The sequence below is a fragment of the Hypanus sabinus genome, chromosome 11 (genome assembly GCF_030144855.1).
Source record: "Hypanus sabinus isolate sHypSab1 chromosome 11, sHypSab1.hap1, whole genome shotgun sequence".
NCBI classification, from domain to species: domain Eukaryota; kingdom Metazoa; phylum Chordata; class Chondrichthyes; order Myliobatiformes; family Dasyatidae; genus Hypanus; species Hypanus sabinus.
In genome coordinates, this window is record NC_082716.1 from 20,151,881 (window position 1) to 20,258,010 (window position 106,130).

At 42.8% G+C, this 106,130-nt stretch overlaps 1 protein-coding gene across 4 annotated transcripts; it reads left to right on the top strand.

Annotated features, from left to right (window-relative positions):
* Positions 1-7,481: 7,481 nt before the first annotated feature.
* On the top strand, positions 7,482-104,381 carry btbd8 (BTB domain containing 8). Of its 4 annotated transcripts, XM_059983888.1 has the most exons (20): positions 7,482-7,757; positions 14,145-14,330; positions 18,009-18,209; positions 47,268-47,560; positions 50,869-50,986; positions 51,113-51,202; positions 57,440-57,520; positions 58,311-58,407; positions 66,818-66,906; positions 67,005-67,107; positions 69,641-69,823; positions 75,089-75,223; positions 75,864-75,993; positions 89,541-89,602; positions 89,812-90,547; positions 93,034-93,106; positions 97,122-97,261; positions 98,644-100,902; positions 102,501-102,997; positions 103,771-104,381. In XM_059983888.1, the coding sequence occupies exons 2-19, from the start codon at positions 14,194-14,196 to the stop codon at positions 102,968-102,970; spliced, it is 5,397 nt and encodes a 1,798-aa protein (XP_059839871.1). In that variant the 5' UTR covers positions 7,482-7,757; positions 14,145-14,193; the 3' UTR covers positions 102,971-102,997; positions 103,771-104,381. The 4 variants fall into 4 exon arrangements, with proteins under 4 accessions (XP_059839871.1, XP_059839870.1, XP_059839869.1 ...); XM_059983887.1 differs by having other exon boundaries at positions 7,482-7,798; positions 102,501-104,381; XM_059983886.1 differs by having other exon boundaries at positions 102,501-104,381.
* Positions 104,382-106,130: the final 1,749 nt, after the last annotated feature.

Consider the following 106,130-nt stretch of genomic DNA (forward strand, 5'->3'; position numbering starts at 1 on the left):
GACAAAAACTGTGCATAAATTAGGCTTCACCATCGTCTTAGAAACATAGAAAACCTACAGCACAATACAGGCTCTTTGGCCCACAAAGCTGTGCTGAACATGTCCTTACCTGAGAAATTACCTAGGGTTACCCATAGCCCTGTATTTTTCTGAGCTGCATGTACCTGTCCAGGAGTCTTTGAAAAGACCTTATCATATCTGGCTCCACCGCCGTTGCTGGCAACCCATTTCACGCACTCACCGCTCTCTGCATTAAAAACTTACCCCTGGCATCTCCTCTGTACTTACTTCCAAGCACCTTAAAATTGTGTCTTCTTGTGCCAGCCATTTCAGCCCTGGGGAAAAGCCTCTGACTAGCCACATGATCAATGCCTCTCATCATCTTATACACCTCTATCAGGTCACCTCTCATTTTCCATTGCTCCAAGGAAAAAAGGCCAAATTCACTCAACCTGTTCTCACAAGGCATGCTCCCCAATCCAGGCAACATCCTTGTAAATCTCCTCTGCTCCCTTTCTATGGTTTCCACATACTTCCTGCAGTGAGGTGACGAGAACTGAGCACAGTACTCCAAGTGGGGTCTGACCAGGGTCCTATATGGCTGCAACATTACCTCTCGGCTCTTAAACTCAATCCCACGATTGATGAAGGCCAGTGCACCATATGCCTTCTTAACCACAGAATCAACCTGCATAGCAGCTTTGAGTGTTCTATGGACCTGGACCTCAAGATCCCTCTGATCCTCCGCACTTTCAAATGTCTTACCATTAATACCATATTCTGACATCATATTTGACCTACCAAAATAAATCACCTCACACTATCTGGGTTGAACTTCATCTGCCATTTATACAATTGTTTTATACAATTTCAACATAACATTCCAACTCCTGTACTCGATTGATTTGGCCAATGTTCCAAAATCTTTCTTTACAGCCTTGTGATGCCACTTTCAAGGAATTATGGATTCCCAGATCCATCTGTTCTACCACAATCCTCAGTGCCCTACCAATCACCACATAAGACCTACCTTGATTGGTCTTTCCAAAGTACACCACCTCACACTTGTTTGCATTAAATTCCATCTGCCATTTTTCAGCCCATTTCTTCAGTCGGTCCAGATCCCGCTGAAAGCTACGATAATCTTCCTCGCTGTCCACTACACCACAAATCTTGGTGTCAACCATAAATTTGCTGATCCAGTTTACCACATTATCATCCAGATAATTGATATAGATGACAAAATAAATGGACCCAGCACCAATCCCCCCCAGCACACCACAAGTCACAGGAATCCATTTGGAGAGGCAACCATCTACAGCCACTCTCTGGTTTTAAACATAAAGCCAATGTCTAATCCAATTTACTACCTCATCTTGAATGCCGAGTGACTGAACCTACTTGACCAACATCCCATGCAGGACCTCGTCAAAGGCCTTGCTAAAGTCCACGTAGACAACATCCACTGCCTCGCCTTCATCAACTTTCCTGGTAACTTCCTCAAAAAAATCTGTAAGATTGGTTAGATATGACCTACCACACAAAAAGCCATGTTGACTACCTCTAATCAGTCCCTGTATATCCAAATACTTATATATCTGATCCTTTAGAATACCTTCCAATAACTTACCCACTTCTGATGTCAGGCTCACTGGCCTATAATTTCCTGGCTTATTCTTAGAGCCTTTCTTAAACAACAGAACAACATTAGCTATCCTCCAATCCTCTGGCCCCTCACCCATGATGTTTTAAATATTTCATCTAGGCCCCTGCTATTTCTGTGCTAGCCTCCCACAGGATCCAAGGGAACACATTGTCAAGCCCTGGAGATTTATAGAATCATAGATTCATTTTATCCATGTTAATTGACTTTGAGACAGCAAGCACATTCTCCTCTGTAATCTGTATATGGTCCATGACCTCACAACTGCTTTGCCTCACTTCTATAGACTCTGTGACCATCTACCAAGTAGATTAGGCATCTGTTAGTCTCGAGAGACTATGGATTTGCGCCTTGGAAAGTTTCTAGGGTTGTATGGGAGACCGGCAGTTGCCTATGCTGCAAGTCTCCCCTCTCCACGCCACAGTTGTTCTCCAAGTGAAGGGCAAGGGCTGATACAGCTTGGCTCCGGTGGTTAAGTGCCTTGCTCAAGGACACAACACGCTACCTTAGCTGAGGCTCGAACTTGCGACCTTCAGATCACTAGACCAATGCCTTAACCACTTGGCCACGCATCAACACAAGTAAATACAGATGCAAAAAATAACCATTTAAGATCCATTCAGTCTTGCCAAAAGGTTTCGGCCTGAAACGTCAACTGTGGATGCTACCTGGCCTGCTGAGTTCCTCCAGCATTTTACATGGGTTGCTCCATTTAAGATTCCCCCCCCCCATCTCTTTTGACTGCAAAATAGGTTATCACTCTGATCTTCCAGTGGACCAATTTTGTTAATGCTTTTACCCTTAATTTATCTGTAGAAGCCCTTAGGATTCTCCTTCAGCTTGTCTGCTAGAGCAACCTCACGTCATCTTTTAGTCCACCTGATTTCTGTCTTACGTATTATACTCCACAAGTACCTCATTTGCCTGTACCTGCTGTGCACCTCCAGGGCCTCAATATCTCTTGAAAACCAAGGTTCCATAAATCTGTTATCCTTGTCTTTTATCCTGACAGGAACATACAAACTCTGTTCTCTCAAAATTTCACATTTGAATGCCTCCCATTGACCAAGTATTCCTTTGCCAGAAAACAACCGGTCCCAATCCACACATTCCAGATTCTTTCTGATACATCATAAGTAGCCATTCTGCAATTTAAAATCTCAATCCAAGGACCAGACCTATCCTTTTCCATCATTAAATTGAAACCAATGGCATTATGATCTCTAGATGTAAAGTGTTCCCCTACACAGACTTCTGTTACCTCCCCTGTCTCATTCCCTAATGGAAGGTCGAGGATCACACCCTCTCTAGTTGGACTTCTACACTGATTAAGGAAACTTTCCTGAACACATTTGACAAACTCTTTCCCATCCAGTCCTTTTACACTATGGGAGTCCCAGTCAATATGTGGAAAGTTAAAATCACCTGCTATCACAACTAAGAGAAAATCTGAAGATGCTGGAAATCAAAGTAATGCACACAAACTGCTGGAGGAACTCAGCTGGTCAGGCAGCATCTATGGAAAAAAGTGCAGTCGATGTTTTGGGCTGAGACCCATCATTATCAGACAGAGTGTATCTTATGTGTATTACTATAACAACCATACATTTCTTGCAACAGTATACCATCTCTCTATAAATTCAGCCCACTAAATTCTGTTGACTGTTGGGTGGTCTATAACATAATCCCATTAATGTGTTCACACCTTTCTTATTTCTCAGACAATAAAAGAAGATAAACTGTGCAAATACAGAATATTAGTAATAATGATTATTGTTAAATAAATAGATAACAAATAATAACAAATTGCCTGCAAAAAAATGAACAAGAGACACACTGTTCTCCAAGAGAGCTAAGATATGCACTGTAACCTGATGTTCAAATGTAGCACTCAGGATCTCTGCTGTGTTTATTTTCACATCTGGCCTTAAACCTAAAGAGGAAATGGTCTCTTTATTCTGTTATTTCAGGCCAAATTCTCCAAAAAAAAACACCCTTTTGTGTTTGTGTCATGTCTCCAAGGGCAGAAGTAGAATGAGGAAAATTCTACCTTCCAGATGGGAAAGAGTTTCCAACCTTTTGAGTCAAAGAGATTTCCTCCCCTTCCAATCTAAAGATACAGGCACCAGCCCAGGCGAACCCTGTGAGCACTGAGAATCCTGCCATAGATCATTATTGACCACTGATAATGACTGATGAAGCATTATCAATGAAAGCTATCGGCCTGAAATGTTGACTCTTTATTCCTTTCCATAGGTGCTGCTGAGTTCCTCCAGCATTTTGTGTGTATGTGTGTGTGTGTGTGTGTGTATGTTATTCTGGATTTATGGCATTTGCAGAATCTCTTGTGTTTATAAGTCATTATCACTTAGCTAGAATGCATTTAAACACCCAAAGTATCATCACTGGAAATGATGGAACTCAGCATCTTGCCTTCATACGCGTGTGATTTAAAATAAATAGTGCACTCATGGAGAATTTTCAACCTGTACCAACTTGCAGGGGGAACTGTGGCTCCTAATTGGCAGGACCAAGCGAGGAGCATAACTTCTCATTCTTCTCCAGAAGCTAATGGGACCCAGCTCGTGCTGAATTAGCCACAAACACCTGCTCTCCTGAAATGTCAGCCTGCCAGTGGCTCCACAGCGGCCAATTATAATAGGTCATTATTTGCATACGGAAATCTGAGCAGGCGGAACCTGTGAAGGGATATGATGAAGATGTAAGTAATCTTCCTCAACAATAACACTTTCATCTAACCCGAGGGACTCTTGAAGCAAGGAGAACAATAGCAACACTGTTTTATATTTACATTTTCATCCTGAAATGTTCTTGCAGGAGAATGAAGTCCTGCTGTACACAAATGTGAAATTAATCGGTTCCATATGGCCAGCCAGGATTTTAGATTTGCCAATCAGTGGATCTCTGAATGGTTATTTTTCCTTTGGGGAATTCACATTGGGTGTTGCAAATCAAGTTTACAGCTGTCTGGACAAGCTTTTTAATGATAAACAGCACTTTCAAAATTCTGACAATGTTAGTTGGAAGCAGGTTTTATATATCCTGTTGTATGATCATTTCATTTCTGGATACCTTCTGTTTCAAAACAACATCCCCCAACCTGAGGCGGTGGAAGTGGGGATTTCATTTATTTGTTTAGTGATACAGTGCAGAGTAGGCCCTTCAGGCCACGTTGCCCCAGCAACCCCCAATTAACCCTAACCTACCGTAATCATGGGACAATTAACCTACCCGGTACGTCTTTGGACTGTGGGAGGAAACCGAGGACATGAACCGAGAGAACCCATGTATTCCACAGGGAGGACTCCTTACAGAATTGACTACCTCTACCGTTCTACCAGAGACTTTTTGAAAAACAAGCTGCTAAGTGGAATACAAAGGCTGCTGCCCTCAGTGTAGTCACCCTATTAGTAAACACTCTTCCAAGAGGACCACAAGCTAGTTGTGGTTTGGAGGCTTGTGTGCCTCGGTGACCTGGAGAGTTGTGTCGGCTGGAGTCAGGGCTTTATGCTTTGACTCTTGGTAGGATCAGTCATGCCAAACAGGTCAAAGGGAGGAGGGCAGACCAAGAGTGATCCTCCAGGTTTCAGGGTTTCAGATCAGGGCGAACAGTCCTGACTGGTAAAACAAAATGGTTATGGAAGCCTGGCAATGAAGAATCTTTCTGCAGCTGAGTGGCCAAAGGCAGGCAGACGTGAAGGACCTTCATTGCTGTCCTGAACACCAGGGGCATAATGGGCAGCCTCATTGGATGGATGAGGGAAGTGATAACAGTGAAGGGAATGGCACACTGAACCAGCATGTTATTACTCTGTGATGTGACTAATTCCTGTATCTTTGGTGATTTATAAGACAGGCTGCAAAGCAAAGCCTTGGAACTATAGAACTATATGTTTAGCACCAGTGGTAGGTATGTTATTGGAAGGAATTCTTAGGGATAAGATATATGATTATAGATGTCAGCACAGCTTTGTGCTTGAGAGATCACGTCTTACAAATTTGACTGAGTGTTTTGAAGTAATAGAGAAGGTCAATGAGGGAAGATTGGTAGATGTAGTATATGGGGACTTCAGTAAAGCCTTTGATAAGATTCTCAAGATAGGCTGTTTTGAAATGTTAGATCATGTTGGATCCAGGAAGAGTTAGCTAAGATGGTAGCTCTTGACTTGATGGTAGGAAGCAAGGTCTGATGGTAGACGACTAGTGATGTGCCTTAGGTGTTGATGCTGGGTCCATTATTGTTTGTCATCTATATCAGAGATTTGGGTGACAATGTTCAAGGCATGGCTATTAAGTGTGCAGATACCACTAAAATAGATTGTCTTGTACACAGTGAGAATTGTTGGTATTGGTTTACAATTGTCACGTGTACCAAGATACAGTGAAAAGCTTGTGTTGCATTCATGCAGATCAAACAATGCATTGAGCTAGAATGAGGTAAGATAGTAACATTGTAGAATAAAGTGTAAAAGCTACCAAAAACATGCAGAGCAGGTAAATGTTAAAGGGCAATATGATAATGAGATAGATTGTGAGGTCAAGAGGCAATCTTATTGCACAAGAGCTCTGTTCAGGAGTCTGGAAACAATGGGATAGAAGCTGTTCTTGAGCCTAGTGGTAAGTGCCTTCAGGCTTTTGTATTTTGTGTCTGATGGGAGAGGGGAGAAGAGAAAATGTCCAGGGTGGGCTGCTTTACCAAGGCAGGGAGAAGTATAGACAGAGTTCATAGAAGGGGGACCGGTTTCTATGATGTGCTGAGCTGTGTCAATGACATGCTGCAGTTTCTAGTGATCACGTTCAGAGCAGTGCCATACCAAACTGTTATAATCAAGATAGGATGCTTTCTATAGTTCACTGATAAAAATTGGTAAGGATCAATGGTGGCTATCAACCGGGGTATTGAGGAAAAAAATTATGCATCATACCAGCCAAATAAACAAGTTTTTTTGTTTATATTTTAGCTCTTTGAATATATGCATTGGATGTGGTAATATGTAATAGGCTCATTACAGGCAGTTGAAACAATGCATGGTGAAACTGATATTTTTAAAAAAAGAAGTCTATTGTTTTTGTTGGGTATTGTAAGATTGTGAATTGCAAATTGCATTTGTTTCAGCTGGCATTAACAGTAAGCTAAGAAAGGTTGGCCAATTCAAACAACTTTTAGAACAGTATATCTCCAGGATCTCCAAAAGAGACTAGCAGCCAGTCCCAGTTACAATAATATAAAAGATGTATCGGGGAAAGAAGGAATACAATCATCAAGAATAAGAATTACTCCAGTTGTACACAGAAATCAACACAATACAGGAATGGAGCAAATTACATTATAACCCTAAAAAATACGTAAATCATAATAGTATCATTAAAACAAAGAACTGACGAGAGGCAGAGAGGTGTTATTCCTGTAACATAAAGTGGGTTAATTAAAGCTGAATCCTTAATCTAGCGCTGGAAGGTTGAAACCATCCAAGATGCTTCAAAAAATGTAGCTGACTCCAGCTACATCCTGAACCAACTGCAAAAATGCCAAAACGAAACTTCAATTCATTAGCACTTCCATTACAACTGTCCACTAAAATTCCCGCACCCAACCGCACCCCAGCGGCTGATTGAAGGGTTAAAGGGGCGGAGACAACATTTCAAACCGATGGAGATTGCGCCGCCCTGACGTCACGGGCCTGATGAAGGCGGGGGTCTGAATTGTCTTCGTCACACTGCCAAGTCGATCGCCTCGTGTTGTGACGTCACGCGGTGAATTGGGGATTGTGGCGTCACAGCGGCGGGGCGGGCTTCCGCGATCGGCGGTCACGTCGCCGCCGGGGGCGGGGCTGAAGGCGGTTGTTGCAACAATAGTGGCAAAGGAGGGGCATCACCGAGTTGTGCTCTGCTGTGTCGGGCCGCCCGTCTCCACGCAGCATCCGTCTTGCGGAACTGGAGGTGCGCGCCCCTCAGATCTGATACCGCCAGCCGGCCGGCCGGCCCTCTCCCCGGCACGCTGGCCTCTGTGCGAGTGTGGCTGGCGTGAGCCTTCAGCGTGTGTGCAAGCGAACGGGGGGCGCAGCAGTGGAAGGTGTGTAAACTTTACTGAGACACTTTACAGTTCCACTTGAGGTAATGTTTCTCGAGCACCTGTTTCTTTCTTTTGTCACCCGTTCCTTGTCGATTCAGGTACGGAGGGTCAATGAGAGAAGTAGTTTAGATGCCGTCTACTTGGATTTAACAAAGGCTTCTGTCCAGGTCCCGTGGGATAGGCTGGTCAAAAAGTAAAAGCCCATTCATTCAAAGGACAGTGGCAAATTGGCAAGAAGCAATGTGTTTCTGTGTCCTGGTACACTGCTTTCAAAAGGGGGCCCAAGGACTCTTTATTCAGTTACTTTTCATATACAATAATGACTAACCTCAATAAAGGAGGCATGTGTCCAATGTGTCTGATTGAAATGGTGACTAGCCAAGAGCAGGTGGTGTGTTGTAGTCAGTTGGGGTGGAAAAAAAAATGACAATTTTAAATTTGTGTCAGGGGCAAGCTATGATAAGGAAGGAGGCGATGTTGGATTTCTTGGACAGTTGAGGTAGATAGTCCCCGGGGCCTAATGAGAGTTTCCCGTGTCATTGAGAAAGGCAAGACAGGAGATTGCTGGGCTTTGGCAAGGATCTTTAGACACAGAAGAAGTCCCCGCAAACTGGAGAACAGCCTCTGTTTCTCAAATTAAGAGCAGGGTAAAACCGAGTGATTACAGGTGAGTGAGCCGTGTAGCCTGGTGAACCATTCCTCCAGCCTTGCTGAAGCCTCCATATGCTTCCTCTGATGCAGCAACCGGAATTACATACCATCGGGAAATTGCGGTCATAGTGCAATACAGCACAGAAACAGGCCTTTCGGCCCAACCACAGCATCCTCCCTTCCAGTCCCAGTTGCCAGTGTTTGGCCCTTAACCCTGCAAGCCCTTCCCCCCCCCCCATATACCCTTCTAAAAACTGTTGCAATTGTACCCACTTTGACCACTTCCTGTGTCCCAGGAAATAAAGATACATCATGGCTAACCTCCTGTAATTCAGACATTCTAGTCCAGGCAGTATCCTCATCTGTACCTTCTGCAGCTTGCCGTCTTTCCTATAACAGGGTGACCAAAACCATACACAATACTCCCAAGGCCATACCAATGACTTGTATAACAGCAGCAGCAATATAATATTCCTACTCCTAAACCTGATGAAGGCCAGCACGCTAAACGCCTGCTGAACCACTCTGTCTATTAGTGGGGGTGCTTTCAACAAACTGTACACCTGTACTCCCATGTCCCTCATTCCACAACATTTATCGGTGCCCTGCCATTCACTGCACAAGTCTTACCTCACGCTTATCTAAATGGAAATCCATTTGCTGTTCCTCAGCGTGTCTCCCTGACTGATTGTTGAAAAGCTTTTTAGGGAAATAATCTACTTGTGTCTCTGAAAAAACATGGGCTTGTTAGGAAGGGTAAGTATAGATTCATGTAGGAGAGGTGATGTCTTGCAACCGTGGCTGAGATATTTTGGGAGCTAACAAAGATGATTGATAAGGGTTGGGCAGTGGGTGTTGTATACATGAACTTTATTTGGCAAGGCACATCATGATAGGCTGACCCGGAGGATTAAGGTCCTGTGCATACAGTAAGATCCATAAGACTTGGTAGATTAATTCAAAATAGGCTTGGCCATAGAAGACAGAAGGAACTCAGGGAGGGGTTTTGTTCTAATTGGAGATCTGTGACCAGGGGTGTTGAACATTTGTACTTTTCCTGCAGTGTGTGAGTTGTAAAATTTTTGATGGATAGTGGGCTCAGCAGAAAAGGAATAGACAGTAAATGGGAGAATACTGAGTGGTGTGGAGGGACAAAGGGGCAGAGATTCATGTTGACAGATCCTTCAAAGCACTGGTCACTGAGGTGGCTAGAGGCTACTGTCCATCATTATTTGATGTCTCGGATTAAAAAAAACGGGAAGGTTATACTCAAACTGCATTGGATGCTGGACAATAGCTTGAATGTTGTGCATTTGTCACCACTTTGCAGAGAAGATGTAATTGCTTTGGAGGAGGTGCAGAGGAATTGTCCTTGCAAACAGATTTGCTGGAGATGTTGAGGAGGGTTTAACCTAATTTGGCAGGATCGGCAGGGGGATGGGAACCGGAGTTCTATGCTAGAGGATGAGGCAGTTGGTATACAAGTAGATGCTGTACTGAGACTGTGGCGAAGGACAAGCAGATGATAGGGCAAAATTGCAGTTAGTGTTTCTTTAGATTCAGCAGTTTGGAAAATTGAGGATAAAGTAAAAGGGAAGGAGAATGTAGGTGAGGTTACAAAAGTCTCCAGAATAAAGAAAAAGAAATAAAAAGTTAACTTCTGGTAAGATGGTAACAATGATAAATGTGGGACTGAAGGTGTTCTGTCTAATTGCATGCAGTTTCAAATATAAGGTGCATAAGGGCGTCCAAGGTTCCGTCGGAGGAGGCTGGAGAATGGGGTTGAGAGGGATAGTAAATCAGGGTTGAATGGCCTAATTCTGCATCTGTGTCTTTTGTCATCCGTCCATCTAAGGCCTTGCTTTATGTTTTGTGCAAAGGTGGAACTTCTGACAGTGCAACATACCTTCTGTACACTGGAATGCACACCTAAATTTTTACACCAGACTTCTTGCCTTCTAATAATCCTACCAACAGAGTTTCAGCCTACACATAATGAACTGGAATATTCTATGCAGATTAAATCAATCTTTCCGTGTAGGCTGTTGATGATAAAAGTCAGTCTGGTTTCATTCCTCAGGTTAATTGCCTCATTAAGGCCCCATAATTTAATTTTGCTTTATCATCTATCCTTTAAACATTTCATTGAATTTTCCTTTCACCTTTTTTTAAATTGTCCATTGATTGTACAATCACTGTGAACTGTAAGTGTGCTGTTTCAGAAGGCAATAATAGTTTTAAATTGCCATAAACATTGTTTGCCCTTCAGTAATGTAAAACCACATAAATGTGGGAGGCTGTGATGCATTCTGAAAAGATATCAGCTGTGGCTTAGTGGTTGTGTCTCACCTTAGTACTGAGGAAGGCTGTGCTGTCAGATCCCATTCAACCAAGGCTCTGTCTTCTGCCTGCAGGCCCAAGTCCCGTGTCCACTAGAGGCTGGAGACTTGTCCTGACTGTGTATGTGGGTGGGAGGGAGGGAAGAGCAGGGCGTGTTTTTGCTGTTGTTGTTTCGTTGCTTGTTGTGTTCTGTATTGTTTTGCCAAGCATGGCAGGCATGTTATGTTGGCACTGAAATGGGTGGTGCCGCTTGTGGGCTGCCCCCAGGTGTGCTGGCTGTTAACACAAACGATGCATTTCACTGCATATTTCATTGTCCACTTGGCAATTAAACTTGAATCTTTAATCTGGAATGTGATGGATCAGCTGGCGTTATTTCTGAAGACCAGCAGGGAAGTTATCTCGATGTTTTTGCCAAGAGGACATTCGCATTGTTAATCTGGTTGTTACTCATTGCTGCTGTGACTTCTTCTTTTGTACAAATATTTTGCCAGGCATTTCAATAGACAATAGGTGCAGAAGTAGACCATTCGGCCCTTCGAGCCTGCACCGCCATTCTGAGATTATGGCTGATCATCTACTATCAATGCCCGGTTCCTGCCTTGTCCCCATATCCCTTGATTCCCCTATCCATAAGATACCTATCTAGCTCCTTCTTGAAAGCATCCAGAGAATTGGACTCCACTGCCTTCCGAGGCAGTGCATTCTAGACCCCCACAACTCTCTGGGAGAAGAAGTTTTTCCTTAACTCTGTCCTAAATGACCTACCCCTTATTCTCAAACCATGCCCTCTGGTACTGGACTCTCCCAGCATCTGGAACATATTTCCTGCCTCTATCTTGTCCAATCCCTTAATAACCTTATATGTTGCAATCAGATCCCCTCTCAATCTCCTTAATTCCAGCGTGTACAAGCCCAGTCTCTCTAACCTCTCTGCGTAAGACAGTCCGGACATCCTAGGGATTAACCTCGTGAATCTACGCTGCACTTCCTCTATAGCCAGGATGTCCTTCCTTAACCCTGGAGACCAAAACTGTACGCAGTACTCCAGGTGTGGTCTCACCAGGGCCCTGTACAAATGCAAGAGGATTTCCTTGCTCTTGTACTCAATTCCCTTTGTAATAAAGGCCAACATTCCATTAGCCTTCTTCACTGCCTGCTGCACTTGCTCATTCACCTTCAGTGACTGATGAACAAGTACTCCTAGATCTCTTTGTATTTCTCCCTTACCTAACTCTACACCGTTCAGATAATAATCTGCTTTCCTGTTCTTACTCCCAAGGTGGATAACCTCACACTTATTCACATTAAATGTCATCTGCCAAGTATCTGCCCACTCACTCAGCCTGACTATCCAAGTCACCCTGAATTCTCCTGACAAACTCATCACATGTCACACTGCCACCTAGCTTAGTATCATCAGCAAACTTGCTGATGTTATTCTCAATGCCTTCATCTAAATCGTTTATGTAAATCGTAAACAGCTGTGGTCCCAATACCGAGCCCTGTGGCACCCCACTAGTCACCACCTGCCATTCCGAGAAACACCCATTCACCGTTACTGTTTGCTTTCTATCTGCCAACCAGTTTTCTATCAATATCTTCCCCCCAATGCCATGAGCTCTGATTTTACCCACCAATCTCCTATGTGGGACCTTATCAAATGCCTTCTGAAAATCGAGGTACACTACATCCACTGGATCTCCCTTTTCTAACTTCCTGGTTACATCCTTGAAAAACTCCAATAGATTAGTCAAGCGTAGATTCCTCTGACACAATGATATTTGCACTCCAAAAACAGCAGGAACGTGTTTTGGGATGTCCTGAGGTTGTCAGGGGCACATTTATTTCTTTAATTAAGATGTTTATTGACAAATGTACCCTCCATTGCACATTGGCACATTGGGAATTATTTAAGCAGTTACTGAATTTGAAATGTGTAACAGATACTTAGTAGCTTGATAGTTAATTTTGAAAGTATGTTGTGGAACAGCTCAATGTTTAGAAAGCATTAAGTCAAATGATCAGACAAAGCAATCTCCTTATAATCATAGGATCATACCAGTGGAAGCAAGTTTCTATCTATAAAAAAAGTAGTCAATCCAAGAGTACATATGATGAACCTGAGAGAAATATAAATATTCCTTTTCTTGGAGGTGCAAAAAACGCAACACGTCGAGAATACCACATTGAAATAGAAAAGATTTAAAAAGTAGGATTGATTTATTAGTGACGAGGGTTTTACTTGAAGAGCGGTCTAATATAGGGTCAAGCCAAAAATTAAAATCTCTACCCATCACTAAGGAATACCGATTCAAATCAGGCAGAAAAGAGAAAAGACGTTCAAAGAACAAGGAGTCATCTGTATTTGGAGCGTATACATTCACAAATACTATTAGTTTATTCTCAAGACTACCCGAAACAATCACAAAGTGGCCATTTGTATCAGAAATTACATTATGTTGAATAAAGGATACATTCTGATCAAACAGGATAGAGACGCCTCTCGGTCTGGATCTTATTATTAGAAACTAAACTGAAAATCTTCATATGCATCTTAAATTTCCAAATTCCCATTTAGAGTAACTTGCTACCAATTTGTGCATTGTACTATGGAAGAACAGTACTGAACAAATTGAGGTAGAATAAATAAATTGAAGATGCTGCCTGGACAAGAGAGCGTGGCTTATGGGGATAGGTTGAGTGAGCTTGAGCTTTCCCCTTTGAAGCAGAGGATGAGAGGTGACTTGATAAGAGGCGTAATAGATAGTGGAAAGCCAGGGATTTTTTTCCCTGGGGCAGAAATGGCTAATACAAGTGGGCATAATTTTAAGGTGTTGGGAGGAACATGTCGGGGGACGTCAGAAGTAAGTTTTTCTTACAGAGCATGGTTGGTGCATGGAGTGGGCTGCCGCAGGTAACGGTAGTGGTGAATTAGTTAAGCACATTTAAGATACTCTAAGGCACATGGATGAAAGAAAAATGGAGGGTGACGAGGAAGGGAGGGTTAGATTAGTTTAAAAAGTCGGCACAACGTTGTGGGTCAAAAGACCTGTACTGTTCTGTGTAGAGCTTGAACGCTTAAGAGAAACTTAGGGGAAAGGAAAAGGATACACTCTACAGATACTTGAGTGTGCTCCAGCATTGAAACAGGTTCTGGCTGAACTTCCACATTAAATCCAGTTCCCTATCCTTGAATGCTCCTTGATTTCAGACATCAGTCTGTCTCAGCCTTGAACGTAAACCTGCTGTGTGACTGGTCGACATGTAGCCAGTTACAAATGGGGTGTTTCTGCAAAGGAGTGCTTGCAGGATCTCCAATGATTCATCCAGATCCTTTGTCTTGAGCAATGTGGCAGTCAACTCCATTGGTTATTTTCATTTTTTTCATTTTAGATGGCTGCCATGAAATAAATGGGAAAATCTCCAATCAAAAACCTTGGAAATGGCCATGTGGAATGGAAAAATCGTGCTCAGAGTTCCAACTCTGGAGAGCACCAAAGGTTTCCAAGAGAGAGTTAGAAATGAAAGACAAATATTGAAAGAAGTCCTGGCTTCGCAGTTAAATGAGGACCTTCTCAGGTAGGTAATACCTTCCTATAAGCTTAACTATATTAGAGTGAATATTTAATGCCCTTTGATCATTAAAAACATTCTTAAGTAGAAATGGAAAATGCTGGAAATTCTTAACAGTTCAAGTACCATCTGTGGTAAGAAAAATGGTTAAGGTTTTAGGTCAAAGACTCCCCCCACCCTGGACATTCTCTCCTCTCCCATTAGGCAGAAGATACGAAGGTATGAAAGTACTTACCACCAGGTCCAAGGACAGCTCAGCAGTGATGCAATCTTATGGTTGCTTCTACTTCTTCCTGCATAATTGGAAAGCTGTCAATGTTTGACAAGTCCTTGCTTGCGAGTATGTTGGGGTCTTGGAGTATGATGGTTGTAAAGGTTTGAACAATGCTCAGTCTATCTGTTGAGAATGTCTTCATCTTCTGTGAGACAGTTTCCTCCTTTGTCTTGGATGGCGCTGACTCGTGACTGTTCAGTGAGGTCCTCCTCAATTTGAAATGCTCGCCTGCTGCTGTTCTTGTTCAGGCTATCTTCTATCTCTGTACACTATCTCTCAGTCCATTCTTTCTTGGCCTTGATCATGTTTTTCCTGATCTTGCTGATCTCTCTGTAGGCTTTAGCTCCTGTGGTTACGTTCTTAGTTTTCTTCAGGTCTCTTCTAGTGTCACATATTTCCAGGATCTCCTCTGTTAACCTGGGTTGGGTTTTCTGATTGTGTTTGGCTGTTTCTGTCATCACTTCATTGAACTTAGCTGGTGATGTTTCAGCATCTTTGTCAAGCATCACCAGTGGTGCTAATTTTTCATCAACTGTAGTTTTGAAGGATTCAATGATGAAGGAGTCCTTCAGTCTGTCCAAGTTGAATTTCATTCTGTTTTTCTTGGACTTTTGACACTTGAAAGGTGCTGCTCCAAGGCAGAGGGAAAATAACCCTACTGGATCTTGGGTGGCACCCAAGTACTGAGTTCTTCATGCTCTTATTGGCAAGAAATCCTATGCCATTGACATGTTTGTCAGTTTCTCCACTAAAGTATATGGCCTTCCATGGTAAGACGTTCAGAGGTTTTTCCATTTGACTTCACAGAGTCCTACAGAGTGCCAGGTATACTTCTCCAGCTCGTGCAATTTCCCTGCTCGGGCAAGTATTCTCACGTTCCATGTGGCGAGTGAGATGTGTTCTCTCCCATGGATCTTCTGTGGTGAGCCCCAAGTAGATTGTTTTTATGGTCATATTCTTTGAACACATTAATGTATTCATTTTTTATATCCAGTCCATTTTGTTAATAAATAATGAAGATTGGATGTAAAACTTCATGGGAATAGGAAGGCAAACCTCTGTGGCAACTATTAGAAGCAAATGTCCTTGGAACTTTGTGATAGCAAAGGAAACTTGCCTCATTACATTCTGACCATTGCACCATCTGCAGAAGCAATTTCTTATCCTGCTGTTTAAATGTAGTGAACTTCTGTGCTAATTTATAAAGAATTTACAATGGATGAAATATTAATTTTCAAATTGTTGATAGTTCTTTTTTGTGATTTCTTTCTCCTTGGATTCTCATGGAAAGTAAAGAATTGATCTCTGGTTAGATTGACAAGGAGCTGAAGGATGAACTATCAGAAGTGACCCTCCAAGTGATTTAAGACTTTTCCCCAATACTCAGAAATTAAAGAATTCTAACCAAAGAATAATACGAGTTGAGAATTATAACAGTGGTCTCAATATTTGTTACTTATTATTATTTTGTTTTATCGTCAGGAATGTATTTGCACAATTTGTTGTCTTTTGCACATTGGTTGTTTGTGTACAGTTTTTCATTGATTCTGTAGGGTTTTTGTATTTCCTGTGAATGCCCACAGGAAAGTGAGTAAAAATGTAGCATATGGTGACATATGTGTACTTTGATAGTAAATTTTCTTTGAGCTTGCACTTCATAGGTAAGATTAAAGCAAAGGTAAAACTGATAAGACTAGTAATAATTAGTTCTCAAGTGTTTTTGAAATGCCTTCGTATAAATTTGCTGAGTCACAAACACAAGATTTGCAGATGCTGGATAACTAGAGTAACACACACAAAATGCTGGAGGAATTCAGCAGTTCAAGCAGCATCTGTTGAAATGAATAGAGACATCATTTCAGGCTGAGAGCCCTGATGAAGGGTCTTGGCCCGAAATGTCAAACCTTTATACTAGTGGTCGCCAACCCGTCGATTACGATCGACTGGTGGATCTTTGAGACCTTCCCAGTGGATCCCGAAAAGAAAAAAGAAAAAGAAATACATAAATACTGTTGAGAGATTGTTTCCGGGTTGCGGGATTTTAGTTTCGTTTTTTCTGCCCAATGGGCATGTGTGTAGCTCCCCCGCCACATGACTACACAGCGTACTTCAGTGGTGCCCAACAACGGGGCTGCGAGGAAACGATGTGATTTGTTGAACTTGAACGCACACGAGGTCATCAGTCGCCTAAACGCAGTGATACCCTCGCGCCAGGGATCACTGGTTGGCCTCGGGTAACCGGCTGCCTTGCACGGCCGGCGAGAAGTGCTGTTGCTACCAGCCTGGAGCGCGGACAGATGGGCGCCACCTCTAAACCTGTTTAGCACACCGAATGTTCATGGGGAACCCGGTGCTGAAATATTCGCAGACGACCTAATGTGGGCTCAGGGTTTCGTAAGTAGCAGAGTAGCTACCTCGCTGCGATCTACTGAAACAAATTTTTGTCGGCTGATAGATCCTACAAGGGGGGCGGGGACGCGCCCTGTCGCACTCCTTGCTCGGTCGGTCACTCTCTCCAGACTGCGACTGCCGCGGCTCTGGCACTGGGACCTCCGGCCCTTGTCCTCTCACCCCACCTATGACTAGCCGCACCTGGCCAACCAAGGTGGCGGGCGGGCGGGAGGCTGGAGTTGGGGCCCGGAGGCTGTCTAATGAGGCAATGAAGCCCTCAAAACTGCTTCGGTACCTTGAGTGCAAGCACCCTGCACTTAAATACAAACCAGCTGAGTTTTTTTCCAGCGTTAAAAACGTGAGCAAGCGGGACAGCAGCTAAGTGCTGAGAACCACGTAAACTAAATTGTGGAATAGACTGGACATAAGGAACCTGCTTTGAGTATTGCTGTATTCTGGTCGTGTTTAAACAACACCCCCCGCCCCCCCGCCATCAGCTGGTCTGCAAGAATATTGTCAATATTAAACCGGTCCGCAGTGCAAAAAGAGGATGGTGACCCCTGGTGTTCATGCATTATTTCTACTTCTGGGTTGTGGGGTTTTACTTCCGGTCTTTTCTGCCCCTTTGCGCGTGCGTGTAACTAATCGATTTGGAGTCGATCTTGCTTTTCAGTAAGGCTGAGGTAGGGGATCTTAGGCTTCAAAAGGTTGGTGACCACTACTTTATTCCTTTCCATAGGTGCTGTCTGATCTGCTGAGTTCCTCCAGCATTTTGTGTGTGTAACTTTCTCAGTCCACCTGGTAATATAGGGATCCAGTTGTTCTTTGGATTATTGCCATCTTAAATTTTAGTACTTTGTTGTATTTGGAAGTGTACTTGATTGTAAAAGAAATATTTCAACAGATGCTCAACAGTGTTGTTTGAATACAATGAGCTCCAGGAGCAAGTTTGTAAAAGCAGTTTTATCTGGAAACTTGGAGTCCAGCATCCAATGCAAATTTTCTTTTGTTTCCAAAAGGCTTCTTGTAGAAGGAAATCAAACAGATGTCACATTCCAAGTGGGTGCAGCTGTCTTCAAGGCCCATAAAGCAGTGCTGCTTGCAAGGGTACCAGAGTTTTTTTCAAGAGTGTACGGAAAGCAGGTGAACGAGGATGAGAACTGTCCACCAGTCATCCATGTGGAGAATCTCAAACCTTCACAGTTTAAGTACTACTTGCAGTAAGTGTTTCTAACAATTGTGATATATGTTGGTGTGTGTGTGGGAGATTTGTCTGAGATGTTTATTTAAGCTGATTATCAATGCTACTTCATGGGTTGCTCCAACTACATTCAAAGTGCCAGACTATAGAGGATCCAGTTTGTATAGGATTTATTTTTTGGCAACCTTGGGACCTGCCACAATGCTTTATAGTCCAAATTACTTTTGAATGTTGCTGGTGTTGCAGTGATTGATTTTGTGCAAGAAGAGTGACTGATAAACGATTTATTTGTTACATGCACATCAAAACATGCAGTAATATGTATTAACAACCAAGACACCTAAGGTTGTGCTGGGGGCAGCCCACAAATGTCACCACACGTTCTGCCGCCAGTAGAGCGCGCCTACAATCTCATCAGAATACGAGATGTAAAATTGTACTACTTGAGACATTATCGCCTCTTCTTCAATACTATTTGCACTTGAGCAAAATATTAGCAAAAATGAATGATTAGTTAATAAATTAAGAGTTACACAAACACTAATCATCAGGTTTTATCTATAGAAAAACAAAGAGTTTTACATTTCATCTTTTTCTGTAGACTACAATTTCTAATGAGTTTGAAATGCATCCGAAGCAGACAGTCGACAAAGAGCTTCAAATAATTTCCTCTCTCCCTTGATGTTTCTTTTCTTTATAATCCCCTGTTCACTGATAAACCCAAACAGCTGTTCTGTATTAGATAATACAGCATGGTCAAACCTGTTGGCCTTGAGTCACGCACAATACTATCCAGAAGTTTGAGGGCTGCAACAATTGTTGCATATGTTCTTATTGTGAGCACTTTATTTAATTGAGAAACCCTAAATCCACACTTACCATGTCATGCTGCTTGCTACTAAAACTAAAGACCTTATGGGCTTCCTTCCTGCTTGTAAGATTTCTGGCAAATTTTAACTAGCTTTAATAGTCACTGGTGTTTTCTATTATTTGTATGTAAAAGTGCAGGTCCTGCTGTAAATTTCTTTTAAGTTCTCCTTCAGAATATGTACAGACAAATTATAATGGTTAGTGAAACTACTTACAGCACCAATTATAGGGGTTTAATTCGCGCTGCTGGCTGTAAGGAGATTGTATTTTCTTCCTGTAGCCATGTGGGTTTCCTCTGTGTGCTTTGGTTCCCTCCGACATTCCAAAGACTTGTAGGTTAGGGTTAGTGAGCTGTGGGCATCGTAGGTCGCTGCCAGAAGTATGCCTACACTTGCGGGCTACCCCAGCACATCTTTGGACTGTGTTGGTTGTTGACCCAACCGATGTGTTTCACTGTATGTCTCAGTGTACACGTGACAAGTCGAATTACTGAAGCCAGTTTTATTGCCAGTTTATTTTCTGAATACATACTTTAGTTGGTTCTTTAGGTGTGATTTTGGTGTAATTGGGACATTTTTTCTTGATTCTCATACAAGGATATTCTTGTGAAAGCAATAATCAAAAGTTGAAAAATCAGCAGATATTGAATGAGACTTCCCATTGATCGGCATTCCATCATGGCAGAACAGACGTGATGGGCCAAATGGCCTAATTCTGCTCAATGCTTTATTCCTTTCATTCTTTCCACCGCTCCACTTTCTGCGACCTAAAACACACTTGTATTCTAACTTAGTCCTGATGAAATGCCTTTGATCCAGCCAGAAGTTGACTCTGTTTCTCTCGCCACAGAAGCTGCCTGACCTGTGGAGTATTGCCTATACTCAGTTTCAATTTCAGTTAGAAAATAATGTGATTCATTTTGTGATAATAATTCAAATTGCTTGCTTTATGTTGATTGAGGGATGCTTCTCAGATGAGGCATGCAATTTGCTCCCTTTTAATAGCAGTGGCAAAGTGTCTTGGCCTCATATTTGTTTGTTTTCTTCATCATCATCTACAAAGTTAACTTGAGGAGACTTGTGCTCCACTACTGGATGAGTGAGTGCAGACTGTAATACACTAGTTATGAATTCTGCAGGGTGTGCAAATGTGAATCTGAGTGCAGACTCATTGCAGTCATTTTGAAGTTTGTCATCCAGCAATACATTGTGCTGCGTTTGTGTTTTATGGCCAAGCTCCTGAGTTTGGAGGGAAAACATGAGCTTGATATTTGAATCAGAATCAGGTTTATTATCACTGATATATGTCATGAAACGTGTTGTTTTGTGACAGCAGTGCAGTGTAAACATTAAAAAATTCCTACTTCCAAATCTCTTACTATCTTTCCTTTCAGTTAGTCCTGAAACGTCGACAGCACTTCTCCCTATAGATGCTGCCTGGCCTGCTGCGTTCCACCAGCATTTTGTGTGTGTTGCTTAAAAAATTGCTTCGGGTGCAATAAAAAATAAACAGTGCGAAAGAGGAATGGTGAACTCTGATGGCAGAGGAAAGGATTACTTACTGCCTGTTACACCACTGGAGTTTAGGGCAGCAATGAAGGTCCTCCATCTCTGGCAGCATTCGTGGCTTCATTTATCATGTCAGTAGCTTCCTCTTGATTGTCAGTCATGCAAGTCCCATGTGGAGGTTCAGGAATACCACTGCACTCAGATGTAGAAGGATTCTTCATGGTTGTTTCTGTAACAACTTTGTTTTGCCAGTCAAGGTTGGTAGCCCTGTGCTGAACCCCCGAACCTGGAGGGCCAGTGGACCACCTTTGACCTGCCAAGGGACAAAGCATAAACTCCTCTCCAGGCTCCTGTACCTCCTCCCTGACGATACTGATGAGAAAAGGGTGTGTCCCAGATGGTGAGAGTCCTTCATGATGGATGCCTCCTTCGAGAGGCATTATCTTTTTGAAGATGTCCTCGGTAGGGGGGCTTGTGTCCATGATGGAGTTGGCTAAGTCTACAATCCTCTGTAGCCTCCTTCGATCCTGTGCATTCTTGCAACCAGTCAGAATGCTCTCCGCAATACATTTGTAAGTACTTGCTAGAGTCTTTGTTAACATACCAGATCTCCTCAAACACTGAATGAAGTATAGCCAATGGTGTGCCTCAATATGTTGGCCCCAGGATAGATCCTCAGAGATGTTGGCACCCAGAAAATTGAAGCTGCTCACCCTTTCCACCACTGATACTCAATGAAGATTGGTATGTTTTCTCCCATCTTCCTCTTCCTGACATCCACAATCAATTCTGTGGTCATGCTGACATTGAGTACAAGATTGTTGCTATTACCACTCAACCAGCCAATATATTTCACTACTCAATGCCTTCTCGTCACCCTCTGAGATTCTGCCAACAACAGGCTGGAAATGCCTGATAATCTGCTCTTGCTCATAGTTGACCATATTTGCTTATGTTCTGTGTTATATATTTTGATTGCATTACATTTGTCAGCATTAAGTTTAGAAAGATCTCATCCAGAAATGTTGATTTGTGGCGACCCATTTCCTGACACATCCGAACCGGCTCACAATTAGATAGCCTACGGAGGTTTGCGAGCACAGAGCTTTGGAGCCTCTGCGCCACGGGGGGCAGGTTGAGGGAGGCTTAAAAGTGAGGCTGAGGATTTCGAATAAAGTTTTTCCTTCGACTGCAGTTACCGACTCCGTGTCGTAATTTTAGCGCTGCGTGTAGCACACCACTACAATTGGTGACCCCGACGGTCCAAACGATTTTTGGACCAGAAATGACCGACGCGGCCTCTGTTCATGCGGTTTCGTTGAAACTGCCGGGTTTCTGGGACACAGCGCCCGAACCTATGGTTCCAGCAAGCCGAAGCCCAATTCCACGTTCGCCGGATCACCTCAGAAGACACCCGCTACTACTACGTGGTGAGCTCCCTCGACCAGGACACAGCGGCCCAGGTTGCGGAGTTCGTACAGTTGCCCCCGGCAGACGGCAAGTACATGGAATTCAAAGCCCTGCTCCTCAGGACTTTCGGACTCTCACGGCGCGAGCGGGCTGCCCGTTTACTGCACCTGGATGGCTTGGGCAACAGACCTCCATCGGCTTTAATGAATGAGATGTTGTCTCTCGCCGACGGACACACACCCTGCCTCATGTTTGAGCAGGCATTCCTGGAGCAGCTGCCCGAGGACATACGCCTGCTGCTGTCCGACGCGGATTTCAGTGACCCCCGGAAGGTGGCAGCCCGGGCGGACTTGCTGTGGAACGCCAAAAAGGTGAGCGGGGCGTCCATCGCACAGATCTCCCAGCCACGCTCCCGGCAGCAAACCAGTCCAGCCCGGCCGCAGAGCCCGCCAACCCCCGGCCCAATGAACACTGGTGCTTCTACCACCAGCGGTGGGGCGCAGAAGCCCACCGTTGTCGCCCGTCCTGCAAGTTCCCGGGAAACGCCAGGGCCAGCCGCCGCTGATGGCTACAGCGGCTGGCCATCGGGATAGCCTCCTGTATGTGTGGGATAGGTCGAGACGCCGGTTTTTGGCCGATACTGGGGCTGAGATCAGCGTTTTACCTCCGACGAGTTACGACACCCGCAGCAGGGCACCGGGTCCCCCCCTGAGGGCCGTGAATGGCAGCACAGTAAGGACCTATGGCACCCGTCAGGTGCAGCTACAGTTCGGCTCCAGCCAGTTCACGTGGGACTTCACACTGGCCGCCGTAGCCCAACCGCTTCTGGGTGCGGATTTTTTGCGAGCTCACAGCCTACTGGTCGACCTGCCCAGGAAGAGACTGGTACACGCCGAGACCTTTCAGACGTTCTTCCTGGGTGCAGCCCAGTTGCCAGCCCCTCACCTCGGCTCCATCATGCTGTCCGACAACGACTTCACCAGGGTCCTGGCGGATTTCCCATCAGTTCTGGCACCGCAGTTCACAGCGGCCATGCCCAGGCACGGCGTACAGCACCACATCCCGACCCAGGGACCACCCCTCCACGCCCGCGCTCGGCGGCTTCCCCCAGACAAGCTCCGACTGGCGAAGGAGGAGTTCCAGAGGATGGAGGAATTGGGGATCATCCGGCGGTCCGACAGCCCATGGGCCTCCCCCCTGCACATGGTGCCCAAAGCAACAGGAGGCTGGAGACCATGCAGCGACTACCGCAGGCTGAACGAGGCTACCACACCGGACCGCTACCCTGTGCCGCACATTCAGGACTTTGCAGCAAACCTGCACGGCGCACAGATCTTCTCCAAGGTAGACCTCGTCCGAGGGTACCATCAAATCCCGATGCATCCTGACGACGTCCCCAAAACGGCTCTCATCACCCCGTTTGGCCTTTTCGAGTTCCTCCGCATGCCGTTCGGCCTGAAGAATGCCGCACAGACGTTCCAGCGGTTAATGGACGCGGTGGGATGGGACCTGGACTTAGCGTTCATCTATTTGGATGACATCCTCATAGCCAGCAGCAGTCGTCAGGAGCACCTGTCCCACCTCCGTCAACTCTGCGCCCAACTGAGTGAGTACGGTCTTACAATCAACCCCGCCAAATGCCAGTTCGGACTCGATACCATTGACTTCCTGGGCCACAGGATTACTAAAGACGGGGCAACCCCTCTGCCCGCTAAGGTAGATGCGGTCCGCCACTTTCCCTGACCCACCACGATCAAAGGCCTTCAGGAATTTGTAGGTATGGTCAATTTCTACCGCCGCTTCCTCCCTTCAGCTGCCTGGATCATGCGCCCCCTGTTCGCCCTGATGTCGAGTCCGAGCAAGGACATTACCTGGGACGAGGAGTCCGCCGCTGCTTTCGTTCAAACGAAGGAAGCTTTGGCGAACGCCACAATGCTAGTACATCCCAGAGTGGACACCCCTACTGCCCTCACAGTGGACGCATCTAACACAGCAGTCTGTGGGGTGCTGGAGCAACTCATCGCAGGTCGCTGGCAACCCCTGGCGTTTTTCAGCAAACACCTGCGGCCACCCGAGCTCAAGTACAGTGCTTTCGACCAGGGGACTGTTGGCGCTCTACCTGGCAATCCGGCATTTCAGGTACTTCCTAGAAGGTCGGCCCTTCACCGCGTTCACGGACCACAAACCGCTTACCTTTGCGTTTACGAAAGCATCCGACCCCCGGTCGTCCCACCAGCAACGACACCTATCCTACATCTCTGAATACACGACGGATGTCCGGCACGTCTCGGGTAAGGACAATGTCGTGGCGGATGTGCTCTCTCGCCCTACCGTTCATGCCCTTTCCCAAGGGGTAGACTTTGAGGCACTGGCAGAGGCGCAGCAGGCGGATGAGGAGATTCCGAGTTACAGAACCGCAATCTCCGGTTTGCAGCTCCAGGACCTCCCCGTAGGCCCGGGTGAGAGGACCCTACTCTGTGACGTCGCCACCGGCCAGCCCCGTCCCGTAGTCCCGACAGCCTGGCGGCGCCGTGTTTTCGACTCCATTCATAACTTGGCGCATCCCTCCATCCGGACAACTGTCCGGATGGTTTCCAGCAGGTTCGTTTGGCACGGACTCCGCAAACAGGTCAGTGAATGGGCCAAAACGTGCATGCACTGCCAGACGGCCAAGGTGCAGCGGCACACCAAAGCCCCACCGCAGCAGTTCCATCCCGCCCACCGGCGTTTCGACCACATTCATGTGGATATCGTGGGCCCCCTGCCAGTGTCGCGCGGAGTGCCGCACCTCCTGACTATCGTGGACAGGTTCACAAGATGGCCAGAGGCGGTCCCGCTCACCGACACCACCTCCGAATCTTGCACCCGAGCCCTGATCGCCACCTGGATATCTCGCTTTGGTGTACCGGCCCACATTACCTCCGACAGAGGCGCCCAGTTCACCTCCAGCCTGTGGTCAGCTATGGCCAGCCTTTTGGGGACTCAGCTGCACCACACCACTGCCTACCACCCACAGTCGAACGGGCTAGTGGAGCGTTTCCACCATCACCTGAAGTCGGCCCTCATGGCCCGCCTGCGAGGAGCCAACTGGGCGGACGAGCTTCCCTGGGTCCTACTCGGCATTCGCACAGCGCCCAAGGACGACCTGCACGCCTCGTCGGCCGAGTTGGTATACGGTGCGCCCCTGGTCGTCCCCGGGGAGTTCCTACCAGCCCCAGGGGCAAGAGGAAGAACCCGCAGCAGTCCTGGGCAGACTACGCGAGAAGCTCAGTAACCTGGCCCCCATACCCACTTCACAGCACGGGCGGCACCCGACCTGCGTACCCAAAGACCTACAGAACTGTAAGTTTGTGTTTGTACGAAGGGGCGGGCATCGGCCACCGCTGCAGCGGCCATACAAGGGGCCGTTTATGGTGCTCCGGAACAACGGGTCCACGTTCGTGCTGGACGTTGGGGGGAAAGAGGAGGTTTTCACGGTGGACTGCCTCAAACCGGCCCATGTGGACCTGGCGCAACCGGCCGAGTTTCCGGCACCTCGGCGCAGAGGCCGACCTCCCAAGCAGGTTCTGGCCCAGACTGTGGACATTGGGGGGTGTATCGCCGGTTCTGGGGGGGGGGGGGGGGTTATGTGGCGACCCATTTCCTGGCACATCCGAACCGGCTCACAATTAGATAGCCTACGGGGGTTTGCGAGCACAGAGCTTTGGAGCCTCTGCACCACGGGGGGGCAGGTTGAGGGAGGCTTAAAAGTGAGGCTGAGGATTTCGAATAAAGTTTTTCCTTCGACTGCAGTTACCGACTCCGTGTCGTAATTTTAGCGCTGCGTGTAGCACACCGCTACAGATTGTCCAATTCTGGTCTTAGATGCTCTGACCTGGCGAGTTCCTCCAGGGCTTTGTGTGTTGCTCAGGATTTCCAGTGTCTGCAGTCTTTTGTGTCTCAATATTTCATCTAAATGTGGAATTGCCACAGAAGCAAACATTCTCATCTTGGGATGGCTTCAACATCTGTTTAAGGAATTGGCTACAGCCAGCACTTGTTCCAAGACCAGCTTGGTAGCTGCATTTGAAGTATTCGCTTCACTTGTCCCAGCACTTCTGATTTTGAACTGATCCCTCTCAGTTAGAGACATTGACGAGTGAATCACCAAGTGGTTCCTCCAAAGCAATGTGACATAGCATTACAAAAAAACAAGAAGCAGGAGAAGACTATTGGGCCTCACACAAAATGTTGGAGGAGCTTACCAAGTTGGCAGCCTATGGGGCGAGATAAGCAGTTGATATTTGGGGTCAAGGCCCTTCACCAGGACTGGAAAGGAAGGGAGCAGAAGCGAAATAAGAAGACGGGAAGGGGAAGGAGTACAAGATGGCAAGTGATAGGTGAGACCAGGCAAGGGGATGGGTGAGGGAGGGTGGATAATGTGAGAAGCTGGGAGGGGATAGGTTGAAGAAGTAATGGGCTGAAGAACAATGAATTAGATAGGAAAGGATAGTGGACCATGGAAGAATGAGAGCAAGGAGGGGAACCAGGTGGAGCTGATCTGCAGGTGGAGAAGAGGAAAGGTGAGAGGGGAGCCGGATGGGGAATAGGAAAAGATTAACGGAAGTTGCAGAAGTCAATATTCATGCCATCTGGTTAGAGGCCACCCAGGTAGAATGGGAAGTGTTGCTCTTCCAACCTGAGTTTAGCCTCATCATGGCAGTAGAGGAGGCCATGGATGGACAAATCAGAATGGGAGGTCAAATTGAAATGGGTATCCACCAAGAGATGCTAGCTTTTATAGCAGAACTTTGAACCTCTTGTACCTTTGCCACAACCCTTTCACCTTTCTGCAATAGTATTGTATCCCTTAATTCCTTTCGTATCATAACACGTATTGACACAAAAACACAAATGCTAGAAGAATGCAGCATTTGTGGAAGGACAAATGAGTCAACATTTTGGGTCAGTGATCCTTCCTTAAAACTTTCATACAAATCTATTCATCTGTCCTGAAAATATTCAATGGCTGAACCTCTTCAGGTGTTATAGAGAATTCTAAAAGTTCACCACCTTCTGACACTGGGCATCCACTCTGTACATCAGAGTTGGAAGCCAACAGTCTACTTGCTTCCCAAAGCTTGCTGAATAGAACATTCATTTCTGTGAGAACAGTCATTTATTTTCCCTAACTTGTCTTTGTCAGGGAAACTGTTCAGCGATAAACTAGTTTAGATATGTTAAGTGCAGCTTGCGTATCTGCTAGTGTTTAATAACACTTCTCATAGCTTGATGTTGGCTGAGATGGTGCTGAAGAGCGAGGGATTTCTCATTTACCCTGCCTCAACTGTGTTGTGAATTAAAATAACAATTGTTCCACCAAGGTGGTTGAACACAAGGCTCCTCTGTGTCGCGAACATCCTCAGCTAGCACACTGTACTAGGGATATGGACTGGAAGAATAAATTAGAAGCTGTCTCAAGGGAGCCACCGTCTTGCAATGAGTTGAAGGGAGGGCTGTAGCAAACAGCTTTCCCACATTTTTAAAAAGCCATTTGATACTTCAGATTGTCGTAGTAGCCAACATGGGTTTCAAATATAATGAGACTGAAATGAGTAAAAGTACTTAGGTGAGTCAGCAAAGTGTTAATGCTTTCCATGACTTAGTAAGATGACAGTTTCTCGTTCCCCAGATGCTGCCTGACCTTTTGGTTATTTGCAGAGTAGCATCTGTGCCCCCCAATTTACCCCCGTTCGCCTAGGGTGAACCGCTGTCATCCCGCCAATAGTGCAATACTTTGGTGTAAATATGGTGTAATGCCCCCCCCCCCAGTACACGCTCACAACACAATTATCAGACAATATACCAAAGGCGAGTAAATTATTACAACTTTATAGTTATTCCTTAGTGATGGGTTAGTAGAAACAGATAACCTAAAGGTGCCAAATCAGTAAGTTTATCAGTTAGTGCACATAATATTTAAAAATGTTGGAGCTCACGCCTCCGGTTCCATCCACAACAACCTTCCGAGCCTTCAGCCACCGTCTGCACTGCCGACGTCCAGTGTCCGCCACCCTGGAACTGCTGTCCGCTCCTCACACGTCCGTCCTCCTCGCTCTCCTCCCGAGAAAGACCGCAAACTCCTGCTCAACTCACACACACAAGATAGTATAACAATTCTCCATTGGTTAGTACCCCCCTCCCTTATCTGCAGTTATAATCCAAACATTCCAGCTGCAGAAACCCATTACAGCATTAAGTAACATTACAGAGGAGCCATTTCATTATAACAATACAGAGAAGCCATAGCATGAACAGTTAACACCAGAGTCATATGTTACTGAGAGCCCTACAGCAGAATTTCAGAATCAGATTTATTATCTGTGACATATGGTGTGAAATTTATTGTTTTGGGACAACAGTACAGTGGAATGCATTAAAAATACTATAGTTTACAATAAGATAAATAAAAAAAAAAGCAAAATAGTGAGGTAGTGTTCATGGACTGTTCAGAAATCGGATGGTGGAGGGGAAGAATTTGTTTCTAAAATGTTGTGTGGGTCTATCATCTCCTCCCTGATGGTAGTAATGAGAAGAGGGCATGTCCTGGATGATGAACGTGGCATCCTTGATGTATTCCTTTTGAAGCTGTCCACGGTGCTAGAGAGGCTTGTGTCGACGATGGAGCTGGTTAACTCAACAATCCTCTGTAGATTTTTTTTCTGCCTTTTAGAATGCTCTCTACTGTATATCTGTAGAAATTTGCAAGAATGTTTGCTCACATTTTGGTTTTGATTTCCAATTTCCAGCATTTTCTCAGTTTTATCTTTTCACCGATTGAGGATTCTAATTTGGGCTAGGAGAGAAGTATTGAATAGGGATGCAGAATTGTCTCAATGCATGTTGTGCAAAATCCAAGTTGCATTTCTTCATTAATCAATTCCCCAGTAATCAATCTGAGAATTGGTGTCATCAGATATGTGAAATATACTGACTTCAGAAATCCACCAAACCCAACTTCAGAATAACATAATGCCTTGTTGCATTTTTTAAAGTAAAATAATTTTGTATTGGGATCACATTCTTGCTTTTCACATTCGTTGGAGGAACAACATCTCATATACCGTCTGGGTAGTCTCCAGCCCCTTAGTATGAACATCGAATTCTCCAACTTCCGGTAATTCCTTCCCTCTCCCTTCCCCCATCCCACCGTCACTCTGTCTCCTCTTCCAGCTGCCTATCACCTCTCATGACTCTGCCTTCTCTTCTACTACCCATAGCACTTTCCCCTTAGATTCCTTCTTCACCTCTCCTGCCTATCCCCTCCCTGCTTCCCCTCCCCCACCCCTTGATCTTTCCTCTGATTGGTTTTCCACCCTCCCCCCACCTTCTTCATAGGGCCCCTGCCCCCTCCTTCTTTAGTCCTGACGAAGGGTCTCAACCCGAAACGTTGACTGCTCCTTTCAGCGGATGCTGCCCGACCTGCTGAGTTCCTCCAGCTTTTTTGTACGTCTTGCTTTTCACGTTCTTACCTAGTAAAGTTCAGAAATTGTTTGAGAAGTGGAATTCTTGAACAAAATATTTAAATATGTCGTTAATAACCATTTTCCATCTTTCACTTGTACATCATGTGCACTATGGTGTGTTGCCTGCATGGTGAAGGATGCTGGTCTCAGACAAGCACCAAGTTATTTTCCTTTCCACACTTTAGTGATGTAGAGGTAGAAGAAATCATAGTAGGTGTTTTGTACAACACTGTGTATTGTATAAGTTAAGAAAAAAAACAACATAGATTTATAAATACAACTTTAAAGTAGTAAAATGCTCCGAAAACACCTAATAAATAAATAAATTACAGACAATTTTATTCTTCTGGAGGCTCTATATAATCCTTCAATGACACCCGTGGGGAATTGGTGTACAAAAGTTAAGTGAGACAGCTCTGAATTGGACCTGCCTGAGGGAATTACTTGTGCTGAATCTGTTTTCTATTTAGTGTTCCTTTCAAATTGCATGTGGTATTTTAATTGTTGATAGCTGAGAAGTATTTTTATATCATTACCTTGTTGCCACTTAAACATGGGAGGGGGAGCTGGGGGGGACTTTGGGGTTCTCACATTTGAACTGTCATTCATTCCTTGGGGCACTTCTCTGTTTTTGTGGATGTTTTGTGAAGAAAAAGCATTTCAACATGTATGCTGTATACATTTCTCTGACATTAAATTGGACCTTTGACCTTTAAGCGTGTGAATGTGGTGCGTGGTGGCTGTTTAATGTGGAGATTAGTTTGACTCACTGAGTCATAAATAATACTGCATGGAAATAGGCCCTTCAGAACAACTTGTCAAAAAAGCTGGTCCCATTTGCCTGCATTTGGTCGCCCATGTTCCTCTAAACCCCTCCCATTTGTGCACTTATCCAAATGCCTTCTAAGTGTTGTTATTGTACCTGCTTAAATCACTGTCTTTGGCAGTTCATTCCATATAATCAACACCCTTTGCCTGAAGAAGTTGCCCCTCAGGTCTCTATTAAATCTGTACAACTCATGCTTAACCATAAGATATAGGAGCAGAATTAGGCCATTTGGCCCATCGAATCTGCTCCGCCTTTTTGCTGATCCCTTTTCCTCAGCCCCAATCTCCCGCTTTGGCCCAGTATCCCTTCATGCTCTGTATATTCCAGTATATATTTTGCGCAATTTATCTTCTTTTGCACATCGGTTGTTTGTCAGTTTATTGTTTATAGTTTTTTCCATAAATTCTATTTTTTTTTATTTTCCTGTAAATGCCCACAACAAAGTGAATCTCAATGTAGTATATGGAAACATGAATGTACTTTGATAGTAAATTTTACTTTGACTTAAGGAGATAAAGACTGTGTTCACCCTTCTGAATGTTATACACCTCTATAAAGTCATTCCTCAATGTCCTGTGTTCCAAGGAATAAACTTCTGTTTCCAGAACTCAGCTCCTTGCATCACAGAAGCATCCTCACAAATCTTATCTGTACTCTTTCCAGTTTAATAATATCTTTGCTGTAAATGGATGTGCCCTTTAGAAGATGTCCCCTGGTGGGAAAGTTTGTGCCTATGCCCTTGATGGAGCTGGCTGGCTCTACAACCCTCTGAGGCCTCTTACAATCCAATTCAGTGGAGCCTCCATGCCAGATGGTGATGCAACCAATCAGAATGCTCTCCACGGTATAAACGTAGAGATTTGCTTGAGCCTTTGGTGATGTACCAAATCTCCTCAAAATACTAATGTTGTATAGGCACTATTGTGCTTGCATCAATGTGTTGGGCTCACGATAGTTTCTCTGAGCTATTAATGCCCAGGAACTTGAAACTTCTCACCTTGTAGTTTTAATAGATGCCATGCAAACAAACAGTTCAAAGTTCATTCACCTAGGGACCTGGTCTTAATTTTGGGATGAAAATATTGAATGGTTGTGGAGGGAACAGTATTATAACATTGAAAAGTAGGGAAACCTATGGATCCTGAAAGCTGCATTGAGAATGGTCAACCTTGGGGTTCTCGGGTCCAATAGCATCCATGGAGAGAGAAACAGCTACGATATACGGTTACAGAGAAGGTGCAGGACAGGCAGACAGTAAGGCACAAGGCATATGTGGTAAATATAGTTTGACTGATACAAAAGATGCATGCTTTTGTATCTTCTACTGATGGGCAGGGGAAAGAGCGACTACCTGGGATGGGTGTGGTCTCGGATTATGTTGGTGTGAAGTGTAGACAGAGACCATGGAGAAGAGGCTGGTTTCCATGATGTGCTGGGTTGTAACCGCAACTCTGTGCACATTCTTATGGTACCAAGCTGTTCTGCATTTGGAGAGGATGAATTGATTAAAAATTGGTGAGGGTTAAAGGGGACATGCCAGATTTTGTTATCTGCCTGAGGAAGCAGAGGTGCAGGTGTGCTTTTTGGGCCATGGTGAGATTGTAAGTACCGTAGATTCTGGTGTATAAGCCAAGAAATTGGCCCTAAATTTTGGTCCTAAAATTAGGGGGTCGGCTTATACAGAGGGTGCCAACTTTGGGAAAATGAATACACGGAAGTCAGGTGGTATTTATTGGCTGGTTTTCAGTTAAATTTGTTCCACTGTCGATGCATGAATTCTTTGGAATGGTTTGTTTAAACTCACATCTAGTGGCTGGAGCTCGGACATCAAACCACCGGGGATGACTGCAATGTCCGTATTTTCAGCTTTCAGTGCTGCTTTTGTCTCACCTGACAAGTGCACTTTGAACATGTCCCAGACATGTAGCAACTTTTCCTTCCCAAAACCTTTGGGATGTCGACGCCACACCTCTTTAACCCACTTCAAGCAACACGCTTCGTCCATCCAGCAGCGTTCTTGAACGTAAACAACAACACCCCACAGGAATTTTCTGAGCAAGTTTTGTTTTTTGCCAAAGAAATGATAAGATCAATCCCATACTAATCTGTATTTTGCATTTCTACTCTTGACATAATTGTACATCTCTGGCATTTTTTTAAATAACAAAACTGATCAGACATAACTGGGCAATATTAATAATTTTAAAAAAAGTTGAACCAAAAGGAAATGGAAAAATCCAAGTCTTAACATATTATTTTGAACATGTAAAGTCAGATTAAGTACAGTGTCATGATTTTTTTGTTTTAATATATTGTACAATAATCTTGCATTTTTTTGCCTCCATGCACATCAGGTACTGGAAGTTTCAGATACTGTGATTCTTGGAGTCCCCATTGAGAGGGTAGCCTTTCTGTGCCATGGAACAGAGACAATAATTGCCAGCTGTCAGGTGTAGCTCCCCACAGAGACCAAGACTGCTGGCGGTGGGTGGCACCATCATCCGTCCTTGCACTTGGAAGCAAGTTGAAGCTCACTGAATTCATCTGAGAATGAGACATTACACCACCGTCTCATCGGCACTTGGTTTTCAAAGGGGAGTAGGGAAGTTATTCCCCAAAGGCCTTTATTCTTTATTCAACTTGGCTATGAATAGATTACAAACACAGGAGATTCTGCAGATGCTTGAAATCCAGAGTAACATACACACAGAGTCCTGGAGGAGCTCAACAGGTCAAGCACCATCTGTGGAGAGGAATAAACGGTCAATGCTTAACGCTGAGGACTGGGAAGGAAACGGGCAGAAGCAAGCATAAGAAGATGGGGAGAGGGAAAGTAGTACAGGCTGGCAGGTGATAGGTGAAACCGAGTGAAGGCGAGGGAGGATGATGAAGTGAGGTGATAGGTGGAGAAGGTACAGAGGGGAATCTGGCAGGAGAACAGAGTGGACTGTGAGAGAAAGGGAAGAGAAAGGGTACCAGAGGGAGGTGATATGCAGGTGAGGAGAATAGGTAAGAAGGGTGCCAGGATGGGGAATGGTAAAAAGAAAAAGGGGGAAGAATAAAATAGATTATAAACTGCTGTCTGTTGCAGCCTGCTGTGTAGCCCCCATGAATTTTATGTGTTTCATTTCAAAAGTAAGTAGCTGTAAATTGCATTAAGATGTCCTGAAAAGTCCTACAGAATCCCCAAGTCAGTCGGTCTGCCTCTCTTTCACCTGAGGTTAAAGTGGGATGCAGATAGGCAACTTCCTAACCACAGAATCAGATTTTTTTTTATATATCACTGACTTGGATGGCATGAAAATTGCTAACTTTGCAGCAGCAGCAGCACAATACAATAATAATACTTTATTCATCCACATGATAATATAGAAACAAAACTCTGTGTGTGTGCGTGTGAGATTCTAGGCTGGAGCCCCTGACTGAAGCGGCACGGGAGAACACGGAACATCGGGAGCAGCAGGTTAGCTGCCGGGGGTTGTGTGTCCGAAGAGCTACGCCTTTTTGGTGCCGACTCTCTGGGTGCAGAGCTCGGACAAGGCGACACAACAGACTTTTAACATCGTAAACCAGCGAGCTGTTTACGTCTCCCCTCTCGTTCTGAAACGGGGACATCTCTTTTTCCCTTATTAGGGGGGGAGAGAGAGAGCCTGTGATGTGTCAAATTATGGGGAGAATGAGTAGTTTTTGGGTTACTGCAAGTCTGTGTCTTTATTGATGCTTGCTGCATGCTTGAGTGCTCAGTGGAGGGTGCTGATGCTTTTTTGCTGGTGGGGGCGTCGTTGCTTTGCTGCTGCTTGTGTGTGGGGGGGAACTGGGGGGGCTTTGGGGTTCTAGTATTTTAACTGTCATTTGTCCTTTGAAGCACTTCTCTGTTTTTCTGGATATTTATGGAAAAAAAAAGTTTCTGCATGTATATTGTATACATTTCTCTGACATTAGGCGTACCTGTTGAAACCTATAGGTAGTGTTCATGGAATCAATGTCCTTTCAGAAATCTGATGGCAGAGGAGAAGAAGCTATCCCTAAACCATTGAATGTATGCCTTCAGGCTTCTGTACCTGCTTCCTGATGGTACAATGACAATTTATTTATTTATTTTATATAGTAGGGGAATTGAGGGTTATGGAGAAAAGGCAGGTAGGTGGAGATGAGTCCATGGCCAGATCAGCCATGATCTTGTTGAATGGCGGGTCAGATGGCCTACTCCTGCTCCTATTTCATATGTTCTTTAGCGGGCACATCCTGGTTGGTGGGGGTCCTTAATGATGGTCACTGCCTTTTTGATTCATTTCTCTATTATCACTACCCCACCTGCTTGTCACGTTTGCTTCCTTGCCTTCCTGACAAAGGTTCCTTGACCTGAAAGGGTGACGCTGATGCTCTGTGATATACCAAATGTTTCTAACATTTTCTGATTTTTATGTCAGAATGACACAAAAGCTGGGGGTATTGTGGATAGTCTGGAGGGCTGTCAGAGGTTACAGCGCGATGTAAATAGGATGCAGAACTGGGCTGAGAAGTTGCAGATGGAATTCAACCCAGATAAATGTGAAGTGGTTCATTTCAGTAGGTCAAATTTGAAGGCAGAATATAATATTAATGGTAAGACTCTCGGCAGTGTGGAGGATCAGTGAGAACTTGGAGTCAAAGATCCCAGCCTCTGCACAGGTTGACAGTGTTGTTAATAAGGTGTATGGTGTGTGTGTGCCTGTCTTCATCAGCCATGGGATTGAGTTAAGAGCTGTGAGGTAATGTTACGGCTATACAAGACTTTGGTCAGACCCCACTTGGAGTACTGTGTTCAGTTTTGGTTACCTCACGAAAGGAAAGATGAGGCTACTAGAGAGAGAGTGCAGAGGAGATTTACAAGGATGTTGCCTGGATTGGAGAGCAAGCCTTATGAGAATAGGTTGAGTGAACTTGGCCTTTTCTCCTTGGAATTACAGCAGATGAGAGGTGACCTGATAGAGATGTATAAGGTGATGAGAGGCATTGATCATGTGGATAGTCAGAGGCTTTTTCCCAGGGCTGAAATGGCTAACACAAGAGGGCATAGTTTAGGGTTCTTGGAAGAAGGTACAAGGGGGATGTCAGTGGTAGGTTTTTCGCACAGAGAATGGTGAATGTGACGTGGTGAAGGTGGTGGTGACACATACAACAGGGTCTTTTAAGAGACTTTAGATAGTTGCATGGAACTTAAAAAAATAGAGGGCTATGCAGTAGGAAAATTCTAGGCAGCTTCTAGAGTAGGTTACATGGTCAGTACAACATTGTGGGCTGAAAGACCTATAAAATGCTATAGATGTCTATGTTTCTGATTCCAGTAGATACAAGAAGGAAAAGGGAATCAGAGAGGTACAGCCATATTTGTGGAGAGAGAAACGAAGAAAAACGGTTATTTGATGGAGTTAAATTCAGTCCCAAGTCCCAAGAGCCTTATTGTAGGCTGACAAAATGAGGTCCTGTTCTTCGAGTTGGCATTGACACTCAATATAGGGGGATGAGGTCAGAGTGGGATTGGAACAGAGAATTAATGTGACAGGTGACTGGAACCTCAGGACCAAGTAATGATAATGGGATTAGTGTAGCTGGACATTTATTGGTCGGCATGGACACAGTGGATTAAAAGCGTTACGTCTGTTGTGTATGACTGACTACGACATCACCCTGAAACTTGCTGCTTGCTGATTCCTGCTGGTTCATCCATGTCCAAGCTAATGTACATAATCTTCAAAACCATGAGCTCTTGAATTGAGAGGATGCTTAGTGGCGATGGAAAGATGTGTCAGGAAGCTGCTGAGAGAAGGGAAGCAACGGTTAAAGGGAAAGGAGGGCATTGATGTGGGAAGCTTTGTCATCTTGGGTCAGAAACTGATTGGAAAATGAAGTCTTTGTTAGCTGTAGTGGAGGTCATGGTGAAGGTCGATAGCCTAACAATGGATATTGGTAGCCAACTTGTCTCTTATGATGGAAGTTGAGTAGTTGGAAGAGGAAAGGTCAGAAATGGATCATTTCCAAGTGAGAGCAAGGCAGAAAACACATTTTCAATATTTGTATATGTGAAGAACACGGCGCCAGTAGTCACCAAAATAGCAGAGGTGAGGGAGGAGTCTGGATAGAACCAAAAGAAGGAATGTTCCCAAAGAACAGACAGTTATTGCTGAGTTCCCTCAGCTACACCTCGACTTGGGGAAAGTGAACAGAATTGAAGGGCAAGATGTTCAGTGTATGAATGTCCTCAGCCAGTTGAGGTGGTGAGGTGGTGGAGAAGGACTGGTTGGGCTCTGGCCATTTTAATGTGGGAGAAGTTTTGAGTGATTGGACATGAAGGTGAGCCATTTGAAAGCCAGGAAACTGCCAAAGGATGTTAATAGGTAGGAGCTGTGTAAAGGAGTAAGACTCCAGTTTTGTAAAACAAGAGCACCACTGGTTCACCAGTGCGGTCTTACTCGTGCACCTGAGGGAGGAGATACAAGTGAGCACTGTAGGGGTGGATGGGAGATTTCGCAAGGAAATGAAAGGTAGTTAGAACAGTCGGACGCATCACCAGCACCAACCTACCTGTTGTCAAGGACATGTATACAGAAAGGTGTCGGAAAAGGGTCAGTAAAGTTATGAAGGATCCCACCTACCCCGCTCATGGACTGTTTATCCTACTCCTTCAGGAAGGAGTCTACATATCATCCACACCAGGACCACCAGACTCAAAAACAGATACCTTCCCAAAGCAGTAAAGCTGATCTACATCTCCACCCACTAACCCACCCCTGCACACTCCCCCACCACCACTACGTTATCATTTCCTGTCAGAGTCACCTTATGTACAGACACTCCTGTGTCTAGTGTCACTTTATGGACATTTATACAACCAATCTTTGTTACAAGCTATCTTGCATATTTATATTTATCATGTCTTTTATTATTGTGCTCTCTATCTTATATTTTTAGTGCTGCACTAGATCTAGAGTAACAATTTTTTTTCTCCTTTAGACTTGTGTACTAGAAATAACATTAAACAATCTTGAACCTTGAATTTTGAAGTGACCTGAGAGACCGCGGCCTTGGAAGTTTAGAGGTGAACGCATGATCTAGTCAGAGATTCTCTGGTGGGTGAAGGAAATGCTTCAGAGATAACATCAAAATCGGCCTGACAAACTGTCTAAAAACTGGGAAGACGTGACACTCAATAGATACACCTGGAGGAAATCTGTTTAAGGAAGCTGTGCTACATGAGAATGCCACAGAAAATAAGCGGCAGCTGTGAAAGGAAAGATTGAACAGCTAAAAGACCCAACCATCAACCAAGGCCACCACTTACTCATATCCACACTGCAGCAGAATGTGGATCCTGGATTGGCCTCTACCCCGACCTGAGGACTCGCCGATAGACAACCCCTTGGGAGGACATCACTTTCGACTTGAGTGATCTAACTACCACTATCAGTAGTCAGAGATATGAGAGGCAGAATAGAGTCACCCAGCCCGTCAAGTCTGCTCCGCCATTTCCATCATGGCTGATCCCGAATCCCACTCAACCCCATACACCTGCCTTCTTGCCGTATCTTTGATGCCCTTCCACCTTAAAGCAGGAGGAGTCTGAGAGCTGACACAACTTCTGCGAGGCTTGGGTCAGCAGTGCCACTGTGCTTGTCCCCCCACTGTTGTAGCTTGAACTGCTTAGCTTTACAGAGTTCTGACCAGGAGGAATATTCTCCACAGTATCTCCCTGATCCTTGTGTGTGTTTGAAGTGTGACATTAGTTTTTTTTTGAGAACTCTTAGTTGATGGGTTCTATTTGATTTGATTGCATTCTAAGTCTTACAGGCTAGTGAAAGGACTGAATGATGGAACTGTTCTCTTTTTAAATTGGCTGTATGTCAAAAATTATTTCAGCTCCTTAATTGAATCTGTTCAGAGAATATTGTAGGCGAATGCATTGACCTGTGTGCAGGCTTAATGTACGATCTGTGGCTCTGAGGGAGTTTTATTTAATTCGTAGTTTATACAATGTTGAATACTTCAGATTCAGAAATGTCATGAATTTTATATTTTCTCTTTTCAAAGTAAGAAATTTCTTGAGTCAGTTTTGCAGAAAAGTGCTGATCCACTTGCATTTGCTTGATTTAGCCCTTTAAATACATGAGAAGGGGCAGAACAACTAATAGATCTAGCTGTGGCCATAGTCATAGAGAACTACAGCACAGAAACAGGCCCCAAGGCCCATCTAATCCCATGCCACCCTGACCTCTGCATAGTCCCATCTACCTGCACTCAGACCAGATCTCTCCAAAACCTTCTCGTGCAGTATCCATCACCAAGGAACCACGCCATCCAGATTGTGCTCTTTTCTCACTGCTGTCATCAGGAAGAAGGTACAGGAGCCTCAGGATCAATACCACCATATTCAGTAATAGATATTACACCTACTACATCATGCCCTTGAGTGAGAGGAGATAATTTCACTCACTCCATCACTAAACTGTTCCCACAACCTAAGGACTCGCTTTCAAAGACTCTTCATCTCATGCTCTCTACTTATTACTTGTTTATTTTTTTCTTATTTGTTTATTTATTATTTGTTTTCTTTCTGTGTTTGCAGCTTGTTGTCTTTTGCACGTTGATTGTTTGTCCTATTGGGGCAGACCTCCTTTGATTATAGTGTTTCTTATTTACTGTGAATGCCGCAAGAAAATAAATCTGAGTTTTATATGATGATAATATATGTACTTTAACTTTTAGCCTTAAAACTTCTCTTAACTGTTGCAATTCAACCTGCAGCTACTGTTGTGGCTTGCAGCTCTTTCCACACTCATACTGAGTGATGTAGTTCCCTCAGATTCCCATTAATTATTCCTCCTTTCAGCCTAAACCTGTGACCTCTAGTTTTATTCTCACCCACCCTGAGGGGGTCCATGAACCCTCGCCAGTCACCACGTACGTTGTTTCATTCCTTTGCTCAGTATTGTGAATCTTGAATGAAGTTTGTTCATCTCAGTGAAAGCTATTCAAAGCTGAAGGGAATAAAGCTAACTGCCGTGACCAGAGTAGGAAGCATTTTGCTTAAGACTGTTATTGACAGGAGTCTTTACAAACCCCTCATACGGTACCCCACAGACAGCTGTTGACATTGCCCAACATAGAGGAGTCTCTGTACAAGCCCGGAGTCCACCACAGTTAGCACCTGCAGGGAAATTCTTAACTTTTATGAACTACCTGGACTGGTTTTTTGTAGTCAGATTCAGGTGCTAATTAGTCCTTCAGATGGAAATTCCAGCCTGGCAATCAGTTTTATAAATGTCTTTGGAAGATGGAATCGGTACTGGTTTATCATTGTCACATGTAACAAGGTTCATTGAAATGCTTATCTTGCATACTGTTCTTGGAGAACAAATCATTATGCAGTTCAAAGTAATCTTATCATCAAATTACATATGTATCACTATATACAACCCTGAGATTCTTTTTCTTGTGGGAAAACTCAATAAATCTATAGAATAATGACCATAACGGAATCAATGAAAAGCTGCCCAACTGGAGTACTGAGCTAAAATATGGTAAAACAATAACAATGCAGAATAAAGCGTAAAAGCTACTGGAAAAAGTGCAGTGTGGGTGAACGATTGTGAGGTCAAGAGTCACCTTATATAAGAAGTCCACTTAAAATTCTGATTACAGAGGCATAGAAGCTGTCCTTGAGCCTGGTAGTGCGTGCTTTTTGATTTTTGCATCTTCTGCCCAATGGGAGAGAAGAGAGAATGTCTGGGGTGGGTGGGGTCTTTGATTATGCTGGTCCAGCAGAAAATCCTTGACTTGAGGCAGACTGGGTAGAATGAGAATGGGAGATTCAGTAACTCACCGCAATCATGACATGTCGATTCTTTACTGTTGTGAGTTGGCAAGATTCTCTATGATCCAAATGCTAAAGATCCCATCCTGATGATGTTCTCCACTGTAACTGGATTGCGGGGGCTCATTGGGCCAGAAGGGCCTGTTATGGTGCTGTATTGCTAATAAATAATCAGGAATAAAGAAACAGACAATACTGGATTACAGTCTCTGCCCTTGTGGGTAACCTTGACTTGAAGTTGTAATGAGCTATCTTTTAGATTTACCATCAGCCAGAACAATAAAAAGATAAAAAGACTCTGCCACTTTCAAAGTGATTCCATCGCTAGTTACATCTGTTTTAGCTTTTTTGAAGAGACCATTCCCTTCGTGACTGTCTGGTCCACAGCCACCCCTCGTTTCTAATGACACAACTCCTTCGCAAGCTGGTTCCTGTGAGGGACCAGATGCAGCTTGTTCTTCTCCTTCTCTTTCCCCTCTGAAAGGGTAAGTAGGAAGAACACACGGCAGTCTTGATTGAGGGTCAGTGGTGGAAGGGGTGAGCAGCTTCAAAGTCTCAGAGGATATATCCTGAATCCAACAGTCAATGCACTCATGAAGAGCTAGCGGCTCTGCTTTGTTACCAGTTGGAGGAGGTTTGGTATCCCTCCGAAGACACTTGCAGATGTCTGTAGATTTTCAGTGGAGAGCATCCTGACCGGCTACATCACAGCCTGGTTTGGAGACTCCAAAGTACAGGATTGAGAGAGGTTGCAGAGGGACAAGCATCTTCATTCAGTGAACGTTGTTTCTTTGATCTTCCCGAATAGAAACATGGAAAAACAGCATGAGCTATTTTTGCTTTGAGTGTTGTTCAATATGACTACAACACATTCTGAATCACAGTGCCATGTTCCTGCTCTCTTCCCATGTTTTTTTCTATCTACTCTGGCTAAGCCTTTCATGATTAAAATGTCTAATGAATCCACTCACCACCTCCTCTAATCATTCTAGTAAATCCAACATCTCCCTCCAGTCCAGGTCAGAGTTTAGATCTGTATTTTATTTTCCCTAAGATGTAAACATGATCTGGTGTTGTCACTTCAGTTTCTCCTTGCCCCAATGTGACCACAACAATTTGTGCTTAAATTCTAATACAAACTGATGATGTGAGTAAACCTAGCAATTAGGTGGAGGTAATTAATGATAACTCAGCAGCTTGTTGCAAGAAGAATGATTTTGTTTTTCCACTGGGTAAGTACTTGCAGTGAATAATGTTCCTTGATAAATTAAATTTCAGACTTTTTGATTGAATGCTGTTCTTTCATATCTCTTGTGGGAGATCCATGGTGGTTGGTTGGTGTTTATAGAGCCCTGTACGAAGTTGTCTTGGGTGGGTGGTGGGGGGAGGGAACTATACAGCTAAATAAATTGGAAATTATTTATTCCAAAGATGATTGGTTACTGCTATTTGCAGGTTTGTAAATCTGTAGGGAGCTTGATGATGGGACATAAATTAGTGGTTAAGCTGGCAAAACAAAACCTAGGGTGAGCTACTGAAAAGCATGCATCGTGTGAAATTAGTATTTAAATTGCAGCTTTGTAATCTGACATGGGGAAAGCAGGGTCAGAGAATTGCATGCGTATTGAAGAACCAATTGTACATATAAGCCTTTTTCAGAACCACAGGCTACTTTAAATTCACTGGCCTTTCTGTATAAATGTTAAAATATAAATTAAATTGTAGAAAGATAAATAGGAAGCAGACTGTATAAAGAAATGCTGTGGTCAAGAAGATCTCATCCATTCTTAAAACTTAAATCCATTTTTAATTGCTAAGATGTCTTGCTAAACGTTTTTCATTTCTACTGACTTCAGTATTTATAATGATTGGGAGGATAGTCCAGTCACTCTGTATCGCTTATTATTTATTATAGTTAGATTTATTTGTCACACGTAACTAGCATTAAAACACAGTGAAAGAAGTTGTTTGTGTGAGCGACCAAAACGGCCCAGGAATGTGCCTGCAAGTCTTGCCATACTTCCTGGCAATCTGTAATATTGCAATAAGATCATCCATCTTATTTCTTATACTACATGCATTTAGATACAACACCTTGAGTACCATATTTGCTGTCCTTTCTGACTCTGCATCCCGAATGATTTGATACTCAGCCTGTCGCCTGCACTAAGTCCTATCACCTGCCTGCCCTTCCTGACAATCTGACTGGACTCTATCTTAATTTTTTTACCATCCATCCTTTCCTGAGTCTCTTCACTCCGGTTCCCACCCCACTGCCAAGTTTGTTTAAACCCTCCCCAACACTATGATGCAGCCAGACAGAACACTCCCAACGGTACTCTTGTATTAGCTGTTAGAATGGGGGCGGGAGCTTTGCACGCCTCAGTCTCCTCAGAAAGTGTAGACATTGCTGTGCCTTCTTGACTACTGAGGTGGGTTGTGGGTCCAGGTTAGTTGGTCTGTTACATGTACACCAAGGAACTTTGTGCTCTTCACTCTCAATGGCAGAGCCACTGACGTGCAATGGAGAGTGATCAACCTGCACTTTCCTGGTCCACAGTCATCCCTTTTGTCTTGTAAAATGGTTCAAGAACAACAACATGAGTATCAAAATGGACAAGTCTCTTTGCCTCCTCTCTGTATGCCGGTTCATTGCTGCTGATGAGGCCAACCTGTGTTGTATCATTAGCGAACTTGATGCATTTTGAGCTGGATCTGGCAGTGTAGTCGCGAGCCAACAGCGTGAACAGCAGCGGGCTGAGTAGAGCCCTGGGGGGCACCAGTGCTCAGCGTGATGATGCTTGAAATATTGCTGCCAACTCCGACTGACGGGTACTTTCCATCAGTAAGTCCAAATCCAGTTAGAGAAGGGCATTGAATCCCATTGAGGACAGTTGACCAACAGCCTCAGAGGGATGATTCTGTCACCTGCTGGATGCCGTTACCAAACAAGAAACTGCCTGTCCCATCACACTTCATCTCATAGTTGGGGATTTCAACCAGGCTTGTTTGAAGAACTCTTTGCTCAATTACCATTGGCAAACTAACTGCAGCACCAGAGGTCCCAGCACACTTGACACTGATATTTCTAAGATGAGGATTATCTACCATTCCATGCTCGGAATGCGTTTCGTGAAATTTGATCCCTTTGCTGTCCTTCTATCTGCGATTAGGACAATAAAGAGGTCATCACAGGAGGCAGAGGAGCAGCGATGGTATTATTTGGAGTTGGTAGACTGGGCCATGTTCAAGGACTCATCTGTGGATCTGAATGATTACACCACAGTTGTCACAGATTTCATAAATAAAAAACAGTTGTAGACATGTTTGTCTCCACAAAACCATTCAGAATCTTCCCCAGTCAGAAGCCCTGGATGAGCCAAGAGATCCACGGTCTGTTGAGGGCCAGATCACAGGAGTTAGAGTCTGGCAATCAAGAAAATTACAAGAGGTCCAGGTACGCTCTCCGGAAAGCCATTTCACAGGCAGTGGCAATTCCAGACGAAAGTGTAATCAATGGAGAATGCTCAACAGCTGTGGCCAGACTTGAACACTATCACAAAGTGAACTCAAGCGACAGATGAGCTCAGTGCCTTCTGTGCTCGCTTTGACAATCAAAACGCGGAGGAACCATCACAAACTCCCACAGCCCCCGATGATCCTGTGATTTCAGCCTCTGTGTCTGAACTGAGGGTGAACCCATGGAAAGTGTCTGACCCATATGGGGTACCTGACTGCCTGCTAAGTACCTGTGCTGATCAGTTGGCTGGAGTGTTCACTGAGATCTTTAACCTCTCACTTTGGCAGTCTGAGGTACCCACCTGCTTCAGGCAGGTTTCAGTTAAACCAGTGCCTAAGAAGAACATGGCAATCATGCCTTAATGGCTATCATCCAGTAGCACTTACATCCACAGTGATGAAGTGTTTTGAGAGATTGGTGATGAAACATATCAACACCTGCCTGAGGAAGCAACTTGAATCCATTCCAATTTGCCTACCAGAGCAACAGGTCCACAGCAGAAGCCATCTCATTGGCTCTTCATTCAACCCTGGAACATCTGGATAGTAAAGGTCCATATGTTAGGATGTTTCTTATCAACTACAGCTTGGCATTCAATACTATCATCTCCTCAAAACTAATCAATAAGCTTTAAGACCTTGGCCTCTGTGCCTCCTTGTGCCATTGATCCCTTGATTTCCTCGCTTACAGATCCCAGTTAGTTTAGATTAGCAACAACATCTTCAAAATCTCCATCAGCACAGGTAAACCACAAGGCTGTGTGCTTAGCCCCCTGCTCTATTCACTTTACACTTATGACTGTGTGGTTAAGCAGAACCCCAATGCCATATTTAAGTTTACTGACAACACCACTGTTGTTGGCCGAACCAAAGGTGGTGAAGAATCAGCACAGAGGAGGGAGATTGAAAATCTGGCTGAGTTGTGCCACAGCAACAACCTCTTACACAATGTCAACAAGACCAAAGAGCTGAATCAGGAGGAAACTGGAGGTCCTGACCCAGTCTCATCCCAGGATCAGAGGTGGAGAGGGTCAGCAACTTGAAATTCCTTGGTGTTATCATTTCAGAGAACCTGTCCAGGGCCCAGCACACGAACAATTACAAAGAAAGCACAGTATCACCTCTACTTCCTTAGGAGTTTGTGAAGATTCACCATGACATCTTGAAACTTTGACAAACTTCTATGGATGTGTGGTCAAGAATATATTGACTGGCTGCATCACAGCCTGATATGGAAACACCAATACCCTTGAATAGAATTTCAAGTCAATTCAAGTCAATTCAAGTCAAGTCAAGTCAAGTCACTTTGTATTGTCATTTTGACCATAACTGCTGGTACAGTACACAGTAAAAATGAGACAATGTTTTTCAGGACCATGGTGCTACATGAAACAGTACAAAAACTACACTGAACTATGTAAAAACAACACAGAAAAAAACTGCACTGGAAGAGAGACCTACCCAGGACTGCATAAAGTACACAAAACAGTGCAGGCATTACAATAAATAATAGACAAGACAAAAGGCACAGTAGAGGGCTGTAAGTTGGGCTCCAGTAAGTCCAGGCTCTGGGTATTGAGGAGTCTGATAGCTTGGAGGAAGAAACATAAAGTGGTGGATACAGCCCAGTCCGTTGCAGGTAAAGCCCTCTGCACCATTGAGTACATTTACATGAAGCGATATCACAGGAAAGCAACATCCATCATCAGGGACCCCCACCACTCAGGTCAGGCTCTAGTCTTGCTGCTTCCATCAGGGTGAAGGTATAGGAGCCTCAGGATCTCACCACCAGGTTCAGGAACACATCAACCATTAGACCCACCACTGAACTGTTCCTACAACCTATCGACTTACTTTCAAAAACCCTCATCTCATGTTCTCAATATTTATTTGTTTGCCTATTAATTTTTTTGTATTTGCACGGTTTGTTGTGTTTTGCACACAGGTTTCCTGCTCTACTGGTGCAGGCTTTCATTGATCCTGTTATGGTTATTGGATTTATTGAGGAAAATGAATCTCAGGCTGTGTATGGTGCCATATACGTACAGTACTTTGATAAATTTTCTTGAACTTTGTTGAATGATGAGCTGAAGTCAGTGAACAACATCATGGAAGCTTTTTCAAGGTGAGACAGATCAGAATGGAGGGCTGAGTGAATCAGTTTGAGCAGCTGGCAGACTGGAAAGGGTCCGATTCCACAGGAAGGTGGGAGTTTATATGAACAATTGCCATCTGCTCAAAGAACTTTGTGATTGTTGAGGTATGTGCCAGAGAGCAGTAATCATTTAGGCCAATTGCCGTCACTCTCCTGGGCTCTGGAATGATGGTGGCTGCAGGGACAGTGAACTATTGTAAAGAGATGTTTGTCCATACATATATCTTATGGCTTATGTCTTGGTAAACTCATTTATATTGTAACTATTATGTATATTTTTTTTTCATATGTAATGGAATGTGTATGTTGGTAATTTCTTTATCAATATATCATCTGTATTCTGTCCATATTATTAATATTAATAAAAAGATTTAGAAAGAAAAGAAAGAGATGTTAAAGATGTCTATAAAGAGCTCTGTTAGTTGGGCCACACAATCCCTCAGCTCCTGACTCGGTATGCTGTCCAGCCCTGCAGCTTTGCGTTGGTTTACCTTGGCTAGAGGGGGTTGGTTTTCCTCTGTGTCACATCATTCATTGTTTCAAATCATGCAAAGCAGGCATTCAACCTATCAGAAAAGGAAGTGTCATTGTCGTTGATGCACAAGATGGGCTTGTAATCGGTTATGGTTTGTATACTTTGCTGTATGTGCAAATGTCCCTGGAGCCATGAATGTGGCTGTGAATTTTCTGTGGGTTCTCTCAGTTTGCCTTTCTGATGGCACGGGAGAGCGCAGCTCTTGCTGACCTTAGAATTGTCTTATCCCTTGTTCCAAAGGCAGAGTCCCTATCCCTATCAGTGTACGAATCTCTGCAATCAACATTCAGAAATCCCCTCCCCCACATGATAAGCAAATTCAGAGCAGGTATTTGTATCTCACAAAATAGCTACAAGAGTTATTATCGGGGAACTATTAATATCACATTGAGCATTCGTCTTGGTTTCTTTTGTTTTTATTTAGAGTTACAGCACAGTAACAGGCCTTTCTAGCCCAGTGAGCCCGTGCTGTACAATTATACCCTTATGGTCAATTAGCCTACTAACCTGTACGTCTTTGGAATGTGTGAGGAAACCACTCGGTCTCGGGGAGATCATAAAAGCTCCTTACCTCAACAATCATGAAGTGCTTTGAGCAGCTGGTAATTGTTCGTATAAAATCCCACCTTCCAGCTACATTGGACCCTTTCCAGTCTGCCTGCTGCTCAAACTGGTGCACTGATGATGTCATAGACCTGGCCTTCCACTCTGTCCTGGAGAGGCAGAGTTGAATCCAGGGTGCTGGTGCTGTAATATTTAAACTAGCCACCGTGCTACTATGCCATCCCTATGCTATTGGGCCACCGGTTGCAAGATAGATAGAGGTTGTTCCTATTTTTCGGCACGTAGATATCTTAAGCTTTTTAAAAAAGACTTTCCCTTTTGTTCTGTTATAGGCAGGTTTACACAGCGGATGGGAAAGTGAACCAATTGGAGGAGGAGATGCTTCTGAGCAGCGAACAAGATGGGATGAGACTGTCAGAGGGCCACAGTCAGTCCTTTGGTGACCTTGATAAAAATAAGATGTGCAATGGGAAAGATACTGAGGATGGGAAAGTCCCAGCTGCTCCCGATGACACTTCAGAAGAAATCGAGATGTTAACATCCAGTCTCTTAGAAGACGATATGCCCGAAGGAATATTTGATGTTCCTGAGGAACTGCAAGAAAAGGATGTGACTGTAGATGGAGGTAAGTGGCTGCCAGGACCTTGGATGGAGTTTTGGTTTCTGATGTCAAGTGGGAGCTGAATATTACGGACAGCAGAAATAACTGCTTGTGTGAGTGTGGGGCCCAAAGATTTACTTACAGCATTCAGGTCCTCTTCCACTTGTCTTTCTCATCATGGCTGCTCCCCATTTCCCATCTCATTATTTCAGTCTGAAACTGTTAAAATTCTGTGCACCTATTTATAAGAATATAATTACATTTCAAGCTTGTAAACTGAGAGAGAATATGTCAGTTTTATTCAGTCTGTGGAAGATTGTAAAAATCTGCAGCTGTCTCACTTACACTCACCCACCAATTCTTTCTGCTTTCATCTAATGCTGTCCTTTAGTTACTTGGCTCCACTAATACAGGAAAGCTGTACCTGGCATTGTTTTACCGTCAGCACAAGCATCTTGGTGTGACTGACGGTCCAATATTGGCTCCAGTTAACATCAGGATGACAAAAAGTCTATCCTTGTTGCCTATATGCCATATTCTTAGGCACTGACTTCATTCTCCTGACTGCTAATACAGATCAGCATTTACTCAGTTAAGAGATTCTGCAGATGCTGGAAGCCCAGAGCAACACACACAAAATACTAGAGGAACTCAGCCTGTCGGGCTGCATCTGTGTAGAGGAATAAACGTTTTGGGCTGAGATCCAGGACTGGAAAGGAAGGAAGAAGCAGCCAGATCAAGAAGGTGGGAGGAGGAGAAGGAGTACAAGCTAGAAAGTGATGGGTAAAGCCAGGTAGGTTGTAGAGGGGAATTAATGAACAAGCTGAGAGATGATAGGTGGAAAAGGTAAAGAGCTGGAGCAGATGGAATCTGATAGGAAAGTAGAGTGAACTATGGATAGAAGACTGGGATACTCATTACCCCAGAGCTAGTCTATTGTCGGGCAAGCTGAATTTCTTTACATGGAACAGGGCAGGAGAGGGCAGGGGATGTATTAAAGACTTAAAAGATGAGGCATTTTCTCTTGAACAGAGGGGTCGAAACTAAGACACTTACAACACTCTGCAAAAGTCTGAGGCACCCTAGATTTTTTTTTCACAAACTAGAGAAAGCCTGCAGATGCTGAAAATCCAAACAACACACACGAAACGCTGGAGGAACTTGGCAGGCCCAGCAGCATCTATGGGGAAAAAAAGTACAGTTGATGGTTCGGGCCGAGACCCTTCGGCAGGACTGGAGAAAAAAAGATGAGTAGATTTAAAAGGTGGGGGGAGGAAAGAGAGAAACATAAGGTGATAGGTGAAACTGGGAGGGAGAGGGGTGAAGTAAAGAGCTGGGAAGTTGATTGGTGAAAGAGAAACAGGGCTGGATTTCCAGTGGCTGCCCATTTTAATTGAAGAAGCAGGATCTCCCAGTGGCCACCCATTTTAATTCCACTTCCCATTCCCATATGTCAATCCATGGCCTCCTCTACTGTTGTGATGAGGCCACACTCAAGTTGGAGGAACAGCACCTTGTCTGGGTCGCCTCCAAGCTGATGGCATGAATGTCGATTTCTCAAACTTCCGTAATGCCCCCCCCCCCCTCACCATTCTCCATCCCCTTTTCTCCCTCTCAATTCTCTGCCCATCGCCTCCCTCTGGTGCTCCTCCCCACTTTTCTTTCTTCCATGGCCTTCTGTCCTCTCCTATCAGACTCCTTCCCCAGCCCTGTATGTCTTTCACCAATCAACTTCCCAGCTCTTTACTTCATCTTCCCCCCCCCCCAATCACTTTCACCTATGTGTTTTCCCCCTCCCCTCCCCCTACCTTTTAAATCTACTCCTCGTCTCTTTTCTCCAGTCCTGCCGAAGAGTCTCAGCCTGAAACGTCAACTGTACTTTTTTCCATAGATGCAGTCGGAGTGCCTCCAGCATTTTGTGTATGTTGCCTAGATTTTTTTTTAATGGTTTCAGATGGTATGGCCTCTACAGAGCCCTGATCTGGGACTACCTGGAGAGACCGAAGCAAGTGAGACTGCCAAATTCTTGCAGAAGAACTGTTGGCAAGTTCTCCAAGATGCTTGGAATAGCCTACCAGTCAATTTTCTTATAAAACTGCACAACAGCGTACCTAAGAGATTTGATGCAGTTTTAAAGGCAAAGGGTTGGTGACACCAAATATTGATTTGATTTATTTTTTTACTGTTTTCTGTTCTTTATAGTATTTTTTGATATTCAGAAATGTTTATTTCATTATTTTTGAAAATATCTTCAATTTACGGAAATTTTTTACCTAAGCTTTTTGCACAGTACTGTAAGCTTAAAGCAATCAGTAGAATGGTTATAGGAGAAAGAAGATAGAAGATGGAGTCATCAGGGTGCCGTCATGACAAGTTTTTTGCACTGATTTTTTTTGTGAATGCTCGTCATGTGGCGTTTCCTTAGCATCTTTTTTTTAATGTGGTTGAGTTGCTAGATCGACGCTCAACTCAGCACGGATGGAAAGCGTGCAAAGGAGCCGGCTGGATTGGAACTGGGGACCTGTTGCCCCGAAGTCCAGCACTGATGCCACTACGCCACCAGCTGGCCTACAGGGGAAAGGAGGAAAGAAAATATCTGGGCAGTGTTGGGTCACTGTCATTCAGTGCTTATCACTTGTTGCCTCTCAAAAGTAGCACAGTGGTTAGCACAATGCTTTGCAGTACAGGTGACCTGGGTTCAATTCCCGCCACTGCCTGAAAGGAGTTTGCACATTTGCCCCATGTGGATTTCCTCCGGGTGCTCCGATTCCTTCCACAGTCCAAAGATGTACCTGTTGGAAGGTTAATTGGTCACTGTATCGCCTCATGATTAGGCTAGGAGTAAATTGGGGAGTTGCTGATAAATTAGTGGTGTGGCTCAGTTGGCTCTATTCCACGCTGTACCTCAATAAATAAAGTTGTGACCTGCAGGGCTGCAGGCTAAGTGTCGAAATGAAGGATTGAACGGGGGGGTGGGGGCTCTTCGTTATCTTGTCCAGTATGAACGTAACAGCAAAGTAACCTTGTCTTGTGTTGGAAATTTTCTGTTGCACTGTCCTTGAAGTTGTTATATTGGCTTTTGATGCCTTTGGTGGCGCATCACCTCTTCCATTGGGAAACCTTCCAACCATAAAAGTTCCAATTTTTGGAGACTCAACACAATAAATCTTGGCCCTGTTTTGTTTTTGAAAACCAATTTGTTTCCAAGAAATCAGTAGATAATGGTTAGCTGCAGGGTGACCCTTATCAGTTTTTAACAATTGTGCTTTTATCTCTTCCATTCCGATATGGATCTGCTTCCGTAATGCATTTTTTGTATTGGTTTTGAACAGGTGATCCTATTCCAGAGCCAGCCTCTGTGCTGGGTGCTGACCTGCTGTCCCTGTACAAGGAAGGAAGTTGCTCTGATATAACTCTTCATGTTGAGAACAAAGTTTTTCGTGTGCACAGGTATCCCATTATCTGTGATCACTGCATTCTTTTTTTAAGTATTTGCTTTAAAAATAACCCAGATCAAGCAAATTTAATAATGCTATAAAGTGCAGATTTTCAGGAAAGTTTTGTTCTGCCTTCTAGGGCCATCCTGTGTGCTCGCTCCAGTTACTTTGCAGCTATGCTCAGTGGCAATTGGGCTGAAAGCTCTCAGAAATCCATCACCCTTGCAGGGTAGGAAATGATAACCAAAAGATGTTTTAAAGTTTCAATGTTATGAGGTCCACATTAGAAATATTTCATGACAACTTTGTCGACATTGCATGCAACGTCCTAGGCTATTGAAGTTTAGTTTGATGAAGGTTCACTCAGTTTTATTCTGTTTGTGATAATTCAATGAGCCATTTATGTTTTTCTTAATGTATAGTATAGTAAACAGTGAGTATATGAAAATGTACCAATCAATATTGTTATTTTGGCAATCAATATGTTATTTTCTTGGCACTTCTAATGAAGATATTAAGTGATACTCTAACATATTAACCCTAGTTTACTCATGTATTTTTGTAAAGAACTATATTCCTTCTGGGGTGGTGGAGTGGAGATATATTTTTACCAAAGGTGACATAATGCACTCCTTCCCTCCGCTAGCCTGCGGGTCACCCTTGGGCAAAGTATAGCACCTGCTTAGCCCCTTAATCATGGTCACAGGGAGCCATTGGAGCAGGTGGTGGATGGTCATATGAGCATCTGTTGCATATCACAAGTCCTGGTTATGTGACCACTGATCAGGGAGATGATCTCTGAAGAGTATTGTTTAATGTAAAGACTGCCTGGAAGAAGGCAATAGCAAACCGCATCTGTAGAAAAAAATTGCCAAGAACAATCAAGGTCATGAAAAGACCATGATCACCCACATCATATGACATGGCACATAATGAACGACTTCCTTCCACAGATCTCATCCTACATCTTGTCTTTCCTGCAGTACTCTGTCCAATCTGTCTGTAGAGTTGAGTATTCTCTTCCTCATTGTGCTGGAAATCTTTGAACTGAACCAGCTTTTGAGTGTGGCTGCTCCTGGCCTCACTTCTTCTTGGTTGTCTCATTACCTTTACTTTCTGGAATTATCTGTCTTGCATTTTATTTTTGCTACCTTGCTGAGATAATCTTTGAATTTAATGAATCATTTGTGCTTTGGTCCTCACTGACTACAAATCCTTTTTGGTTCCTGCTTTTGTGTTTTATTCATCCATGGGATGTGTCCTTTGCTGGCAAGGCTAGTTTTTATTGTCTGTCCCAAGTGCCCATAGAACTAGGTGGATAATTAGAATGTTTTACTGGGCACAAGATTCTCCTCAGTTGTGGAGCTGCAGTCAAAGGTCCTTTCTCAAAGACCTTCTGTAAAATGTGGATTTTATATAAGAACTTAGAAGTTTTGTAACTGCTATTAGTGGAACTTGGATTTTATTATAGATTATATCAATTATTTTGATTTTAAATGTCCAGTTGCCATGGGGGACTTGGCACATGAGGGCTGAAGATCAGTAATCCAAGCTTCTGGGTAACAGCCCATTAACTTAATTATGTTAGTGCATACTCTGGTAGTAATTCATACAATGAGGCTAAATCTTACATTTAATGTCTTTCACAGCTTCAAGATGTTCCAAAGCACTTCTTGAAGTGTGAACACTGTTGATTCATCACATCTTTTTGTTCACTCTTGTAACAGGGCTGCCTGCTTCTGATTTCAGTCATACTGTTAACTTGATCCTTTTTAATTGGTCTTTTGCATCTGTTCAGTATTTTCTATTTTGCATTGGGTGTGGTTCACTCTCCATTCTACGTCTTTACTTCATGTATTGGCTGTTTTAAGACTGCATTATTTGTAACATTTCACATCCAGATCTGCATCCTTGATATTAAGAGTGATCAGTAGTTCTGAAGCCACTAAATACCAAGATACCAACAGACCCAGTAATATACTTTTGGAAAGGCACAGGTTGATAGAGGATTGTTGGCATGGTTTTGTGTGGGGGAAATCCTTTCTCACTAATTTGGATGACTTACCTAAAGAGGTGGGGTGGTACATGTTGTCAATGTGGACTCCAGTTTGACCAGGTTCCAACTGATCCAGGAGATTAAGGCACATGGAATCCAGGGTGCAATGGTTAATCTGTTCCAAAGTTGGCTTGCTTCAAGGAGGCAAAAGATTGTGGTGGAACAATGCTTTTCTGATTGGAAGTAATGATTGTTGGTATGTCGCAGGAATTACTGCCGGGACCCTTGTTTTGTGTGATGTATGTTAATAAATTGGATGTGAATACAGAAAATATAATCTTGCACAAGACTCAGGTTGGGGATATTGTGGAAAGTGAGGACAGCTGTAAGTCCTCTCTAAGGCTACAACAGAATTGGAAAGTTGGGCAGGGTGTTGGGAGATGGAATTTAATCCCAACAAGTACAAGGTGATGCATTTTGAAAATATCCACAATAAGTGGCAGGGTGCCAAAGGATGTTAATAAAGAGAGGAACATGTAGTTCCCTGAAGGTGACAGGGTAAGGAAGGCATGCTTTCCTCCTTAGATTGGCACTAAGTCTGCGCGACTGCTCTCCTTGCATGCAGACAGTAAAGCATTTCCCGTATTCTGAGATTTATATGAATACTGGACTGTCTACTTCAGCTTTTCAGAGTTGTCTTTCTTGTGTATGATTGGCCGATGAGTGATTTGTTCATTTCTATGTGTGGGCCGGGGGGTGTTGGTGCTACTGTCACTGTTCTTTTCTGCAAGTGATGGGGTCAGGGATTGTTATGTGCAGGGGGTTGGTGATTGCTATTGTGGCTGTTTTTTGCTGTGGGCAAGGGGGGGGGATATTGGAGTCTACAAGTTTTTCTTTTCTTACTGGCAGAGGCAGTGGGGAGGGGTGGGGGGGAGAGTTGATGTCTTTCCTTTCATCGACACCTGCGGTCTTTCTGTATTCAGTGCCTATCTGGAGTAGACAAATATCAGAGTTGTATTGTACATGCCTATTTAGACAATAAAATGAACCTATGAATAGAAAATAAGGGATGTTATGTTGCAACTTTATGAAACGCTGATCAGACTGCACCACACTATATGTGGTGTGCTGGAATGAGCTCAGAGGAGATGCCTGGACTGGAGGATTTCAGTTTTGGGGAGAGATTGGAGTGTGTGAGTTCGTTTTCCTTGAAGATTTCATAGTAATGTAGTAGAATCATTTTTCAATTGTAGGTTTATCAAAAGCAAGAGGGCATAGGTCTAAATTGAGAAAAAGGAGCTGTAAATGAGGATTTAAGTGGACTTTTTCCTTTTTCACAGAGGAGTTTATATCTGAGACTTGGTGCCAAAGGAGGTGGTGCAGTGAAATACAATTTAATTGTTTGTGGCATTTATGCAGTCACTTAAATATGCAAGATGTTGGCAGATATGGACCTAGTGTGGAAAATTAAGATGATTTTAGATGGGGAGAAAGATTGGAACAGCAAGCTGAAGACTCCATTCCTGTGCTGTTCAGCTCTACGACGTGAGAAAATGTGTCACACTTTCATTATCAGGATTTGCTGAATGCTTGGTGCTTGTAAATGACTTCATTGCCTTCTTGTCACATTTAATTCTTTCCTGTAATATTTGAACATTTAATGAAAGACATCCCAGAAGCATAAAATGAGAAGTATGTAATCATTATTTTGTGAATTGAAGCGCATTTTGGCATCACATATCAACTCATAAATGGCCTAACAGCCATCAGAGATGATGCAGCCATGGAAATAGAATCTTGAGTTGCTTTTTATGTAAATACATTCATTAGGGTATCATTAGTGCTGTATTTGCATTTTGCTTTGAGCAAAATAATCACGGAAATGGTTTAATTCTATTTTAAAGATGTTCAGAAATATTCTTAAGTCATTTGTCCATGCAGCTAAATTTCAACTTCAAAGTGTTAGCTCTGGGCAGAAGATGATTGATTGTGAGGCTAAAGCTTTAATCATGTTTAGAAAACTTCGTAACAAAAATTGTGCAGATTTGGAAATGAAGGCATTCAGCTCCAGATTGGTGACCTAACTGTATGTGCTCTCTTTTGCCCCATATCCTGGATTTTCTTTGTTTAATAAAAGTCACATGATGCCTACCATGGAGCTAATTATTATTTTTGTGTAAAGTAAAATGTTTGTTCCTTGCTCGGTAACAAAGGTTTATTCCCCAACTGCATGTCAGCTGACTGGGTTCTAATTTTTAGACTGATTTCTACTGAGCCAGTTTCTCCCAGTTCACCCCAATAATTCCCTTTTTAATATCTTGAAAGCTTTAATCAAATCGTCTCTCAATTTCTGAATTCCAGGGGATGTAAACCTAATTTGTGAGTCATTAATAGTTGATAGCATAAAAATCACACATTTATTAATTGATAGAAAGAGATTGGTATACTATTTATTCAGTGTTGTTCCTCTCTATGCCTTGCCATTTCTTTAGCATTTGTCTATTTTTAAGAAGCCGAGTTGCTAGCTTGACACTCAACTAGGCACGGATGTAGAGCATGCAAAGAGCCATCCAGATTAGAACCCAGGGCAACTAATACCCATCGAGGAATGAATTCTGTCCATCTTGCTCGGATCCACTAATGTTGTCAGCACTTTACCTTCTCATGGCGGGATCAATAATCTCCAGTAGTTACACTGACATCTACGTTCCATCAACAAAGTCACTGAATAACAAATTGGGGCGCTGTGATGGGATCAAGGGAACCAAGCTGTCGGAAATGGTTTATTTCTGATGGAGTATTACTGAGGTATAGTGTAAAGGATGTCTTGCCTACAGTGCATTGAGGTAGTACCAAGTAAAACAATAACAGAATGCAGAATAAAGAGCAACAGCTGCAAGATCATAACAGGGTAGATGGTGAGATCAAAAGTCTATGTATCATACTAGGAAACCATTCAATAGTCTTATTAACAGTGGGGTAAAATCCATCAGCCTGATGGAATGTTACAAGTTTTTGTGTCTTCTGCCTGATGGGAGAGGGGGAGAAGAGGGAATATCCAAGGCGGCGGGGCTGCTTTATTGAGGCAGTGAAATGTAAGCTGAATCTATGGAGGGGAAGTGGGTTTCTATGAAGTGGTGAGCTAAGCCCACGACTGCAGTTTCTGTAGTGCAGTCCAGTTACCATTCCAAGCCATTGTGCATCCAGATGTAATGTTTTCTGTGGTGCCTCGAAGAAATAAGATTTATGGGTACATGCTAAGAGATGCCTTTTGATTGCTGGTGGAATTGCTCCATTGCCAGAGAAGGGAGACTGCCTTTTGATTGCAGTGGGATGGCTGTGCTGATGGAGAGGGAAGCCTGTGTGGCCTGCCGGAGAACGTTACCTACCTATGGACATGGACTCTGGACTTTTTTTTATATTCTGTGTTTTTTGCTCAATCTTTCTCATTTTTTTTGTGTGTGGGAGGGCGATTTGGGAGTCAATGTACCTGTTCCATTTTTGGTTTTTTATGTGTGAGGAGTAAGGATTAGGGGTTGATGTTTGTGCTGCTGTACTTTTCTTGGTTTTGTGGCTATCAGGAGAAGAAGAATTTCAGAGTTGTATGCTGCAGTTATAAATATACCTATGAACCTTTATTTATTGACATTTAGCATGGAAGAGGCCAGTTGGACCTTTGCTCCACAACCCCCACCAACCTCCAATTTAATGCCATCCTAATCACAGGACAATTTACAATGACCAATTAACCTCCCAATCGGTACATCTTTGGACTATGGGAGGAAACTGGAAGACCTGGAGGAAATGGGAGACAGCAACAGGAATTGAACCTGGGTCGTTGGTACAATAAAGCCTTGTGCACTACTGTACACTACGCTACCATGCCGCCCCATTACAATGGTATCATCTGCAAACTTGTATATAGAGTTAGAACAGATTTGACTATGCATTTTATGAGTGACGAGGCAGCCCTACAGAGCACCTGTGCTGAGAGTAATCATGGCGAAGGTGTTGCTGCCTATCCTTGTTGATTCAGGTGTGTTAGTCAGGAAGTCAAGGATCCAGTTGCAGAGGGAAGTGTTGACAGTCAGGTCTTGGAGTTTGGTGATTGGTTTTGCTTGGAAATAGAGCTTTGAAGACAGAGCTGTAATCAATAAATAAAAGTCTAGCTTGCAGATTGCCTGCCCAGTGGTTTTGTATTGTAAAAAATGACTAAAGACAAAATTGAGCTTTATAAAAAAAATCTTTGCCTTGTAAACCTGAAGGATCATTGGAAGCTTTCCAAATGTCATTCATGTAAGTTGTTGCTCAGAATCTGAAACTTGTAGGATAGTGAACGTTATTAATCAGCAGTAGTACAATGTGGGCGATGGTGACCCATTGTTCATTTTATTCCAGGCTGTTCATTGTAAAATGTCTTCACTGTTCCAGTAGCTTTTCAGTGATTAATAAAGATATAATTGCTTACAGTGTGAGCCATTTGGAGATGGATATCATCATGAACTTTATATATGGGGCCATCTTAGACTTGCCAAAAGGAACTCTCCCATGGTAGGTGTATTTTATCTAACTGTTTTACATATCATCTTGGAAGGAAAGGAATTTTTAGTACATTGTCGTAGTTCACTTGAGAGACTGCGCTATGAAATTTTATTCATTAATCTAACTAATACAGGTATCTGTGCATTTCTTTCTCCTTAAAACATTTTATTTTGGATTTGAGGTAACAGATAATTGGGATTATAAGACCATAAGACATAGGAGCAGAATTAGGCCATTTGGCCCATCAAGTCTGCTCCACCATTCCATCATGGCTGATTTATAATTGTTCTCAACCCTATTCTCCTGCCTTTTCCCAATAACCTTTGTAGCCTTTACTAATCAAGAGCCTATCAACCACTGATTTAAATATACCCATTGTCTTGGCCTCCAGAGCCTATGTGGCGATGAATTTCACAGATTCACCACCCTCTGGCTAAATAAATTCCTCCTCATCTCGGTTCTAAAGTGACACCCTTGTATTTTGAGGCTGTGCTCTCTGGTCCTAGTCTCTTCCACTATAGGAAACATCCTGTCCTTGTCCACTCTATCTTGCATTTTCAATATGTTTCAATGAGATCCTCCTTTGTTCTTCTAAATTCCAGTGAGTACACGCACAGAGCCGTCATATGTTAAACCTTTTATGCCTGGGATTATTCTTGTGAGCCTCCTCCTGGCACTCTCCAATGCCAGGGCATCCTTTGTGATTCTATAAATTGGCATTGGAAGAAGGAGCTTCTGCAATGATGAGGGACTGAAATAGTGAAGCTTGGCACTAACCCAAAGTTTTCCTTTTCTTCAGTTCCATCCTTTTGTTAGCAGATATGTACAATTTGGAAGGGCTAAAGGAAGTCGTTATGCTTATTCTGAAGAAGGATTATTGCAAGTTTTTTCACAAGGTAACATTTTGTTCTATGTATGATGGACATTGTGCAGAAAGCTGAACATTTACATAAATATTCACTTTTTAATTTTCTTTAGTCCATTGCTTTCAGATCTTCCATATTCATGCCCTGGATTAGTTTTGAGAAGATTTTGCCTTGAAGATTTTTTTTTTGATTAATTGTACTTTGTGGAAGTGTTAAGATTCTTGTTCATTCATTCAATGAATGTGATTGCTAATGGCAGCACTTGTGATCTGCTGTCTCACAGCTCCGGTGATCCGTGGCATTCACTAGGTCCATATCTGACCTTTTCCTTTTTCCACCTCTCTCTCCATCTCAGTGCAGAATAGTGACCAATATCCATGATATACCCACCAGTTCCTACAGCACTCTTAACTACACCTCTTCCCTCCTTGCTTCCTTCAGATAGATCAGTCCTATTCCATTCTGAGCTCCTTCCAGCCAATGTGCCTAATGTAAACTCAAGGCACAGAACCTTGTAACATAGAAACATAGAAAATAGGTGCAGGAGTAGGCCATTCAGCCCTTTGAGCCTGCACCACCATTCAGTATGATCATGGCTGATCATCCAACTCAGAACCCTGTACCTGCTTTCTCTCCATACCCCCTGATCCCTTTAACCACAAGGGCCATATCTAACTTCCTCTTAAATATAGCCAATGAACCGGCCTGAACTGTTTCCTGTGGAAGAGAATTCCACAGATTCACCACTCTCTGTGTGAAGAAGTTTTTCCTCATTTCGGTCCTAAAAGGCTTCCCCTTTATCCTTAAACTGTGACCCCTCGTTCTGGACTTCCCCAACATCTGTCATCTGGGCATGATACTGCCCTTGGGGCTTTCTGTGTTGAATTTAAAAGCTACCACTTTTCTTGTTCCCTCTCTGCAGCTATGGCTGTAGTTTAAAATCTGTTCTGCTTCTTTTTCTCTTCTCTCCTCAACTGTATTTAAAGTAATTGTCACCATGGTGGCTTTGGCCTTACCCATTTACATATATTACCTGTGTTTTCTCTGTCCCTCTCTGTGATTTTAACTGCAGTAGTTTTCTCAGTGTCCAGTTCTGATGAAGAGTCCTTTGACCTGAAGTGTTAACTGTTTGTCTCCATCCCTTCAGATGCTGTTGGCTCACTAATACCATCACAAATAGAAATAGACCACTTGGTCCTTTGACCATTCTCTTTCTTTCTTCAAGATCATTGATTTTGAGGTTTTTTTTAAACTCAGCATCATTTTCCTGCACTATCCTGATATTCCCTTTATTTCTGTTTTGAATGACTGAGGTTCCACAGACCTTTAAGATAGAAAATCTCAAAAATTCTGCATTGTGCTCTTAACTTGACTCCTGGTTCTCAACTCCACATACAGGAAAATCATTCTCTGGATCCAAACTGCTGTGTTCTGGCAGAATCCTCTAAAGTTTCAATGAGATCTCTTTTCATCATTTTAAACTCTAAATACACAGATCTAGTCTACAAGAGGTATGCGCATAAAATGCTGGAGGAACTCAGCGGGTCTGACAGCATCTATGGAAATGAACGAACTGTCAACATTCCGGGGTGAGACCCTTCATCAGGACTGGAAAAGAAGGGGAAAGAGGTCAGGATAAGAAAGTATGGGGAGGGAAGGAGTATAAACTAGAAGGTGATAGGTGAAGTGAGAAGCTATGTTTGTAGCTGAGGGGAGAGTAGCAAAGACAAAAGGGCTGATGAAGGAATCTGAGAGGAAAGTGGAGAAAGGAGACCTAATCAACGAGATTTCTTCTCATATAGCAATGTACCATCCCTAGAATGTCTGTATTTCCTCTACAGTGAATATTTCTTTTAAGTAGGAGGATGAAAACTGTACCTAGCACTCGATGTGTGTGCTCACTATGGCCAGTACAACTCCAGCATTTCCTATTTTTGTGATCATGTTGTAACGCCTAATTCAAAGATGCCAACTGATGTGAACAAGGACTGGCTTGGTTAGTTGTGAATGCTGCGTATCTTGTTACAGCAGTCTGTTTCATGAAAAGCTTATTGGTGATGGGGGAGGTTGATTGGAATATTGGAAAAATAGAAGATGTATTCAGTGTAGATTTGTACTTGGATCTTTTTGTGCAACATGTCATTTTATAACCACATCCATTGTTCCTTGAGTACTTCTGTGTATGTTCACAAGTAAAGGAACACATTCCAGTGACTTTCCTCACAGAGTAGTTCAGAAGTGAGGACTGCAGCACTAACTTTCAGTCACTACTCATAAAATGGCTCAGGTAAGTAAGAATGGAACGTGTTCATGTCGGTAGGTGGTTGGTAACATTCATGCCCAGCGATGACCATCTCCAACAGCAAAGTCCAGCTATTTCCCCTTGCATTCAATAACCAGAAATGTAGATGGATAAGCTATAAATGTGCATGGATGCAAGAAGAGGCTGGAAGACATTTACAATGAATACCCCCCACCAAATTGCCAGCCAGTGGTATAGTGGCATTCACACTGGACTTCCGAAGTGGGTGGTCCTGGGTTTGAATCCAGCTGGCTCCTTGTATGCTTTCCATCTGTGCTGGGCTGAGTGTTGAGCTAGCAACTCAACCATGTAAAAAAAAAATAGTCAAAAATACTAAAGAGGTGGCAAGGTTGCAGCCCGATGAGCCCCAAGGCTCGGAGAAGAACAAACACCCCCTCCCGCCTCCCACAAGCCTCTTCACCATCTCCAAGGTATTTCGGAAAGTGATGTCACTCTCTCTATTTACTTCGATGAGTGCAGCTCCAGAAATGCTCAAGAACCTTGGCAACTTTGGAGTCATTATTTATTTATGGATGAGTCATTATTTATTCATTTGTTTGTTTGTTTATTGAGATACGGCCTGGAATAGGCCCATCTGGCCCTTCGAGCCAAGCCACCAAGCAATCCCTGATTTAACCCTCGCCTGATCATGGGCAGTTGACAATGACCAATTAACCTATTAACCAGAGTATCTTTGGACTGTGGGAGGAAACCAGAGCACCCGGAGGAAACTCAAACACACACACAGAATGTACAAGCTCCTTACAGGCAGTAGCAGGAGTTGAATCCAGGTCGCTGTGTTACATGACCACTGTTTTGTTTACTGTGGTGTCACTTTAAAATGCCTGAATGGGGGTGGAGGGGTATAACAAGCTGTGACAGACCGCTGGGACTTTCAGAAAGAAGGAGAAGGAGAGAGAGAAAGAGGAAGCTTTGGATCACAAGCTGCTGGTAGTAGTTTGCTGTGACAATGGGTAAAGTCTGATACTTTCCCATGCCCAAAGGATTGGGTTGATTAACGGACACAGTGCACATTGGATGTGTGAATGTCACTTCATATGATCCATACGTGGATTTTGATGGAGTATTCTGTGGTGACCACTTTTGTTAACCCTTACATGGTTTTGGGTATGTTATATGGTAACCGCTTGTGCTAAAGGAATATTCCGTGACTGTCACCTTGTAATATTTCTATGTGGATTTCAGAATAAGATCTTCGGCGACTGTTAATTTGTTTTCCCAGCGTGGAACCTGTGGAATTCTTCATGATACTCCTCTCTACACAATAACGTGGATTTATGAGTTTCTCCCCTCATTTATTCCATGGATTACTGGACCTTTCTAGTTTGCCATCTTAAGACTTTAAGAACTGTTCCTAAGCTTGACAGTTTGGGAGCCACACACACCTATCACTGTTAACTTATGTTTATTTCATTTAATTTTCTATATTATGAGTAGATACTAATAAATATAATGGTTTTAACATTTAAACCTGACTCAGTTTGTGATCTGTTGCTGTTGGTACATAACAGCTGAAACTTTAAAGCATTGTACTAAGCACAATGCTCCCATACCATCCCTAATTGGAGGCACTGTCTGATGGAATATTACCCAAACCAGAGACTATCACAGAAATTTTTTCGTAATTTGAAGCTTTGAATTCTCTTCCCCCCACCCGCCAATCAGTAGTGTTAAGGTTGGGGAGGAGGCTATTGACTACACTTTTCTAACCACTGAAGTTTCTTGCCAATGACTAATACTGTTGGTGAATGGTTGGATTTTGTAGTTATTGAAGTTGCTGTTTAAATCGCTACGCTGCCCATTACTTGGTGAAGACATATCATAAAACTCCTTTGGAAATTCCTGACCAAGCACATCATACGCTGATCTGATGTTTACACTCCAACTGGAAGGTTCTGAGAAGTAGTGTTCCCTAGTGAGCCTTTTATGGAGTACCAACACTTCAACATATTTACTGTTGACTTGGATCTAGGCACAGACTTGTACATCCAAGTCAACAGAGTGCATTGTTAAGCACAGTAAATTTTGCAGACAGGATCGTGGAGATACCAAGGGACACAAACTAAGACCATTGCCAAGATACTGGTAAATGGAGTTCATTATGGAGGGATAGTGATGTCATGCATTTTGAATGATAAATTGGAGTCTTTTTATAGTGGTGTGAAACACTATGCTAGCTAAGAAAGCCAAGGAATTTGATTGTCTGCAGAAATCACTGTAAATATAATCAACAGATGCAAAAGTAATAAAATAAATTGCAGGCCCTTTTTAAACTGGGTGGATGTGACATGGTAAACAAGGGACATCTTTATTCACCATCTATATTTACATGTATTAGGAATTTGCTGTGGTGTGTTGGCAGAGCAACAAAAACAAAACAACATTCAGCAATTATTAAAAAAAAATATATTTTATGAAAATAAGATATTTAACCAATGGTGAGATAGCACTCTTCTGAATTCTAATGGAGTTGTGGAGCCCCGAGGAAGATGGGGTGAAGTAATGTTGATGGCAAAGGAGTGATGTTGCTATGGTGATTTAGCCTGAAATCACAGCACTGAAGAGAGGGGAGTATTGCAGTAACATAAGAAGTAGGAGCAGGAGTAGCTTGACACTTGTCAGTAGCTTCTTCTCCACCATTCAATAAGATCATAGCCAATCTAGCCATGGACTCATCTGCACCTACCTGCCTTTTCTCCATAACTCTTAATTCCCCTACTATGCAAAAACCTATCCAACATTGTCTTAAATATATTTACTGAGATAACCTTCACTGCTTCATTGGGCAGAGAATTCCACAGATTCACCACTCTCTGGGAAAAGCAGTTCTTCCTCATCTCCATCCTAGATCTACTCCCCCAAATATTGAGACTGTCCCCTAATTCTCGTCTCACCTACCAGTGGAAACAACTTTCCTGCCTCTATCTTATCTCTTTCATAATTTTATTTGTTTCTGTAAGATCTCATTCTTCTGAATTCCAATGAGTCCAGTTCCAGGTGACTCAATCTCTCCTCATAGTCTAACCCCCTTTGCCAGAATCAACCTGGTGAGCCTCCTCTGCACTGCCTCCAAAGCCTGTATGTCCTTCCTCAAGTATGGAGACCAGAACTGCATGCAGTACTCCAGGTGTGGCCTCACCAGTACCCTGTAGAGTTGCAGCATAACCTCCCTGCTCTCAAATTCCATCCCTCTAGCGATGAAGGCCAACATTCCATTTGCCTTCGTGATAGCCGGCTGCACCTGCAAACCTACCTTTTGTGATTCATGCATTATCACTCAAAGTCCCTCTGCACAGCAGCATGCTATTTTTTTTTTAGCATTTAATTAATAATTTGATCTTCAAAAGTATTTAAGAGGCATTTTAGATAGGCACAGGAACAGGCAGGGAATGGGGAGATTTAGACCATCTGCAAGCAGGTGCTATCATGACCAGCACAGGCTGCTCTATGTTCTATCGAAGTATTCTTGGGTAGAGTTGAGGGATTAAAAAAATGTTTGGAATTACACAGGTAAGGTGACAGGACGTAGAAAAGAAGAAGTTAGATAAATTTGTAGCAGAATTGGAATGCTTTCAATGAGATTTTTGCTATTCAGGTAGATTAGTTCACGCAGATCAGCTCATCTGGACAGGAGTAGGTTTCTGTAGAATGCTCCAGATAACAACTCTATGCATCAAAATGTACTACAACCAACAAGGTTGGTTAAATCAGCCAGATTTAATTACCTTAACAATGTGTGAACATTTCTTTCGTGATGGTCACAATCCAGATCTGTGAACCAACTGTTAAGTGTCCAGGCTGTCCTCTGAGTGATGAGACAGAGCCTCCGAATTGGAGTCAGATTTGTTATCACCAACTTGTATGACAGCAGCGGTACTGTGCAAATTCATAAAAACCCAATAAATTACAAAAATAAAGAGCACAAGAAACGGAACAATGTGGTAGTGTGTTCATGAATAGATCAGAGGGGAATGTAAGGCCATACATGCCTGTTGAGAGTTCTTGTTAACCAGAATAAAAATACATCCAGGACAGTATAATACCAAAAGAAAATGCATTCAAAAGAATTAGGTACCAGTCTGAGAAACGGAGTGGCTACAGAGTCAGGGTTTCAAAGAAGAACCTTAAACAGACTGAGCAGGAAGTGAAAAAATATTAAACAGGACAAGGGATCAAAATTGGCACATTTCATGATAAAATGATGAAGAATGTATATAAGATCTTAGGAAAAATTTAGATAGGCATATGGATGGGAGGGATATGGAGAGCTGTGGTCTGGGACCAGTTTGATGGGACTAGACAGAATAATAGTCTGGCGTGGACTAATTGAGCCACAGGGTCTGTTTCTGCACTGTAGTGTTCTAAGACTTTGAATAACCAGGTTGTCAGAAGCTATAATTGCCCTGTAAAAATTAATAAAGGTGTTACTGTAAATGAAAATAAGAAAGCTGTGATTAAATATGTCAATATTGTCATCAGAATTTATAGTAGAGGAAGAGGCTAAACTTTCTGACATCCCAAGGAAAGCAATACCTAATCTGGAATTTCCAAAATTGGCCCAAATAAAATAAAAAGCAATGAAGAAAATAATGACTGTCCATTAGGAGCAGATGATTTCCATGTTAGAATTTCAAAGAAATTGGGTAATGATGCTGAAAATGCTTTAAAGATGACTTTTCCAAGTGTTCTCCATTGAGGAATTTTACCACAGGCAAAATGTAACTGCTAACATTTTTGAGTTTATATCAAGACCTCTCTGGATTCTTGCATTGAACCATCTGAAAAAAAACAGGAAACATTATTATGATATTTGAAGAAACATTCTTTTCCTCAAACAAATTGCTGATTGTCCCAGTACTCCAGAGATTGTTCCAGATGCTGACGAGTAGACATTTAGCTTAGTTAAAGGGGGTCCTGCAGATGCTGGAAATCCAGAGCAGCACACAAGATGCTGGAGGAACTCAGCAGGTCAGCGGCATCTATGGAGGGAGATGAATAGTTGATGTTTGGGCTCAGCCCCTTCATCAGGACTGGAAAGGAAAGTTGGTAGTGGCCCCAATGAGAAGGTGAGGGTGGGGGACGGAAGGACCACAAGCTGGCAGTTGATAGATGAGACCAGGTTGCTGAGGGAGTTATGTTAGAATGTTTTCTGTGAGGACCCTGATTCAATTCCCTCCGCTGTCTGTAAGGAGTTCTCCCTGTGACCGCATGGGTTTTCTCCAGGTGTTTCAGTTTCCTCCCACAGTCTAAGACGTGCCAATTGGTAGGTTAATTGGTCATTGTAAATTATCCGGTGATTAGGCTAGGATTAATTTGGGAGATTACTGGGGTGCACAGCTTGGAGGGCTAGAAGAGCCAACTCCCTGTTGTCGCTCAATTTAAAAAAAAATGAACAATAATAATAAACAAATAATCCTGAAGATATGAGTTGTAGAGTCCTTGAAAGTGATTTTGTGGATCCATTCAGTGTTGAGGAGAATGAAGTTATCCATGTTGGCTCAGATTTGCAGGGCGGTTTTTTATTTCAGTATCGGGAACAGGCTGCCAGGGGAGGTGGAAGAAGCAGATACAATAACAGTGTTCAAGAGGCGTTTAGACTATCATCCGAATTAGCAGGGAACAGGGATAGTGACCTCATGGAGGCTGATGAGAAAGGTGTAGACTGGCACCGTGGTCATCAAAATGTGATGGGTTGAAGGGCCTATTCCTGAGCTGTACGATTAAATGTTCCATATTTTTGAAGAACTCCAGTTCTTTATACACCCTGTCCTTGAGATTTACTGTTTACGGGTTTTAAATGGTTTCTGCTTCCCGACTGTCACCATTGAAATTTCTTTTAGCAACAGCTGTGTGAAATGTTTTCATGAAATGTGTCTGCTTGTATAGCTGAGGATAGAACAGCATGGGTTTGAGTCCTGAGATGATATTTTTGCCAAAAGAAATTGAACCTAGCATTTACAGCAGAAATGATAGAGCCACATATAAATATTTCTGAATTGTCTTGTCTCTTTGTTTAGAATTTGCTGAAATGTAAATGCAGTAATTAGAGATGATATGAAGTGCATGCATAAACCGCAGTCCCTTTCCTCAGTTGATTTAATTTTAATTAATTTACAGCCTGTTGTTGGCGTGCAGCAGTCAATTGTGGAATGTCTGCAAATATCTCACTCTGTTGGAATTAATGCACTTTACAACTCTTGCATGAGGTAAGATGATTTATATTGTGTGAAGCTGCAGGTGCCTGATGGAACCTTTTTAAAAATGAGTCTGTTCCAAAACTATTTTCTTTTTTTTTTTTTTGCAGATGGATTACCAAATATTTTGTGAAATGTTGGTCCGGGAAGGAGTTTTCTTGTCTTCCAGCGGAATTACATAGAGCCTGTTATGATTCACTGGTCCATTCATTAGTAAGACACATCTGTCATCAGTATTTTCTTACCTTTTGTAGCAGTGTAATTTTAAAAGGTGTTTATAATGAGCTCATCATTCCAGTCTAGGTTGCAGGTGTTTGAAAGAGAAATTTATCTGGTAACCTGAAACTCACACAACTATAAGTGACTGGTATTGATGATCGTCGGGAAACAGGCCATTCGGCCCACTTCATTCATACTGACCATTGAAATGTATATACAAACCCCTTTTCCTGCACTTGACATGCACACCCAGATGATTCAAGTCTAGAATTCTTAAATCCATTCAATGGATCTGCCTCCATTCTCAGGCAAGGTATTCCATATATCACTTCTGAGTGGAAAAGGTCAGATTGCCTCTAAATATCTTTCCCCATAAGCTAAATCTGTATCTGTGTCCGGCATTTTAAGAAATGATTTCATTGGTGTAACAAATACTGTTCTTTTTGCTGAAAATTGGATTTTTTTTTAAATTGGAATTTCCATTGGGAGCTATGTTTATTTTTGTACAAAAGGACAGGGCACTTGTTGAAGTAAGCCTCAAAGTAAAGATATTTAAGATGCTGGAACCCAGAAATTTAAAAAAAAAAATTTATATATATATGAAATGCTCAGTATTAGAGATGCAGAGGGACTGAGCGATAACACTTTAGGCTGATAACCTCTCATTATAACTGGCAAAGGTCAGAGAATAGCAGGAACTTGGGGAGAATCATATTAATAGAGTTTAGGAATTCTTGCCTTCCTGACCCTTCATGTAATTCCCCCACCCCTTTCCCCCCCATACAAATGAGAGCTTCACAACTGCAGAGACCTGGGTTCAATTCAGTGCTGTCGGTGAGGTGTTCGGGCAATCTCCCGGCGTCCTCCCACATCCCAAAGACCAGCTGATTAGTAGCTGCTATGGCATTCCTAGTATCATAGGATGATGGACGTAAGCTTTACAGTATGGGCGACCCAGGTTCCATTTGCACTGCTGCCTGTAAGGAGTGTAACCCCCTGGGTCGCCTCAGGCTCGCTCAGCTCGTTCTCGTCTACGGGGAGCAGCCTTCGGCCCCGCCAAACTGGGTAATCAGCTGGTGTGGATGCTGTGTGATGTCCCCGCCTCACCCAAAAACAGACAGTACACCATATGCAATTAAATGAGTACAATTTATAAAGGTTACTATAACTAAGTGATTAATAACGATACAGTATATATGAAGAGAAAATTAAAGAAAAGGCGCCAAACTTATCAAAGTCCAAACCACTTCGTGCACAGCCGTTGGAGCTCAATTACTGAAGTCTTCTGGCCACCATTCGATCCCCTCCGAACTCCTCGACTCGCAGCTCAGGACCCTCCGAACTCCTCGACTCTCCAAACAGCTCAGGACCCTCCGAGTGGTCAACCAAGCACATCTAGCTTCATCCCCCCCCTCCTCGGAGAATCTCCCGACCTCGGACCCCCCTTTGGGGTCCGATCCTCGCCCAGCTTAGAGCATTGCGTCCTCTCTCTCGACCCCCTCGCGCCGATCTGCCCAAAAGCCCGTCAACAAAAGCTTACAGACTCAGAAGAAAGAACATTAATCCCCATTTGGTTTACAAAGGAATACCATTCTCGTTATCAGTAAATTAGCATTCCTGCTAGTTAACAAAAAAGAAGAAACCCTCTTTACAGGAGTTTGTCTGTTCTCCCCGTCGACTGCCTGGGTTTCCTCCCAGGTGCTCTAGTTTCTTCCCACAGTCCAAAGACGCTGGCGGGTTCATTGTAATTGTCCTGTGATTAGGCTAGGTGGCTGGGCTTGAGGGGCCGGAAGAGCCTATTCCTCGCTCTATCCCAAAAAAAAGTAGTTGGGCTGTCCGAGAGTGAAGGGGTTTTCAGGGAGGTAAGTGGGGGAATGGGATGACGGGGATTGTTCTGAATCGGGGATGGACCTGGTGGGCTAACTAATTTCCCGTATTGTGAGAGATGAGATTTCTCCTTCCCCCTCACTTTTTGAGACATTTTTTCCTCTCTTATCCCTTTATTGAGCTGCAATATTACCTTTAATCAATAATTCCTCCCTTGTCTTGTTTATCCTATTTTTTTTATTCAGTGATACAGTACAGTACCAAGCCCTTCCTGCCCAAAGACCCCACACTGCCCAGTTGCACCCATGTGACCAATTAACCCACTAACCTGTACATCTTTGGAACATGGGAGGAAGCCAGAGCAACTGGAAGAGAGTCACGCGGTCATGAGGAAAATGTGCAAACTCCTTACAGACAGCAGTGGGCTGCTGGTGCTGTAACAGCATTATGCTGACCGCTACACTTCAATACTGTGCATAGAAACGTGTACAGAATTCCCAAATAAAGCTCAGATGTTGTTTGATCTGTTTTCGCTGTTGATCTGTTCTCAGTTCTGTTTTCAAAATTCTTAATTCGAAGGCCAGCAACCCTTTAAACAAAAGCTACCGTGTTAAAGACCACAGTTTGTTCCTTTAAGATTTTTAGCCCACTTTGATTAGGAGCTCAACGTGTGATTGGTGCCTTTTCTTGAACACTACAGAACGTGGGGAATGTGGTTTCAGTGTTGCTGGAAAGTGACCGTCTACTGTGGAACCTTCCAGAAGTGAAGTGGTCAGAGCAAACCATTGCCTTGACAAAAGAACTACAAGATGAATGCATCAAGCTGATTGTGCTGAATTTTCTTGAGGTGATCAAAAATGAGAGCTTCCTCCTCCTGCTGAAGGTAAGCTCCATTTTCTTCCCATCACGTGCAGCAAATTTCCATTGGATTGTCACAATAGCTGAGGTTCTATGAGGTATTGGTGAGGCCTAATTTGGAGTGTTGTGTATAGTTCTGGTCACCTACCTCCAGGAAAAATATCAATCAGATTGAAAGAGTGCAGTGAAAATCTACAAGAACTTTGCCAGGACTTGAGGCAAAGAAAAGTTGAATAGGTTAGGTCTTTATTCCCTGGAGTAGAGGAGACTGAAGGGAGATTTGATAGAGGCATACATAGTTATGAGGGGTATAGAGGGGTGTAAGGGAGGTAGGGTGGAGATATCTCTATCAAAGGACGTGTGATGTGCACCTTCCCACCTCTACCCTGCCAATTACCCTTGGATAAGGTGTAGCAGTGGCACCTGCTCAGCAACCCCCTCCTGCTCCAATCAGGGTCACGTAAAGCCACAGGAGCAGGTGGTGGATGGCCATATGAGCAGCCGGTGCATATCATAAGTCCTGGCTATGTGACCAGTGACGACAGGTAGACAGTCGCGAAAGAGTATTGAGAATGGTTGGGGTCATCTTTCTTGTACGGGCATTGCCCAGATGAGGGCAATGGCAAACCATTTCTGCAGAAAACCTTGCCAAGAACAACCATGGAAAAGACTATGATCACTCACATCATACAACGTGGCACATAACGATGATAGTAGACAGGGTAAATGCAAGCAGGCTTTTTCCACTGAGGTTGGGTGAAACTACAACCAGAGCTCGTGGATTAAAAGTGAAATGCTTAAGGGGGATCTTCACTCAGAGGTGGTGAGAGTGTGGAAGGAGCTGGCAGTGAAAGTGGTGGGTGTGGGTTTGATTTCAACATTTAATGGAGATTTGGACTGGTATATGAATAGGGATGGGTATGGAGGCAGTGGTCCCAGTGCAGGTTCATGGGACTAGGCAAACTGATAGTTCATGGACTAGATGAACCGTAGTGTTCTGTAACTTTACAGTGTTCTGAAAAAACCTTGTCATTTATGCATGCAGTGTTACATGGTCAAGGTAAGATTTAGGCAAACCAAATGCCTTGTTCTACTTTTTTTTTGTTGCAGCAACTTGTGCTGTAAGCAGCAAAGCCCCACACGTAGTGAGAAAATAATTTGAGATCATCTGCTTAAATCCTGTTGAATCAGAATCAGTTTTATCACTGGCATATGTTGTGAAATTTGTAGAGAGATCATCAGCATTTAGCATGATTCCCCTGTCTTTCTAATTGTGCCAAGTCATTGTGCGCTCTCTGGAGAAGGCCAGCAGATCCTCAGCTTAATATCTCAAAAGTCAGCACTTCAGAAGATTTGGCATTCCCTCGGTATTGGACTGCAGTCTCAACCTAGATTTATGGACTCCAATGAGCCTTAAATCTAACTCCTGCTTCACCAAGGCAGGAAAAGCTAAAGTTAATGCCAAAAATTGTTCTCTTCGTCTCCAATGAAAACCATGGGCACATTTGTTTGTTGAAGCAGCTCACTGAAATTCCCAGTGCTTGTACTTCCCTCCACTGGGTTCTACATGTTGTAAATCCGTTCTCTGGAGGATAATGGGGAGAGCTTGCCCACCCTGAAACAGATTAACGAAGAAGTTTGTTCTTGATTAGCCAGGGCATCAAAGGGTGAAGACAGGAGTAGGGATGACTTGAAGAATTGGATCAGCACATGATTGAATGGCAGAGCAGACTTGATGGGCCAAATGGCCTAATTCTGCTCCTATATCTTATGGTCTTAAGAAGTGTTGGAAACCTGTGAACAGATTGCATGGTTGGGATTCTTCAAGCAGGAGAAGGAGATAAGATAGTTGAAATAAAGCACATAGTGAAATGGTGTCATTTGCCTTGATAGTTCATTCTAACTTTTGTGTAATCATTACAGTAGGATTAATTCTCAATCTGTTATTTTGAGAATATTTCTTGTTTCCTGGATGCTGAGGCTGTCCCTAGAGGGAAAATTATCTTTGACCCTACAGCAAGGTTATATTAAAGTTATTGATTCTGCTGGAGATGTTGCTTGTCCCTCAGCCAGATATGTAATTGAAAGAAATTTCTTGGGAATTTTCCAGGAAACGTGGTGATTTATTAGCCTAGACTTCAGAATAAATTACATATCAAACCTCTCTAAAGCGTATATTCAGAATGTACAGGATAAAAAGTGATACTCTTTTGTTGTTGAAACCTAGGTTTGGATAGACTCAAGATTGGTGGAGTCTAGATTCGGTAGTCACCAACAATCTCATTGTGCTAACTGCCTGCTTGTAATCAGAGAAATACAAACAAATTCATTGCTCATATGCAAGATGCTTAATTTTGATATACGCACCCCACCATACCTCCTCCTCAGAGTCACTTCATGTACAGATACAGCATGCTCTCTAACTTTTTTTTAACAGGTGTCCGGTTCCTGAGCAGGAAATTTTTACATGGCCTGAAAACTGCACGGCACTTTAATAAAACATTATTTAAAAGGAAATTCCGGCTGCGTAGCAATAAAGGCTATGTGCATGGGAGCATTTCAGTTACTGCGCAGCTATGTGCCTGCGTGTTTTAGAGGGAACAGTGCTCCTGTACCTAGCATAACTTTATGTCTATGTATACAAGCTATTCCTGCGTATTTATTGTGTTCTTTATGCTTTCTGATCCAGAGTAACAACCATTTTGTTCTCCTTGATAAATGACAGCAAACAATCATGAATGTTTTTGGGGTATGTGAGAGTCATTTATGCTTTTAAGATGTGTGCATTGGGAACTGGGTAAATGGGGGATTAACTATTTGACACTTAATCATGAGTTTTGTGTGGCTGCTGGTGAGTCTTTTTTTTATAACAATTAGGTTTCAGGGCAAGCTAAAACCTGCTAGGAAGGGAAACCCGCACTGTTTATCAGAAAGGGAGAATGTTATGGAATCTGCTTAAAATGCTGGAGAGGGAGGATTCCCTATGCTTCAGCAAATCACCAGTGCATTTGGACTTACAGCAAGGAAACGGCCTATCAATCTATTCTGATCGTGATAGAAACTTAGAAAAGCTACAGCACAATACAGGCCCTTCGGCCCACAATGCTGTGCCGAACTTGTACTTACTTTAGAAATTATATAGGGTTACCCATAGCCCTCTATATTTCTAAGCTCCATGTAGCTATCCAGGACCCTATCGTTTCCGTCGCCAGCAGCCTATTCCACACACTCACCACTCTCTGCATAAAAAAAACAACTTACCCCTGACATCTCCTCTGTACTTACTTCCAAGCACCTTAAAACTGTGTCCTCTTGTGCTAGCTGTTTCAGCTCTGGGGAAAAAGCCTCTGACTATCCACATGAACAATGCCTCTCATCATCTTATGCAGCTCTATCAGGTCACCTCTCATTCTCCTTCGCTCCAAGGAGAAAAGGCCAAGTTCATTCAACCTATTCTCATAAGGCATGCTCCCCAATCCAGGCAACATCTTCGTAAATCTCCTCTGCACCCTTTCTATGGCTTCCACATCCTTCTTGTAGTGAGGCAACCAGAACTGAGCACAGTACTCCAAGCGGGGTTCTATATGGCTGCAACATTACCTCTCGGCTCCTAAATTCAATCCCACGATTGATGAAGTCAATACACCGTATGCCTTCTTAACCACAGAGTCAACCTGCACAGCTGCTTTGAGTGTCCTATGGACTCGGACCTCAAGATCCCTCTGATTCTCCACGCTGCCAGGAGTCTTACCATTAATACTATATTCTGCCATCATATTTGACCTACTAAAATGAACCACTTCACACTTATCTGGGGTGAACTCCATCTGCCACTTCTCAGCCCAGTTTTGCATCCTATCAATGTCCTGCTGTAACCTCTGACAGCCCTCCACACTATCCACAACACCCCCGTCCTTTGTGTCATCAGCAAATTTCAGGTCTCAGCCCGAAACATCATCTCTGATTCTAATTGATGCCTGTTTGGGCACATATGGATGCATATAAAAGAAAGATACTTAGGAAAAAAATGCAAAAAAAACTTTTAACGTAGAGTTTCCAAATAGCTGATCTGCACAAGATGAAGAACCTTCCTGGCAGCTAAGAAGGTTTTCATCCTTCACTGTGGTTTTGTGTGTGAATGTTTACATGTACATATTTTGGCAACGAACAGATGGATACAGGTCTCCCGCTGACAAACTGCTCAACTTACCAGAGCAGCTACGCTTTATCACATATTTAAAATTGGCAGAAATGTATGAAAATAACAGGCAATCTCAAAGTGCAGGCATTTGGTTGTGAGCTGGGTAAGGAGGAGGCGAGAGAAGCCACCTTGATTTTTTTTTAAATAAAAAGAAAATGAGATTGAAAGGGAAAACTGTGATAGTCAAAATTGATTCTTACGAATTGTATTCAAATGCTCAGTGGCAGGGCGTTTGAAACCTTGAAATCTACTGCACAGTACAAACAGATGTGCTTTCATTCCCAAGGTTCTTCATACAAGGAGTTGTCAATCTGCACTGAATGAAAATAGCATGCAGAAAGCAAACTCTGCCAAAAGACATGGAAAACATTTCGAGCTGTTCCGTACACAGTGGTGCATTCAGAGGGCTGAGAATAAGGTTTGGGAGGAGGTTCTATTGGAGATGGATAATCTAGCCACATCAGAAAAGAATGCAAAATAATTTCTGACTTGTGAGAAGATAAAGTTTTTAGTTTCATTAGAAAAAACTGGTCTTGATAAACTAGTTTAAAAAATGTATCATATTTACAGTCTTGTTATCACGGCTCAGCAGCCTACATGTTTAAATATAAATCGTACAGGTGCTGCTCTGGATTAACTACAAAACAAGGACTGCGTGACACTGGGAAAGTGTTTCTAATCTGGACGTGAATTCTTTCTGAATGTAAATATTATATTGCAGAAATTCTGAATGTAGCTTTACCTGTTAAGTGGAAGGTGCTTTGCAAACGTGCAGTAGCTGATCAGTTTTAGGGGCTCCCTAGTTTCTCTGCATATTCTGTGTTATCAGAAACATGGCAAATATAAATACAGTTTGCAACTAGTTTTGCTCTTGGTGAGGGAGAGTAAGCTGTAAGTACCATAATTTAATAGTGTGGCTGTCCATGAACTTCACAGCTCTATGTGCTAAACAGTTAACATACGTGCTCTGTAGAATTCCATCTCTGTTATTTTGCATACCTATGCAGAGTAAATCATACTTTTGTGTACAGGTAGTCAAAGCCCTCACTTTCCATGAATGCCCACTAAAATACTATCTGAACTTTCCAGGCGCAGACAATGAGCAGGAGTCCATACTTGGTCCTAAGAATTTTTGCAGCCATTGAACAGAATATCACGGTATCAGAAGTTTGCTTGCTGTTTCAGGCTGTGGACCTGCTGAAGAGTCAAGTGGATGAGGAGGTGGTAAGTGTGCATTTATCTGATCAATGAAACACTGTTCTGAATAATTGCCTTGAGAACAACTTTTTAAAAAATTCACAAAAATTTACATGTTACTCTTCAAGTTTTCATGCCTCTTCACTATGTTCAATCTTGAAGCAGTAGTTCTTGCTGCACTTGACATTTTCACTAATGTAGTTCTAATAATTACTTTCTTCATTTAAAAAAAAGCCAACCTCCCTCCCCTCTACCGAGAGGAAAATCTAATTAGCTAAATTTAATGACTTGTGTGCAGCTGTTTTCTCCACTAGTGATAAATGTGCAGCACGAATTGATCACTTCGCGTGTCTTCAGAGAATTTGACCTTGTGCCAGCAGGAAATAGCAGGGTGTTGATGATTGGTTAACCACTGTGGCAAGCAAAAGGATCACAGATGGTGGTTTCTGCCCTCTTGCAGTTGTCCGCGTTCAGTTCTGCTTTGCTGTTCTGTGAGCACCAGACGGAGCCTCTTTTATTTTTAAAAACCTGTACACCAGACAATTGTCCAGGCAGACCAAGTGACATCATTGATTAACGGAGGGAGTAAGCTGAATCTGAGTGGAGTAAGGAATATGGTTACCATGGTAACGCGGTTCACCCGCCTCTGATTCGTCCCCTTGCACAGGGTTTTGCAATTGAGATCCAGGCCCTCTTTGACAAGCTCAGGACGTTTCTGGTTCAGTCTTTCTACGCTGTCCGTCACACAGAAGGCTGGAAGCTGATGAAACCTTACGACAAGAAGCAAATAGAAGCAGGTTTGTGATGTCCAAAACAATGGGCTGGAGGTTGGGGGTGTGAGCCACTCCTGTCGGAGTTCAGTCATCTGCAGAATTGCCTCTGTGAATAATCTGTCCTGTCATCTTTGTTTGCAGGAGCAAGTGTAATTGTATTATATATACGCTGGTTCATAAAAATGGGTAACCTTCAATTCAGCAAATTTTCTGCACAAGTGGTAGTGACAGTGGTATTAATAGAACAACTAGCTGGGATGTGGTTTAACATGCTGATCAAAAATAATTTTCTTGGTTGTTGCATTCAAAGAATAATGTGTGGCAAAGTATTGTTGGCATTCTCTGCTCAGTCTTTGGTTTCTCTTTTTTTTATATAGTTTTTCTGTTCAGTTCAATTTTCTGAATCAATTTGGCTTATTTTTGTCACCTTGCAAGGCTAGAGAGCCATAAGTGCACAGTGGTGCTCAACGTATTCTCTCTGTGTCTGCGTCTATGCCTGTCTGTCTGTGTCTGTGGTAGCGTCAACCTTTGTCCTTTGAGTTTTAGTTCTATTTGTTTTCTTGATTTCCTCTCGTTAAGCAAGTTGAAGTCTCCCTAAGGATCCAGATGATTGTTTAACAATTATTCAGCAGTATGCCCTGTTCTGAGGATGCCAGTATCTGTAGGATGGAAGCAAGCTTTAATTATGCAGTATGGTGAATGTCGTCCTTTGTTTTAAAGTATGTTATGCAGTTATGAGTTGTGGGTGTGAGGCTTTATGGCAGCCTGTGCTGATGCTGTGATATTTATGCTATTAAAAAGGCAATCAGGTAATAACAGTATTAAATGCAACATAACATTTAGTTTGTATAAAAATGTTTTGTATATGAAGTTACCATTAACATAATTTATTCTGCTAGAGGATTGGAAATGATGTAATTATGGTTTCCTGTCAATGTAATCGAAGTAGTCAAACTTAGCCTTGCATTTGAACAGATAGCATTTAGGTGGTTAGCGTGAGACCATCTCCAGGGAATTAGAGCTGTTTTGCTTTTAACTGCAGGTTAGCTACAGTAAGTGCAATTCGAGTTTTTAAAAGTTCCCTGGCTCTTTAGTCTTGCACAAATAGGAGTATTCAATCTCTACACCCTAGTGACTTTCGAAGAACAGCTCATGTAACCTGAGATCGCAGGGGCACGCCCGGCCCATACGTGCTCCTTCAGAAGCTGAGTAGTATAAATTCTTGCCTGGTATCCCTGTGCGAGAGCAGGAACAATGAAATAATTAAAACAGGACAGGAACGGGCATTCTGCCCCTTGATGTCTGTGCTGAACACGATGCCAAATTAAACCAAGTCTCTTCTGTTTGCACAGGATCCACATTCTTCCATACCCATATGTCTGTCCAAAAGCCTCACTAAGTGCTGCAATCATATCTCTTTCCTCCATTACCCCTTCCGGATACCGACCACTATCCGCATAAAAGAAACTTGTCCCACCCATCTCCTTTAAACTCCCCCCCCCCCCCCCGAATCAAAAGTATGCCCTCTACTGTTTAACATTTCTACCGAGGGGAAAAAGGTTCTGTCTCTCTACCCTATCGTGCCTTTCAAATGAATTTTCATTTAATACTTTTCTCCATCAAAATGCCAGTAAAATGGTCAGCTTAAATGGCTCCCTCACTTTGTGACAGATATAGCATCTCCCACTCTTGGATTAAATTTTCATCATAGACACAGATGGTGTACTGCAGATGCTGGAAATCCGGAGATATACACAGTGTGGTGGAGGATCTCAGCGGGTCAGGCAGCATCTACGGATGGGAATAAACAGTCGATGTTTCGGGCCGAGGTCCTGATGTAGGGTCTTGGCCTGAAATGTTTGACTGTTTATTCCCATCCATAGATGCTGCCTGACCCGCTGACCTCGCCCAGTGCTTTGTGTAAATTTTCATCAGCCTGGTCTTGAAAATCCTAGAACCTCTTTGTGTACTTGAGTTTCCCTGCAAAGATTAAAATACTAAATCATTTTATTTTTTAAGATTTGAGAATGGCCCAGCCTGTTTAACTTCTGTCTCCTTGGACATATTTCACGGTACCAAAGAGGCAGTAGAAAGGAAACTGTTGGCCGTTTATTTTGGCCTCAACGGTTGGGAAGATGTGGGGTCAATTACTGAGGGGACTTGGAGGCACATGATAAAATAGGCCGTATAGTGCATGGTTTCCTCAAGGGAAAATATTGCCTGACAGATCTGTTGGAATTCTTTCTAGAATAACAAGCAGGGTAGACAAAGGAAAAATCGGTTGACGTTGTGTACTTGGATTTTCAGAAGGTCCTTGACAATGTGCTGCATGCGAGGCTATGAGCCGATGGTATTACAGGAAAGATTCTAGCATGGATAAAGCAGTGGGTGATTGGTAGGAGGCAGAGTGGGAATAAAGGGAGCCTTTTCTGGCTGGCTACAGTGACTAGTGGTGTTCCACATGGGTCTGTATTGGGATCAATTCTTTTTACGTTATATGTCAATGATTTTGATGATGAAATTGATGGCTTTGTTGCAAAGTTTGCAGATGATATAAAGATAGGTGGAGAATCAGATAGTTTTGAGGAAGTAGCGAGGCTACAGAGGGACAGACAGATTAGAAGAAAGGGAAAAGAACAGCAGATGGAATACAGTGTCGGGAAGTGTACGGTCATGCACTTTGGTAGAAGAAATGAAAGGGTTGACTATTTTCTAAATGGAGAGAAAATACAAAAAAACGGAGGCACAAAGATATGGCAAAGTTACTTCCCGTGGTAGGGGTGTATAGGACAAGAGGGCACGAATTTAGAATTGAAGGGTATCCTTTTAGAACTGATATGCAGAGAAATTACTTTAGTCAGAGGGTGGTAAATCTGTGGAATTAGTTGCCACAAGTCATTGGGTGTATTTATGGTAGAGATAGATAGGCTCTTGATTAATCAGGGCGTCAAAGGGTATGGGGAGCAGGCAGGGGAGTGGGGATGACTGGAAGAATTGGATCTGCACATGATTGAATGCTGGAGCAGTCTCGATGGGCTGAATGGCCTACTTCTGCTCCTATATCTTATGGTCTTAAAGAGACTTGGGAGTCCTTGTGCAGTATTCCCTATAGGTTAATTTGCAGATTGAGTCTGTGGTGAGGAAGGCCAATACGATGTTAGCATTCATTTCAGAAGGTCTAGAATATAAAAGCAAGGATGTAATGTTGAATCTTTATAAGCCACTGGTGATGACTCACTTGGAGTGTTGTGAGCAGGTTTGGGCCCCTTATCTTAGAAAGGATGTGCTGAAACTAGAGAGGGTTCAAAGGAGGTTCACAAAAGTGATTCCAGGATTGAATGGCTTGTCATATGAAGAGCATTTGATGGCTCTGGGTTTGAAAGAAAATGCCACCTCACCTATTAAAGACCATGTAACAACCGAACGTGCGAAATAAAGAACAAATCATGCAAAGAGCGGGCAACCTAACATCAAACTTCAAACTGCCGAGACCCCAGAACAATCCCAAAGTCACAGCCACCAAGTCAATCAGTTTAGCCCTGTGTCAATTGCTGCAGGCCACAGCGTGCAGAGCCAATTCCATGCCAAGTCGCCCATATAGTAAACAAAAACACGTGGAACGTGAGCTGCAGAGTCCCCAAAAGTGCGTCCACAGCCACGGAGCACATCCTGTTCCATTGGATGCGGTAATTGCACGTTAATGGTCAATGGCAGTGGGATGATCTTTTAAAATGGATAAATAAACTAGCTGATTTAAAAAGTATGTGCCCCTCACAACCTCAATCAATTCAAAGTCAGGAACTTGGAACTAGCAGGAGAAAGGGAGGAGGAGTTCTTGTTCAAGTTTAATTGTCATTCAACCATACGTGAATACCAATGAAGACAGCCAAATGAAACAGCATTCTTCTGGGGCCAAGGTGCAAAACGTATACCAACAGTCATATGTATGTAATACATATAGTTTGGATAGCAGTAAACATACAGTTACACAAAATAATATAATATAGCCCAAGACCCCAGGCGTCATGTCCTATAGATTGTTGGTGTCTGGATGTTGTCAACGGGGACAGGCATGCAGCAGTCCGCAGACGAACACACTGGAAGTAGCACCAGGAGGGGCCAGCCCCAGTCCAGCCTGGATGCTGCTCCACACTGCTTCCGGCATCTCCTCTCCTGGGTGGCTGCAGCAGATAGTGCCTTGGCATGAGGCCTAGTCCATGCTACAACCAAGGCCACACAGCTCTCTTGCCGGCAGTATTTCCATAAACCAGTGAACTGGACTTGCAGTACTCTACATTACCAATGCCCAACAGGGTCTTGCAATCACAGGAAAAACTTTCTAAGACAATCATTCACTATCAGACTGCACACCGCCTTCAGATACCATCTCCAACGCCATTCTGTAGCAGGCAGCACGATCCACACTGACCAGCTCCTCCACTAACGAGCAACGACGCTGGGGTAGGCCTGCAATACTTGAAGTTCTTAATATCTAGCAGTGTCTTGTAATGAAAAAGTCATTTGAAAAAGATAATAATAATGATAAGTACTTTATTGATCCCGAGTGGGAAATTCTTTGGTTGCAGCAAGAACATTTAGAAACAAACTGAGCAGTGTGCAGACTTAACTAGTAATAACGTACAGAATAATAATATACATAATAGTAATTTACCAATGCGCGATAATAATGTACAAAAAATAAAACAGGCTTTTGTAATCTGTGTGTTCTCCTGTGACACATTATTATTGGATTTGGTAGGAAAGATTTTCTTTAATGACACCTTTGGCGGGACCCAGAGAGGTTGCTGCATCAGTGCACGCTACCATCTTAACAGAAAGTCATAAATGGGCAGCAGCTTGTCCAGAGCACAATTAGACTATAAGGCATTGGAGCAGATTTATGCCCTTTGGCCCATTGGGTCTGCTCTGCCATTCCATCATGGATGATTTATTATCCCTCTCAACCCCATTCTCCTGCCTTCTCCCTGTAGTTGTTATTCTACTTCACTCATCACTTCTAATTGTGAACATAAAACTTTTTCCTCCCAGAAATATATTGTTGAGTAATTAAGTCTGCAAGAGAAACCAACCCTCACAGCATGGAATAAAAGTTGGCACTCCAAGCAAGGAGGCACGAGTGACTACATCTGCTGTGATCTGGAGCAACGCACAGAAGTTGGTGTAACTTGGCAGCATCAGTGGAGTGAAATGGACAGTTGATATTTCAGGTGGAGATCCTTCACCCGCAGTGAAAGAAAGGGGAAATAGCCACTGTAAGCAGGTAGAGGGAATGGGTGGAGCAAGGCCCAGGAGGAGAGAGTGGAAGTAGTGCCAGAAGCTGGGAGGTGAACGGTAGAAATGAGAAAGGTGATTGGAATCTGATAGGAGAAGTAGATGGAATATGGGATGTGGGGAGGACAAGGGGTAGTAGTGGAGAGGAGAACCAGTGGGAGGAGTGTGTTGGTGATGGGCAGATGGAAAGAGTGGAGGAGGAGCAAGAAACACGGTGATGGGTGCTATGTAGATAGAGATGGGAGAAAAAAGAGACAGGTGGAGCAGTTACCAGAAATTAGAGAATTCAAACATTCATGCCATCACTACCAAACTGGAATACAAGGTGTTGTTCCATGAGTTTGTGTTTGGCCTTACCTTGGCTGCAGAGGAGGCTGAGCCCAGGAATGCCAGTGTAGCAATGGAGAGGAGAATTTAAATCATTTAAGGGCATTTCACGGTTGTAGTTAGTCAGTTAATCTACCACTTTGGTCTTCCTCTGTTCTACTGTAGTGAACGAAGTGCAGTTATTTCTGGTGCAAGCAAGGTAATTCAAGTTTATTGTCATTCATCCATACACATGTATGCAGTTAAATGAAACAGCATTCCTAAGCATTTTTCATAAATCTGTCAGTTGATCCCTTTCATATCATCTGTCTTAACAAACTGATTTGTTTTGTTAATGTAGTATTTATCTTTTTCGTTGTTATAATAAACTAGTTAAGACACCTGGTGCTTTATGTCGAAAGAAAAGAGTAAACAGCTGAGATCTGGGGCTGAAACCCTTCATCAGTCCTGATGAAGGGTCTTGGCCTGAAACATCAACGGTTTACTCTTTTCCATTGATGCTGCCTGACCTGCTGAGTTCCTTCAGCATTTTGTGCATGTTGCTTTGATTTCCAGTGTCTGCATATTTTCTCTTGTTTGTTTTACTGTCTAACGCTGCTTTCAAGTCAGTGAAATAGCTGTTCAGATTACATCAAGAGCCCAGCAGCTAGAATCAACAAAAAAACAAGTTTGAACACTAAACTTCAATTATTTAAATTTAATAGATTTTTATATATGTTTTCAAAGTACCATTTGTATTATGCAAAGTATAGTGGAATTACTTTTTTGGGCTCTTCTTCTAACTTCGTTTTTACGTTGCTTTCTCTTATTGCAGCCAGTTTTTACCTCTACACTTTACAGAGAATATGAAATGTTCATGCCAAAGTTATGAAAGGGATCAACTGACAGAACTTTATAAATAATGTATAGGTACAAGAGTATTCTGTGCATTACAATAAAATCACTTTCTATCTTCAGTAAATATTGAGGGAAATTTATAAAAGACAACAAAAACAGTGATAATTGTGCTTGAAGCATGTGCCTGCTGCCTTAGTCTTCCCTGGTGTCAGTTTGGGAAACATCAGAATAGCACTTTGATTCAATGTGCCTTGAGTCACCTTGCTGGTGACAGATGGCCTGAATGTTCAGAGTAGTAAACTAATCACATGGATAAGATTGCACTGAATAAAATATTGAGTGGGATGTCCGAAGATGTTTGTTGGTATCACTTCTGCTTATTTTTTTTCATTTTGATTTATTTCATTTAGAGATGCAGCACGATAACAGGCCCTTAAGGCCCAGCCACCCTGAGCCGCCCAATTACATCCAAGTGAGCTTAGTAACCCGTGTATCTCTGGCTTTTGGGAGGAAACTGTAACTCCCAGAGGCAATCCATGTGATAACACAGAGAACGTACAAACTCCTTACAGACAACAGCGAAATAGAACCCGGGTCGCTAATGTTGCAGTAGCGTTACACTACCATGGCAACCATTTATTCTCCCTGCAGCAAAGGAAGGGTGACCTTTTAGAAGTACATAAGACTATGATTGTCCACACACTCTATGCCTCTCAAAAACAATTTTCTTTCCCCATGGTAGGGATATCAAAACAAGAGGGCCCAGGTTTTAAATAGGAGGAAGTAATTTCAGCTGGGTTCTGACAGGTATTATTTTTAAATGCAGAGTAGTTGATATGTGAAATGTGCTTTTAGAGGTGGTGGAATTAGAAGTGATAACTATATTTAAATGTTATTTAGACAAGCACTTAAATAGGCAAGGCATAGAAGGCTATATTCCCAATAGAGGCAAAAGTTTAGCATAACAGTGAAGGGTTGAACAGCCAGTTTCATTACTGGATAATTGTATGATGGAGTTGGTTTAATGTTTACTCCAATATTCCCAGCAGGGGAGCTGGATTTACAAGCCAGTGGGGAAGGGGGTGGCAACCCGCTGGAGTTCATAATTACACTCTTCATAACGTAGGAATAACACGCAAAATACTGGATGAACTAAACGGGTCAGGCAGCATCAATGAAGAGGAATAAGCAGTTGTTGTTTCAGGCTGAGACCCTACATCAGTCCTGATGAAAGATCTTGACCCGAAACATCAGCTGTTTACTATTGAATATTTAAAGGTCTGAGTAGAGTGGATGTGGAGAGGAAGATTCCTCTTGTGGGGGAGTCTAGGACCAGAGGGCACAGCCTCAGAATACAAGGGCATCCCTTTAGAATGGAGATGAGGAAGAATTTCTTTAGCCGGAAGGTGGTGAATCTGTGGAATTTATCACTGGAGCAGTAGCTATGATCTTTGAATCCTCTTTGGCTGCGGGGAGGTGCCAGAGGATTGGAGAATGGCAAATGTAGTTCCCTTATTTAAAAAAGATAATTGGGAGAATCCTGGGAATTATAGACTAGTGAGTCTTACCTCAGTGGTCTGCAAACTTATGGAAAGGATTCTTAAGAATAGGATCTACGAGCATTTGGAGAAGTACAGTCTACTCAAGGATAGTCAACATGGCTTTGTGAAGGGAAGGTCGTGCCTTACAAGCCTAATTGAGTTCTTTGAAGTAGTAACAAAAGAAATTGATGAGGGTAGGGCGGTAGATGTGATCTACATGGATTTTAGCAAGGCATTTGACAAGGTCCCCCACGAGAGACTCATCCAGAAAGTCATGAGGCATGGAATCAGTGGAACCTTGGCCGTTTGGATAAAAAAATTGGCTTACAGGAAGAAAGCAGAGGATAGTAGTGGAAAGAAAGTATTCTGCCTGGAGGTCTGTGACTAGTGGAGTGCTGCAAGGATCTGTCCTGTGACCCCTGCTCTTTGTAATTTTTATAAATGACCTGGATGAAGAGGCAGAAGGATGGGTGAGTAAGTTTGCGGATGACATGAAGATTGGAGGAGTTGTAGATGGAGCTGTAGGTTGTCGAAGTTTACAAGAGGATATAGACAGGATGCAGAGTTGGGCAGAAAAGTGGCAGATAGAGTTCAATCCGGGTAACCGTGAGGTGATGCATTTTGGAAGGACAAACCAGAAGTCTGAGTACAGGGTTATTGGTCGGTTACTTAAGAGTGTGGATGAACAGAGAGGGACCTTGGGTGTTCAAATCCATACATCACTCAAAGTCGCTGCACAGGTTGATAGGGTAGTTAAGAAGGCCTCTGGGATGCTAGGCTTCATTAAAAGGGGAATTGAGTTCAAGAGTAGAGAGGTCATGTTGCAACTCTACAAATCTCTGGTGAGACCACACTTAGAGTATTGTGTTCAGTTCTGGTCACCTCATTATAGGAAGGATGGGGAAGCTATGGAGAGGGTGCAGAGGAAATTTACCAGGATGTTGCCTGGATTGGAAAACAAGTCTTATGAGGCAACAACACACACAATGCTGGTGGAACACAGCAGGCCAGGCAGCATCTATAGGGAGAAGCACTGTCGATGTTTCGGGCCGAGACCCTTCATCAGGACTAACCAAAAGAAAAGATAGTAAGAAATTTGAAAGTCTCTTTTGGTTAGTCCTGACGAAGGGTCTCAGCCCGAAACGTCGACAGCGCCTCTCTCTATAGATGCTGCCTGGCCTGCTGTGTTCCACCAGCTTTGTGTGTTGTTGTTTGAACTTCCAGCATCTTCAGATTTCCTCGTGTTTGCTCTTATGAGGCAAGGTTAGCAGAGCTGGGACTTTTCTCTTTGGAGCGTAGAAGGATGAGAGGGGACTTGATAGAGGTCTACAAGATTATGAGAGGCATAGATAGGGTGGATAGCCAGTACCTGTTTCCCAGGGCACGAAGAGCAAACACCAGAGGGTGCATGTACAAAGTTAGGGGAGGGAAGTTTAGGGGAAACTTCAGGGGTAAGTTTTCTACACAGAGGGTTGTGGCTGTCTGGAATGACTTGCCAGGGATGGAGGTGGAGGCTAAAACATTAGGGGTATTTAAGAGCCTCTTGGGCAGGCACATGGATGAAAGAAAAATAGAGAGTTATGGGGTAGTGTGGATTTAGTAGACGCACAAAGGGATCTAGCTGTGTTTGTACTTGACTCACTGAAAGCCAAAATGCAAGTATTGCAAGCAGATTATAGGCATGAGAGCCTGCAGATGCAGGAAATCTTAAACAGCACACACAAAATGGTGGAGGAAGTCAGCAGGCCAGGCAGCTTCTGTGGAGGGAAACGGATGCTGCCCGACCTGCTGAGTTCATCCAGCTTTTGTACGTGTTGAAATGAGCTGTCAATGTTTTGGGCCAAATTCTCCAAAATTTTGTGTGTGTTGCAGCAAGCAATTTATGAGGACATATATTATGATGACTTGTATTATAAGAGCATTTGATTAGAGGTGTAAAGAAGTGTTAATGCATTGTGTATAGCATTAGAGAGACCACACCTGGAGCATCATGTACAATTTCAGTTTCTTTACTCAAGGTTTATCAATAAGATCGAAAGTGTGGAGAAAATTTACAAGGATGTTTCCAGGACTTAAGGGCCCGAGTTAAAGGAAAAGGTTGTGAAAGAGGTATACAAAATTTTGAGAGGTATAGATGGGGTAAATGCAAGCAGGCTTTTCCCACTAATTTTGGGTGAGACTAGAACTAAAGATCATGGATTAGGGGTGAAAGGTGAAATGTTTAAAGGGACGGTGAGGGGGAGCTTCTTCACTCGTGGTGTTGAGAGTGCTCGGTGCAGAAGTGGTAGATGCAGTTTCAATTTCAACTTTTAGGAAAAGTTTGGACAAGTACATGGAAGGGAGCAATGTTGGGCTATGGGTCCGGGTGCAGGTTGGTGGGACTCAGCAGAATGGACTAGATGGGCCAAAGGACTTGTTTCTGTGCTATAGTGTTCTAATGCTCTATAAACAATGTACTTTTCACATGGTGCATTGAAGTTTACAAGACTGGTTCCAGAGATAAGTTTATCATGGGAGAGTAGACTGGGACTGGATCCTTTGGAGTTTCGAAGGATGAAATGAGGTTTTGTTGAAGTATGCAGAATTTAAGAGCTGAGCAGACTAAATAACAAGGAGAATGTTTCCTGGCTCAGGAGCCAGGGGTATAGTTTGAGATTAAGGACTTGTCTTCTTCACCCACAAGACGGTGAAACTTTTGACTTCTTTACTCTGGAGGGCAGTGGAAGCCGAGGTAGCTCCTTTCACAGGGCAGTACAGTAGTGTAGTGGTTAGCTAATGCTGTTACAGTGCCAGGTGAAAGATCAGCGTTCAGTTCTCACTGCTGTGCTTAAATTGCTTTTGTGCATTCTCCCCGTGACCATGTAGCTTTCCTCCAGGTGCTCTGGTTTCCTCCCACACTTTAAAGACCCATGGTTAAGTTTCATGAGCTGTGGGTGTGCCATGTTGATGCTGGAAGCATGGCGACAGTTACCTGCTGTCCAGCACAACCCTCACTGATTTGATTTGAGGCAAACAATGCATTCCACTGTATGTTTTGATGTGCACGTGACAAATAAAGCTAATCTCTATCATAGGTTTCTGTCTGGATAATGAAGGAATCAAGATGCTTGGGGACAAAGTTGGAAAAAGCACTTTAGTAGCTACACCTGTACACCTGCTCATCAATGCAAATACCTAATCAGCCAATCATGTGGCAGCAACTCAATGCATAAAAGCACGTAACCATGGTCAAAAGATTCAGTTGTTCTGACCAAACGTCAGGATGTGGAAGAAATATGATCTAAGTGACTGACCATGGAATGATTGTTAGTGTCAGACAGGGTGGGCTGAGTCTCCCAGACACTGCTGGTCTCCTAAGTTTTGCCACACACAACAGTCTCCAGAGCAGGGGTTCCCACCTTATTTATGCCATGGACCCTTTTCATTAACTGAGGGGTTAATGGACACCAGGTTTGAAACCCCCTGCTCTAGTGTTTACAGAGACTGGTGTGAAAAACAAAAAACATCCAGTGAGTGGCAGTTCGGTGAGCAAAGCCACCTTGTTAATGAGAGAGGTCAGTGTAGAATGGCCAGGCTGGTTCAAGCTGACAGGAAGGCAACAGCAACAGTACATGAACTACAATGGTGGTGTTCAGAAGAGCATCTCTGGGTGCACAACACATTGAATCTTGAAGTGGATGGGCTACAGCAGCAAAAAGACCAGATAAGCTTATTTGACAATTCTCTCTGATTTGCATTAATTTTGGGTTTGTAATATCCTTATGTATATTCACAGTAAACTGACCTTTAGCATCTTAGTGCAATGTTGACCAGATGATTTTGATGTCAATGGACTCTTCTTGGTGTTGAACAAAAAGGAACTGAAGCTTTCATTGGTTTCCTGAGGGAAGGGGGAAGAAAAGTACACATTTGATGCTTAGGGTCTGGCAGGGGCAGCAGTGAAGATAAACACAACTGAATGGGCCTACATAAGAGTAGAATTAGGCCTTTCAGCCCATCGAGTCTGCTCTGCTATTCCATCATGGCTGATATATTATTCTTCTCAACCCTATTCTCCTGCCTTCTCCCTGTAGCATTTGACACCCTTACTAATCAAGAACCTAATACCTTCTGCTTTGATGCTAATGATGCTTTGCTGCATGCTTGAGTGCTTGGTGGGGGCGCCGATGCTTTCTTGCTGGTGGGGGAGGGGGGGTCATTGCCTGGCTGCTGCTTGTGGGTGGGAGGGGGGAGCTGGGGGGGTCTTCGGGGTTCTAACATTTAATTGTCATTCATTCTTTGGGGCCCTCCTCTGTTTTCGTGGAAGTTTGCAAAGAAAAAGAATTTCGGGATGTGTGTTGTACACATTTCTCTGACATTAAATGTACCTTTGAAACCTTTAAATATACCCAGTGACTCGGCCTCCACAGCCATCTGGGTTGATGAATTCCACAGATTCATCATCCTCTGGCTAAAGAAATTCCTTCCCATCTGTGGTCTAAAGGAACATCCCTCTATTCTGAGGCCCTCCTGTCCTAGACTCACCCACTTTACGAAACATCCTTTCCATCAAGTTAGGTAAGTATCTGCCAGGAACGAAGTTGCTGAGCTGTGGGAGGATAAAGGGAGTATGATAAACTTGATTACTTTTAAACAGCTGGTGCCAGTAATGCAGTTGGGCAGTGTGAACTACCCGTAGTAACTCAAGTTGCTGCATTTACATTGTTTTAATACTAATGCCAAATTCAGGTTGATTGCCAGGTTATGAATAAATGTATCTCAAGGTAGTGTATGGTAACATATACGTACCTTGATGATAAATTTTACTTTGACTATTGTTCTCAGTAAGTAGGTAGCCCAGACCAAAAGACTCCCAAGGTTATATAGTGGATGAATTGTGTTGCTATCTCTGTCTTCAGAGAGATCCAGATGAGTGAAGCTCCTTCACTTCTCCCTCAGCTGGTGCAGCCATCATCAAATGTAAATATCAGAAGATTTCCTGTGCATTTTCAAAACCTAGTGCAACCTTTTTACTGCATTTTCACCGTCTGTCGAAGTACTTATACACGGCGTAGAAAATCCAGCCTTTCAGGCATCTATTACCAGTGCCAACCTATGTAACACAAGAGGATAACATTCTGGCCTTTTCTCTAAATTCCAGAAAGTATTAGATTTGAACTGTATAAAACTTGTCTTTGTTCGGTTTCTTCTGTTTTTTTTAAATAGTTGTCATTTTAAACATTTAATTCTTTGATCTAATACATTCAGCCTATTGAATCTTTTCCACTATTATGTCAGTCTGGCCAAGTTTTATGACAAAGGAATGGATTTTGCTGGCATTTTGAGAATGGAACTAACAAATGGACTGAGACGAGGAGAAATTTCTCTGGGAATTGTAAATCTTTGGAATTTTCTACCCGAGAGACTCAGTCAGGAGCTATGTCAAGAGGTTTTTGGATAGTTCAGGAATAGAGATGTGGAGACCAGCTGGTAAAAATGAAGTGCATGGTTAAGTGTGAACTTAATTAAATGCCAGAGCAAGCTCAAGGGGCTTCTGCTTTTTAAGATTTTTTTTAATGTGTTTCATATTTTCAGCTGCTCTGGACAAAGGTGATGATAGAAAACTTGCCAAAAGACCAACCTTGACCAGTTTCCAGGTAAGGATTATGTCAACTTCATGATGTGTTTTAATATTTTCCATGTGTATATATTTCAGAATGCAATTCTAGAACTATACCTAATTTAACATATCAGTTATAAACTTTAAAATGGCAAATGAATCCAGGATTAATTTAGTAGTGCACAATTAACTCTAGAACTAACTTGTTATTACTTAATTAAGTATGTGCATTAACCTTGCTCACAGCCAAAAGAAAGTCATCTGCTCAATCCTGCCACACCTGAAACAGAAGAACAGGCCTGCAGAAAGGGGAAGTTGCGGTCAGGCATAAGTGTGTCCAAAAGCTGTGTGTCCAGCGGTTCTAAGATGAAGTCTGAAGGATTGGGAGCGTCGGTGCCGAAATCCAACGGGCGAAACCATGCCAGCGTTTCGAGGAAAGAGGAAGGAAAGGAAAAGAATGTTAAAAAGCCGAGTGAGAAAATGCCAAAAATTGGGAAAGGCAATGAGAAGAACAGCTCAACAAAGACAAATACACCTGCCAAGACCAGACTGGAGGCCAAGACAAAAAGTGAGAGTGGTGTTAGTAAAGCGAAAGATCCTTCTGCAAGTTTTGCTAGTCAAATGGTTTCTACAGTGGCGAGCAAAGAAACCAGCGGTCATGATGGAAAATCAATTTCGGGAGCCCGACCAAAAGTAGCTCCTAATACTCCGTCTGGAGTCCTACTGAAGTCAGGAAAACCACTCAAGAAAACCACTCAACAGGCAGAGAAAAATGGGAATAGGTGCCATTCCGACAAGCTGGAGTGCTTGAGCAAGGTCTCCCCTGTGGAGACGGTCAGACAGTCCATTGAGCCAGAGGAGAACCATGTAACAAATGGAGTGAAAAATGGTGGGAAGAAAATTGCAACTGTCAGCAATCCTGTTGAAAATGTTGCACAGGAGTCTGCAAAGAGCCCTGCAAACCAGAAGGTTTCCTCTGCAGGTTTGTTATTTCTGCAATTGAATTAGGACTTTATTTCCTGGAGTGTAGGAGAATGAGGGGAGATTTGATAGAGGTACATAAAATTATGAGGGGTATAGTTAGGGTAAATGCAAATAGGCTTTTTCCACTGAGGTTGGGGAAGATTAGAACTACAGGCCATGGGTTAAGGGTGAAAGGTGAAATACTTAAGGGGAACATGAGCAACTTCTTCACTAGGAGCGTGGTGAGAGTGTGGAATGAGCTGCCAGTGGAAGAGAAGTTTAGACAGGTACATGGATTGGAGGGATATGGAGGACTATACTCCGGGATAGGATGAGGCAGAATAATAGTTTGGTATGGATTAGATGGGCTAAACGGTGTGTTTCTGTGCTGTAGTGTTCTATGACTCAATGTTAGTGCTTTTGATGTTTGTTGTCCTCCCATGAGCCTGCTGGTGTCCTTTCGTAAGGTGGAGAGATTGTCTTTAGTCACGAGCTGTACCGCAGCTGCCATGACGTTGACTACAGACAATGTTACATCACACAAGCTGATGACTTCCAGCACCAAGGAGCATGAGGGAACCAAGGTGACCCTGCTCCTCTAGCCTGCTATTTATGCCCATCACCCCTACTGGGGCACAGACCGCCGACAACAACCAGCTCAGCGTCCTCCGTCCTGGGCCAGTCCTCCAGATTGTCCCTAGGTGTAACCCATCATCTTAAATCCTTTCTCTCCCAGGGATGAGGTCTTTAGAGCTTCTGTTGGCATTTCTGTAGCTTTGTGTTTTTAACAGGATGGGGTTGCGAGCCTCTGGTCCAACCCTCATCCTTTCACAGCAGGGCTAGGGACCATCCATGGCAGAGTTGACTTTCTGTCATGGATAACCAGTAAATGTTGGCTTGCCAGATATTCCTCTATCCTCTCAAATATACAGCATCAAAAGAACAAGCAGCATGCTTGTTTTCTACTTTTTTTGTTTCACTTTCTCTCCTCCCATCTCACCATCCCGAATTCCTCAGAGACCCTTGCCCCATTAAGTATTTCTCCTGTTATACTAAATCCAATATTCAGATAGCTGGTCCTGATGAAAGATCTTGTCCTGAAACGCTGACTGTTTACTCTACATAGATGCTGCCTGACCTGCTGAGTTCCTGGAGTATGTTGTGTGTATTGTTCTGTATTTCAAGCACCTGCAGGATCTCTTGTGTTATTGTGTAAATGAGAACTGCAATTTCAACCAGTTTTCCAGTAAGAATTCCAAGGAGGCTTCAGATTCATTTTCAAGGACTTTACAAATCAAAGCAATTGATATGTCGCTCTTTAAAACATTTGCAACCTCCGAGGATGCAATTCAGGATATCTGTAGATCCCTCAAAGGAACTTATGGAATCCAGGTCCATAGATCCCCCAAATTCTCTGCACAAATTGATAGGATGGTTAAGAAGGCGTGTGGTTCAAGATTCAAGCTATATTTATTATCAAAGTATGTATGCAGTATACAACTTTAAGATTCATCTTCTCCAGACAGCCACAAATCAAAGACAACTATAGAATCCGTTCAAAGAAAAATATCAACCTCCCCCCACACACAAAACCATAAAACAGCAAGAACATCAGCACCCCCCCACACCACACACAAAAAACAAGTTGTGCAAAATGGCAACAAGAACATGACCACGCCACCCCCCCCCCCCCCCCACAAAAACCAGTGTTGTCCCTCATTAGTCAGGGAATTGAGTTCAAGAGCCGCAAGGTAATGTTGCAATCCTCCAAAACCCCGGTGAGAACATACTTGGAATATTGTATGCAGTTTGTCGACTCATTATAGGAAAGATGTAGAACCTTTAGAAAGGGTGCAAAGCAGATTTACCAGGCTGAGGTCTGGATTAGAGAACATGCAATATGAAGGTAGGTTGAGCAATCTACTAGGGCTTTCTTTTTGGAAAGGATGATGACAAGAGGTGACCTGTTGAGGATGTGCAAGATAAGAGGCATAGATAAGTGAATAGCTAGAAAACTTTTTCCAGGACAGAAATAGCTAAGAGGGTAAAAGTTTAAGGTGATTGAAGGGAAGTATAGGGGTGAGTGTTAAGAGGTTTTTTTACAGAGTGAATATATGGAATGCCCTGCCGGGGTGACAGTAGAGGCAGATACATTAAGGGTATTTAAGAAACTCTTGTATAGGGACATGGATAAAAGAAAAATGAACAGCTACATAGGAAAAAAGGGTTAAAATAATCTTTGAGTAGGTTAAATGGTTGGCACAGCATCATGGGCCCAAAGGCCTGTACTATGTTGTACCGATCTGTGTTCTGTGACCTAGATGGTGAGATGCTTTTAACCTTCTCCCGTACAGTGCATGTGTGAATGCTTCCTACCTTCAGAAGCCTGAACACCAGTTTCAGTGTCGGTGGGCTACTCTTCTGGTTTATCTACAGTTCAGCTGATGGCAAACAACTGCACTAAAACCTAACCTGTTTTCTTTTATTTCCCCTCCACAACTACAGTTAACAAGCCAGCAACTGTTGTGAAAGCAACAAAAACACCATCCACAAAAAACCCCAGACCCGCCTCCAGTAGGTGAGTAACAGTTGTGGATTACTTCATAAGATCTCTCATCTTGCCCTCTCTCTCTCTCTCTCTCTCTCTTATAAAGACCTTGGCGAGTAGGATTGAAGAAAGTTACAAAACATCCTGCATGTACTATACGTGAAGAACAGGAGAATGACTAGAGTGAGGGTTGGACTGCACAGGGGTATAAAGGGGGAAATGTGTCTTGTGCCAGTGAGGTAGGGGAGGTCTTTAATGAACGATTTCAGTGTCACCTGTGAGAGGGACCCTGACAAATGTGAGGTCAGCTTAGAATCAATAGACTCACTTTCAAGGACTCTTCATCTCATGTTTTCGATATTTATTGCTTACTTATTTACGTTTTTGCATTTGCAGTTTGTTGGCTTCTGCATTCTGGTTGAAAGCCCAAGTTGGGTGGTGGTTTGTTGATTCTGTCATAGTTACTATCCAATAGATTTGTTGAGTATGTCAACAAGAAAATGAATCTCTGGTTGTTTATGGTGACATATATGTACTTGTATAATAACATCTACTTTGAACAGGCTAATGTACTGGAGCATGTTGAGATTAAGAAAATGTAGAGCTTTGGAAAAGTCCCCAGGCCAGGCGGGAAATATCGCAGGTTACTATCGAAAATGAGGGAAGAGATGCCTGGGGTGTTGAAGATGATCTTAAAGATGGAAATTTTAAAGATTAGAATTAATTGTCACACGTATACCGAAACATATAATGAACTGCATCATTTGCGTCAATGACCAACACAGTTTGAGGATGTGCTGGAAGAAGCCTGGAAGTGGCGGCAAGCTTTGGCACCAACATAGCATACTTGCAACTGACGACCCGTATACCTTTGGAATGTACGTGGGAGAAAACTGGAGGAGGCCCGTGCAATCACAGGGAGAATGTACAAACTCTGTACCGAGAGCAGTGGGAATTGAACCCTGATCACCGGTGCTGTAAAATGCTAGTCGCTAAAATGTTACTGTGCTGCCCACTGGTATTCTTTGCACCCTCACTGGTCACAGGAGTAGAACCAGAGAACTGGAAGTTAGCAAGTGTTGTTCCTTTATGTCAAGAAATGTAATAGGGTATTCCAGGGAATTATAGACCAGTGAATCTTACACCAGTGGTAGGCAAACTAAGAGAGGATTCTTGGGTTCAGGATTTATGAGCATTTAGAGAAGCATTGTCCTGTTAGAGACTGGCAATGTGACTTTGTGAGGGGCGGGTCGTGCTGCACGAGCCTAATCGTCCTTTTCAAGGAAGTGTCAAAACAGATCATTGAAGTGATTGTGATGTACATTGATTTTAGTAAAGACTTTTATCAACCTTCTCCATGGAAGGCTCATCCAGATGGTCTGAAGGCATGTGATCCATTGAAAATTGGCAGTGTGGATTCGGAAGCAGAGGGTGGTGGTAGATGGACTGCTTTCTGCCTTGGAAGTAGGTGACTAGTTGATTACAAAGGGATCTGTTCTGAGACCCCTGCTCTTTGTGACTTTTATAAATGACTTGGATGAGGAAGTGAAAGTTTGCAGATGAGCGAAGGTTGGTGTAGAATGGAGAAGGCTGTCAGGATGTAGAGCTGGGTTGAAAAGTGGCAGATGGAGTTCCATCCGGGAGAGTGTGAAGTGTTACACTTTGGAGGGTCGGATTTGAAAGCAGAACACAGGGTTAATGACAGGAATCTTAACAGTGAGGAAGAACAAAATTATTTAGGTATCCAAGTCCACATATCCCTCAAAGTCGCCACGCAAGTTGACAGGATGGTTAAGAAGACATATAGTGTGTTGCCCTTCATTAGCCACAGGACTGTTAATGGTGCAGCTCTATTAAACTCTGGTGATACCATACTGTGTTCAGTTCTGCTTGCTTCATTATAGGAAGGTTGTAGAAGCTTTAGAGAGGGTGCAGAGGAGATCCCTTAGATGCTGTCTGGATTAGAAAGCATGTCTTGTATGGAAAGCAAGCAAGCTGGGGCTCTTTGGAGTGAAGGAGGGTGACAGCCAACCTGATTGAGGTGTATAAGATGATAAGAGCCATAAAAAGAGTGGACAGCCAGTGCCTTTTTCCTAGGGCATATACCTGGCTACACTTTTAAGGTAAAGTGAGTGGAGGAAATTTTAGGGGTGATATCAGAGGAAGGCTTTGTACACAGTAGTAAGTGCCTGGAATGCACTGCCGGGTTGGTGGCTGAGGGTGATACAATAGCAATGTTTAAGAGACTCTTGGATGGGCCCGTGGATGGAAGGAAAATGGACGCCTGTGGGCTACATAAGAGGGAAAGACAAGATTGACCGTCGAGTTGGTTTATGTACTGTTCCATGTTCTATAAATAACTATCCCCACCCTCTTACCACTCCCCCTCACCAGTACTATAATAAGGGATTTGAATATATTAATGGCTGTGGCTGTGAGACATTTGACCTGATCCAAGTTATTAAAGTTGCAGGAATTCGTCTACTTCAGATGAGAGAATATCTGTGTGTGGATAGTTCTCGAACAGATTCAGAATCAGTATCACTGGCACATGTTGTGAAATTTGTTAACTTTGCAACAGCAGTAAAATACAGTACCTGATAATAGAGAGCAAAAAGAAAGCTGAATGATAGTAACTGTATGTGTGTGTGTGTGTGTGTATGTTACATTAAATAAGTAGTGTAAAAAATAGAAAATTCTTAAAAAGTAGTGAGGTAGTGTACATGCATCCTGTCAGAAATTGGATGGCAGAAAGGAAGAAGCTGCCCCTGAATCTTTGAATGTGCAGCTTCAGGCTTCTGTACCTCCTCCCTGATGAGAAGAGGGCATGTCCTGAGTGGTGGGGTCCTTAATGTTGGATGCTGCCTTTTTGAGGCGCCGCTCCTTAAAGATGTCTTGGATATTACGGAGGCTAGTGCCTATGATGGAATTGACTAAGTTTACAACCCTCTGTAGCTTACTTCAATCCTGTGCAGTAGTCCCGCCCCCCACACACCAGATGCAACCAGTTAAAATGCTCTCCACCATACATTTGTAGAAATTTTTAAATGGTTTTGGTTACCACACAGTGGTAAGATGGAAGCATGCATCTCTTAAATGATTATGGAACAGCAAAACCTTGTCTGTAAAGACTTAACAATTTAGATAATGCACCTCATTGCTGTAAATAACAGATTTTATTGGACATTGTGAGGTATAAAGAGGAATCTGCTTTAATGTAGATTTGGTGCCCCCTGCTGGATTACTGTACAAGGGGTGATTGATAAATTCGTGGCCTGTAGAAGGAGTCAACTTTAGAAATCCTAGCACATTTATTTTTCAACATAGTCCCCTCCTACATTTACACACTTCACTTAGTCCAGCAGTCGTGGAGCATACGGATCCCTTCTTTGTAGAAGTCAGCATCTTGGACCTCGAAGTGGTCCACAGCGGGGGTGATTGATAAGTTTGTGGCCTAAGGTAGAAGGAGATGAGTTATACAGCTCTCGTTACATGCATGTGCAGTTCAACTCTTTGAGTGATTATGCAGAAATTTTGAAGTTAATAGCTCATCTCCTTAGGCCACAAACTTATCAATCACCCCTGCTGGATCACTTTCTGGAGGTCCAAGACGCTGACTTCTACAAAGAAGGGATCTGTATGCTCCACGACTGCCGGACTGTGTGTAAATCTAGGAAAAATAAATGTGCTAGGTTTTCTAAAATAGACTCCTTCTACCTTAGACCACAAACTTATCAATCACCCCTCGTATTTCCTTTGAAGAGAATTTAAATAACTTTAAACAAATTCAAACAGCACTCGTACAGATTTCACAAGTGAATGGAACACAGATTTAAGCTTGAAAATCAGGAATCTGTTGTATATCTGCACAATACTGACATCAAAGTAGGGTCTTTAAGGAATGGGAGTGATGGAATCAGAATGGTTCAGGAAGTAATTCCAGAGCAATGCCCCCAAAGGTAACTGAACCTGTGCTGTATTTGAATTTTGTGATGCTTCGCTTATTCCGGTCTGAATTGATTTTTGTTATGTGTGTCTTTGCTAGTGTGCCCAACAAGCAGAAGGTACAAAATAAAGAGGAAGCAATGCCACAGGCTCAGCTGAAGAGAGCATGGCACAGTAGTAACGACCCATCTGCTCAGCAAAGAGCAAAGGGAGCATCAGGGGCAGCTGGCAAGGTCAAAGGTACCCTCAATATCCCATACCATTTGTATGTATATTGTATGCTATAAAATAAGCAAGGTAGTCATGAAGAGAATGAAATGCTAGGGGGTTGGATGTTGATATCTGACTGTAGCATCTGGTTGAAGATGCTGGAATTTAATGAATGCTGTGTTAATTGTGGCAGTTGTGATCTGGAAGGCAACCTCCAAAGTGTTCTGGGTGTGTGGAGGTGGGGGGGTGTCTTTTCCACAAGATACTGCATGATTGCAACATTATCTGTTTTGATGCCATACCTGCATCTTTGGTTTGACGGAGTTGCACAAGTTGTAGAAGATTTGGCCTGTTAAGGAAGAGTAATGTTAGAGGCCTCTGTTTGTGGAAGAAGCGAAGGGGCCACAGACAATTCTGATATGGGATGATATACAGAGTTCCCAACCTATTTTATGCTACAGAGCATTACCATTAACTGAGGGGTCCGTGGACCCCAAGTTGGGAACCCTGTTCTGGAGCTATGAAAATAGGAAGTTGTCAAAATTACAGAAGGTGTAGAGATGTTGTAGGTGTGACAAGCAATTGGACAAAGGGAGAGAGATGGAGACATAGGTTCAATGTAGAAAAAGCAGATTTAAATAATGGGTCTATGAGAGCTGTCCTTATGGATTTTGGGTCAGAAGAAGAAATGGGCTTAATGTGGTTGGGGAGACAGATTGGAATCTGGAGGGAAACTCTTCAAAGGAAGTTAGGTCCATGAGTATTGAAGATGAAGGTTTGTATTCTGTTGTTGGGTTGTGGTCCAATAGGAGGAATGTGGTTATGTCAGGGAGCTGCTTTGATGTCTATATCAGTTGGGAAACAAAAGCACCAATTTTATCAATAAAATCGATGGCAATATTGGAATTAGAAGTGGGAGAATAAGTAAGTGCAGTGGAAAATTTGATATGGTCAATAATGTGTTGTCAGTGACGAAGTGAGGTGGTGAGGGCAAGAGACCGGGGGTTGATTATCATGGTTTCTTTCACTCCGTTAAATGCGTTATATAAATTGTGATGGTTGTTGTGGTGTCAACTCTGATGGTGATTGTAACTTTGGAGAAGCTCTACACAGAAAATGGTTAGAATGTGGAACTTTTTACTGCATGGAACATTGAGATAACTGACATGGATGCTTTTAAGAGGAAACTGGAAACATAATTGAAAAATAAATAAAACACATCAAAGGGTGAAAATTTATATATTACATTATTATTTTAAATCCACAAAGTTATTGGTTTCATGTTTAAAATACCATATTCTGGAACGTATTTTTAGTCTTTACTTGTTCCCTTATGTAGTGTAATGTTGTATATAAAAAAAATTCTGTAATGAAATATGTTTGCAATTTTAACCTTTCTATTATAATCTTAGATCCAAAGGTGGGTCCAGGAAAAATGAGCCCTGCTTCAGAAACAACTGATGCTTTAAAGCTGGCTAACAAAGTTCCAAACAATGAGAAAGTAACTGCCTCCAATGAAATGTTTACAAAATCTAACTCTAAAGCTGGAAAACCAGCTGGTTCCACACCGCTGAGGACAAACGTAAAGAAAATGGTACAAACTGGCACCAGAACACCTACTCATTCAAATAAGGCTGCACTGAAAGAGAGAAGCGCATCTTTACCTAATGTAAGGAAACCTTCAACTAAGGTGCTCACTGTCACAAACAAAACTGGTTCAGGATTGAAAAGGTCCACTTCTACTTGCCATGATAAGGCAGCTCCAAATTCCCCGCACCACAATGTGAAAAGCGTGGAATGTTCTGAACATGAATCCATTAATGCTGAACATGATCAAGCAGGAGCAAGTAATCCATTACAACCGAGCCCAAATTCTGATGTATCACCATCAAATAGTTGTAAGTTGGTGGAAGGGGAGCATAATTTGGAAAGTCTTCAACAAAACTTGAGTTCAAGTATTCAGTCCAAACCTCCTGAAAAAGCAAGTGCTTTAGAGGAAATTGTAAAAAAGGCGACTGTTAATGAACTCTCTGAAGATGATCGACAATCTTGTGTGAAGTCAGATCAAAGGGCTACCCAGCATCAGCCTTCAGCAGTGACAAATAAAGAATCCCCAAGTGATTCAGAAACCAAACAGAAATTCCTTCAAGAAGGTAAAAGCTCAGAGGAAGACCATGTCCAAAGAGGAAGTTCTCATTATATTACTGCAACACCTGCTGACCAGACCAGTGAGGAGTCAGAACTTAACTTAAAGCATGTTGACTTGCCTAAAGAAATTATTTCACCAGGTGTTGGAGAAAATCAGGAGAATGTAGAAACTCTGTTAGTGGAATCTTGGAACCTGGGTACAGAAGTGTATCCAGCTTCAGACACTTCATTCCCAAAACAAAGCCCAGACACAGACACTGGAAGTGCAACAACGTCATCGGATGATATAAAACCTAATTCTGAGGACTACGATGCTGGAGGCTCCCAAGACGATGACGGATCAAATGAGAGGGGCATTTCCAAATGCAGTACCGTGGTTTGTCGTGACTTTCTCGGCAGAAGTAGCAGTGACACCAGTACGCCTGAAGAACTTAAGGAATATGACAGTGGGTTAAAAGTAGAAGTTAAGATGAAAGGTGTGGAGTGCCATAGTCAGGTTGGTGCAATAGAGTCAGGAAGTGATCATGGTTTCAAAATCTGTCATCAAGGAGCTAAAGCAATTGAAAATAGCAGTGAGGACCATATGATGACCACCACTGATAAATTAGATGTTGCCTCAGATCTTTTGTCTTTGAGTGAAGTTACTGAAGAAAAGTCTGAAATAGAAAATTCTGAGGAAATGTTCCCTTCCACTGTATCTGCTGCTCCCCCTGCAGAGCAGACTGTCTACCACTTCCAGGGTATTGACAACCTGGCTTTTGAAGATGTTACTGAAACTGAGGCCGAGGTTACAAACTTCCCCTCGGCTGCGAATTTCAAACGATCGGTCCTGCTGTCTGTGGATGAGTGTGAAGAGCTTGGTTCCGATGAGGGAGAGGCCGAAACTCCAGCCTGTTCTTTGGATTCTCTTACTCCCTCAGATGTATTTGATGGAGGTTCCCATGAGGGGAGCTACCAGCATCATGGGAAGACCTACTATTCCCGATACTCACTGGAAATTGAGGATGATTTTTTGAACTATGACTTTCCAAAGCAGTCTAAAAGGCAGTCGAAAATTCCCAGCCCATCACCAACTGCAGATGGTGCCACTACCGTAGGTAACAGTACAGCTTGGCAAGCTGATTTGACAGAAGCGGAGCGAGAGAAACAAGCGGACACTGCACCTGTTGCTCCCCACCTTGTTGACTTGCTGGCTGAGGGACAAAATCAGCCCACAGGAGAGGATTCAGTGGGCATAAGCGCAGCAGAAAGGCAGCAGGAGGACGATGTGTTACCTGCAAAAGATAACATCCAGCCAGCCACTGTGGATGGTAGTGGTGATGGTGGTGGTAACAGTGACAGTAGACCTCAGGAAAGACCCAGTCATTTGCAGCTCTGCCAAAAGGAGCACTCTTCCACCGAACACGGCGAGAGCTTTGTAACGGACGGCATTAACACAATTGATGTGGCAAACATGGGAAAAGGGCATGTGCAAGGGTACCATTCAACCTCCAGTGAGCCACCTAGTAATACTTTGCTAACAGGTAATGTATACCATAATTAACTTTTGATACCACGTGGCCTGAAGATGGCACTTGGGCTTCTCTGTCAACTTGCACTTACATAAGGAATTGAAACTAAGACCAGATTGATTAAGTTTGCAGAACTCTAGGATTTTTTTAAAACTGCAAAATGCAATAGAAGGGTTTGAGTTTCCAAGGTAACGATGTTTAGAATTGTTAAATGTGAACATTGTACATTTCTCCCCATCAACTGTTAGCATGAATGTAGGACTGTACTTATTTATATATCTAATAACAGTGGGAAGAATCTGCACTCTAGAATTTTATGGTCAGTTTTCTGTATATAACTTTGAAAATCATTTAGCCAAAGCCATGTATTTAATAGATGTGTAATATAACTGAATGTGTTCAATCCAGATTCTTTTATAAGTGGAGCTTCATGGAGATCTATTGCACGTTGAATCCATGAATGCAGGCATGCAAGGTTAAACCAACACATAGCCCTTTGAGTGGGTAGAATGCCAAAGTAATTAGATTTAGACTCATTGCAAAGACTGATTTGTAAACGTGTTTTTTTTAAACTTTGAACTAAAGTGATGTTGTCTCAAGACATGAGAAATGCTACTTTGCCCGTTGAAAGAATCTAAACTACATTTGCACTGAAATATTAATAGTAATAATGTAAACTGTTCTGTAAATCAATAGTCATTGGCTTTGAGGGAACGGTCCAAGAACATAATGTATTGTGCATACTGTACTTGTTTTGTCCAGAATGTAATTCAGAATATTTATGCTTGTATTCCTGATAAGTTAAATTAAGCCAAATGTATTTAAATTGTCTAATTGATGACTCTGATTTACTTAGTAATGATACTTGAGGTTCTTACTGGATATTTTGCTTGACGAATGATTGATCTTTTAACTGGTTGACTAACCTAATAAAATTACATCGGATGTCCTGACACTTTTTTTTAAAAATTTGTATATAGAGCACCATTCAGAACCAAATCATATACAGAACCTTAACATGCACTCAGCAGTATCTGAAATTAAAATGATGACAACTGAAGCTTAATTGAACTTCAGTGCAGCAAATTACAATTTGATTAGCTGGCTGAATGATGAAAGAATTAATAACTGTGACCCTCCCCCCCCAGCACTACTAACAAACATCGCATTGTCTGATACCTCAGCTTTTCCTGGAATTGAAGACTTCAAAACTGTATCATAGCTGAATGACTTGTCGCTTTTTTTTCCCCCTCGTGTTTTAGCAGATCAATTTTGAACAAGAAAATGCCTCCTTAAAATGAAAACTAATTTGAAAAGGTGACACTGAACACTTGTAAAATATTTGACAGAATAATTTCAGTGGTGATATGTTTCAGGATTAATTAAATTACATGAATACTTTAATCATTCTCATTTCCTATAAGTGCATGTATTAATTTAATTGTCATATATTAATTTCTGCCTTTTCATCACCCATATTACAATTCATTTATTATGATCATTGTAATCATTCCTGTAAAGAGATACCCAAGGTAGACTGCATCAGCCCCAATCTAAGTATCTGGTTACATCAGAATTTTTACAATGTTTAGTATTATCAATTGTTTCAGGAGACTTAGCTGATCCTGACCGATCACAAAACTACGCACATGATCGTCGCCCTTCAAAAACCCTTTCTCCCATATACGAGGTGGAGATAATAGAAGATATACAACGGAGCTCAGAGCTGGAAGTGAACCACTTGCCACAGAAAGAAAATGAACACTTTGCAGAAAGAGACTGGATACTGCTTAAGCAACTAATTGGAGATCAGGACCCAAGTTATGGAGTCGTCGACTGTCCGCCTGAAGATGCCAACCTAGCTCAGTATCTTATCAACCAAACACTTTTTCTTTCTAGAGATGCTTCCAAAATGCCAAGTAAGATTGCATTTGAAAAGGAGGCACTCTGTAAATGGACTGAATTGCTATCTCCTTTGGAGGACTCGGCAGCTAGCATTACAATGGCTAGTTTCTCCCCTGAAGAATCAGCTTCCCCACAGGGAGAATGGACAATTGTAGAACTGGAAACTCACCACTAGCATGCCCTCTGAAATGTGAACAGAGGTGTAAGTATGAACTGGATTCTTCTTTTGCTAGGTCCTCTTCTCTTTAAATCTTAACCAGGTAATATCACCTGGGTCATGCTGGATGCAGCAATAAAACTTGCAAGGTAAAATTAAGTATAAAATTACCATTAAAGGAATTGTCTTGTAAATATCATTGTGTCATAGGATAATCATGAGTTATAAATATCTTGAATAGAAAAATCTTATAAATTATTGGTTTGTATGTCTAAAACTGGAGGGTAAACATTCACATTTTCATTATGTAAAATGTTATTAAACTAAATTCATTTTAGTTTTTGACAGCATTAATCAGCTTATTAGAAGTTCGTTTTTTTAAAAAAAACACTCAGATTAGGTTGTGAGTAGGGTTACATTCCTTAACAGATCTGTACTCTACAAGGTCTAGTCTGGAATCCAAAGTACCGTTGGTATTTGCACTGTTATTTTTTTAACCTTGAAGTGTTTTTCTTTGAAATATTGATGTCCAGGGACTCGAGATCTGATTTAATTTCTTTAACTCTTTCTTGCTAAAATAAACTGCAAAATCTCTAAATGTGAACTGTAAACTTATGTGAGCATATACCCTGTATATGCTGATAATTGAAATGGTGGCATGAATTGGCATATTGTATATTAAAACACATGAAGCATCTCCTAGAACAATTAATTTCACAGAGGAATCTCTAAATAATTCAGACTTATGAAATAAGATTTTCTTTAATATTGTACCTATTTTAAATGTTGAAATTGAACTGCCCATGATTATCCTTTAGATCACTGCCCCAGCATGAATGGAGAACTTGTCTGAAGAAGCAGAATTGATGTTAAGGAAATTGGCCTTGGAGCTGGAGCCTCACTGCAACTTAAGTTTAGATTTCAGTTTAAAATCATCCTTCCTGAAGCTGTGCGGGATGCACACTGAACAGGTTTGGAGCTCGTTGCAAAGTGCTGGAGATCTGAAATAAACACAAGAAGTCCTGGAAACACTCAGCTGGCCAGGCAGTAGTTAGTCACAGAGAAACAGTTAATGACCTTTCATCAGAACTGCATTTCAAAATCTGCCTCTTTAGAACAGAAGCAATTCCCAAACTATAGCCATACTGTATATAAAGGAATCAACAGACCAATGCAAGAGAAAATGACTCAATAGGATTACATTCCATTACATAAGATGGTGGTTGTTCATATGTGCAGCTTTTTAAAATGAATATACAGATTTCCATGTCCTCTATGCAAGGCGTACATGATTTTGAAAAAAAAAGGAGTAACAATACTTTCCCTTTGTATTACAATGTAAGTAAATTTGTTGTAGCTGAGATAAACAACTTCCAAACACCAAAAGGTGGGTTTGCTGATGTGAAAGTAGAGGAAGACAATAAAACAAAATCTATTAACCATTCAGCTTGTCTTGAACTTTGTTTTACCTAAATGCTAGAACGAAAATCCCTATTTCATATGGTTTTCATATTTTCAGAATGACAAGTCCAACATTTTTCCAAAAAAAAAAAGAAATACACATTTTAGTTCTTCACAACACAAGGAAGTCTGCAGATGCTGGAAATCCCAGCAACACACACCAAACGCTGGAGGAGCTTGGCAGGTCAGGCAGCATCTACGGAAAAGAAGCCAAAACCCTTCAGTCCTTGAAGCAGGGTCTCAGCCCAAAACATCAACTGTTTATTCTTTTCCATTAGTAAGCACAAAGTACACTGCAGATGCTGTGGTCAAATCGACACGTACAAACAAGCTGGATAAACTCAGCAGGTCAGGCAGCATCCGTTGAAATGAGCAGTCAACGTTTCGGGCCGAGACCGAAATAATAGTCCTAATTGCAGAAAGAGACTGGATACTGCTTAAGCAACTAATTGGAGATCAGGGCCCAAGTTACCGTGTCGTCGACTGTCCACCTGAAGATGACAACCTAGCTCAGTATCTTATCAACCAAACGCTTTTTCTTTCTAGAGGTGCCTCCAACATGCCGAGTAAGATTGCATCTGAAAAGCAGGAACTCCGTAAATGGACTGAATTGCTATCTCCTTAAGCAGTATCCTGTCTCTTTCTGCAATTAGGACTACTATTTCGGTCTCGGCCCGAAACGTTGACTGGTCATTTCAACGGATGCTGCCCGACCTGCTGAGTTTATAAGAACATAAGAGACAGGAGTAGGAGTAGGCCAATCGGCCCCTCAAGCCTGCTCCGCCATTCAACAAGATCATGGCTGATCCAATCTTAACTCTAGTAAGATCCAGCTTGTTTGTACGTATTCTTTTACATTGATATTATCCAACTTGTTGCTACTCGTTTTATTTATAATTGTTGGGAATTGTGCATGTGGTTTCAAAATTGCTTAATGAAATGTTGGCTTTATAATTTTACTACCTTTTATTTTTACATTTTTAAACTAGAATATTAAAGTTACATGTTATTTAATTCCCAAGGTTAAGAGTGTGGTAAAGCTTTATGTGATAGTTAACGTTTCGTAATATTTATGCGACAGAAATGTACAATTTGCTTAACCAAATTCATGGCGACTGCTGAGAGGAACTACCAGCCCGTTCCATATGTCTCTACTAGCAACAATTCACGACCTTTTTCTTTTTTCTTCTTCCCTTGGGTCTTTGCCATGCTAGATGCTTTGCGGAGATGAAATATCTGGCTTTTTTTTTAATAGTCCATCTTCAAGTTGCTGTTATTCACACTCCCTCCACCGCAAGGATTTAATTTTGGTTTGTTATATGTTGTATGCCTCCTTGGTCTCCGCAGTCTTGAGTTTCTTGCATGTTTTGCTTTTAGTAGGTCTAAGCTGGAGAGCAGAAAGTGCAGTCTCTGCAAGTTTGCTAACGTTCTCCTTTGCAACTAGTGTATTGGAAACAATGTCACACGGTAACTGGGACCTATAAAACTCTGGACGCTGGAGCGAATATTCCCAGATCCCAGCAAGTCCAGTTTTCACACGACGTACCCACCCCGTCACGTGGGTTACCGAGGCAGGGGTCGTGCGTGTCATTCGTGACGTCAGGATCATGGCAACGGGCGGGGTTGCGATCGTCAGCATCGCCCTCCAGGTGGAGTGAGGCGGTAACCCGGGGGGTGTCTGTTAGCTGCCATCCAGCTGGGCTGAGGGCTGCAGTTC

What these genes read in the sequence shown, in the direction of transcription:
- btbd8 (XM_059983887.1), top strand. Translation starts at nt 14,194, where the DNA reads ATGGCCATGTGGAATGGAAAAATCGTGCTCAGAGTTCCAACTCTGGAG. An exon ending in ATTCACTGGTCCATTCATTA is followed by an intron (nt 67,108 to 69,640) that starts GTAAGACACATC and finishes TGAACACTACAG; the next exon opens with AACGTGGGGAATGTGGTTTC. An exon ending in GGCAGCTGGCAAGGTCAAAG is followed by an intron (nt 97,262 to 98,643) that starts GTACCCTCAATA and finishes TTATAATCTTAG; the next exon opens with ATCCAAAGGTGGGTCCAGGA.